We start from the raw sequence: 110,482 nt of genomic DNA, 5'->3' as shown, positions 1-110,482 counted from the left end.
AGTCTCCTACTGTTATTTTATATTCCACAGATGAGTGTAATCCTTCTATGTCTGTCCCTCTCTTTCTGGCTCATTTCACTTAGCATGATACTTTCCATGTTGATCCACTTATATGCAAAGTTCATGACTTCATCTTTTCTAACAGCTGCATAGTATTCCATTGTATAGATGTACCAAAGTTTCTTTAACCAGTCATCTGTTCTCGGGCACTCATATTTTTTCCAGATTCTGTGAAAGCCCTTCTTTCTGAGGAAAACTCTTTTAAAATAAGACAAAGATCTCCTGCAGCCAGGAGATCTGTTCATAGAAGAAATACCATCTAGGGTTATGTTTCTCCTTTCCTTAGTCCAACAACCATTTAAATGTTCATCTTAATTCTATTTCTTAATAATGTTGGTCATTTTGTATGAACACAATAAGAGATTAAGCTTATAGGGTGCCTCTCCTGGGGACATCTCACTATAGATCCCAGAATACAGTGCTCAGGCCAGATTAGTCTTTTCTAACCCTACCAGGGTCCTAATCCAGTTGTTACTCTTTGGATCATGACAGAATTTGTCCATGACCGTGCTCTTAACTTATAGTTAAGTACTATGGCATTTGGCCTGGCCCATTTTGATGCAGGGTAGCTCACAGCTTGCCCTGGTCCATCAGTTCCTTGCATCCAGTCCCTCATTGGGACCCTGCTTTGGGGGTGCTAGGAACTAAGGGCAGCTGAGGCTTAAGTCAAGAAAACAGATGCTCAGGACTGAATACTATTGTGAGTCAATTAATTCTCAAGTCACAAATGCATAGCATTAACTGTTCCTGTATCTATACAGAAAGGACATTGCTCTAAAGTAAACTATGCAAAAGGACATAAGGGAAGGAGAAAAGCAATATTTCACTTATAAATACAAAACGGGAGTCCTGAGGTGGATCTGACCTTGTAAGTCAACAGAGTCTGATTTGGGGAGAAAGATGATTGACCAATTGGGGAACTGGTCACAGAGAGGAGGTTACAGATAAACCCAGAGGAATGGGAGTGCCTTGGGAGCACTGTGATGGGTATAAAAACCTAAGCTCCCTGTGGAAAGGGAGAAAGAACATACCAATGTTAAACCTAAAATGTTTAGAGCTATATTCCAATAAATACAGAGGGATGGGAGTGTCTCAGGGGCACTGTTATGGGTGTAACCCAATAAACCTAAGCTCCCTGAGACCAAGAAGAAAGGACAAACCAATGTTATCCTACAATAGGGCACTTGCCTTGGTTGAGGCAAGTGACCTGGGTTTGATCCCCAGCACCCCATATGGTCCCCTGAGCATGATCAGGAGTGATTCCTGAGTGCAGAGACAGGAGTTAACTCCTGCGCATTGCCAGATGTGAGCCCCCACCCCCCATAAAAGAGATCTTGATAAGACTGTATGTAGATTAGGGCTTCTCACCTCTAGTACTTAAGACATTTTGACCCAATAAATTATTTGTTTTGTAACAAATAGTAAATTCTAACAAACAATAAATTATTTGTTAGAAGACAGCATCCTGCTAGATGCCATTAGTACCTGTCCCCTGTGGTAACCAAAAGTACCTTCACATATTCCTACATTTCCTGGTGAATCCAAATCATCTTGCTCAAAAACTTTTTTTTTTGCTGCTAGATCAGTCAGTTTGTAGAAATAATAGATCAATTAAACCTGTTATATGTCACAGCAGCAAAATCCAGACTGTGGAACATGCAACAAATAAACAAGTTTCTTTGATAAGTAAGTTGCAGGGGATAAAAAAATGGAGCCCAGAGACTAAGAGACTTAAGAGATTGTCAGTCAGGTACAATGTATGAGCCATGATTGGAGTCTCATCAAAACAAATCCGTGTCATAGATGTGGCTCAATGATAGAATGCATGACTTAACATGTTTCAGACCCTGGCTAAGAGCCTCAGCACTAAAAATAAAACAATAAGAATATCTGGGGAATTTAACAACATCTTCATGTTCAGAATTAATTCAGGACACCATCTTTTAGAAGTTAAAAATACATACTGAAGCACTTATGAAATTATAGTGTCTACGGTTTGCTTCAAGTAATCTGTGTGTCATCATGGTGGATGAAATGAAATTGCTCGAGTTAATGACTGTGGAAAGTGGATGAGATCCGATTTTCCACATGTTGCATATTATCTATCATTTTTTTCTTTTTTTCTAGGTTTTAGGGCCATAGCTAGCAGTGCTCAAGTGTTACTCCTGGCTCTGTGCTCCGGGATCGCTCTTGGGGGGCTTTGGAGGATCACTGCAGTGTTGGCGATTGAACTAGGTCAAATTTCTATTTAAAACGTGCTTATGGGGCCAGAGCCATAGTACTGTGGCATTTATCTTGCATGCAGCTGACCTGGGTTCAATCCCCCACATCCTATATGGTGCCCGAGCACCGCCAGGAGTAATTCTTGAGTGCAGAGCCAGGAGTAAACCTTGAGCATCGCTGGGTGTGACCCAAAGAGAGAGAGAGAGAGAGAGAGAGAGAGAGAGAGAGAGAGAGAGAGAGAGAGAGAGAGAGAGAGAGAGAGAGAGAGAGAGAGAGAGAGAGAGAGAGAGAGAGAGAGAGAGAGAGAGAGAGAGAGGCAGAGAGAGAGAGAGAGAGAGGCAGAGAGAGAGAGAGAGAGAGAGAGGCAGAGAGAGACAAAGGGAGAGAGAGACAAAGGGAGAGAGAAAACGTGCTTATTAACTGACTCATTGATGGTACTTGACTACCATATTAATGATCTCAATTCCAAAAATTTTATAAACATACTCTTTGAATCACACTTCAGAGATAATGCACTAATAGCGCCCTGTCAAAAAATATTACAAACCATTTAAATTTGACAAGCATATGAATTACACAGGAGAAAAGGAAACATTTGAGGCTTTGTTTTGAAGGGCCTTACTTTGACACAGTGGCCATACCACACAGGTGCTTCCTCATGGTTAACATAATACTTAGGAATAAAAGAGAAAACAGCCGACGACTTTTATACAAAAAAGTTTTATTTTTAAACAAGTCTATAAAAGTAGAAATCACATAAAAAAATACTGATCACTGACATGTTGGCAAAATAGCTTATGGCTGGACTGGAGTTGAGAAGTACTGTGTACACCGGGGCATCCGGAAGTCAGGAGTCCAACCGGATCCCATGGTGAGCCCTTGTCACTATTTGTAAACAACAATTTCAAGTAGTATTTAGCACTCTGAACGACCATGACATTGAAACATAATCATTTCCCGTATCACAGTACTATAAAATGTTCTTATTTAGATCTGAGCAGATAAGGGCACTTCATATCATAATTTCTAACATCTAAGAAATCTGATTTTTAGGAATACTTTTATGAAATGCTACTAGAAATATTTGCTTTATGCAGAGGTCATCAGTTTAAACAAGAAACTAGTGTTTGTGGGTTTTATTCTATTTTTTTGTTGTTGTTTTTGGTAAAGCAGAATGTAATCTTTTTGCTTCTATGTACCATAGAAAAATTTTCACTGATGTCATCAGGAGGTGCAACATCCCAGTCTTAACTTTTATACAGGTGCACACTATGATTATGTCTCTGAAATTGCACAGGCATGTGTATATTTCTGACAGAAAAAAAAGCATGAAGTTTTAGGAAACCGGTCTAATAACCTAATAAAATGGGGTTTCAAGAAATTATTACGGAAGACCATTAAAAAATAAAATACTATTTCAAATGCTTGATTCTGAGTAATATAAAAATAACCTTAATAACTCAGCAATAAAGAGAAAACTTCAGCATTTCAACATGAAAACTGCCTGATTATACCAACTTTCTAAAAGCAAGTCCTTTTAAAAGCTAAAAAATGCATATTAACATAAGATGATTAAAAAGTTTTAAGACCACAATAGCATTCCCTTTGCTAATTTAGGAAATCTGGGAAAACAGAACATTAAAAGCTATTTTATTAATGTGCATTAGAGATCCTTATACCTGTCACAGAAAATTATTTCTGGGGTCTTCAAATTCTTTACAAATTTCATACTAAGAATTTTTTGGCTTTCAATTTGAGTTTTAAGATGACTCATGAGGGTTGTGTCCATTAATCTAATTTCATATCTAAAGGCAAATATTCTTCTATCCCCAGAAGAGAGTGCTTTAACTGCCACTGTTGAACTCGAGACAAATAGCTTATTCTTCTTCCAATTTATGTTTCACAAAGAAATAGTGAAAGATTAAATAGAAGAAAACTTAGAGGCTAGAAAGAAGATTGCCTGATAATTTGTAAGCTTGATTCAAAATAGATCTGACAAGAAGGGCACTTGGAAGAGGTGGCTCAAAATCTTCTCTTTAAGGACTCAAAATTACAAGCTTGCTTCTTTCCTAAAATTTCACAAAACTGAGAACTTAGGCTTATAAAAATAGAGCAGTGACAGCTCTTACAGTCATTGAAAGAAGGCCATACATCATCATTCTCTCTCTTAAGGGGTTTTCAGATATACTTAGAGAATGAAGAAGGCAAAGGAGAAATCAAGAGTAAAAATAGTAGAGTGCTCCAACTAATGGGCTTCCTGCCTATTTCCCTGTTCCAAGGAGGAGTTGTCATTCAGGAATAAATACTTCATAGACAACTGGGCTTTTGAAGTGTCAGCCGACATTTGATGCCCCACATCTCCTGGTTCTTTGTGTTGCTAATGGTTGGCCTGGCAATGGTGGTGAAATGGGAGCCATTAATCTGGAGGTGAGGAAGGGCTTCCTTTAACAGCTGAAGGGTACCATCCGGCACGATTCCAAAGACTTGTAGTGTTTTTAGTGTGGGAATTTCTCCAAGTTCACTGGAAAAGAAGAGAAAGTTTCAGAGAAACAGTATCGACAGAGACTTATTCCACTAGGGTTACATGACCTAATTTCTACAATTTGTATCCCAGTCTGTAAAATTCAAATTGACTGACAGCATAAGTTGCAAAGAGTGACATGGGAAAATAGCCAAGGTACATCAAACCAGAAAGCACAGGCCCGAACATTGCTCAGGCAACATGGCCCGAGGAAACCATACTGCATTACGTGGATTTATTTTAACAACCAAAAAGCTCTGAGATTTATTCACAATCCAACCATATTTGCCTCTGATCTCCATTCTTCATGACAGGAGGACCTTCCTGGCAGTGCTGGGAAACACTCCCATGATAAGCGCCTGTAGTGTGGGCCTCATGGTTTGTGCTCAGGCCTGGCAATGCAGGGGGTCACTAGCCCCCTCCTCTGCCTTTCCTCACTGTCTATCTTGGAGAGTGTTAAACTGTACTGGGATCATCAAGTTTTACTGGAAAACTTGATGCAGCAAGAGTGGAAGATTATTTGCAATTAAAGGATATGGACATGCCGTATTTGAGACAGGCTCTGGTTGGAAAGGTGGTTTCTGCAGAGCTGGAAACTTCCTAATAATGGTCACTAGCAGGGCTGGAGAGATGGGAGATGGTTCAGCAGGTAGGGAGTTAGCCTTGCACATGGCAGACCTGAGTTTGATCCCTGGCATCCCATATTGTTTGCCATGCATGGATAGGAATAATTCCTAAGAGCAGAGCCAGGAGTAGCTCTGGAGAATTGTTGGGTGTGGCCCCAAAGCCAAAAAATTAAAAAATAGTCACTAGCCAACAGGTTTGTACATATGATGAAACTTAACTGTGCCTTCACTAAGCTAATTCAGACTTGATTATATATATTTGGGGACAGAAGCAGTGAAGGGCGACCATCAGGTCTTCATAAAAGGCAAGGGCCAGCTAACCCACATAATACTATTTTTTTTGGTTTGTTTTTTTCTTTTTGGTTTGCTTTCCTCTGTCACATGAGCCCAACTCACTTCTTGGGCATTTCACATTAGGTAAAATACAACACGGTCAACAATGAAATGGGGATAGTGTACACAGAAATAGGACATTTGCTCCCCAAAGCAAACACAATTTGGTAATGATTCTTTCTTCTTAACCACTTCTGTATGCTCAGAGATCCAACCCTCTGATCTGTATTTGCTCCAGGTTGGGACACACGGTACAAAGTCTCAGGAAAGGGAATATTTAGTTTGGAATGCCAACAAAAATCCCCTTGCAGATCAATGACCGGGCTGGACAGTGACAGTGGGCTTACTCCAATTTTCCACTTGTGACCCCTTTGCACCCAAGAAATGTTTAACATGCCCCTGGGTACATAGGTATAAAAATTAGGTAAATACACTGAATAAATCACAAATTCACTCTAGAACAACCCCACCTTCAGTTCCATCTGGGATATAGAGTTCCAGTTTAAGAAGTGGGGACTTCTCAGAGAAAAGCAGAAGCTGCCTAAGTTTCATGTTTCTTGAAATCAAAAAACAAAATCCAAAAAACCCTTTCTGAGTTTTAAGGTGGAGCACATGCCTGGCATGTAGAGGGCCTCAAGTCTGACCCCAAGTCTGAACCCTGGCACCACACGGAATCCTCAGTGCTGCCGGCTGTAGCCAGTGGAGAGGCCCCCAAACAAAACAAACCCCTTCCCGTAGTTAGCACCTTACTCCGATCTTCCCTCCTTCCGATCTCTTCTCTATCCCAAGTCCAAGCCATCTTCCTAGAGCCCCGCTCACAGTATGGCCAGTGCCCAGCGCCAAAGTCATTGATGTTTCCATCAAGCTGTTCAGGAGCCTTAGACCCCTCCATGCTCAACACACACTCCCAGTATCCCCATCACACCTCAAAATGAGTTTATTCTACATCCAACTAAGTGCCTAAAAGGCCTGGGATGTCAGCTGAAGGCAAGCTGAAGGGTAACTTAGGAAAATGTTACCCAAATCAACAAGCCATGCCTGCCAGTCATAAAGCACAATCAGAATTTGACGTTAGAGGACTCTGAAAAATTCAGAAAAGAACAAACTGGTGGTGTCCTTTAAGAGTCTAATCTCTAGAATAAGGAAATCGGAGAAAAAAAGAGAGGCCACAATATCCAGCACTGTAGATTTCCCATCATTTAAGATGAGAGCAACCTGCCCCGATCTTAAAGTCCTCTTACATGAAATCTGAGTGCATGAGAACGCTAATCACCACGTGAATCCTGGTTCTGGGATACCCAGAGTCAGATGTCAGTCCATCTGCAACAGGCGCTACTGAGGAGGGGAAGGGAACTGTGGGTGGGAATAAGAAAAGGAGGCAGCAGAGGAAATTCTGGTATCACCAGCACTGCACAGGGCCTTGGGAAAGAAAGAAAACCTCCCCCTCTGGGAAGACACCAAGATGCTGTGTGCAGAGGGTGTGAGCTGGGTGACAGAGGGCAGGACCAGCGTCCAAGTGGAAAATCCACAACCTCCTTAAAGTCTGTGTGAGTGAGTGTGAGGCCCCAAGTGTGGGGTGCTCAGGAGCCACTCCCAGCTCTGTGCCTAGGGGACCGTGCAGCAGCGGGGATGGAGGCTGCACAGCAAGCACACCAGTCCTGGGAGCCATCTCCCTCCAATTTTAAGCAGGAACCCAAAGAAAAGCTCTCTGAACCACACCTCAGACTACAACGTGCAAGGCCTACAACAAAGCAGAACAAATACGCAAACGGAGACGGCAGAGACCCCGCAGAAGCGTTTAAGGCATCCTGACATTGAGAATCCAGGAGGAGAGACAAAAAGCGAAATCAGAAACAAAAAACAATTTCGTGACCTGCATGCAATTATTTTCCTGTAGTAATATGAAATATATATAATTCGATACGATCTTTCAATGCCTCCCCACTACAAATTATAATAGCAGAGCGTGAAAAGCAAATAGAAATAGGAAAGAGTATCTTCAAAGTAATTCTTTCTAATTTAAGATGCATTAAAGACAAACAACAATAAGGTTTTAAGTCTACTTTCAATTTTAGTAAACAAAGGAATTTCTACACCCCTTCCTCAATTCTCTATACCCCTCATTGATATAATCCTGTTTTCCTGGTAAAGTCTCAAATGCCTCCACTGGAAATCCTCCTATCTTGAAGAGTTTTACTTAATCCTTTAATCTGGGATCAGTTTATGAGCTCGAACTTGGATTCCTTACTTGAATGAGAAATATAGACTAATTCAGAGAGAGTTTAGCCTTGGGTGCTCAGAGCAGTGGGGTGGTAAGGGAATACATGCAACAAACATCTTCTCGGGAAAACCTGACAGCCTTGCCAGGACTTCAAAACATCACATAAGAAAGACAGCTATGGTCCACTTCTAAGAAAAAAAAATCTGGGGCCTGGGCAATAGTCCAGCAAGTGGAACGCTTGCCTTGCACTCGGCCAACCCAAGTTCATTCAAGTCCCAGTATCACATATGGTCCTTTGAGCCCAGCAGGACAGAGCCAGAGCCAGGAGTATGCCCTGAGCACAGCCGGGTGTGGCCCCTAAACAAAATTATAAATTCCTCATTTTTTTTTTTCAGCTCTCCAGCAGTGCTCAGGGGGCCCAAGGAGCTCACTGCCTTGCATGTGCTGTCACCTCCGTGCCACCTCCTTAGCACAAATGGCTCTCGGCAGGTTCTTGTTGAGGATCACACCACCAGTGCTTACGATCCGTAATACGAATTTTATAACATGAATTTCAAGCTGCGAGAAACTAGAGAGAATGAGGTGTTTTTTTTTTTAGTAACTATAGCTTTATCTTTTTAACTGTATATAAATTTGAAAAATTAATGGTTTAAATATTTCTATTATAATACACTTAAAATTAACATAAAATAGATGAATCATGAAAATGCACAATTTGTTAACAGTGAGTTAAGAATTAAGAAAGTGTTAAGGAAAAATATGAATAGGCCTATAAGTTTATAGAAATATGTTTTATCCTAAAAATGGATAAAGTTTTTTTTTCCCGCTCTTTGGGTCACACCTGGCGATGCACAGGGGTTACTCCTGGCTCTGCACTCAGGAATTACCCCTGGCGATGCTCAGGGGACCATATGGGATGCTGGGAATCGAACCTGGGTTGGCCTCGTGCAAGGCAAATAAATGCCCTACCAGCTATGCTATCGCTCCAGCCCCTAAAAATGGATAAAATTATATTCTAACTTTATATTAAGAAGTTATATAACAAAATATAATGTAGTCTATTATAAATAATATATAAATATCTGTTTAGAGAGACTATTGATAAGAAGGAATTTCGAGTTTTTATGGAGACACAACGAGGGCCAGCAGCACACGGTCGTCCCCTCTGAGGGAAGCCAGGGTCCACTGGACTTCTGGGCCTTTGTCCCTGGGGCTCATGGACAGCCTCTCTCTCCTCTTTTTTTTTTTTTTTTGGCTTTTTGGGTCACACCTGGCAATGTACAGGGGTTATTCTTGGCTCTGCACTCAGGAATCACCCCTGGCAGTGCTCAGAGGACCATATGGGATGCTGGGAATCGAATCTGGGTCGGCCGCGTGCAAGGCAAATGCCCTACACGCTGTACTATCGCTCCAGCCCCAGCCTCTCTCTCCTCTGTGTTCTCATCTCTCCCAGGGGTCTGCTTGGGACATTAGCCCCCGACACCCCTGCTTGCTTCTCAAGGTGAAGCCAGCAGGCAAAAAAGGGGGCCACTGCAGGGAGTGGGGGAGACGGCAGAAGCACCAGAAAAGTGACCCTGCTGCCCCACCCCCCATCCCCCAGTAAGTAGCTCCAAGGCTTGAAACCTTTGCTGCTGCAGAAACTGAGGCTTCACCTCGGTAGTGGTGCACCCCCGCCTCCAGAAAAGGAGAAGCTTCAAGAGGAAAGAAGGGCTGTGTGAAGAACCTGAGGGAATGTTCACTGCAGCACTGTTCACAATAGCCAGAATTTGGAAACACCCCAAGTACTTGAGACTAGATGAGCGGATAAAGAAACTATGGTACACGGACACAATGGAATACTGTGTAGCCGCCTGGAAACATGAAGTCATGAAATTTGCTTATCCATGGATGGATATGGAGAGTATCATGCTGAGTGAAATGAGTCAGAGGGTGAGGGAAAGGCATAAAATGATTGCAATCACTTGTCGGATATAAAAAAAAGATAGTGTGAGAATAATACCCAAAGACTAGAGAAGAAAGGGCCAGGAGGACTGGCCCACGGTCAGAAGCCTGACACAAGTAAGGAGGGAGCGCAGTTAGGACAAAGAAGGGACCACTATGGCAATAATAGTTGGAAATGATCACAGTGGACAAGAACTGGGTGCTGAAAAGAGGTCAAGTGATTTGCATGATACCCTTTTAGTAACAGTATTGCAAACCATAGTACCTAAAAGAAAAAAAAAAGGGAGGGAGGGAGGGAGGGAGGGAGGGAGGGAGAGAGGGAGAGAGGGAGAGAGGGAGAGAGAGAGAGAGAGAGAGAGACCACAGAGGCAGGCTGGGGGAACAGTGTTAGCTGGAGGGAAACTAGGACATCAAGACAGGAAACATACATTGGTGAAGGGATAGGTATGGAACATACAAAGATGTCTGCTTAGAGTGCCTTCATGGTTCATGGGCATGGACTGAACTCTCAAGACTGAAACCTGAACATGAACAACTTTATAACTGTCTATCTCATGGTGATTCAAATGAAAAATAAATTAATTTAAAAAAATTCTTAAAAAAAAAAGAACATCAGGGAAGAGGCCAGAACTTCAAAGGATTGCCCCTCTGACACTCCAGCAACCGGCTGTCCGGGCACAGAGAGCCCCATGGTGGGGGCTGTTTGGGGAAAACCCTCGAGGACCAAGTATAGAGAAGCTACAGCACACTGCCTCCATCTTGAGAAGTGCACACACAAGGGAACAATTCCTCTCCTCACTCCAGTCTGAGGCCATGGACCCCAGAGAAAACCAACTGCTGGTGCAGTGTAGCACAGGTGGACCTCAGGGACAGCTTGACGGCTGCCCAGTGGGGCCAGTGGGGCCAGTGGATGCAGAGCCAGGGAAGACTTGACCAGGCCTGCCCCCTAGGCATTTGATAGGGGCCAGCATGGTGGGGAAGAGTATTTCTCTCCGCTCCCTGATACTACCTCACTCCCCCTGTCCCACCACCATCGTCCACCTTCTTACATCAAAAAGATTTTGTCAGAAAAAAGTCTTGAGAGTTCAGTCCATGCACAGGAACCACGAAGGCACTCTAAGCAAACATCTTTGATTGCCAGGATAACAGGAAGATGCAGACTGACAACCTTGCCCTACCTCTGCTTGGAAAAGAGTTATTAAGGGTTTATCTGCTTAGCCTCAAGCTCTCTGGAGCCAAAGAATAAACACAGAACTCGTGGATACATTATCATGAGAAAAGTTGGGAGCCAGGTGGTAAGAACAGGAAAGACTGACAGAAAAACCTTTGGGGGGATATGCTAGAAGTTCCCAGGAGCTCTAGAGGCTAGAGAACAGAATAGGAAGCTCTCCTCAGAGCTCCATACAGATGATCTCAGACTCGGACCTCTCAGCGCCGTGGAATTCAGTCAACATTTTTCCTAAATGAGAAATTCAGGCCCTGGGCCTCAAGACGCATTTACATGAATAATTAAAACTATACTGACTAGATGGCATAATTCCCTTGGTTAATCCTATTAGCTGAATTATCTGATTTATTCACTAATTTTCAAGCCCAACTTGTATGAGCCAAAGCAGTCATTTGGGCACTGGGCACATTCTCTGTTCCACTTCCCCATCCTTCTCGAGTAGGACCCAGAAGCTCAGGCACAGTTCGAGCTACACACGGGTCAGATAAACAGTCTCATCTGGGGCTGACTGGCTGAGAGTACCAGACCCAAACCGAAATGGTGATGTCTTGCTGTTTGCATAAAACTTCCAAGTACTTGACATGATGAAAAAATTTCCAGCTCTCTGGGATGAGTGACAGGAAGCCTTCTTAAAGAAAATTAAGCTATAGATCTCTCCGGACCCCGTACTGAGCCAATTCCACCCAGGACACCTTTACATATGTGTAGGACAGTGTTAGGCTAATATTGATACCACAGCGGTAGGGTGTTTGCCTTGCATTCGGCCGACCCAGGTTCAATTCCTTCGCCCCTCTCGGAGAGCCCAGCAAGCTACAGAGAGTATCTTGCCTGCACGGCAGAGCCTGGCAAGCTACCCATGGCGTATTCGATATGCCAAAAACAGTTAACAAGTCTCACAATGGAGACGTTACTGGTGCCCGCTCGAGCAAATCGATGAGCAATGGGATGACAGTGATACAGTGATACAGGTTTGAAATATACGACATTAAGAACTGATTTCAAAGGTCAGGGTGGTAGTACAGTGAGTAGGCACTTGTCTTGCACATGGCTGATCTGGGTTCAATCCCCAGCACTCTGCAGGCTCCACCCCCACCCCACACCAACTGCCAGGAGTAATCCCTGATGTATAGAGACAGGAGTTTTTTTTTTTTTAAAAAAAAAAACCTTACAACAACCAATTTTAATAGCAACTGCTATTTTCTTTGATCCCTCCTTTCTACAAACCTTAAGCAACCGAAAGACTTACAGTAAAGTTTCGGGTATTATATCATAGCACCGGCTGAGTGACAGATGTTGGAGGTAGTTGAGGTGGTAGAATTCCTCAAAGCAGTCGTTCTTCAGCATGACGCTGTCACTGTAACACAGCAGAGGGCAGGGTTGAAGAGCCGCACCAGGGGGCGGGGCCAGGCCATCCCCTGCTGAGCACTCACAGTGCCATCCATCACCATTCCCAATTCATTTTGCACCCATCACTATTCCCAACTCATTTTAATGAGCAAGCAAAATCTTATGGTGGGTCTGTTGTAAAAAAGATAAGCAAAAGCTGAACATACCTTAAGTCCAGGTGGACAAGATTGGGGCATCTTCCAACTAAGGTAGAGAGATCTGGAAGAAACAAAAAAAGTCACTATTAAAGGAGAAGCAAGAAAAGGACAGCGGCTGGACATGGTACGCTGCACACTGCGCTACTCCAAGTTCAGAACAAGGCGGTGAGGGTCTACACTATCAGAGCAAGATCAGCAGCCTGGACAAAGGGGAAAGTCAGGAGAAGCACCTGAGGACCTAGGGGAAAAGTAACAGAACTGCGTAAAACGGAGTCAGTGGTGTCTATAGGACAGTGAATGACAGGATAGATAAAGGAAAAAAGAAATCCCATTCACAATAGAAAAAAGCAAAATCAAAATCACTACTAAAAAAAACTATCATTTAATGTTAAGTATCATTTAACATCAAATATCATTGAATATAATTAGCATTTAATATCAAAGAACAAAATCATGAGATATTAAAATACACTACAGATACCAAACCCAGAAAAAATTTATTTCACCAACTCAAATGAATCTAAATCAATTTCACATGTATTAAAGGGTTCTATATGCAAAAATTACTCACTGGATCTTGGGCCACGTAAATAGTTTCTAAACATAAAAAGAAAACAAAGGGAATGCTATAATTTACTATGTAACATTTTGTAACTATTACAATAGAACAAAACAAAAATACAATTAAAGTCTCAGAAATCCGGGAATAAATCTTTCCAGCATACATCCAACAGAAAAAGAACAAAAGAACATAAGTGATAGAAATAAAGAACAGCAATATTTTGCAAAATTAAAACATAAAAGTAGAGCAAGAAATGCAAAATGAAATTAAAATGCTGCTTTTCAGGCATCAAGTGGAAAGACTTCTGTTACACCACCTAGAATTGAAGAAATACACCAGCTCCCGACATATATGGTAAGTAGGTATTTCATTTTAAGCAGTTTTTCAGGAAAGCAAAACTTTCTTTGATTTTTTTTTTTTTTGAGGGTGAAAATATCAACTGCGGGGGCCAGAGAGATAGTACAGTGGGTAAAGCTCTCAACTTGCAAGTAGTCAAACTGGTTCAAACTCGATCCTTGAATGCAGAGCCAGGAGTAAGCCCAGAGTACCAGCAGTTGTGGCTTCCAAAGCACAAGAAACAAAATGAAAACATTCAGGAGTTACACACACACCACACACACCGGGTTCTCTAAGCTGGGAGCCGTCTCCCAGGCACGCACGCACGCACACACACACACACACACACACACACACACACACACACACACACAACACACACACAGAGGTTCCCTAGAATTGAAATCACCTCTCAGCACCAAGCGTGCACGCACGCGTGCACACACACACACATACACACTCTCTAAGCTGGGAGCCACCTCCCAGGAGCGCACGCACACATGCACACACACAACACACACACAGAGGTTCCTTAGAATGGAAGCCACCTCTCAGCACCAAGCACGTGCGCACGCACACACACACACACACACAGACACACACACACAGACACACACACACACGCACGCACACAGAGGTTCTCTAAGATGGGAGTCACCTCCCAGCACCAAGCCAGGAACATATATATTCCCCAACACCCACACATGCGACCCCTCAAACCAGTCAATCAAAAACTGAATTCCTCCAAACTGGGGCCAGGGAGAGAGCTCAGCAGACAGCTGGACTCTGCACCCCTTCTCCCTCCAAGCCCAGCACCCCAGCCCTGGTGGGCACTGCAGGTCTGCGCTCTGAAATGCCCAGCCCCAGGACTGATTATTGCCAGGAGTGGCCCCCAGGTCGCCCCAGCACCAGTGAGGAACACAGCTCCTCCATGCCAACAATTGGAAGAAAGTCATGAGCTATTTTGCGGCACCCCCCGCCGGCCCCCCTTCCCCAGAAATGCTGAAAGGCTTAATCTTAATCACTCATAAATGTGCCTGTTATTTATTTTCAAAACAAACTTCATGTCTGAGGTTTTGTCCCTCTTTCTCACAGCTGTATCTTCTTTCCCCATCTCTCCTCTGAATCCTAAATTTTCATATTCAGCTGGTTCAACGCCCCACAGGAATCGGTGATCCGTTTCTCCCATTTATGCCTCACACCAAGCCCTGATTTCGGCCCTCAAGCTGTTCCAAGTCATTTCCTTTGCAGCAAGGAGTGACGTCATTGTGGCAGAAGCTCTCGCCCCTCCCACGTCCCATCTGTTACCAAATCCTGCCACATGGGTTCTCAGAACGTGTCCCACATCTGACCCCTTCCTACCACCTGGGCTTCCTCCAGCTTCTGCACAGCCCAGCACCAGAACGACTCGGAAAAGCTGCCAGATCCTTCCTGTCATTCCTAGGGTCAAACAGCCAGTGGACTCCCAGGTCTCCCAGAAGAAAACCCAGAGCAGCCTTGCCTGGGCTCAGCGCGCCCGGCTCACTGCCGCAGGCATCTCTGGCCACGCCCCTTCCTCGGGGCCTGCCAGCTCAAGGCCTCTCTCCCTGCTGGTCCTTGGGTCTAGAATGTTCTCTCCTTCACCTCCATGAAGTCTACTTGTCCGGCTCTCTGCTCAAAGGTTACTTCCTCAGAGAGACACCCCCCGCCCATTCCCCATGTCCTTGACCCTCCTTTCTGTGCACATAGTAATCATTCCTTGTCTGTCTGCCTTCCTCACAAAGATGTCTCCACAAGGGTGACTCCATCTGTTTTGCTTCAGGTCACACCCTCCAGGGCTTTCTGCCTGGCAGGTGCTCAGACAATACATTGTCAATGAATGACTGGATGGACAAAGCATACAAGGCAATCTTGAGGGACCCGCCATCCAGTAAGCCGGCTGGCGGTCAAAGGAATCCTGAGTCAGATCCGACATCCTGACACCACCTGGAAAGAACAGGTGCTGGGGGATGGATAGCCTTGGCCTCCCTCTCCACCCTCCCGCCCTCGTGTCCGGCCAGTGGTCTCTGGGTGGAAAGGGTCAATAATCCGGAGCTACTGCCGAGGTTCCTTCTTCACTTCCATTCAACACACAACTGGAGACCAAGAGCTCAAGGATCTCAGGGACGGACGCCACACAGCTGTCGTTTCAGTGGAGAGGTGATGCCAACGAGAGAAGCCAAGCTCAAGTGCAAGACTGAAAGCCAGACCCTCCGAGAGGCACTCAGGGCTGTGGCTGCCCACTCTGAGAGCACGTTCTGTGTTGCCCCCTGAGAAGTGCTAAGAATGACCACTTGTGACTGAATTCTTAGCAGGTGCCAAGAGCAGTTCAGTGCGCCTAACCCAAGAGGTGGGGTCCCACGTGATCTGTTTTAGCCAGGAGAAAAATGAGGAGTAAGAAGTTGAACAATCAGCTCAAGACAAACCAGTAAGTGGCCCAGCAATTCCCTGAATCCAGGGAGTCCAGCCCCGGTCCGGGAACTAATGGAATCCAAACGATGCCAATGAAAGAGCAAGTGCCCCTGCCAAAGACTCCAGTGTCAAAACCAGCAGTCACAGCACTGAGCCCTTCTACTCACCGTGTGTGTCTCTGTTCTTGCCTGGCCTGCAAGTATTACCTACTGTTCTTGCCAATATTTGGTCAATAGACTATCTGTTCTTTAACAGAGGAACAAAGGAAAGTGTTCTAAGCTAACCTTGGGAAAAAAAAATTAACAGCCATTTGCCCAGAGAAGAGAAGAGTGTCACCACAGTTCTGAAACTTCAGTTCATTTCAGAGAAAAACTCTCTCTCTCTCTCTCTCTCTCTCTCTCTCTCTCTCTCTCTGTAGGAAGGAAATGTCAGTTGGGCACCACCTGCTGTCCTTGTAAGAGGAAGAAGCTGATAAGCAGTGAGGAAGACGGGCAGAGGCTGCCGGAGGGGAGAAGGCCATCTGGCGAGCAGTGACCCTGAACCTTATTTCCGCTTTGTAGGAACTCAAACTCATCCTTGTCCAGGTTTGTTTATGAAATGGAAAGATTCTCAATGTTAACAAGGAGAGCAACTGATGATCTATTATCACATCAGTACAAATGATTCGGTACCACTGAAACTGTGGTAGACCCCCTGAAAACATGGAGCACTGTCACACTGTCATAGCACTGTCGTCCCGTTGTTCATCGATTTGCTCGAGCGGGCACCAGTAATGTCTCCATTGTGAGACTTGTTGTTACTATTTTTGGCATATCAAATACATCACTGGTAGCTTGCCGGGCTCTCTGAGAGGGACGGAAGAATCGAACCTGGGTCAGCTGCATGCAAGGCAAATGCCCTACCTGCTGTGCTATCGCTCCAGTCCATGAAAACATAATTCTCTGAAAATTCAAAAGCACCCTCCAACTTGGACACCAAACTATCAGTCTGGGCCAACGCTCTCCAGGGTGTTCCCTATAGAAAAATAAATCTTATCGCGAAGTATTCAGTACACTATGTTCCTCTTTAAAAAATACTTTTTATGGGAAGAGGACTGCTGCATTGCTAATCAGAATACCGATGACTTGTTTATTCCTGTGTTTTCTCATGGTCTAATTTTGAAAACAGTCAAATATTTTGTTGTTGGAAAACAAGCATCTGGATTCAAAGTATGAACACAAACCTCAAACCCCGTCACACGTGAGAATGGAGGCGCAGTCCTGAGAGTAACTTCTCCCTTCCCCTTGTCTGTCAGGGAGTGGAGTCATTCTGTCGCAATAAAACTGTATCAGACTAACAGTCGTTAAGCCAGATTTGCAGCCCTGGGTAGGTGGTACTGCCATTTACTATCTACAGAATCAAGATTCCAACGCAAATCTGTCTACATGAGAGATCACTCTAAAAAAAAAAATGCTGGGGCCGGAGCCATAGCACAGCGGGTAGGGCATTTGCCTTGCACACGGCCAACCCGGGTTCGATCCCCGGCATCCCATATGGTCCTCCAAGCACCGCCAGGAGTAATTCCTGAGTGCAAAGCCAGGAGTAACCCCTGAGCATCGCTGGGTCTGACCCAAAAAGCAAAAAAAAAAAAAAAAAAAAAAAAAAGCATACTGGAGTAAATATGTGAATTTCAGGTAAGCCCCCTTACAAGGCAGCATGTGTTCTACTCAACCTTCTGGTTCGCCAAAGTCCAATTTTCTCTCTCTCAAAGTCTACTGAGTCACCCCTCCAAGTCTATTCCCTTCCCCACCCCCACCCCCTCTTATCCTGAGATATCTCACCAGAGAACCCAACCATATCCTAGGGAAGTGATGTTAAATGCTACTGAAGTGTAAGACGGTACATACTGTAAATGCTTGATCCATATCTTCTTTGGGGCGGGGAGTTTGGGGTTGGTGGGGAGGGATGTGTGACATACCCAGCAACGCTCAGGAGTTACTCCTGGCTCTGCACTCATGAATTACTCTTGGTGATGCTCAGGGGACCATATGGGATATTGGGGATTGAACCCGGGTCAGTCATGTGCCAAGGCAAATGACCTACCCACTCTACTATCGCTCTGGACCCACTTGATCCACATCTTTTTTGTGAAGTTAAAAGTTACCATGAACAAAACAGTCACACACAGGGGCTGGAGCGATAGCACAGCGGGTAGGGCGTTTGCCTTGCACGTGGCCGACCTGGGTTCGATTCCCAGCATCCCATATGGTCCCCCAAGCACCACCAGGAGTAATTCCTGAGTGCATGAGCCAGGAGTAACCCCTGTGCATCACCGGGTGTAACCCAAAAAGCAAAAAACAAAACAAAACAAAACAACTACACATAGAGGAGCTAAGAAGGCATTCCAGACATCAAGATTGGGTGGACGTGTACGGCTGGTTAACTAGGTCTGGTGCCACACGCAGCCTGGGATGGCAAGGGAAAGCCACCACAGAGATCCTGCAGACGCTTGCCTGAGCACATCAAGAGTCTTGCAAGAGCAAATCAAAACATCAGCGAGATATTACCTCATACTAGTGAGACTGGCAGACATCACAAAGAATTCTTTTAGAAGGACAGCTAGAGAGAGTACAGAGGACAAGGTCTGGCTTTGCACAGGGTTGACCCCAGTTCAAACCGCGGTACTGCACATAGTTCCCTAAGCACTGCCAGGAGTAAGCCCTGAGTACCACGAGGTGTTGCCCCTAAATTCAAATCCTCCCTGCAAAGAAAAGAATATAAAAAAAACCAGTGCTGGTAGGGTTGAAGGGATAAAGGAGGCCTCACTTCTGTGGAAAACAGTATGTAATATGAGCAGTTCTCAAAAAAATCAAGAATTAAGTTGGGGCTGGAGCAATAGTACAGAGATAGGGCACTTGCCTTGCACGCGGCTGACCTGGGTTCAATCCCTGGTATCCCATATGGTCCTCTGAGCACTGCCAGGAGTGAGTCCTGAGAGCAGAGCCAGGAGGAACCCTGAGTGTTGCTGGGTGTGGCCTCAAAACAAAAACAAAAACTAAGAATTGAGTTTCCATATGACCCAGCAATTCCACGTCTTAGCATCTACTGCAGAGTCCAAGAACAGTGTTTCAGAAAGACATCTGCCCTCGACAGTCACTGCAGCGGTCCTCACAATAGCCAAGATGGGGAAACAACCTGACGGACAGCCCAAGGACAGATACACAGATAAGGAGCCCTCAGCTCCAGGAAAAGATGAAATGCTGGGCTTTCTTGCTCCTCGGCTGGAACCAGAGGCCACTGAACTGAGAGAAGTCAGAGGACAGGGGGAAACAAAATGGTCTCGCTCAGATGTGGGATCTCAACAGTCCAGTGGCCACAGGCCCCGAGAGCCACCCTACATAATGCAGCTTCAAGGGGCGGGGGCGGGGTGACAGGGGAGGTGGGACCCTGGAGGTGGGGGTAACAGGGGAAGTGAGACCCTGAAGGAACCCGACCCTCTGGGGGTGGGGTGTGTGTGTGTGTGTGTGTGTGTGTGTGTGTGTGTGTGTGTGTGTGTGTGTGTGTGTATAACACTGTGCGTGCAAGCCTCTTATTATCATTACTATAAACCACACGATTAAAGAAAAATTAGGAAGAAACCGAGTAAATAAAATGCTGAGTAACACGGAGGGGGAGGGAGAAGAATTGGAAGCGTTTCTCAACAGCCGACAAAACAATCCCGAGTGAACGTGGAGGCTTGTAGGACCGGCTTTGACTGCCCTGGTTGGGCGCCCACTCCCCATCGTCCTCAGACCCAAGAGCTAAGTCAAGGTCAAGTATAAATGGGCAAAAAGGCTCCTACACGGGGGTTGGGGGCGGTGGGGGGCAGGGTGTGTTTCACTTGCAGCACAGTGGGCAGTGCAGATTAGTGGGTGTTGCTCGGCCACTCGGAGCACTGTTTCCGAGCACTCTTGGCTCTGCCTGCTAGATGCCTGCGGCACCCCTGCAGCCGAGAAGACTCAAGCCTCTTCAAAAGCCCCCGGTGCTGGCACTGTCCAGTGACGCCTGTTCCACACCCATCAAGGGCTGCCCTGTTCTCATCAGGGTTTTCCAAAACTACAGGCGGAGCTGATGACAGGTTGGACAGGTAGTGCAATGGGTATGGCGCTTGCCTTGCATGTGGCCGACTCCGCCACGGTTCCCTGAGCCCTGCAAGGAATAAGTCCTGAGCTCTGCCAGGAAGGGCCCAAAAGCAAAAAGATAAAACACGAAGAGCTTTATCTTTTTCGGGCGGAGGAGTTCTGCCCGAAAGGAACTGCTGAGTCCAAGGTTTCGACCTCTCCAGCCCACACTGGCCGTGGCCTTCGCCTACCCCTGCTGCGGAGGGCAGCCTCGGGGGAGGGCAGTGGGGAGGGCTCACCTGCTCTCGAGAGGTTCTTCCGGTAGCCACTGAGGTTCAGCTGGGTGATGGTCTCGGACACGTGTGCCACCGCCACTTGCACGTGCTTCTCCGTGAAGTCGAAGCACCAGGAGAGGTTCAGCTCGTCCAGCCTGTATGGGAGAGGGACAGAGAAAAGCGGGTGGCGGGAACACAGGAGCCAGAGGCTGAGGCTTCAAAGAAAACGCCAAGCCGCAGCTCCCGGAGCATTCGCACCCGAACCTCTGCTGCCCTGGAGCCAGCCGAACCCTGCCCTCCCTCCCCTCCCTACTCGGCCCTAGATGGCTGCCTGGGTCTGCACCCAGGTAATGGTGAATGCTGCCCCCTTGTGGCGATGGAGAGGCGCGCCCCATTGCTCAGGACAGATGCAACCCCAGGCCAGAACTGGATGTGGCAATCTAGCCTCCCTGTTCTTTTGCAACCACCAGGCTGTTAGCAAACAACCGTCCAGACAGAGCAAACACCTGACATGTTTTTTGTTGTTTTTTTAAAAAATCTGATGGATGGTACCAGAGGTTCCTCATCAGGAGACACTGACGTCGAGTGTCTCTTTCACCATATCTCCACAAAGCCAATGGCACCCAGATTTGCCTCTGTCCAGTGGATGAATGTGAGATTCGGGAACAGCAGGTAGGCACGAAAACATCTCCCCACTCCTCACATGCCTGAGCAGTGCAGGGCTTCCTGTTTCCCCTCCCCACAACATTCCTATCCAAAGATAACCTATTTCCAGCAGGTTAGGAAAACAGCTACAGTGCTTTAGCAAAAGACCCGAGGAACAAACAAGAGCACAGCCAATGTTGCATATTCCGGGAACCATGTCCCCCTCCCACTTCATATCTGTCTTATTTGGATACTGATTTATTTCACAGTTTCTCTCTTGTGCATGTTTTGGGGGGGGATGCCACAATCACCAATGCTCAGGGGTTACTCCTGGCTCTGCACTCAGGAATTACTCCTGGTGCTCAGGGGACCATATGGGATGCTGGATGCAAGGTAAAGCCCTACCCACTGTGCTATCCCTCTGGCCCCCTATTTCACAAGAGATGCTTTTAATGAATTCACCAAACTTATGTATTGTCTGCCAATATGCACCAAATTTAATCAAAAATTTTTGGTTAGGTCTACAGAAATCAATTATAGTGGGAAAAATTCTGACTGGATACAGCCAATTATGAATAGATGAATTTCTATCTTCCTTGCTTTGACAATTTTTTTTTTTTTTAAGAATCACTAAATTAAGTATCTCTTGTAAACTTCATTGATTTGGCTCCTGGAGGAAAAAGCATATTATATTATCCAAATCAAGAGCTTAGCATGTTAAAACAGCTTAAGGGCCAAGAAACAGTACAGTGAGTAGGGCATCTGTCTTGCAGATTTGATCCTGACCTGGGTTTGATCCCTGGTATCCCTGGAACATTGCCAGGAGTGATTCCTGAGTATAGAGCCAGGTGTAAGCTCTATATTTTTGGGGTGTGGCCCCCCCCAAAACAAACCAAAACAACAAAACAAATACCTACAAATTAAGCCAATTTGTAGCTGAAGAGACAGTACAGCAGTGGGTAAGGTGCCTGCCTTATACATGACCAATCTGGGTTCAATCCCTGGCACCACATGTGATCCTTGAGCCTTTCAGGAGTGATTCCTGAGTGCACAGCCAGGAGTAAGCCCCGAGCACCATTAGGTGTAGTCCAAAGGGGAAAAAAAAAATGTTGTCCAATTCTATTCAGATGTGAAGACTTAACAGTGCTTTCAAAAGCATAGTGCTACAGTCAAATCGCAAAACCTCCTACCTGCAGCAGCTGTTCAGCAACGTCTTCAAGGCAAACTCAGAGAATCCAGAACACCCAGAAAGGTTTAATCGCAGCAAGTTTGAATTCTGTGCCAGATTACTGGGAGGAGAAGAACAGGGGAAGAAAACCATGAAGACACTTGTAGTTGCTCCACAGACTTTGTGAGCACAATGGGCTCGTGAAGTAGTTACACACACACACACACACACACACACACACACACACACACACACACACACAGAGCGAGTGAGAAGTGAGTTTAAATTCAGAGCCACAATGGGACACTCAGTGGGGAACGGTTTACCTCCGCTTCCTTATCTGGGAAACGGCAACCAGGCTCCTTCTGGCCAGAGCAAGACGAAGCACCCACTGTGAACGAGTGCTGAGCACAGAACCTGGCACCAAGACTTGGCCACCAATGCAGCTACTGCCTGCAGTTCCCCTTACTCAAAGACACCCCAGACTTGCCCTCCCTTTTCCCCTCCCCATGGTTTCAGGCTGCTGAGCTGGGGGGATGCAGAACAAGAGTCCTAGAATCACACTCCAGTGCCAAGTTCAAATCTCGGATCTGCCATCTATGCGTGGAAAAAGGAGAACACATTCCATCTAAGAAGCAAATGAGAGCATCCTTTTAAAGCATGCAGTACCAGGCACTGAGTAGGTGCTCAAAAAATGTTACCGTGATGATTACTCCCCAATCATCAGGTTGCAACATTTCTCATTGGAATAAATCCAATAAGGTGCAAACTAGTCTAGGTGCCTGCCTAGATCTTTCAGGGTGCCCTGCCTTTCCATTCCAACAAAGTTATCTTCCTTCCATCCTCAGAACTCACTTTACTCTGCTTCTCTTTACATCGAGCACAGGGTGGGGTTGGTCCCTTCCTCTCAGTCCCGTCCTCAGCCCCAGCCCCAGGCTCACACAATCCCTAAGGCTGGGACCACTCTGAGCCATGGAGCTTGACCAGGCCAGCCTCCTCCACCCTATCTCTATCTGAAATGCCCAAGCAGTTTCAGTGCTTAGCTTAAGACTCACTTCCTCAGTGGGGGCTGCCTCCTTCGAGGTGATCACAGCCTCTCTGACTGCCACAGCATCGCTGACACTACAGGGCTCGCCCACACTCTACACCTGCCTTCATCCTTGTCTGTTTAGGCCCCAGCAGAAGGCCGGCCTCCCAGTCTCCCGGTAGCTGGTGACCTTCTGCTGCCTACACGAGTCCTGGGAAGACTGGTAGAAGCTAGACACGGGCACTGACTGTTTTCTGGGCCCATCGAATAAGGACCTCGGGTAGACCAGCCAGTCAGGAAACAGACGGAGATACCCAGCCCGCTGTCTGCAGTCAGGGAGAGAGCGTGGCTAGGAGAGTCCACGCAAGGACCCACTTTCCTCTCCCACACTCACCGCTGGGTGTAGCCCTGGTGGCTCCAAACGTAAGAGCACTGGGGTCTGGGTTAAACCAGTAGGCAGAGACTCGCACAAGCGCGCGCGCGCGCGCGCGTGTGTGTGTGTGTGTGTGTGTGTGTGTGTGTGTGTGTGTGTGTGTGTTCCTGACCGGTCTGCCACTCACTTGACCACAGCATCTGACAGCTGCAGGCCTGCAGAGAAGTGGGGGGGGGGGGGGGGGTTTGGGTGTGTGTGTGTGTGTGTGTGTGTGTGTGTGTGTGTGTTCCTGACCGGTCTGCCACTCACTTGACCACAGCGTCCGACAGCCGCAGGCCTTCCAGGCTGAGGTTCTGTAGCTTGAAGCACTGAGACAGCAGGCCGAGCAGGGCGGACACTTCGATGACGGAGTTGGACAGGTCCATGTGCTGCACGCGGAAGGGGCTGAGCCCAGGAGAGAGGGAAACGGGGCTCCGTCAGGTGCCGGGACATGTTCCTCCGGATCACATCACCTCCCCGCCCCCACAAACACGCCCACACCCCTTTCCAGGAGCAGTGAAGTTTTGGGATTATAAATTATTCCTAGGCCCCAAGCCACCCCCACCTCTCTGATCCAGACGTAAATCTAAGCGAACCTTTCCATTCCATTTTTTTTAAACAAATTGAATCACTGTGGATGACAAAGATATTTATGATTGTGTTTCAGGCATATATTATTCTAATACCAGTCCTTCCATGAGTGCCCACCACCCGCCACCGGTGTCCCAGTCTCCCCCCACCCCCCACTCTGCCTCTGTGTAGGCACTTCCCCCCTCCCCCGCTGTCCCCTTCCCTAACTTATCCCCGCTCAGCCCCGCCCCCCTGCAGACCACTTCTGCGGTTTCTGCTGCCACCGGTCGCCTGATATCCCCCTAGGACACTTCTCTCTATCCTGCATACGAGACAGCAGCCTGGATCTGCTCCTGTTCCAATTCAGGAGAATGTTTGTTCCCGTTCTCGAGAACAGCTGCTGCCACTGGGGGAACCCTCCGGAAAAAGGAACCAGCGGGGGCGTCATGGGAAGGAGCTGGATGTGGGTGGCCAGAGATGAATCCACGGTGCAGCCCACAGTAGTGGAGGATGGGCGCAGAGGGCAGGGAGGCAGCGGCAGACATGATGTACAGTGGCAGGGGGGCAAGGGTGGGGGGGATGGGGACACACGGCCGAGTCAGGCCTGAGGATGCTCACATGGGGGCTGCAGATATGGATCCAGAATGTTCTGGGAGCTAGAGCACGGGACGCGTATGAGTGGGCTGAGTGAGGTGCGGACGGGGAGGACACGGCTTGCCCAAGGGCAAAATGCGACTGCAGCTCCGAGGACAGAGTCAGTCCTTGGCTGGGCTTCTGTTATCAAAGCGGCACTGACCTTCCGCGGACAGTGCACAGAATTTGTCCCGAACACCCCGGCCCGCTCCCTGTCTCAGCCCCTCTCAGAGAGGGCTGCTGGCTGGAGCCAGGACCCAGCCCGAGACACAGTGTGGGAAACGAGTTCTGGCCACCTCGGGGCACGAGACTGGGGTCGCCTCGGTGTCCAGTGTCCCCGGCCACCCTCTCCATTACTAATTTCTCTACTTCCTTTCTTCCTTTCTCTGGCTTGGCTTTGCTCTTTTCTCCCCTCGGCTCTGGGATATCTTTTTTTTTTTTCTTTTTTTCTTTTTTTTCTTTTTGGGTCACACCTGGCGATGCACAGGGGTTACTCCTGGCTCTGCACTCAAGAATTACCCCTGGCCATGCTCAGGGGACCATATGGGATGCTGGGATTTGAATCTGGGTCGGCCACGTGCAAGGCAAACGCCCTACCCGCTGTGCTATCGCTCCAGCCCCGGCTCTTGGATATCTTGACTTCCTTCCTCCAAACCCACAATTCCCTGACAGGTCCTCTTTCTCCCCCTGTCTTCCTGCTGGTCTGCACGTGACCAGAGCAAACTTCCTGCACAAATGCCTCAACATTTCCCTTAGATCCTTATAGATTTCTGTTTTCAAAAAAACCAGGCCGAGCCCACAGCTCAGGGTAGAGGACGTGCCTTGCATATGTGAGGCCCTGGGTTCGATCCCTGGCACTCCATGGTCTCCAGAGGACCACTAGGTACAGAGGACTCCCAAGTACAAGCTAAGTACAGAGGACCCCCAAGTATAAACTAGGAGTAGCTCCTGGGCACCAAGGGATGTGGCCCCCAAACCAAAATCAAACCAAAAAGCTAAAAACTTTAAACAGGGGCCGACACTGTAGGACAGCGATACTGTGTTTGCCTTACACGTGGTAGACCCAAGTTTGATCCCCGGCAAAACAAATCGATGGTCCCCCAAGCACCACCAGGTATGATTTCTGAGTGCACTGTAGCACTGTCTCCCCATTGTTCATCAATCTGCTCAAGTGGGCACCAGTAATGTCTCCATTGTGAGACTTGGTGTTATGCCATGGGTAGCTTGCCAGGCTCTGCCATGTGGATGGGATGCTCTTGGTAACTTGCCGGGCTCTCCGAGAGGGACGAAGGAATGGAATCCGGGTTGGCTGCGTGCAAGGCAAACACCCTACCTGCTGTGTTTTCCCTGAGCACTATTCGGTGTGGCCCCAAAACAAAAAAAAGAAAACGTCAAATAGACACAGAATTTCTTTGGTCTTGGGGTCATACCAGTATGCTGAGGAGCGATTCCTGGCTCAGTGCTCAGGATTCACTTCTGGCTGTGCTTGGGAGATCACTAGCTGTGCCGGGGACTGAACCCAGGTCCCCTGCACACACAGCATGTGCCTAGACCCTTGCTCTATCTCCCTGGCCTCGCCAAAAGATTGCCTTTGGGACACGAATGTCTAAGGAAAGACCACGGAAGGGAAGGCAGCCAGATGCGCCAATCACCAGTGTGCAGCGCAGAAGAAAACTTATTTTTATTTGGTTTTGGGGGAGCCACTCCCAACAGTGCTCAGGGATCACTCCTGGCACTATATGCAGCAGCGTCAGGAATCAAACCAGAGTCAGCTGTGGGGAGGCAAAACCCCTTCCCCTGACTATGTCTCAGGCCTAGGGAAGCATGCTGAGCGCTGCTACCTTTAGCCTGTCTTTCTGTTCAGTAAGTATCTAATTATCCAATATAAAAATATTACTTAGCTTTTACAACGTGCTCGTGAAACAAAGATACCAACCACTGGAACAGTGCAACGAGCTTAAATATCGTGCAGGATAATGCAGGTTGACAACAGAATCATTTATCCAAGTATGAGATGGCATGAAACCAACAACACTTCCGCAGAGAAAAGGTTTTCAAATAAGCATCAAAAAGATGGCATAAATTCCAGGCTGCACAATTGGTTCTGGAGGAGGTCAGGAGCCTCCAGAGACAAAACCTGATGAGACGTTTTCCTTGACCCGGAAAGAGCGGCAGAGAGCCAGCCCTTCGGCCAAGGTCCCCCTATGAGGAACTGGCTGCGCAGCTCTGAAACTGAGAGGAGCCCAAATGTCACAGCACTGGTGCCCTTGTCCTGTCTCAGGATGACCACATCCCCGCAAGCCCCAGGGGCCAGCAGGGCCAGCACAGGCAGCAAGGCCAGGAAGGGGAAATATTTGGGGGCAAAGGAAAGAATTCAGAAATCTGGAGAAGCATGTAGAAGCCCCGGGTTCCATCCCTGGTTCCGTATGGTCCCCCCAATCCACTGGGAACAACCCCCAAGCACCAAATCAGGAAGATTTTCCCAAGCACTGCTGGGTGTAGCCCTCCAAACGGAAATAAAACAAACTAAAAAAAAAAAAATCCCCAAAGATCCAAGCTGCAATCCATTTCCTACTTCAAGCTTCAACAAATTACGAACTTCACTTTTCCCGTTTTTTACCTGAAGTTCTCAACTAGTGGTTGGTCCATAAATGATCGAGGGCAGCGGAAGGCCACCACGCCCCGGGACAGCAGCTGACCAGCCACATCGGGGTGCAGGTTTTTACCAGAGAGGTCCAAGGTCTGCCACAGAGACTCGTCGAACCTGAGAAAGTAAACATGTCCATGTGATAAATCCAGGACACGGGGACCCCAAACATGGAGGCTGGCATGAGCTGGTCGCCCATGTGCCCTGAAGCATATTCTACAGGAACCTTTAAGTTGGCCATACAATTGGTCAGGACACTTTAATGGATCAACCTTACATGATCCTGCTGAACGTTTCTTGGGCTATTGTAGATGTTTTCTTTTCTTTTTTTTTTTTTTTTTTTGCTTTTTGGGTCATACCCGGTGATACAAAGGGGTTACTCCTGGTTCTGCTGGGAAGCCCAGGAGAGCTGTGTGCAAGGCAAGTGACCTCTACCTACTGTACTATTTCTCCATCCCAAGCAGGGAATATGTTTCATGCCTACTAAAATATTTTAATTCATTTATTTAAGGTTTGGGGCGGGGGGGGGACACACCGGCAATGCTCAGAGATTACTCCTGGCTCCACACTTAAGGACCACCCCTGGCAAGGATAAGGAGACCACCTAGGGGGTTGGGGATTGAATCTTGGTTGGCCACATGCACGGCAAGCACCCTGGCCGCCGTACTAGCACTCCAGCCTCTCCTTTCCTTTGAATACTGCTGGAAATATACAGAATCGTAACTGGGCTTTGAACTAATTCTGCATCACACCCGTGCCAATGTGGTCTTTGACATCTATTACCCGAAAGGCAGAAGAATCGCAGTGCTTCGTAAAGGCCGGGGACTTCGGTGGTCACGGAGACAGAGAGGGATGCACTCTGCAGGGGGACGCTGGCAGGAAGCACAGCGCAGCCCCCCTCCGGCACGGCAGCTTCTGATTCCAGGGCCCGGGACGGGACCAAGGGGCTCCTGCTGCTTCCCTCACGACAGTCCCCGGCTGTGCAGTGCAGAGGGAGCCGGTCTCCAGCCACCTATCCCCCCCCACTGCGCCCACGTCTGGTCTGTCCTGCCTTACCCACTCTCCACGTGCAGCTCTGTCTACACCTAACGCATGTGTCACCCACCACCCCCCCCAAAAAAAAACCTACATCTGTGTGTGTTTGTGGCCCAGGAGCCAGGCTCGCGCCATCCTGTCCTGAGGGCCTAGTCATCCTTATTTTTCACACGGGTTGGACCGAGGCTCAGGGGTGTCGTCTGACTCCAGCCGACCTCCCTGAAGAACCATCCTGCCCTCCTCACCGCTAGAACCTCCTGAGAACACGGTGCAGCCTAAGGCCGCGCCCACAAATGTCTGCCACTCTATATAGAGGGAAACGAGCTTCCAGCAAGGGGGGATGAGGGTGGGGACCCTACCCCCAACACCACCAGGCAGCTCCTCTTCCACTGGAGCTGATGCTGGGGGAGCTCTTAATGACACCAAGCAAACACCTGCTTGGTTCCCTGCTGCTTGATTTTCCTCCTTTTTGAGGCCCCGATGGCATAAACAAATCCCCCTGCCCACCCCTCCTCCTCCTCCACAACCGCCAAAGGGGCTGAAGAAATGATACTCACGCCAGGTGATACCACCTCTTGCAAACGCTGGAGATCTTCAGCAGTTCGGGGAGACAGAGACAGGAGAAGATTCCCAGGAGCAGCTCGTCTGGGAGGGAGTCCCACGACACGCCTGGGAGAAGACAAGGCAGAGTCTCGGGTCACTGTTCTCACTGTTCCTTACCCCACGGGTCTAGAGGGGAGAGGGCGGCAGCAGCGCACTCAGCCCAGGAGGGGAATCCAGGGGGAAATGCAAGGGCCCAGCTCCGGGAGTCTTCGGTTTACACACCGCCGAAGCACGACACTCTCGCGCCTGAGAGAGGAGGGAAAACCAAGAACGCTTGCCCTAATATTCTGGTCCGTCACACCTGCAGGCCAAGTCTTAGCAAGGACCACATCTATGCTCCACGACAATGCCCAAGACTGCCATCACAGAGGAATCTTCTCTTCTCTCTGAGATGCACTCGGCAGATTTATCCAGCAGTGACTATTCAAAAGGTCACTAAACCTCCTTCCCTCTTCTTTCTTTGCTTTGGGGTGACAGCCGGCATGCTCCAGAGTTACTCCTGGCTCTGCACTCAGGAATCACTCCTGGCGGGCTTGGGGGACCACATGTGGTGCCGGCGATCAAACCTGGGTCATTGGCTTGCCAGGCAAACACCCTACCCACTTTACTATCTCCCTAGCCCAAGACCTTCCCCCCACTCCCAAATTTTATAACAAGCCCAGGTAGATAGGTATGTAAAATACACACACAAGTCAAGCCTTCACTGTTCATAAATCATAAAGAAATTGACTTTAGAATAGTTTGCAATCCCCGTTCAGCTGCAAGACCTATAAGAGGTCCTTGCTCAGGTGAGGCCCAGCTGCGTCTGGGCACAGGCCTGAGGTGCTCATGCAGGCGGGACGGGAGCTGCTCCGAGCTGTGTTCAGTACAGACCAGCAGGCTGAGGTGCCACCTGGCATGCGGACAGCCCAAGGTTATCCCTCGTATCACACAGGGTTCCCTGAGCCCCACCAGGACCGATCTCTGAGTGCAGAGCAAGGAGTAAGCCCTGAGCACCACCGGTGTGGTCCAATCCCTTAAAAAAAAAAAGCATAAACCAGAGGGAGGGAGAAAAAGCTGGGAATTTTTGTTTGTTGCTTTTGGGGCCATCCATACTCAGCAAAGACCAGGGATCACTGGGGCTCGGGTGCAGGAAGATAGGATTTCTTTCTATCCTTCTTTCCCTCCTTCCCCTCTTCCCTCCCCTGCACCTCCCCTCCTCTACCTCCTCCTTCTCTTCCTTGGCTTTTTGTTGGGTCACAGTCACAGCAATGCTCAGGGGTCAGCCCTACCCGCTGTACTATTGCTCCAGCCCCAAGACAGGATTTCTTAGTGTTATCCAAGTGATCTCTAACTGCCTGCTGAGCACGCATGAAGCAATGACACCTAAACTGATAGAACTGTATCGCAGGAGAGCACTACCACCCATCCCCACACTGACCAGACACTCAGGGAACGATGAAGTGGGTAACACAAGGGGTACAACATTGAACAAGGCCTGGCCAATCTGAGTCTGAGACACAGACACACACACAGCATCAGCACTTTCGTGATGGGCTGCAACAGGGGTGCTACGCTGCGCATGGGATGGAACAGTGGTCTGGGCAGCCTTCCTGGAGGGGGTGGCAGTGGTTGAAGAAAACTGTAGGAGATGGCAGTTGCTCAACTGATGACGGTCTCCCTTTCTCCAAAGGACTGAATGAAAGAGTTGAAACTTGAAGGGTGAAAATGATAGGTTTCTAAATAGTGATGAGAAAGCTGGAAGGCAAAGGCAGACACCAGTAACGTCTCCATTGTGAGACTTATTGTTACTGTTTTTGGCATATCGAATACCCCAACGGGTAGCTTGCCAGGCATATGCCGTGCGGGTGAGATACTCTCAATAGCCAGCCGGGCTCTCCGAGAGGGACGGAGGAATTGAACCCGGCTCGGCCGTGTGCAAGGCAAACGCCCTACTCGCTGTGCTACCGCTCCAGCCCAAAGGAGCCCCTTTAAATAAGCTAATATAGCGAAGGGTACTCAGGGATCAAATCTGCAGGGGGCTGCCTGACACATAGGGCACCCGGCCCCACGCTGTCCTCAGCATAAGCCCGGATATCAGTCTGCCCGAGGCTGTCAGTCACTGGGGGAATGTGTGGGCGGGGACACTCTCGGGAAGGGGACAGGAGCGAGAAGTGCCCCGCAGGCCCGTCCAGTGAAGGCCTTCATGCACAGCCCCCTCCATGCAGAGCAGAGCGTGCAGAGCAGAACGCCTCCTGACCCTAGCGGAAATGTGAGGTGCCAGACGGGGCAGCCGGTGGGGAGGGGAAACCAGGAAGGCGGACTGGGAATCGCAGGCAGACTAAGTTAATGAGCGTGATGCTCCCTATTCTCCCGAGACGACAGCAGCAAACCGGAAGCGCAGGCGGTAAGAGATGAGCAGTTAAAATGCTCAGGAGGCCCCTGCGCAGCCACAAAGGAAGATGCTGGCAGACGGCTGCAAGCCCCGGCGAGGGCAGCCTGCAAGGAAGCGGGTCTTGACTCAGGGGCCAGCTCTGCCCCACCGACTCAGCTCTGTCTCTGGGTCTCAGCTGAAATGCCCTGAGAAAGTGTATCTCGGGCCATGGGGGGTGGGGGTGGGGGGGCGGGGTGTGTGTGAATCGTCAGATATGTGAACTGGCACCCAGGACTGTATCTGGCACCAATAAGCCACCACCAGTTCTTTGCAAAATGCACGATCCTGCCTGTTGTCCCCCTCATCCAAACTGCCCAGCTCAGCCAACTCTGTATCTGGTGTCCGGTTAACCAATTTCCACACCTACCCAGCCGGTCTAGCCAAGGATGTCAGCCAGTGCTCGGCTGCTGGTTTACCAGAGAATGACAAGGCCCCAGAGAAGGAACACCCTCCCCTCACTCCCACACACAGCTCCACTCCTCTCTCTTTAAGATTCTGGGCCACACCCAATTGAGTTGCAGAGTTTGCTCACAGTTGTGCTGGGGGGGCCCATGTGGTGTTCGGGAGACCCCAGGCCTCTGGCATGCATGGAGAAAACATGCTCTCCCTGGCACCGGGAAAGCTAGCTTTATTTCTCCAAAGAGGCAAGGCTGGGGCCCTCGGAGGACCAGTCTGCTCATCTGTAAAATGACACAGGTGAAGACACAAGCTCAGTAAACACTTGGAGGCGTGTAATTAACGTACCAGAGCTGTGAGCTGGGTGTGAGCCTAGCCGGGGCCCTGTGGGGACTCACAGGGAGATGAATAATAAGCCAATGCATGGCCCTAACACTTAGAGACAACACACACCCTCCCCGTGGTACTAATAAGCCGACATCACACACTTAGGGCCGTGACATACCGAGGCCTAGAGAGTCTGAGGTTTAGGGGGAGTAGGGCCAGGGCCTTGGGTGGTACAGAGAGAGACCAGGGGCACAGATTCAACAACACTGGGAATGTGAGATCTAAACCATGACCACCAAGCTTTGAAATGTGCCTGTCCCAGTGGCAAGTAGGGGATATGGGAGAGTCATGGGGACAGTGGTGGAGGGAAACTGCCATTGCTGGTGGGACTGGTGTTGGGTAATGAATGCCAAAGACTCCACCATCAATAAGTTTGTAAATCACGGCTCTTTAAAAATTAAAATAAAAATTTTGAAGAGTCTGGCATTTCCTTTGAATAATAAATCATTTCATTTATGATGAAAGCACACGGCCCTTAAGGCATGCAGCACCCCAGCTTAACTTCATCCACAGGAGAGGAAATCTATCTCAGAGGGATAAACAAGTTCACCGACTTCATCAGCTCGTAGGTGGCGGAAACAAGAGGCCCCCTTGGAATGCCAAGCCAGGATTCCAGTCGACTGAACAGCTCTGGGAAAAGCTGTTTCCACATCCAGATCCAGGTGAAGGGGCAGAGCCACCGAGGAGGCGGGCTGAAGGCTGGACACAAGGTCACGGGCACCGGGGTGGAGCTATAGACCCTGCCACAGAATAGCATGGCTCTGTGGCTGTCCAGGCAACCGGACTGAAGACAAAACCCCAGGGAACCTTAGTCATGTCCTTTGTTTTGTCCAAGAGAGTGTTCTTTGCCGCAGGGAAGGGGATTGAGAAGAAGATGCAACTGGGACAAAAGTGACAAGAGTTCTCTGCATGTAGGATGTGGCAGAGTGGAAATGCAAACCCAGACATCACCCCAAACCACACTCTCTCCTGTCACCCTGGGGCTCTGCACGTCTGCACGTCTGTTCTCCCCAAGTTCAGGCTAAAGTTCTCCAAGCTTCAATAAGAAACATAAACCTGACTATGTGTATATATTATATATGTATATATATCATATATATATACATCATACACACACACACACACACATATATATATATATATATATATATATAGAGAGAGAGAGAGAGAGAGAGAGAGAGAGATCAGCTAGGGAATGGGGGCTGGAGGTGAGGAGCGGGATGGCCGAGAGCCAGCAGTGGGCTGGCAACAGGAAGGATCGAAGGCCATGCATGGCACAGTGAGCACAGTCCCAGAGAAGCATGCAGCTGCCAGCAAGACGTCACTGACTCTAGGGCCCCTGACGAACAAAGGGTGTCAGAGCCTGGACCTGGCTGCCATTTCAGCAGATGGGACAGACGCCTGTCTTTCTAGAGCTGATCCAGTGGCTGGGATCCAGGCTGGAGATATGCTTAATCTAATTTTACTTGCCATACGGAATTCTCTAAACATCAACCATCTGTTTCCGGGATTCTCGACTCTCGTGCTCCCTGCTCTGTTGGCTTGAGTCTGGTGGGAAAGTCTGGGAAAGCAGGATCTGCCCTGCAGGGGATTAAGCCTGAGCGCTCCAATCTTTGCAGAGAGACTGCTAAACATCCTGCCGAGGGGTTGCAATGATTGCAAGGCGAACACGGGCCAGCTTCACAGACCTGTGGTTGCTCCCCTCCTGCCACCCCCTGCCAGCCTGATTTTCACTTCTTTCTCAGGTGCAAACCCGCTCTCCACTTCTGTAACCTCAGCACCACCCACACTGCCTGAACTGCTGAAGGAGCCGCCTGCTGAAGCATCTCCTCAGCAGTCTTTCCCAAGTGCAGGACACAGCAATGATGGGGGGCGCGGCGAAAGTAGCCTCGAATACAAATGAGGGGAACTTTCTACTTGTTCACTTAAAGGAGGTAGATGTGCAGAGGCTGCTTCTCTGCAAAGGTTACAGTCGGCTATGGGGCAGAGCAATAGTACATACGGAAAGGTAGGGCGTGCATGCGGCTGACTGGGAATTAAGCCCCGGCATCCCGGTAAGATGCCCTGAGCACTGCCAGGAGTGATTTCTGAGAGCAGAGCCAGGAATAATTCCTGAGCATCACCGGGTGTGGCCCAAACCACAGAAATAAAAATACCCACCACCCCCAAAAGGGTACAGTGGGCTAAGTAAATCGAGACCGTCTATATCACCTCCTTGCAGGACAGTGACCGTAACTGACAGCCTCATTTCCTGGAACATCACCTGCATGCAGATTCAAATTAATACTGCAAATTGAGCCAGGGAGACAGCCCAACAAGCAACTGCAGGCTTTGTGTTCAGGAGACCCGGGTTTGATCTCGAGGCCTGCAGAAGGTTCTCCAGCACTGCCCGGAATAATCCTGAGCATAGGAGCACAGAAGCAGGAGTAGTCCTGAGCTGTGAGTTTTACTTGCAACTCTACAGAAAGCACTCCTGGGGAGGTTCTCATAAGTATATAAAAGATGTTTCCCTTTTAAAGCAGAGATGATTAAACCACACTTGAAGAACAAGCAGGTACTGGTGTTCACACCTGTTTTTGAGGATGGGATCACTTTGTGTTTGCTTTTTCGTGGGGGGTGAAGGGGATATGGGACCATACCCAGCAATACACAAGGCTTACTTCTGGCTCTGTGGTCAGGGACCACCTGTGGTTCCAGGGATTGAACCTGGAATCAGCTGCTTGCAGGGCAAGTGCCCTACTCGCAGTACTATCTCTCTAGCTTCTTGCTAGCTTGTTTTAAGTAGAAATAACCCATGCTTCTTTTCTGGGAAATTACAACAGTTTCTGCCATGGAAGCTGAGTTTTCCTTCTTCTTCTTACAAATCATAAAAGAGAAAGCACTACCTGTGGTTTTCAGCCTTTATTCGCTGTGGGCCTCCTATGGACCACCCACGGGCCACGGACCAGGCACTGTAAACCACTGCTGTAGTGTAGAGGTTCAAACCAAGGAGCCAACGGGCAGGCCAGGAGGACCACAAGAAGGAAACACATTCATAGACAGCCACTGTTGGGAAAAGCTGAGAAACACTTTTCAGTCCATATTAGCTCTTGGCAGTTTAGGTTTCTATGACCAGATGGGCAAAACTGCAAAAACCACGACAGAAATAGAGGTCATCAATGACCTCCTCATCTACTCACTTGCTTAACCTTTGGGAGAAAGAAGAGTAATAAAAAAAAAAACTACGAGATTTGAAGAATAGAATTGCGCCTGTATTACAGTGATGGTAGCAGGATCTTTAGCTAATACATGTTCATTCCCAACCTCTAGGATGGTGCCAAGAAATATATGTTGGGGCTGGAGCAATAGTACAGCAGGTAGGGTGTTTGCCTTGCAAATGTCTGATCTGGGTTCAGATCCCTAGCATCCCATATGGTTCTGCAAACACTTCCAGGACTAATGTCCTGGATACTGCTGGGTGTGACCCTAAAAGACCCCCACACCCCCCAAAAGAAATATCTGTTGAAAGATTCAATCAAAGGAAGCTACAGGGCAAAGAAAGATTAGGTTTCCAGGAAGGCTCTTGCAGAGCTAGGTTTTAGAAGTTGCAGGCTGAGATTCCTGGGTGAGTCACGGCAGCCTAGTTTGAGGAGCATGGTTTGAAAGAATGGAAATGAAAGCCCAGTTGGAAAGATCTTAAGGGAATCAGCTGCATGCTGGGCAAGTGGAATTTCAGGTTTGGATAGACTGAATGTGCAAGAGTGCACTGCATTATTATTATATGAATAATAAGGAATATATATACGACATATATTGAGGATTTTATATATAATAAGGATTATTTCTTAGCAGTTAAAAAACAAAACTGGAGGGAAATGTTTGCCTACAGCCACTGAAAAAAGAACCCCCGGGCGGAAGGCAAGACTTCTTGAATCAAAATCTCAGGAATTTTACACTTTGAACTCGTTCCCTTGGGTTATCGATACGCACCCTGCTAGAACCTCCGCTGGCCCTGTCTGGGAAGCTCTCTGGAAGCCAGGAAATGCTGACCACGGGAAGACTCCAGGGTACTTCAGCGCATCCCCTGCTGCAGGGAGGGGGGCTGGGGAGGCATCTGATGACCATGAACACAATGCAATTGTCTCTCCTCTGTTCATTACTGACCTCATCACTGGGCCATTTCCTCCCAGCTCCTTCCTCACACTCACCCGAGGGCCCATCAGACCTATCCCGGCAGGGCCGGGCCCACATAGTTTTTCCCTTCCAAAAGAAATAGATGAATAGGATTTAGTCAGCAGATGTGGGCCTGGCTCTGGGCCTGCAGGGAGAGACTGCTGAGTACAAAAGGAAAACTCTGAAATAGCCCAGAACCACTGTCATCAGAGCTCCACGTGGAGCAGGTGTGGCCCAACCACCCCTAATCCCCGCGGAGCTATTAGCCACCTGCCTGGACAACTGCAGACAAAACTCCCTGGAATGATAATCAGACAAAACTGGAGGCCCACAGGGATCCTCTAACCAGCTGCCTCTCACCCTGCGTCACTGAGAACCCACCCCAGTGAACCAATCTATAGTGTGTCTAACGCCACCAAAGTATACTCTGAGTGGGGCCCCGGACATAACACAGAGGCCTGACTTGCATGAGGTTCGATTCCCAGCACCACATGCGGCCCCATGGCGAGGCGTGGTTCCCTGAGCACAGAGTAAGGAATGAACCCCAAGCACTGCTGGGTGTGATCTGAAAACGAAAAAGCAAATATAAAAAACAAAGAATGCACCATCAAAGTATATTATGAGTGTTCTTCCATGCCAACGTCAATAGAAATAAGACACTGTCAAAGTCACTATTTCTTATCTGTCACTTCAAATATATTTTTTGGTCAAGTTTAAGAATATAGACTTAATGACTGGATGATGAGCTAGAGCACAGCGGTAGGGCGTTCGCCTTTCACTTGGCTGACCTGTGTTCGATTCCTCTGCCCCTCTCAGAGAGCCCGGCAAGCTACCCGTCGCATATTCAATATGCCAAAAACAGTAACAATGTGTCTTACAATGAGAGACATTACTGGTGCCCACTCGAACAAATTGATGAGCAACGGGATGACAGTGACAGTGACTGGATGATTTTTAGATACTATCTCGTAGAGATTCCACATTTGCTGAGTAGAAGGAAGAAGGTCCATGTTTATCCAAGAAGGAAATCATCTTGGATACCCTTCTGTACCTCAGAAACTAGACCTCACTAGCATGACCCAAGAAGTACTTGTGGTCTGAACTTCTCACCTGTTCATGTGTCGGCTGGCCTTCCTCCTCAACCTGATTTGCAATTATCTTAAAGGGTAGGAACTATCACTTGATCTCTTATTTCCACCTTGCCTTGCTTTAAAAAGATATCTTTTAAAAATCTATATCCGTGTGTGGGGGTGTGGAAAGGCAAGTAGCAATTTATATTTCATGCTAAAAGCTATGTGCACTGGATAAATAAATCAAAATCTGTTCATGTTAGCAGGAAGTGTCTTTGACCACATGGAGTTGGTCCAGCTGCAAAATGCCAGGGCTGCTCTCCAGACACTAAGCATAAAGCTGCAATTTTGAATTCAGCTTTTGTGTGCATTTTTTAAATGCCTTTTTTTTTTGGTCAGATTAACAGTATTGAGGACAAGAGAAGGACGTTGTCTCTCAAGGAAGCATCAAATATATTATGGATTAAATTCACTGCATTTACTCTCTGGATGTCCGCCATGTGCCAGGCAGCATGCTAAGAGTCTTATAAATACTCTTTTATTTAATTTTCAGTCACCCAGCAGAGTCCCATCACTCCATTACACATAGAAACTAAGACACAAATTGCTCAAATAAAGACAGCAAACAGCAGAACTGGGATTCAAAGCCAGATTTGTCTGACTTCCCCATGATTTCTTACCAGCTGCTTAGAGATTTCGAGTCCATACTTGATGGTCTCCTTCCTAAAAGGCCAAAGATCTTCCCGAAATGGTGCTAGGGAGATAGTTCAGGTGGTAGAACACACGCCTGGCATTTGCAAGTCCTGAGTTGAATCCCTGGCACTGCATGACCCCCTGCACCTCTGGCTGTGGTCCTGTAGGGAGCCATTTTACCTTACTGATCTATCCTGTCACTATTTGTTTAATCACTAGCTAACCCCATGCCACACCTAGCAAAGGTTGCCACTCCTAATCTTACTGATAGATCTTATCCTATCAGCATTTGTTTATTACTAGCTAAATCCCATGCCACACCCTGCATTTCTATTGGGGGTCCCGGCACCACCTCCTCCCAGCAGGGAGGTATAAATACTGTAACTGCCTTTTCGGGCTCTGCGTCTGTTCATTCAGCTGCGTCCCCTTCTCAGCCCCACGGAAGGGTTCTCTCTGCTGAACAGAACGAGACTTCCACATTGACTTCCACACGGTCCTAGTGGGAACCCCCAGCCCCACCTCCTGTGGAGCTGGGCAACACTGAATTGTCAGGCCTACATGGAGGAGCCAAAAGGCACTGGGAGTGGCCCCTGTAAAGAAGGAAAATACAACAGAAAACCCAAGATTTTCTCAAAGCAAAATAAGCAAGCAACCAATGAACACTTGGTCAGGGAAATCCGGGTGGGGGATATTGGGAATAGACTTATTGAGTTTGGCTCTTCAAAACACTGTCTTGGTTTCTTAAATGTGTTTCCTCTTCTGCCCCATCATTCACTCAATTTCAATCCAGACTGTATCACTCTTCCCCAAACACCGCCAACCAGCAGCCCATTCGGTTGACAGCAAAGTCAGACTATATCCAGACTCTGACCACAATGCTACCTCCATCGTGAACAAAATTGTTCAGTTTTTTTCTCTCAATCCCTTACTATTAAATCTCAATATTAACAGAATAAGTGATTTTTTTAAAGGTCTTATGACACGGCTCAAGACCACTGCTACCCCTAGTCTCCACTGCTGTTCCCTTTGCTCACTCTTGTCCACAAGGAACTTTCTTGCTGCTTCTTGAATAAAAACGATATGCTTCTGCTTCCTAGTCCTCGCACTGATCTTCCCCTCTGCTTGGGGCACTCTCCCTCAGAGTATCTGTACAAACTCCCACCTCATTTATGCCTTTGCTTGAAGTGAGGCTTTCCATCAATACCCAACTTAAAAATGTAATCCAGAGGGCCTAAGAAATATTACAGCAGGAAGGGTAATATTGTACCGCCTTGTAAATGGCTGACCTGGGTTCTAGCACCCCATATGGTCTCCAAGCACTGTCAGGAGTGAACCCTGAGTGCTGAGCAGAGCCCTGAGCACAGGTGGGTGTGGCCACCCCCCGCCCCCAAAAGTTACCCAGGGGTTGACATATGACTCACTGGTAGAACACAAAGCTCACACAATCATATATATGTGGGTCTGGGTCTGACATAGCAAAAATAAATAAACAAATAAATAATCATGATAAAAGTAAAACGAAGTAAAATTGCACCCCAGTGCTTCCACGAGCTCTGGGCATGTTCCGTTTGTTGTTGGAGCGCTTCTCACTTTCACATCCTGCTGACTGGTCATGTTTACCGTGTCCTCGCTCTCAGTCGGAAGCTCTATGGGGGTGGGAATGCTTTTGTCTGCCTCACTGCTGTGCCCCCAGCACCAAGAGATATCACTCAGTGGCCTCGGCAAATACTTGCTTAATTCATGTTTTAAATGACTTTCTAGTGTGAAAAGCTGATGCTCCTACACCAATGTGCTTCGCTTACCCTCTGGCTTTGAGTAGGGGCTCACTCATTCGCCGACTCAAAGCTTAAAGAAGACACTGATATTGGGCAATGAAGACAGCTCAAAGGACCAGAGCATATGCCTTACATGGGCAAGTTTGGTCCCAGGGCTCCTGTAGGCCCCCAGATACCACCAGGTGTAGCCTATGGGCCCTTAGCACCCACGGGCTGGTATCCAGTACATGGTCTGATGGAATGCGGAGTATGTGCAACAAACTGCTGACACTGGAGGCCAGGTAATGCCAGGAGTGGCCCCCAAGGCCTCTTAAGCATTGTTTGGAGGACCCATTATACACACACACACACACACACACACACACACACACACACACACACACACATACAGCAAATGATATGATGAAGTCTACATTCCAGTTGGCTCTAGTCCTGTGGGATGAATCTGGGAAGCATTAAGCTGCAATTTAGAGAGCCTGAAAAACTATTTAGGAGACGAGGCGAAGTTCCAGTGGCAGAATGGACATTGGGGGATGGTGGGAGTCTGCGCGGCCTTCAGATTCTTGGTTTGGGCAACAGAACAGATAACACTAGCAGTACGAGAGATTGAACATGCCAGAAGAATTCAGTGTGCATGTGTGTGTGAGAGTGTGTGTGCACGTGTAAGTCGCCATCTCCTAGTTTAACATTCACAGTCTTTTGACAAATAACTAACGTCATTATTGCAAAAAGCTCCCCCAGGACTGTAACAGCAGAATTTAAACAAAAAAATCTCAAAGGATCCTGTTTATGTTCCCATCTATCAGTGGTCTGCAGTGGCTGTAAGGAAGATTCCCTTCTTTTAAAAAAAGCAAGAATGTCTTCTCAGAGGTTAAATTTTCATAGGGGCTAAAACAAAATTATTTAGCAGAATATATATATATATGTAGAAGATATATATATGTACATATATATATGTACTAAGATTTCTATAGACTTCAAAGACATTGTTCTATTTCTTTGCAATTAGGCAGTTTTAAAAGATCCCCAAATTCTTATTTTGCCAAACAAAAGTAATAAAGCCACCCTTTTTGGGCAGTTTTACTCTCATACCTTACCTGAAAAACTCTCTCGATTTAGCTTAGGTCTGCGAACGATCACAAAGTCCTTATCATTCCCTTTGCTCTTCTGCCGTTTTGGGGGAGGACTCAGGTTTGAGAGCAGTTCTTGGGGGATGTTCTCACTGTCCACCTCCTCCTTCTCCAGGGCAGAGACCCCCATGCCTGACAAAAGTTCAGAAGTCTTGCCAGAGTCCCATCCCCACGTAAAGCTCGTGGCAACGTTGCTACTCTGGTCGGGAATCTCCTGTAGGTGTTTCCTGCAGAAAGCACAATAGCCCCGGTTTTCTCAAAAATGTATTCGAAAATAATCCCAATGCTTAAAATGACCTACCAGTTAGACACTGCCGAGTTTTCACAGCGACTAACAGAATTGCTTTTTAAAAAAAAATTGGTTACGGTGACTTTTCGAGAAAGAAAGCGAACAAAACCGAAAAGGCCTCTGACTGAGACCACGCAGAAGGCCTAAAGAATTTCTTAAAGTGGAGGGAACCAACAGACAAGGAAAAGAGGAAGGCAATCTTACAGTGATTGAAATCAGCAGGGAAGCTCTCGACAGAAAAAGACAAATAATGCCGCATCCTGATCACAGCACTAAAATAGCCACCCATCCTTACCTTCCCAGAGAAGGAGATAAGCAAGCAATCATGGAAATTACAGCATAAAAATCGAGTCTGAGCTAGAAGCAGCACTGGCGGCCTAAGAGAATAAAAAGAGTTCATTCATGTTCTTCCCCCTTTTGCAAGCGGCTTACCTGTGCATGGCGGCTGCAAGTTAGGGGCTCCGAGACGCGTGCATTAAATTGCAGAACTGCCTTGCTTTCCAGATCCCCGCTTTGGCGCGCGGAGGCTCGCAGCTTGGGATCCGACCCCAGCAGCCAGACCCGCCAACTCTAATAACGTTCCATCCTCCCGGCGCGCGCACGACTTTCCTTCCCCGCTCTCCTCCGGGGCCGCCGGCTGCGCGGCCCCGCTGCCTGCTGGGAATTGTAGTTTCGGCCCCGCCTGGTCTTCCCTTGGCCACGCCACTACTTCCTTCCCGCGCCTCCCGCCTTTAAAATACCCAGAAGCCCCCGCGGCAGCGGGCCCAGGGCCCGCCCACGGAGTAGGCGGGGAAGCGGAAGTGGGCGGTGCTCCGGCTGACTGGGAAATGTCAGCGGCTTGACGGCTTTGCCTTTCCCGGGAAGCCAGAGGCCTTGTGGTGGTCGCCACCGCCGGGGCCTCGGCGCGGGGGCCTCAGACCACACACACACACACACAGACACACACACACAGACACACACACCCTGGGTCACACACACAAACACAACCGGGACCGCTGTGGCGGACGCAGAGTTGCCCGGTGCTTCCAGACACCGCGGTCGGGCGACATCGGACGGTGAGCCTGAGGCGGGGAAGGCGAGAGGAGGGAGAGACTCTTTGGGGGACCGGGGCAGCCCGGTATGACGCGGCGCGGGGCGGCCGCCACCCCTGCTGGCCCCCGCGGCCCGGGGAAGGGAGCGGCGCGGGCGGCCCCGCGGACTTAGGTCGCGGGGCTGGAACCTTCCCTGCCCCCGTGAGATCGCGCGACGCGAGCGTCCGGGACGCGGGCTGCGGGAGAGCGTCTCCCCGGGAGGAGCGGCGGCGGGCTGTTCCGGGAGCCGAGACCCCCGCGGGCCTCCCCGCGCCGCCCCGGCAGCCCCCCAGATCTCTGCAAGGGCCCGAGCCTGGGAACAGAGAAAGTGAGTGTGTGTGTGTGTGTGTGTGTGTGTGTGTCTGTGTCTGTGTCTGTGTGTTGTGTGTGTTTGCTTTGTGGTGCAAGAGGTGCAGAGTGCAGGTGTGTGTGTCAGTGTCCTGTGTGTGTGTGGTGTAGGGAGTGCAGGGCGGATGTGTGTGTGTGTGTGTGGGGGGGGGTGTGTGTGTGTAAGAGAGTCTTCACTTTATGGTGCAGGAGGTGCAGAGCGAGGTTATGTGTGTCAGTGTGTGTGTTTGTGATGTAGGGAGTGCAGGGCGAGGGTGTTTGTATGTGTGTGTGAGAGCGAGCGAGCGCGAGAGAGCAAGCGAGAGAGAGAGAGAGAGAGAGAGAGAGAGAGAGAGAGAGAGAATCTCCGCAGGAGGTGCAGGGCGATGGTGTGTGTGTGTGTGTGTGTGTGTGTGTGTGTGTGCATGTTTGTGCGTGTGCGCATCTGCGTGTTGTGCGTTTTCGTTTTACAGAGCAGGTGTAGGGCAATGGTGGTGGTGTGTTGTGTTTGTCTCCGCTCTATGGTGCGAAGTGATGGTGTGTGTGTGTGTGTGCGTGTGCCTGTTTGTGTATAGTGTGCTTGTAGGACGCCCCTCTCACTTCACTGTGAATTGATTTCGTGGTCGCCCCCTAAAAGCCTGATGCTCTCCGCCTGTTTCTGGCAGTCTGAGAGTTGGGCGGGGGTTGGGGGCGGGAAGAGTTTGGGACTCGGCCAGTTCCAGGTAGGATGACTGAGCGAAATCCCACCGACAGGCATAAGAGTGAGAACCCCCCAACCCCCACGAAAGCCTTGGCAAAGGGGACAGACGTACCCCAGCCCCGCTGGAAATGGAGAGGATTTGCCAAGTTCCGAAGTGGAAGAGGGTCGCGCGCCTGGTGCAAATAACAAAGAAAAAGCAGCCCTTAGCGCTGCCTGGCAGTGCCTTTGTATCTCTTTGAAGAAGAGAAAATCGGCCCTATACTGCAATGGAGCTCAGACTTGTGCTTGACAGACGTGCCCCAGTCTTTAGTTTACTCCTGAAAGTAGCTGAGGTGCAGGTAATAGAGGACATCTACCCACCGGTTGATTTGGGTTGAAGGTGGTTACTTGAGCCGAGGGGAAAGCAGTTTCTCCCGCGTTTGGACTCTGTAGATTAAACTGATTTTCAGCAACAAAGATTACTTTCATTTCTAGGAAGGTGAACAAGACAGGGAGACAGTAAATGAATGAAAGAGAAAAAAAAAAAAAAGAAACAAGAGACAGACCAGTGTATAAAATGCCAGGAGGAGAAAGAAGTTTCCAGATACAAAAGTGTTGGGGAAAGACCACTTCTAGTAGATAGGAAGTCTGGTAGATGGGAAGATACTAAATTTATTTTTTTTGTTTTGTTTTTTGGTTTTTTTTTTGTTTTGTTTTTGTTTTTTTATTTTTTTTTAAATTTTTTATTGTGGAAAGTTACAAAGTTACAAAGTTTTCAGGTTTAAATCTCAGTTATACAATGCTCGAATGCCCATCCCTTCAGGTGAGTTATATCTCCTACCAAAATTTAGCGAGTGGTTGCTTGAGAGTTAGGATGCAGTTCTAGTTCTCAAAATAGTTGGGGTGTCTGGATAGGTGGACCAAGTTTCTCTGTAAAATGCCTTTAGAGTTTGAAAATCAAAATCTGATACTAAAATAGGTTTTTCTCTAAGGTTGCTCTAGTAGCAGAAGTATTTTAGCTTGCTAAAATGAAAATTTTACCCCCAGCATTTCTTCTATTCATAGCCAAGTCTTAGTATATTTTTATAAAAATTTAATTGGTACTTTGATTCTCTCTCTATCTCTCTCTCCCCCCCCCCATCTTTTTCTCCCTCCCTCCCTCCTCCATCCTTTGGGGTGGGGGCCACACCCAGCAATGCTTAGCAGTTACTCCTGGCTCTACACTTAGGAATCACTCCTATTGGTGCTGGGGAACCATATGGTATGCCCGGGATCAAACCCGGGTTGTTTAATGCAGGTGCCTCACCTCCTGTACTTTCTCAGTCCTCGTTAATGTAAGGAACCATTGAAGTCCTTGCAATTTTTTTTAAAAAAATGTTTATTAGTGAATTACTGTGAGATACAGTTTCAAATTAAAGAACTTTCGTGTTTGCATTTCAGTCTTACAGTGAAGTCCTTGCAATTCTTCCTGGAGAGATTGCTGTCTGCTCTTTTTAAGAATAGCATGGTGATTGCTACTGATTGTGTAAAAACACAAAAAAGAAGAAGGGGGGGGCCCAGCGGGGCTCTATCTCTCCCGCTGCTGCCCGAGTTCAGTAGTCTCCAGCCGCTTCCCCACCACGGGGGAGGTTGATGGCGATGATGAGGCAGGCAAAGGAAGGAAGAAGGCCAAAACTGGTTGCTCGATCAGTTTATTTCATTCTCTCTCTCTCTGCTTCCTCCCCATTCTCGATCTCTCTCTGGATCTTCCTCTGTGCCTGTCTCTCTAGAGGTGCCTGTCTCTCTGTGTCTTCTGTCTTCTTCCTCTGTCTTCTTCTGCCTCTCTGTCTTCTATCTCCTTCTGTCTTCTTCTGTCTCCTTCTTCTGTCTCTCCTATCCCCTATCTCCCTTGTCTTCTTTCTCTCCCTGTCTCTTCTATCTCTCCTCAGTGCCCCACAGTCTTATTTTATATAGCAAATTACACAGGGTGGTGACACAAAGGTGGGTTTAACATCAACAAATCAACAAAAAAGGGTAAGACCATTTCTTGAGGAGATTAACAAAATCTCATCTAAGGAAATCTCATCTAAGGAGATCCACTCAAGGGTGGGGGTCCAAACAAGGGTGTATCGGGGTGTGAGCTAGTAATCTACTTAAATAGTCTTAGTAAATCTACTTCTAATATTTCTAGCAATGTCATTCTGTATGAGCACAATAAGAGATATAACCTTAAAGTTTGGTTCTTCCTAATGACATTCACTGTATAATCCAGACCATAGTCCTCAAGCCAGGTTAGTCTTCCTATCCCCAGCAGGGTCCTAATCTCGTCGTTACTTTTGGATCATGACAGCATTGTCCATGATCATGCCCTCAACTTATAGTTGAGTATTGTGGTGCTTTGGCCTGGCCCATTTCAATGCCAGGGTAGCACATAACTCACCGCTTGCCCTGGATCCATCCTGTCCCTCGTCGGGATCCTGCTTTTGGGGTGCTAGTTAAGAAAGCAGATGCCCAGGAGTAAATATTATTGGAGTCAGTCAACTCCCAAGTTACAAGCATAATATTGTCTTCTTGTATCCATACAGAAAGGACATTGCTTTAAGGTAATCTATGTTCCCTAAGGCAAGGCTAAAAGGACAAACCCCATGCTCTCCTACAACTGATAAGGATTATTTTATTGTACCGATTAGTTTTATTCAATTACTCTCTAATTCAGCTTACGCCATGTTCTTCTGTCTCTCTCTTTTGTAAATTTGTTTTGGGGGCATATCCGTATTGTGTTCCGAATTTAGAGCTCAGTTCAAAACTTAAGAGTTTGAGATCTTAGAACTGGTGTGGCTCAGGGGCCCATTGTGCTGTGGGGATAGAACAAGGATGATGGGCAGGGACTGTGTTATATCTGACCCCCACATTCTGTTTTAGTAAGAGTGGTATGTTATGACTTTTGAAGTCAAATTTCTAGATTGGTATATCAAACAAATGAATTGCAACTTTTAAATACAGATATCTACAAGTAACATTAGGGAGACCAATTTAGTAATTTCTTTGGAAAGCTCAGATAGAATACAGAGTGACTTTGTTAAGTTGGGGGAGTACCATATAGAGTGGCAAGAGCATAGTTTGTTAATGTACGGTCAATATTTGGGCACAAGAAAGGTGGAAAAAGGACTGACAGTTTCAAAAGGACTCACAGTTATCTTTGTCAAATTAAATTTGCCAGTTTACTCATAAGTTTGTGCTAGTTTGCTCTTTTTCTCTCTCTGTCCACCCTACCTCCCTTAAGTGTTCTTTATGGAATCAAATATAGCATATTATATATAACTGAAAGAGTGATGTACATAATTCAATTCTAACAAATGAAATAAATTTTAAACTTCCTTTCATTTATTTTTAATTTATTTAGGGGAGAAAAATAAGTAAGCACAGTAAAGTTTCTGCTGCATTAATTTTAAATTAAATTTAAAATTTCTCTGCATCTTAATAGTCTCTGTGATTGGAGCATGAGGCAAAAACAGAAGCGTTATTTGCCAGTTCTAATTTGCTGTTTTCTACCTTTGCCATATTCATTATGTGCATACACGTGAAAATGGTTTACTTAAGTTTTGTATTAAACACACCTTTCTTAGCTTTCTATCCAGATTTATCTAAAGAAATAATTACTTGAAGAATCTTTCTATTTCATTCAGTATGAATTCTGAACCAAAAGAAAGATTTAAACTGTTTTAATTGAATGAGGAAACTTGTCTGAAGCAGAAAAAACCATGCAGTACCCTACCTGCGAGCCAACCTTTGCAGTCAGAATGCTTCCGTTTGCAGCCCAGCTCTGCCACTCCCTGGCTCTGGGAATGTGGACACATGCCCCTCCCTGTGCCATTTTCTCCTCTGTTAAACAGAGAGTCTAGTAGTAACCCTTTCTCAGCTGTGAGATCTTATTTGATAAAGTACGCTCAGTGTTTGGCTTACAACAAACTCATACTAAATGCTCGCTGTTCCTGTTTTGAGAATTATTTTGTTATGAGAAAGGATTCCGAGTTTCATTTACCAAAATGAGTCTATGTTTTCTATACCTAAAATTTTAAGAATTCATTACGTGTGTATGTGCGTGTGTGTGTGTGTGTGTGTGTGTGTGTGTGTGTGTGTGTGTTGGGTGTCACACCTTGGAATTTAGTTTACTTGGTTAGCTTTCCACCTCAGCTCATTTTTGAAGATGGTTTTCAAAGATATTATGACTTTTCCTCTTTAGTTGTTGCTGGTACTCTAAGACCACAGCTGGAGTTCCTTGGGAGCCACGGGCAGAGCAGTGCTCCAGTTCCAGTCAGAATTTTTCATCAACTTAACAGAATCTTTGGGTTTGACATTTTTTGTCCCTATTTTCCTGTTCACTTGCTCTCAATTTTCCTTTCCACATATATTTTTTCTTTTTCTCTCACTTTTTTCTTTTAATATTTGGGATGCTTTAAAATTCCAAAATTGTTTTACCTTTAAAATTTTCCATTCTCTAAGTGTGGTTAACCTGCAAGCATTATCAACCATAAAGTACTCAGGAAACAGTACTCTAAATCAATAACGTTAACAAGCTCATTATGAAAGGCATTTGAAGGTACTATTATATAATATCATCATATACTGATGACTGCATTTTAAATATTTAAAACTTTCAAAATTAGTGTTGTGAAAAGTAGATGTTGCCTGCATTCCAAGTCCAAAAATTTGAATTAATGGGATTGGCATGTTGATTTTGAGTAAAATCAACTTTGCTGTTCTGGTAATTCCTATAACATCCAAAAAACCAGAGGGCTAATTTTGGGGGGCTTATTTGTGTTTTTTATTTTTGGATCACACCTGGTGGTGCTCAGGGGCTGCTTTTGACTTGTATTCAGGAATTACTCCTGACAAGCTCAAGGGAACATGTGGGATGCCTGCAATTGAATCCGGGTTGGCAGTGTGTAAGGCAAATGCCCTGTTCCTTATACTCTCTCTCTGGCCCCCAGAGAACTAATCTTAGTTCTTATCAATGCCCTCTGTTTTCTGGCGTTTTTTCCCCCTCCTCTTTATCAGTATTCCATCCATATATTGTATAGATAGGTAAAATAATCCGTTTCTTCCTTCTTTTTCTTTTTGACCTATTTCATTTCACATTATTCCCTCAAGCTCCTATTTTGTTGCAACTGGCAAAATATCAACTATTTTTATAGGTGATTAGTATTTCAATGTATAAATGTACCAAACACTCTTCATCTAATCACCTATTGATAAGTACTTTTCAGTTGCTTTCTTATCTTTCCTGTGGTAGATAATGCAGTAAACATTGGGATGCAATGACTCTTACTGTGGTGTAAGATTTTTCATAGAATCTGAAATTTGAAAATTTGAGTGGTAATTAGTTAGGAGCAGAGTTTTAAACTTTTCCAGTTGTAATATCTCCTAATAAACAGTTTTGGAGGTGTAAGTATGAGTTTTAGTTTACTTTGAAATCGGAAGGAAGGAAGGAAGGGAGGAAGGAAGGAAGGAAGGAAGGAAGGAAGGAAGGGAGGGAGGGAGGGAGGGAGGGAGGGAGGGAGGGAGGGACTTGCCCTATGAAGATACCTTGAACAGGTATCTTTGCATCCTTGCTTTTTCCACTTTGGAGAAGCCCATGTTCTCTCTTGAACATGTATATCTCTTTCACTCCCTCACATCTTTCTAAGTAAATTTTAATAAAAGCCATCGTGCTTCACTATTAAAAAAAAAGGATGAACAAGTGTGTAGTAAGTCTATTTCAACATAATGTTTTTAAAGTATTTTCTGTATATTAGAAACTATAGTAAAGATTTGGATATAGTGCTGAATAAAATAGTTAAGTATCTACTCTCATGGAATGCGTAATTTTCATGACTTACAAGGAGAATATTTAAAAAGTATAGTAAATCCAATTAGAAAAGTGCTTTGAGGAAGAATATAGCAACATAAGGTGATAGAGAATGATGAAAAGGATTCAACTTTAGATACTAAAAAAGTAATAATTGAAATATACAAAAGAATGAAAACTTCTTCAACAATAAACAAGTAGTGAAAAAACAGTATGGATTTTTGTTTGTGCTATTCTATTCAGAGTGTTTCCTTTTATGTATTTTAATATAGCCTATTAAAATATCCCAACTTTGTCTTAACAGCTTATTTTGGTTAGAGATATTTGTTGAAGTATTTTATTGATTCTCCCCTATTTTACTTTAATGGGATACATCTCATTACTATAGAGAACCTTGATTCTCTATAGTAAGATTCTGATTAGATCCTTGGAACACTGCACCTAATCCATAGATAATACAAAAATGCTTAAAATAGATTTTACAAAAGTGAAACCGTTAATAAAGGTAAATTACCATATTAGAGTAGTGATGTATCTAGTAAACTGCTTTATTATCAAAACTTAGAAGTAATTTTAAGTTTATGAATTTATTAAATGATTGTTGATAATTTTCTATAAATAAAAAGTACAACATTCTTTAAATGAAAGGCTTTTTTGTTTTTTTGATTTTTTTTTTCTTTTTGGGTCACACCTGACGATGCACAGGGTTACTCCTGGCTCTGCACTCGGGAATTACTCCTGGCGGTGCTCGGGGGACCATATGGGATGCTGGGAACCGAACCCGGGTTGGCCGCGTGCAAGGCAAATGCCCTACCCGCTGTGCTATAGCTTCAGCCCCTAAATGAAAGGTTTTTATAAATAAATAGAATGTCTTAATTTTATTTTGTAAAACTGTAAATGAGTAAGAATTCAGGGCCAGAGATACAGTGCAGGAGGTAAGACCCTTGCCTTGCATGCAGCTGACTCTAGTTCAAATCTACAGGATAACTTATGGTCCTTCAGGTACCACTTGGTTCACTCCTGAGCACAGGGCCAATTGTGGCCACTTAGCACTGTTGGGTGTTACCCTCAAACCCAAAATGAAAAAAAGAGAGTTTCAGATTCTGTAAGTTTAGTTAGACAAGGTTAGTGTGAAACAAAGCTCCATGCCATGTAAAGAAAGAGTTATTCTTAAAATGCTATTTTTTCCTTCTCCTCTTTTTGAAAAATCTTAAGTGATGAACTGAAGATGACTTAGATAATTTTATTTTTTTAATTCAAACATTGTGGTTTACAAAGTTGTTCATAATACAGTTGTTCCAGGAATTCAGGCATTCCATGTTCCAACACCAATCCCACCACCAGTGTGATCTTCCTTTCACCAATGCCCCTAGTTTTCCACCCACCCACTCTCAAGCCTACCCCCTTAGCAGGCACAGATTTGTTGTTTGTTACAGTAAAATGGCAAATAGAATTATCAGAAGACAAATCAGTAAAAGGTTTTTTGGGCTTTGTTTTAGATTTTGATTTTTTGTTTCTTGGGCCATACCTGGTGGTGCTTACTTCTGACTCTGCACTCAGGGATCACTCCTGGCAGACTCAGGGAACCGTATGAATGCCTGGGATCTGTGCTATCACTTAGGCCCCAATTTGTGATAAGTATTGTATCTCACAGTAATGTTACCAAAGTCATTGTCTGAGGATTTGCTAAGCTAGTTGGTGCTGGTTGAACCTTTTGTCTTACTTTCAGTCATTGAACTTGGTGAAAGCACAACTATCCCATTAATGTTGCTGTGCTCTGACTGGCTGTTAGTACCATAAAATTTGGAGGAAGTGACGCAGCGTATGCCTCCGAGCAGTCCAGGAGCTATGGAAGTGGGGCCATTATTATGTTGGAGGAGGTCTGGTGTGGTGGCTGTTGGGTCCATCTGGAAGGGAGGGGAATCTGCTTGCCCCCATATGGAAAAAGTCACAGAGATCATTTGACAGCTTGATGGCTTGAAGTACTGATAATTATATTCAATGAACATCTAATTTCCTAGGATTTAGTCAGTAGCGTATTTGAGTAAAATATTTTGTTAGGATTCATAACCTTCAGATTCAGATTCATAATTCAGACATTATGTTGAAGCGTTCATATCTAATACTCCTGCTTTGTACGTTTCTTAAAACTAATGTAATTTTTGTTAAGAATGACATTTTCCTTAAAGATAATTTGTGAAATATATATGTGCTTTAATAAAAAGTAAGTACTTGAAAGTGTAATTATTATTTTCATCTTATTCAGAGTCAATATAATATAACAGTTTTCCAGAGAAGTTATTAATACATTGATGAATACGTTGGAAATTTTTAGATTGTCATTTTCTGTACTAATACTGCTTTTCTCTCCCCCAGCTTACAGATATGTTCCAGAACTATACATGAATTACTTTGGTTAGTCCGCGTGAACTTTTGATAATGAGTGGTGCAGCTTTGGGACTCGAGATTGTTTTTGTCTTTTTTCTGGCATTATTCCTACTTCATCGCTATGGAGACTTTAAGAAGCAGCATCGACTTGTAATTGTTGGAACACTGCTCGCTTGGTATCTCTGCTTTCTTATTGTCTTCATACTGCCTCTGGATGTCAGTACGGTAAGAGTTTAATTAACCAGTTTTCACATTTTAAAAGGCAGTTGCAATCATAGAGGATGTTTGTATAATAGCTAAATTATGTAAGACTATATACACTTATATATTTAATTTAAATATGACTTTGTGAATTTGATCACTAAAAATCATAGCCAGTCAGGTAATTTGGGGTAGATGGGTTGTTCCTGCCAAGATTCTTTAAATGCTTGGTAGTTTTAGATTTCTATTTTAAGACCTCCTTCAAATGCTTCCTATTCACTGTTTTAGACAATATACAACCGGTGCAAACATGCTGCAAATTCAAGCCCTCCTGAGAATAACAACAGTACAGGATCATATGCAACTGCTACACCAGTTCCAAGGTAGTTACTTTGTGTGTGTGTGTGTGTGTGTGTGTGTGTGTGTGTCTGGAGCGATAGCACAGCGGTTGGGCGTTTGCCTTTCATGCAGCCAACCTGAGTTTGATTCCTCTGCCCCTCTCGGAGAGTCTGCAAGCTATCGAGAGTATCGAGCCCACGCAGCAGAGCCTGGCAAGCTACCCGTGCATATTGGATATGCCAAAAAACAGTAACAATAAGTCTCTCAATGAGAGACATTACTGGTGCCCGCTCGAACAAATCAATGAGCAACGAGATGACAGGTAGAAAATTATTGATGTCCGTTTTTGCCATCTCAATTTTATATTTGTAAATGACTTCTTTTTACCCCTGCCTCCTTTCTATGCTAACAGTCTTTCATTTAACTAGTATTCTGTTTAAATTGTTTGAAATTTAAACATTGGTTCACATGGCACTTCAGATGCTAAAGAGAAACCTGGAGACTTGATTTTTCAGTCTTGGTCCTGTATCTTACCATAGATGTGATTTTCAAGAACTATATTTTTTCTTGAGACTGAGCGATAGCATAGCGGGTAGGGTGTTTGCCTTGCATGCGGCCGACCCAGGTTCGATTCCTCTGTCCCTCTCGAAGATCCTGGCAAGCTATTGAGAGTATCCCGCCACAGGGCAGAGACTGGCAAGCTACCCGTGGTGTACTCGATATGCCAAAAACAATAATAAGTCTCACAATGGAGACATTACTGGTGCTGGCTTGAGCAAATCAATGAACAACAGGACGACGGTGCTACAGTGCTATTTTTCTTCTACAATGCTTATTTTCTTGATCTGAAAGAGATGAAGCATGTGTTTTGTATTTTACCTGATTTATAAGATTGTAATGAGGGACAAGGAAGGTATTCTTTAGGGTATTCCTTTATATTGTGCATTTTTTAAAAAGTCATTACAATTTCCCACCAAGGTAAAGATCTAATTTTGAAAAGATTACATTCAAGTCAAACATAATAAGCTAAAAATATGTTGAAGATAGTTTTTTTGCATTGCTTTAAGTAATATCACACATTTCTCTATGCAACTTTTACTTTTCAGAAGTGTAACTTGGGTATGGATAAATTTTAAATATAGACTTGACTCCCTTTTATGCATTATTAAAAATTGGTTGTGCATCAGTAGCATTTGTGGATTGGTAAAAGTCTTTGGACTGAAGGATGTCCTTAGTCTGAAAAGTTTGACTGTTTATGAAAACCCTATCATGAAAGACATATTTTCAGAAAATTCAATCAGAATTAAATGTGTAATAAATGTTGTCATATATCTCCATAGAAGCTATGCTTTAGTAGGTAGTTAATTTTCCAGCTTTCAGGATTTACCTATATCTCTCCGCTAGACGCCCCCCCCCAAAAAAAAAAGAATAAAATCATCTGACATATGAGCTAATGTACATTTAGGTGAAAATTGTGTCTTCTTTAGCTATTGACTAAAAATATACTGAAAGTTAAAGTTTTAGTGTTACTTTTTTCTAGACCAAACTGGGTGTCTTTGTGTGTAGTTTTGTAGTTTGGTGGTCAGCTTTGAATTTTAAGTTTTCTGTGAGATAATACAGGTTGGAGTCAGTGATTATATAAAATATAAATGTAAATGTACTTTACTGCACACAATTTAATTGTAGATTTATTTCAGTAGTCATCATTTATGATTAACTGGTATTAAATTGTTAACATTAAACAGCCACCATCCATGTTTCAAGCCCTGGAGTTACATTCCTGATGGAATCATGCCAATTTTCTGGAGGGTAGTATACTGGACTTCACAATTTTTAACATGGTAAGTGATAGTGAAGGGTAATATCTAAGTTTTTGCTAGGGTAAGAAAAAAAGTGATGATTTTTTAGTAAAACTTCATATTTTAGAATTTATTCATGTTAATTTATTTCCCCTTTAGTCTGTATGTATCTTCTTTCCAATTCTTCCATCACAAAAGAAAATGACAGACAAGGAATAGAAACAGTAAAAAATTTTCTTGTCACTCCTTTTTTTAAATTGTCACTACTTTCCTTCAGTTTTTGCCTTGTCTCATAAATTTTCATTTGGGTCATGAACTGCCTTTGCTGAGATTATTTTTATCTCCATTTCTTTGTTTCTACTTAGCCCAACCTTCTGGAGTTCCTTCTTGTATCCATTTCTGTGGTTCATTTACTAAATGTTGGTGTTCCTTGCAGACTCACTCTGCACCCTACTGCAACCTCAAGTTCGGGTGCTATTTCCTTCTGCCACAGAAACATTCCAGGGGCTGGGACCACTTTGACTTGTCAAAGTGGACAGAGCTGCTTGGGGACACAGGGGATAAAAAAAAGATTTTTTTAATGTTGGTGTTCCCTGGATTTGTATCTTTGGTCACTTGTCATCTGACACTCTTTCCATAGTTTTGGTTATAACCCTGGTTTCACTGAAGCATGAGTTGCTCTGATCTCTCTAACTCACCCCTGTGTCTCTAGACTCAGTTTTTCCTCTGTCTGCTGAGCATTCTGGATCCTCTGCAGGCAACTGAGCTCTACAACTGGAGTCAGTGACTACTACAAGAGAAAAATCATGCAATAATATATATATAACATATAGAGTAATAATATAGATAATATCATATTCATATTCAATATAGAGTATATCATATTCATTAAACTTAACTTGGCCTTCTACACTATTAGACTTCCCTCCTTTGTTTGCTCTTTATTCTCTTTTGAACAGAAAAAATTTCTGCTGTTCCTTTGTTGCTCCCTACTCTGTGCCCAAGAAATAATCAACTTTTAGCAGATAACTTCACTTTCCTCCTCTCAGTGAAAATATAAGTCTTCTAATGAGAGGTCTTTCAGATTCTCAGAAACAAAATGCATTTTTCCTTCCTATCCAAGAATGGACAAGTTATTAAAGTATTACTAAAGTTAATATTACTTCCTAAAATGTGGATCCATCCCAGTCAGCAGTTGTTACATACTGTAGCTTCGCGTTTCAAACAGAGCAGGCACAACTCATTCATCTAAAAAAAAAAAGAATTCAGAAGAATTAAAGAGGGAGAGTTCCAGTAGACTGATGGAGGATATTGGTACTTAGGTAGTGAGTGTAGTACATACTGTTAGTTTACAACTGAGTAAATTAATGTTATCACACACACACACACACACACACAAAATCAGATTAATCTTTTGTGATTTTTTTTCTTCTTAGTGATATACTCTTTATTACAACTTGTTGGATACTTTTTTTTTTTCCAATGCTAGGTTGTTTATTTCATAGATGTGATAGGTAAGGTTTGACGCAAGCCTGGGGATGAAACCAGTCCTTGCATTTGCTTTGTAAGTCTATTATTTAAACCGTTTCTATTCCCCCGAGGAGGTGCACTGTTCCTGGAGGTATTGCAATACCAGGTCGATGCGTGGAATGGACGGAGCAAGCGCTTATTCCATTTCCTAGTCCCAAAAGTCCATTTAATATATTGTCCTCAGATAGAGGACGTATCAGATATTAAACTGATAAGAACAGATACTACACTTGGTCTTAGCCAAAAGGCCGAGAAGCGATTGTTGTTGTATACTTTTTAAAGATTAAAATACAGAGAAGTGTGCAGGCTGTGTTTAGTTTGACTATTTTCAAAGTGAATGAACATTGAACCACCATTCAGATGATCATGTAGAATATTAACAATGTCTTCTGAAATCTCCCTCATATTCCTCTCAAATTCTTATCCTTTACAAAAGTATCCCTGAATTTTGATTGGGTGATTGATTTTTGCCTGCTTTTGAATACTTAGGGCCTCCAAGAAGACTCATCCTCAGTCATTCATATTGTCTACACTGCTGGTTATTGTGGGCTTTGCTTTCTCCCATTTTTAGTGCCTTTGCTCTCCATCAATTTAATATTTAAAAAACTTAATCATGTTATTCTTTTTTTTAATAGTTACTCATGATAATATTTGTGAAAAGAACTATTTGTTAAAATTAAGATTTTTATATTTTTGTGATTATGCATATATAACAAGCATTTTCTAATCACAATTTTTTCTGTCTAGGATTCTGTTACCTTTTATGCAGTCCTATGCAAGATCAGGAGGATTTTCCATCACCGGAAAGATCAAAACTGCACTCATAGAGAATGCAATCTATTATGGTACCTATTTACTGATTTTTGGAGCATTTTTAATTTATGTAGCTGTAAACCCACGTTTGCACTTAGAATGGTAAGAAAAGTTAACACTGTATGTTTATATTTGTTAGATTAATTTTTCTCATATATGTAGCTACTATATTTTGCAAAAAAATATGTCTTGCAGCTTTTTTAAGTTCTCAAAAAAATGTTTAAGTATTCCATGTTACTAAGAAGGCTTTATATATAGCTCAGACAAATGACTAATGCTTTATCTAATAATTGTTAAAAATATTAACCCTTAAGATTTTTGATAGACTTTCAAATTTTGTACATGACAGAATAACTGTATTTTTAAAATTAGTATTGGTGAAGACCTTTTTTTCCCCCTTACCACTTTGAGGGCATATTTATCTTTTTTTACCCCCTATACCAGGAATTCCTGGTAGTGGGACTGTCAAGATTGCCTCAGCATATGCAGCAGCACTTGGTGTTGAGTGCTGTAAACCACTGACTCATCTTCCAATCCTCCGCATATTTCTCTTTAATGTCAAATTTAGACATTGCTATACAATCGAAATTTATACTAAATCTGAGTATTCATGAAGGGCTAGCTATGAAACATTCAGCAATAATGGTACTTCTCACGGTTGTATCTGAAATTTATGTAGATCTGCCTGAACCCAAGTTTAAAAATTTGGTCAGCCTTCTCACAATATCAAATAAGAAAATACAGAATTTTCTTTAAAAATAAATGATACATATATTTTTCTTTTCTTTTTTATTTTTTTTTAAGTATTTTATTTTATTTTTTTTTAATTTATTTATTTTTAATTAGTGAATAACCGTGAGGGTACAGTTACAGATTTATACACTTTTGTGCTTATGCTTCCCTCATAAAAAGTTCGGGTACCCATCCCTTCACCAGTGCCCATTCTCCACCACCAGTAAACCCAGCATCCCTCCCACCCTCCCCAATCCCATCTCCCCTCACCCCACCCTGCCACTGTGGCAGGGCATCCCCTTCTGTTCTCTCTCTCTAATTAGTTGTTGAGGTTTGCAATAAAGGTGTTGAGTGGCCATTGTGCTCAGTCTCTAGCCCTCATTCAGCCCGCAACTCCCTTCCCCCACATGGCCTTCGACTACATTATAGTTGGTGATCCCTTCTCTGAGTTGCCCTTTCCCCAGAATGTGAGGTCAGTCTCCAAGCCATGGAGTCAACCTTCTGGTACTTATTTCTACGATTCTTGGGTGTTAGTCTCCCACTCTGTTATTCTATATGCCATAGATGAGTGCAATCTTTCTATGTCTGTCTCTCTCTTTCTGAATCATTTCACTTAGCATGAATCTTTTCATGCTGATCCACTTAAATACAAAATTCATGACCTCCTTTTTTCTAACAGCTGCATAGTATTCCATTGTATAGATGTACCAAAGTTTCCTCAACCAGTCATCCGTTCTAGGGCATTCGGGTTTTTTCCAGATTCTGGCTATTGTAAACAGTGCTGCAATGAACATACATGTGCCGATGTCGTTTTGATTATACTTTTTTGCATCTCTGGGATATATGCCCAGCAGTGGTATTGCTGGGTCAAATGGGAGCTCAACCTCTAGTTTTTTGAGAATCGTCCATATTGTTTTCCAGTAGGATACATATATTTTTCAATAAACTATCCTATATTCTAATTTTAGGAAAATAGCCATGTTTCCTGTGTTATATATAGTTTCTACTAGCAATTCCTCTCAACATTCTATGAAAACAAAGACTATCTTACTAAATAAGTAGGTCTAATTTCTCATATAAAATCTTAGCTGTTCTTTTTAGGTCAGTTTTTTTTTTTAAATATAAAACCTTTGAATAGCAGTTAGAATTATTAACTGTAGAAAAAAAACCTATCTTTCATAGCTGTCTGCTTATCTTTTATCTTTTTTAGGAACCAACTTCAGACAATTGGTATAGCTGCTGCAAATACATGGGGCCTATTTCTTCTTGTGTTGCTATTGGGGTATGGTTTGGTGGAAATTCCTCGGTCATATTGGAATGGAGCCAAAAGGGGTTATCTGCTTATGAAAACTTACTTTAAGGCAGCCAAATTGATGACAGAGAAAGCAGATGCAGAAGAGACTTTAGAAGATGTCATGGAGGTAAGTTTGAACCTCACAGACAACAGTCAGCAAGTTCTATGTATCTCCTTTTGGCTATAGTATTGGCTCGTTCCCACTGCAATCCTCCCCCTCACCCCATAAACACATTGATGTACTTTAGACTAAAAATATGGCAGTGTGCAATTCTGTAGAATACCTCTTCCATTAGGATGACTACTTATTGGCAATTTAATTACATGCCATATCTCTGCCTTATTGACACAAAGGTTCAAGAAGAATTTCACCAACAGTTCAGGGTTACTTGTTTTTTTAGAGTTTTTTTTTTTTTTCATTGTTTCCTCTTATACTCTCAACAGTCTACCAGGTTAGATGAGTTATATGGTTACATTGATAGAGTAGAAGTGAACATAGCAATCTGAGAACATTTCTTCCTGAGAATTTATCCACCAACTGGCTAGTTTCAGTAACAGAATGTTAAAGTCTCAGTATTAGAGGGTATCAGCAGGATTGTCTCTCTCTGAGGATTATGAGCAAATGTATGCTCTGCCTGTTTTCTAACTTCTGGTAGTATGCTGACAATTTTTGATGTATTTTGGCTTATAGATTTCTGCCTTCATATTCAGATGTGTTCCCCTGTGTGCTTGTCTGCCTCCAAATTTAACATTTATTAAAGGATATTAATCATGGGATTGGGGGGTCCACCTCTAATTAAAAACCTTTCATAATTTAATCACTTAAATCTGCAATAACCCTGTTTTCAGATTAGATCACATTCTAAGGTACTCAGGGTTAGAAAATAAGCTAAAAAGTTGGAATTGGCTCATGTCACAATTCAATCCATGGTACCTTCTCTGGTCTTCCAAACTCAGACATTTATCAACCATCTTATTAAGTGAGTGAGTAAATAAAAAAATGTGTATTGTTACTGAAATTTCATTTTCCTTTCAGCATTTGGTTTATAAAATACAAGCACTGGAGTAGAAAGCATTGAATCAAAATGTAGGCTTAAATATAAATAATATTATTTCAGATTTATGGTAGATATTGGCGTATTTTTCAAAAGATAATTTGAAAATAATTTTATGTTTAATTGTTTGAAATATTTGAAAATGTATATTTTAGTTTCAAAAATTGAGAACTCATGTTTTCAATGGGTTGTGGAGGTCGGCTGCCGGGACTGGTCCCTTGGAGCTGGATGGGCTCTCACCTGCCTCCCTCTGGGGCACCCCAAGTGGAAACAGCCTGGCGTGGAGTCCGGTGGCATGGTTATAGGGGCCTCGTTTTATGCTCCCTTCCAGGTGAAGCAGCTGTGAGTTCTGGACGGTGACCTATGAGATTATCTGGCGCCAGCAGGAGGTGGCTTATGGGCGTGACCCCTCAGTCACTGGAGACTGGGGGAAGCAGGCAGAGGATCTCTGCTCCTGGGTCCCGTTGAGCCAAGAGTCTAAGGTCACAAAGTTTCACATTACTGGGTTCTATGGGACTTCACTCCTGCGTGAGATTCGGCCCGAGTATGTGGAAAGCGGCCTGGGCATGGTGGCGGTTGGGTTGTGGAGGCGAGCTGCTGGGGCTGGGTCCCTTGGGGCGGGGGGCCCCCGCCATGCTCCAGGCTGCTTTCCACACACTCAGGCCGAGCCTCATGTATGAGTGAGTCCCTATCATAAGACACTCCCTACTCATTTTCCATAATTACCACACCATATTCGATGGAGTTCAGACAGTAGGCAACAAATCATAGAGGGAAATATATGCCTGACTGGGGACACCTGTAAAGGTGATTAGAGGCCGCCCCAAAAGCCTCCATCCCTCTCAGAGAGCCCAGCAAGCTACCGAGAGTATCCTGCCCGCACAGTAGAGCCTGGCAAGCTACCGGTGGCGTACTCGATATGTCAAAAATAGTAACAGTGGTGGTCCTCATTTCCCTGGCCCTGAAGGAGCCCCCCAATATGCCATCGGGTTTCATTAGCACATGACAGGGACTAATGTATATGTTACTGGTGCCCGCTTGAGCAAATCGATGAACAACAGGATGACAGTGTTACAGTGATGTTTTCAATAAAATAATTAGAAGATTATCTGCATTTCATAGTTTTTCCCTCCCAAACTGGTACTCAGTTCACTTGTTTCAGATTTTTACATTTATCAGTGAAAGGAATGGTATGTATATAATAAGTAGTGTGAGTTGAAATTAAACTTATAAGAATATGTATATTTTTAGAATATTCTTATTTGAAATATTTGCTCTCTAGAGACTATGTACTTTTTTTTCCTGTAGGAGGTTCGTAAAGTGAATGAAAGCATCAAGTATAACCATCCATTGAGAAAATGTGTTGACACAATACTAAGAAAGGTAAGTAAGTCATATACTCATCTGTTTCTTTGAAATATAATTTATTATAATAATTGTCACTGTCACTGTCATCTCCTTGCTCATCAATTTGCTCAAGCAGGCACCAGTAATGTTTCTATTGTGAGACTTGTTGTTACTGTTTTTTGGCATATTGAATACACCACGGGTATCTTTCTAGGCTCTGCTGTGTGGGCGAGATACTCTCGGTAGCTTGCCGGGCTCTCTGAGAGGTATCCAGAGTATATAGGATCATTCTATGATTGAAGTATTCTTAGTTCTTGCCCATTTTCTTTTTTTTCTTTTTTTTTACCTTCGTGCAAGCCAGTGCTCAGATTTTATTTAAGTTGGGGACCCTTTTCCTTTTCACTTCTATTTTTTTTTTTAAATTTAAATTTTATTGAATCACCATGTGGAGGGTTACATTGTTCTCAGGATTATGTCAGTTATACAATACTCAAACACCCTTCCCTTAACCCATGCCCATATTCCATCACCAACCACCCCATTATACCTCCCGCCCCCTCCCGCCCCCCCCCAGTCCCCGCCCTTGTAAGTGATAAGTTTCACTTCGTTTACGCTTTATCTTGGTTACAGTGCATGTTTCAACATATAACTCACTATTGTTGCTAGGGTTTCCCCCCAAAAAAGAAAAGACAGTCCCACTGTCAAGGAAGCATTTGATGGCTCTCCATTGCTGAGAATGTAGAGATGTTAAGTCCCGCTGTTTGTTGCATAACTTTTCTATTTTTTTCCCCCCTCGTCCCGCGCCACCGAGTTCACGCCTGTTTAGTAATCACCATGCTGCCTGACAAAGGGAAAACAAACCAAAATAGATGGTTATTTCCCGTCATCAGCCGGCGTGGGGCTCTGGCTTAGTTGATAGTCTGGTAGAATGTCTGCAAGCAGTTTCTGGAACCAAAAGTAATACGCTGGTATTGGCCCCGGCTCAAGATTCCACCAGCGTCCCGCTGTTCCAAGTACATAATAATTTATTCCCTTGTATCCCATTCCCACGCCACCAGGTCCGTGTCAGCTTAATGGACATCATACTATGGTTAACGCCACGTCGCGTTTCTTCCCGAGAAAGAAGGATATTTCTTCTCAGCCGGCGTGGGGATATGGCTTAGTTCAGTCTATAGAGATGGCTACCACTTTGGTAGCCTTCAATATTTCAGCAAAAGACTTACTATTCTTGTTAGGATTTCCCACCAAAATCCGACCCGTTAAAAAGGAACCATTTCATATTGGTGATGATTAAATGACAATAGGTTGCTCGGCCATGGCAGCGGCCTCGCGGCTTTGAATTTCCATATAAAGTCCAGGGAAAGTACAGCCAGAAATTACACGTCGCTACAAACTTTAACCCTATTATGGTCCCCCCAAAGTCCAACCCATTACAAAGGAACCATTTCATATTGCCGATGATTAGATGACATTAGGCTGCCGCAGCCGCATGGTTTTGGGTTTCTATATAAAGTCCAGGGAAAATTCTGCCTGAAATTCTATCACTACAATCTTTTACCCTTCAACAAAAAACTCAGTACTATTGTTTGGAGTTTCCCCCCAACGGTAAGCCCTGCCAAAAAGGAACATTTACACGTTGCTGACAATCAAGAGATATTAGGTTGTGTGGTTGCTATCGGTTGCGCGGCTGCAATAGCAGCTGCGCGGTTTTGGATTTCTATATGAAGTCCAGGGAAAATTCTTTTGGTAGTTGCATCACTCGCTGGCAGCGCCTGGGCCAGTAGCTCCGAGCACACAGTTTGGAGGCATTTTGGGGGTGCCGCTCGTGTCCAAAGTGGTTCAGTTGCCTCCGGGGTCGATCTCACGCGGGGCCGGAAAGGAGCGTCCCCACATGGCTCTGTGCTTAAATGTGGGCTGGCACAGGGCGGATCCGGAAGTCCCGCCCCATCGGCTTTCCCGGGCTTCCTACATAGTCTAAAAACCAGCTATTGCCTCGCTGCGTTCAAAAACAAAGAGTTGAGAGAGAAAAGACCATACCCTGCTGGCAGCGCCTGGGCCAGTAGCTCCGAGCACACAGTTTGGAGGCATTTTGGGGGTACCGCTCGTGTCCAAAGTGGTTCAGTTGCCTCCGGGGTTGATCTCTCGCGGGGCTGGAAAGGCCCATTTTCTTTAAATGTGAACCATACACCAATAGTTAGTAATTGGTACGTAGAATTTATTCTTATTTATTGCAGATTTAACAATTACTGGTAGTTTTTTCCATCAGAATGGGTTTATAATGGTTATGTTAAGTAACCACTTGTAAAAATAAATTGGGGCTTCAAAAACTCTTACTCATATTTTGTGTCATTTTATACTGTTCTAACACAAAATGACATTTTAATGAATAATTATGAAATATTTTTAAATGAGTAATTTTGACATGTTTTAACATAGATACTTAATAAGAAGCCACCATGCAGTTAAGGTTTTTATTTATTAGCATTAAATTAGGGTATCACAGCCTTCCAAAAGGGATTATTTCAGAAATGAGTCTCAACTTTTCTATTATGCAATGACTAGACTATTTTTTCTTATATTTTAAATCTTTTGTACTTGGGGCTGGAGCGATAGCACAGCGGGTAGGGCGTTTGCCTTGCACGCGGCCGACCCCGGTTCTAATCCCAGCAACCCTTATGGTCCCCTGAGCACTGCCAGGGGTAATTCCTGAGTGAAGAGCCAGGAGTAACCCCTGTGCATCGCCGGGTGTGACCCAAAAACCAAAATAAATAAATAAATAAATAAAAGTGTGCGTATAAATTTGAAAAAAAAAATCTTTTGTACTTATTAGTTCTTGTTCATTTTGGCAAATAGTATTAAAAAACTAAGTCTCGAATTATTTTTCTCTTGTTTAATACCTTTGAGACTAATTCATAGAAAAGTTTTTTTGCCCAGGTTCGTATAATAAAAGATTAAAAATGGGGCCAGTGACACTAAATCGTGTCTTAGTTTCTTTGTACCATTCCTTTCAAAAATTCAGCCTTTTAGATTTGTTGTGATTATTACTGACTTAGGAACATAACTAGGTTTTACTAGGTACATGCATAGAGCAAGAGTAGATAGAGCAGAGGTGCCCACGTTTCAAATACCAGTTGCTTTATGTATATGTGCTTTCCTGCCTACACATCCCCAGTGTAGTTGAACATAATCTATAAAGATTAGAGTCAGTACAAGTAAAAGGAAGCCCAGTATGTCTTTTGCAACATTGTCAAGAAAGCATCAGTGACTAAAAATCTGCCAACTAAAAATCCCCAGCTGGTTCAGGGATTCAGTACAATGGTTTGAGTATGCAGTGCTGCTTAGTGCTGGGGCCTCCGGGACACACACACTGCTTGGGGGTCTCTAAGGCTGCACATGGCAATGTTCAGGGGACCATATGATGCTAGTACTTGAACCTGGGGTCAGTGTGCCCTAGCCTCTGTCTGTCTTGTCCCAGAAAGTAGCTGTTTTTAAGAAAATCAGAAATGCCCAAGGTTGAAATATTTTTAACAAAAATTAAATTATCTTTTTCGCAAGTAAGAATTAAGAGAAAAACTTCTTGATCCTTTCAGTGCCCTGTAGAGTATCAGGAAAAAATGGGGAGGAATATGGACGATTATGAAGATTTTGAAGAAAAGCATAATACCTACCCTAGTGAAAAGAGTCTTGTGAAGCTACATAAACAGGTAACTTTAGTAATTTCATCTATCTTACTTATTGGTGATTTTAGATTCATAATTACTATCCACAAAAAACTGTTGAGTGAAGTTGTATCTGGAACGTCTTTGAATTTTCCTTATTGTTAATCCCCTTCCCACCTTCCCTTTGTTGTTCTTGTTGCAAAGATGGGGATTGCACGTATTTGTCTGAGTGTTCACTAGGGCGGGTCTCTCACACTTTAGTAATGGTGCTTGAATGTCTGTGCTTGACCAGGGATCACACTTATTTCTTTGTTACAACAACAGATTCCTTTTTTAAAAAAAATTATTTATTTTTATTGAATCACCGTGAGATACAGTTACAAGCTTTCATGTTTGAGTTTCAATCATACAATGATCAGACACCCATCCCTCCACCAGTGCACATTCTCCACCACCAATGTCCCCAGTATACCCCCCCTTTCCAACCCTCCCCCTGCCTCCATGGCAGATAATTTCCCCTGTACACTCTTTCTATTTTGGGGCATTAAGGCGTGCAATACAGATACTAAGAGGTTATCGTGTTTGGTCCTTTATCTGCTTTCAGTACACATTTCCCATCCCAAACGATTCCTTCAACCATCATTGACTTAGTGATCCCTTCTTTATTCCAGCTGCCTTCTCCCCCAGCTCATGTGGCAGGCTTTCAACTATGGGGCAATATTCCTGGCCCTTGTGGCTACTGTCCTTGGGAGTCCATCTGATATTGTTATTCTATACTCCACAAATGAGTGCAATCCTTCTGTGTCTGTCCCTCTCTTTCTGACTCATTTCACTTAGCATGATACTCTCCATGTCCATCCACTTATAAGCAAATTTTATGACTTCATCTCTCCTAAAAACTGCATAGTATTCCATTCCATAGTATTCCATGTACCAAAGTTTCTTTAACCAGTCGTCTAACAACAGATTCTGGTTCCAGTTTTTACCCAGGGCTTTCTGTGGCACTTACACATGTGTTTTTCTCAGTCACACTCCTGGACACAGTGTTCACACACATATGGAAATTGCAGTGCTTACAGGGAATTGCACACTTTAGTTGCAGTGTGTAGTTACATAGGTTGCACACACCTATGTAACTACACACTGGAGGACGTACTTTCTTTTGAGGCACCAAGGATCCCAGACAGCAGAAGCACCAACATGTGAGCAGTGCCATGAGTGGAACCCATGGCAGCGTCATGCATAGAGAGCAGATGATTTTTGCCACCACATCGTCCTCTGAGCCCTTATTATCATTGTTCCTTGAAGTATTTTGACTTTGTGTTTTTTAGCAGGAGTAATATTTGGGAAGGAAGACGTTTTTAGCCTTTGAGCCTAACTTTGCATATATTATAGAGTATTAACACACTTATCTCTGCCTGTTAAATGACATTAGTGCTTCCTTATTATTATGACAACCGAAACACACTGCCATGTAAGGCACTGATGGATCAGAATACTGAAGTACTGAAGGGCATACTCATTCTGTTTTTTGGTTTTTTGGGGTTTTTTTTAGGTCATTTATGCAGTTCAGCGGCATCGTCGAACTCAAGTACAATGGCAAATTCTTTTGGAACAAGCATTTTACCTAGAAGATGTAGCCAAAAATGAAACTAGTGTTACCCATCAGTTTGTTCACACCTTTCAGTCACCGGAGCCAGAAAATAGATTAATTCAGTATTTTTATAATCCTACAGTTGGTATGTAGTTTGATACAAATTTCAGTTTATTAATGATAATTATTTTGAAGGAAGAAACAGAGTTTCACCAATTTGGCACTTCATCTGTATCTGTGTACAACATGTGTGTTGATATTATATATCTGATAGGCTCCCTACTTATAAACTATTTTACTTGTCATAAATATAAAATATGTTAGTTTCCATTGTTACTGTGCATATAACCAAAATTATATTTTAAAGTATATCAGGATATTAAGTATGTTTCATACTCATATTCTATGTTATGATAGTTTTTAGTGAAGCAAAATATGTATATTGAAAGAAACTTAAAGAAATGTGAGAGAGAGAAAGAGAGGAATGCATGTTCAAGAGAAAATACTGACTTTTCCAGAGGAGAGAAAGCCAATAATTAAAATTTTAAGCAATTTTACAAGTTTGGATCACTGCTTCATTCTCAAATTGCTGCTAAAATATTCTCCAAAGACGTTCTCTTTGATTATTTACATGTATTAGTCTGTTTACAAGATCTACACTCAAGAGTCATCATTGCTTTATTTTCCTTATTAATTATATGGCACTCCAGAATTTCAAATGCTTACTGATGAGGAGGAAGAACTTGCATAAATAAAAATTGCCAATAAACTAAGAGGAAAGCCAGGATTTCAGATTTCAGCCTCTCAGGATAGGGAATGTCTTGAAAAAGCGCTTGTCTAAAATACCATTTCAAACATCAACAATAAACTGGTCCTTGTGTTGGAGAAATAATACAGGGGTTGAGGCACTTGCCTTGCATTTTGTCAACCCTAGTTCTGTCCTGGTCCTCCAGGTATCACCAGTGTTAGCTCCCTGAACTCATAGCTAGGAATAAGCCTTGAGTACCACCTGGTGTGGCCCCAAGACAAAATACTGATTTTCACAAATACTGACTTGACCATTAGACTTCAAATAGGTTAGGTGTGACCTTACATAAAGTGGTAGATGGAAAGAAAAGTATAAAAACAGATGCAAGATCTACAGAGGTTAGAATTGGTGAAGTTACTTTCTTCCAGATTCTATTTTAAATGAAGCATAGAAGAGATTTTGGAAACTTGAGGAAAGGAGAGACGTTGTAAAATATTTGCTTAGGAGAGCGGGCATAGAATATTGGTGAATGATAACAGGTTAGCCAGTTACTGCTCAGTGTCCATTTGAAGCTAATGATTAAGAATTTAAAGGAGGAACAGTTAATCAGTTTGTTTCTTTAACTCTTGCAATGTGCCACTCCCTAGACGTAGACTCATTGAAGCTTGGGATTTGGATCTCTCCAGGCTGTGGCTTAGCTTAGCAAGTAGAGAGAAAGGAACGGAGAAAATAAATAATAGAAATCATAGTGTTGGTTATCCCAGAGACTCTGGAATCCAAGATAGGTTTGAGAAAGCAGTTAGGGGTACCAGGATGTTAAGGGATGTGAAGTGGTGTTAAACATTATAAAGGTGGTAAAATTAATGGACTGTTAGTCCAGGCAGAGTCATAATCAAACTTAGAATACTTGAAGAAGATTCATATTGAGTTTATAAAAAATGGTTATAAAGAACGGTTGGAGTTCTTGGCAGTGATTGGTATAGGGTGAATATGAGAATGAGTTGTTGAGGAAAGGTGAAGGAAACGATATTTGGAAAAGAGATCCAGAAGTGAAAATCCAGGGAACTGATAAGGTAGTTTATATAGATATTGAAATGGCTTGGAATTATGTAAGTTGAAAAGTGCGCCAGCTGCTCCAAGTCCTCACTGAATGAGGTTGATAATGTAGTTTTCTCAATTTTGTACGCACTTTTTTTTAAAAAAAATTTTATGTAGAAGTCAAACTTAGCTAAAAGTCTCCAATACAATACAAAGATTGTCATAATCTCCTGTCTTGGTTACTGTGTTTATTCTTTTTCTATTTATATTTTATTTATCTTTTCAGAGTTAAATGTCAGCATAATGCTTCTTTGATCCTAACCATTTCAGTGTATATTTTCTAGAAATTTGACTCTTTTTTTGAGGGGGGGGCGGGGCACTGCATGGGAGCTATTCCTGATTCAGTATTTAGGGAAGGTCACTCCCAGTGGTGCTGAGGGGACCAAATGGTGCTACGGATGAAAACTAGGGCTCCTGCATGCAAACACTTCAACCCTTTCATATCTCTCCCCAGTCCAAGAAATTTTCTTAGATTATATAATGATCAAATGATCAAAATTAGGAAAGTAACACCATTATAGTACTGTTACCTCCAGACCTTATTAAAAGTTTGCTAATCATTCTAGTACTATTCTTGAGGGGCAGGGGTAGATGGGGGGTGGGAATTCAGATAATGCATTGCATTCGGTTGTCATGTCTCTTTAATCTCTTTTCATCTGGCACAGTTTCTGTTTCTATTTATATTTTATGTCATTGACACTTTTTAAGAGTTTTAAAAGTTTTTATTGAGTGTCTTTAAGTTTAATGCTTCTCTGATAGAGGCAAGTTTTGCATATGGGTCAGCAGTTCTATAGTAGTAATATACTCTCTCAGTACTTCATGGTAGGAGATACCTGATGTCAGGTTGTTTCATATATGGTCAGTGAGCATTTGGTTAGGATGGTGTTGAACTAGTTCTGTCTTCATTTTATAATTGCTAATTTTCTCCTTTCAGTTATATGTCTTATATATAGATCTTTTGAAATAATGTAAATGCCCTGTTACTCTTCTGGTTTCCTTAATCATTTTTTCTTTTATCTTCCAGAATGGTACTGGGAATGTCTTTTGCGACCATGGTTTTATAGGATACTTGCTGTGGTTTTGTCCATCTTCTCTGTGATAGTTGTGTGGTCAGAATGCACTTTCTTTAGCACAAGGCCTGTCTTATCCCTCTTTGCAGTCTTCATACAGCTGGCCGAACAAACATATAATTATATTTATATTGAGGTTAGTTTATTTCATATATCATAAATCAATGTCAATTTATAGCTAATTCTTAAATGTTGTCTCTTTTCTCCATATACTTTTTCTGTTAATTATGAAAGTAGTAATGTTTCCCAGTAATATTATTCACATTTTCTAAATGAGCTTAATCAGTTTACCCACTCTATGAAAACTAAGAACTGTATTTGTGGAAAGAGGGAAGGTGCAAAATAGTGCAGTATTTTTAATGAGAATACTTTGATTCTGTTTATGCCAGTACGTATAGACTTAATGTGAAGAATTACCAGGTAATAGGACAATAGGCTCACTCAGAAGTGTATTTGAAACTATTAAATAGCATAGAAATGATTGAGTTGTAAAATTTTTAATGCAGTTTTATTTTCTTCTGTGACTAAAAGGAAGCTTACTATTTTAATTTTAGCTGGAAATAAGGACTAATACTTAGGATAGTATCTAAAATGCTGAAGTCTTAAATTATGTTTGTTTTTTTCCCCCCAGATTGCTTGCTTCCTTTCCATCTTTTTTCTAAGTATTTGTGTTTATTCTACTGTGTTCAGGATTCGTGTATTTAACTATTATTATTTGGCTTCACATCACCAGACTGATGCTTACAGCCTTCTTTTCAGTGGCATGTAAGTAGATTTTGTTTAGAAACAAAGGAAATGTCTCCATTGCTTGCATTCTTGTGAATCTCTTTTATTTCTTATCAATGATACCCGTGTTTCTGTGAGTTGCTTCATTAGTTTTAAGCATCAATTGTTTGTTATTGCTTGCTAAGTCCTGCTTGAAGTTTAAGATTAAAGGTATGCTAGTTTAGGAAGGAGAAGAAAGATATAGGGACTCCAAATTTATCAACTAGAGGTTTAATTAAAGATTTGTAAATAGTAGGAATATTTGGGAGTTTAGAGACTACATCAAACCTAGAGAGTGTTCTAAGATTCAGTGACCTCAAAATGAATTGCCTTGGTACTATCAAGAAAACCAAATGTATTTATTTTCACTAAGATGATTTTTAAGAGTTTGTGGTACCAAGGATGGATCCCAGAACCTCACACATACAGGGTATATGCTCCAACACTGAGCTATATTCTCCAGTTTAACAAGTTTGCAGAGAGGACTCCAGCAAGGTTACATAATTTATTATTTATACTTACTGTTATGTCGGTCATATTAAATATCTACAAAGACTGAACTTAGGGAAGTTCACTGAGAAATTGATTTAAAATACATTATCAATACTTTTTAGAAAAACCTTTGTATACCCCCAAATTACAGACTCATAGAAAGTCGCAAATATAATACACAGAGCCCTATTAACCTTCCCTCACCTCCTCCAATAGATTTTTGTAGAGCTCTTATACAATATCAGAATCAGGAAATTTACATTAATACTTTATTGTTAGAGACCTTATTTAGTTCACTCAATTCTTTGTGTGTGTGTGTGTGTGTGTGTTGTGTAGATTGTTTAATCACTATAATTAAGACATGCAGCTCTTCTATTACTACAAAAGAGCTTTTGTTATTACCTCTTTGTTTTGGCATCCTTTCTTAATTTTTCTTTACCCTTAATTTCTGACTCTGTAAATTAACAAGTTTCTCTTTTTATCTGGGCAAAACTGAACTCTAACAATTCCTAATGTCTGTAATTGTCAGAGACTTGATAAAGTGCAATTTCAGATCTTTTATGAACTGAGTACAATTCACTTTGATACCAGTGTTGTCATCCTGCTGAGACAGAGTGCATAGATGCAGACTTGAAAGAAGGGCATGCAGAGGTATTCCACAAATTTTTGGGATAAGCAGTTGGCAAACACGAACAACCTAAGCAGATAACAGTGCCTAGAGTTTTGCCATGTAGGTGTTGCTAATTTTGGAGCAAACTGGTTATTAGGATTTTCAGACTGGATACAAAGTAAATAAGGGCAGTTCACATTAAGAATTCAAATGTGAAGGAGGCAGAGATAGCCCATGGGAGTCCTGGGTTCAATCCTTGACACCACATTGTCCCCTGAGCACCCCTGGGAGCAGCCCTTTCGCATACAGTGACACCCTAAACCAGAAAAAAAATTACATATATGTATGTGTGTATGCATATATATGTATATATTTTTAAATGTAAGTGGCCCAAGTATGACTCAGTGGTAGCGCACCTCGTAGACATGAGGCTTTGAGTTTGATCCCTCGCATTGCCACACATGCTGAGTAGAATGCTGGTAGCACTGCTGTTTGTGATAGTACCATAGCAAGACATGTGTGTATGAGCACCACAGCCCAATGTGTGATCCCCAGCAAGCACTGCAACCAAAATGTGTGTGAGCACTACAACTAAAGGGTGTCCCTGCTAACTACCACAGGCAAGTTTTTCTAACTCTGGAGAGCTGAGCAATGGTAACAGCAAAGGGCAGGGAAGGCTGAAAATTATTTTAAATATTTAAAATTTAAGATAAGAGAGACAGTATATCTTAGAGTGCTTGATTTGCATGTGGTTGATCCTGATCCAATCTTTGGCTCTGTCTGTGTTCCCCCACTCACTGCCAGGACTTATCCCTGAGCACAGAGCCAGATGTCAGCCCTAAGAATCACTGGCTGTGATCCAAAACCCATTGTCCTCCACTATTTAAAATTAAAAGTGTACTACAAGAAAAAAATATTAGTTACAATTATCTGAAATAATGTTAGTAATTTTCAGTATAATATTAAATGTATTTTCAACTTTATTTTTGCTATATTCTAATTTATAAATGCTTATTGCAGGTTGTTTTGCCGTTTGACTCCTCCATTATGTCTTAACTTCTTGGGTTTGACCCATATGGATTCATCCATCTCTCACCAGAATACACAGCCCACTGCCTATACATCTGTAAGTATAGTCAGAAACAACTTTTTAGGACTGGAGAAATAGGTCAGTGGGCAGAAAGGGTTGCTTTGTTTGCAGAATGCCTGGGTTTGATTCCTGGCACCACATGGTCCACTGAGCACTGATGGAAGAAATCCTGAGCACCAATTCAAGAGTGAAATTTCTTTTAATTCTGGGAAAAGAGCTCTATACATTATCATGATTTTTAGTAGGTAAAATTGTCATTTAAAAATTAGCTTTTAAAAAATTTAAAGATTGCTGATGACCAATAAAATTGATTTTATTCTCTTATTTTAAAGTGTTTCACATAAGTTGTACAACTGACAACCTGTATATAGGCCTGAACTATGATATTAGATTTCATATTTACTGTCTTAGTACACAAAATATTCATTAATATGGAATGCTGTTTTATTTATATTAAACCTTAATAAACAAATTAAGATATAACTGACTATAGGATAACATTGTGTTTGTTCCTTTAGCCTTGCTGCCTGGAACTTAGTTTACCTTAAAGCAGTGTCCGTTCTGTATGGACACAGGAAGACAGTTAATATTATGCTTTGTAACTTGGGAGCTTATTGACTCCAATAATATTTACTCTTGGGCATCTGCTTTCTCAACTCAGTTGCCCTTGTTCCTAGCACCCTAAAAGCAGGGACCCGACAAGGGACAGAATGAACCCAGAGCAAGCTGTGAGCCACCCTGGCATCGAAATGGGCCAGGCCAAAGCACCACGATACTCAACTATAAATTGAGAGCATGGTCACACATATGCTGTCATGATCCGAAGGTAATGAGACTAGGACCCTGCTGGGGTTAGGAAGACTAACCTGGTCTGAGGACTGTGGTGTGGAATATGTAGTGAAATGTCTTCAGGAAGAACCAAACTTTAAGTTTAATATCTATCTTACTGTGCTCATACAGAATGATATTGCTAGAAATACTAGAAGTAGATTTACTACAACTAATTAAGTGGATTATTAGCTGAGGAAAGAAGGAAGCAACACACCATGGATGGGATTCCACCCTTAAGTGGATCTCCTCGTAATCTGGAGTAATCTCCTTAGATGAGATTTTGTTAATCTCCTGGAGAAGTGGTTTTACCCGTCTTTGTTGATTTGTTAATGTTCAACTCATCTATGTGTCACCGCCCTATGTGATTGCTATATAAACTAAGACTATAAGAGAAGTAGGGGAGAAGACACAGAAGAGGGGAGAAGACAGAAGTGGAGAGAAGACAGAAGCAAGGAGAACACACAGAAGCAGGGAGAAGACGCAGAAGCAGAGCACAAAGCAAAAGAGAATCAGGGAGTCATCGGAGCCAGAAGCAGGGGAAAGAAAGAGCACAAAGCAAGTGGGGCTCCAGAGACTGAAGCAGAAAGGCTCCAGAGAGAGAGATCAGAAGAAGAGAGATTGGAAGAGACCAGGAGATGCCAGAGACAGAGGTCAAAAGAGACCAGAGGAGAGACTACAGAGACAGAGTCAGAGATAGAGAGACAGACAGAAGAGAATACAGTGGCACACACAGAAGCAGAGCACAAGGAGGGGCATGCCGATCTGGTCCATACACTGTGGCTCAAGAGCACTGAACTCAAGCAGCAAGAGAGAGAGAGCACACTGCCCTAGAGAGCCCGTGAACAACACACATCACATCCCCCTTTCCGCGCTCACTCATCTTTGTGTCTTTTACAACTGACATAACATTTACTAATTTAAGGCATAAAATATACTGAGTTGTTATGTACTGTTAAATGTTTACATAATTTAATTACTATTCACTTCACATTGTTACATTTTTTTAAATTGTGACGAGAATTTAAAAATCAGTTCATCAAATATGTTTGTTTCTGCTTTTTATAGTTAAAATCTATTGAACTTTTTATGGACCAGTGTTCTAAAAATGTAAAAGAATAAAAAATGTAGAATTTTACTGATTAATTTTTTTTCTTGCTCTTCAGATTATGGGTTCCATGAAAGTTTTATCCTTTATTGCAGATGGGTTCTATATATATTATCCTATGTTGGTGGTAATTCTGTGCATTGCTACTTATTTTAGGTAAGAAAATTAATATTTTTCTTCATACTGTTAGTCTGATCTAGATATCCTTTCTCCTTAGAGCTCTTTAAACATCTGTTCATTGGATTTTGATTGTTTCATTGTTTCTGTGAGGGAACTAGGGACCCTTTTAAAAGATTGCTTGAGTTATTAGGTCAGATTTCCCTTTTTAAAAAACGGAGGGGAGGAAACTTAATCAATTTTGAATAATTAAGTTACAAAGTGAGAGGAGTAATTGCAGAATCTTAACTCTTTAAATCCTTGTCTTTGAAACTGACAACCTGTAGGTTATAAACCATCTCCTATTCCCTGCCTAGTGCAGCTTTTATCTAGAAATATTAATTGATGTTAGGTTTTTCTTCAAATTATCATTAGGTTTCTAGATGATTCAGACTTCAGTCAATGCAAAGATTCAAATAGAAAGCTTTTGTAATTAGGCAGTATATATAGTATATGTGGACTGGAGCAATAGCACAGTGGGTAGGGCGTTTGCCTTACACGCAGCTGACCTGGGTTCAATTCCTCTGTCCCTCTCGGAGAGCCTGGCAAGCTACCAAGAGTATCTTGCCCACATGGCAGAGCCTGGCAAGCTACCTGTGGCGTATTCAGTATGCCAAAAACAGTAACAAGTCTCAAAATGGAGATGTTACTTGTGCCCGCTCAAGCAAATAAATGAACAACAGGATGACAGTGCTACAACAGTGCATATAGTATATAAGACTGGAGAGTATATACATGATCTGCCTTTTTTGGTTTGATATTTTTGTTTTGGAACCACAACAGTGCTCAGGCTGGGGCTGGAGCAATAGCACAGCGGGTAGGGCATTTGCCTTGTACGCAGCCAACCCAGGTTCAATTCCCAGCATCCCATATGGTCCCCTGAGCACTGCCAGGAGTAATTCCTGAATGCAGAGCCAGGAGTAATCCCTCTGCATTGCCGGGTGTGACCCAAAATGCAAAAAAATAAAAAATAAAATAAAATAAAAAAAAAAACCCAAACCAAAAAACAGCAGTGCTTAGGCTTACATCTGGTTTTGTGCTTCAGGATCATTTTTGGCAGTGCTCAAGAGACTATGTGTGTTAGGGATTGACCCAGGGTTGGCCACATACAAGACAAACCCCTCAACCCGTACATAGTATCAGTCTGGCCCTGCTTTTTTCTTTCTTCTTCTCCTTCTCCTCTTCTTCTTCTCCTTCTTCCTTCTTCTTCCTTCTTTCTTCCTTTATTTTTCTGGTTTTTGGGCCACACCTCCTTTTTTTTTTAAATAGTGTGAGTGGTAGAATCTTGGCAGAGGGCAGAGGTAAGACTCAAGAGGAATTTAAGGACAAAGGTGCTTGACTTTTTTTTTTTTTTTTTTTTTTTTTTTTTTAAATTTTTATTAAATCACCATGTGGAAAGTTACAAAGTTCTCCGGTTTATATGTCAGTTATACAATATTCAAACACCCATCCCTTCACCAGTGCCCATATTCCACCACCAGAAACCCCGGTATACCCCCCGCCCCCACCCCCTACCCCCTACTGTATAACTAATGAATTTCACTTCGTTTTTTCTTTACCTTGATTACATTCCATAATTCAACACAAAACTCACTATAGTTGACATAACTCTCTCTCTCTCTCTCTTTTTTTTTTCTCTTTTTCCTTTTCCCTTTATTTTTTTTCTTTTTCCCCCTCATCCCCCTTCCTGCGCCTCATAGTATGGTGTACGCCACGCCACGTCGGCCAGCGTGGGGCTTTTGCTTAGTTCACAGTCCAGAGGTGGCTGCTACATTAAAAACCTTCAATATTTTCAACAAAAACTTACTGTTATTATTTGGAGTTTCCCCCCAAGTCAGACCTGTTCAAATGGAACCAATTCACATTGCTGACAATTATAAATGTTAAGTCGCGCGGACGCGGCAGCGTCCGCGCGGTTTTGGGTTTCTGTATAAAGTCCAGGGAGAATTCTGCCAGAAATTACATAGCCCAGCTCACAGTCCCAGTGCATTGCTGTAAGAAGTCTCTGAATTCAAAGTCTTTAGGCGCCGCAGAGGGTCCGATTCGCGCTCAGCAGCTCCGGGTTTATCTGGGCCGAGGGCGTGCCGGTTACGCCCCCTTCCCATGAGTTCCTGGGAGCCCCCAAAGTAAAATCCGAATACCTGTGGGTCTGGAATCAGAAGATGGCGCCTGCCACATGGTGCCGCCAGCCCGCCGCTTTCCATGCAGGAAGACAGGGTGGGGGGGGAAAAAATCCACCCCCAGCAGCACCGAGTTGTAGCCCAGTTTGGTGTCCCAATGCATTGCTCTCCGGTGCTGCGCTGGATGCCCGAATGTGTTACATCTTTGGAGTCAAAGTCTTTAAGCGCCGCAGAGGGTCCGATTCGCGCTCAGCAGCTCCGGGTTTATCTGGGCCCAAAGGTGCTTGACTTTTAAGGTAGGGTGCTTGCTTTGCACATGGCCAACTCAGATTAAATCCCTGGCAGCCCATATAGTCCCCCTGAGCCGGGAATGATCCCGAGCACAGAGCCAGGAGTAATCCTGAGCACTGTCAGGTGTGCCCCTCAACCCCAACATAATAGATGTTTTTGTAATTTGGGGAAATAGCATGAAGGAGTGCAGGCTTTGCATGTGGGAGCCCCTGGTTTGCTCCCCAGTGCATGGGTCCCTGGCCACCATTGGAAATGATCTAAAACAAAATAAGAAATATTTTGTTGGGGCTAGAGAGATAGTGTAGAGGTTATTGCACTTGCCTTGCATGTAGATAACCCCAGATTTGGCCCTAGTACCTAGTACCATATATGGTTCCCCAAGTATCAATATGACTGATCCCTGAGCAGAGTCAGGAGAAAACTCAAGTACTCGTGAGAGTGATCCAAACCTATGTATTCAAGTACTTGCTACCCAAAACCTAAACACACACACACGGTACACCCCAAATACCACTCTTTAAAATATGTTTTTTGTGGGGCTTGCACACAGCCAACTTAGATTCTGTCCCTAACATCCCATATGTCCCCTGAGCATCTCCAGAAGTAACTCCTGAGTGCAGAGCTGGCAGAACCCCTGAGCATTTCCTGCTGTGGCCCAAATAACAAAAACTAACAACTACAACAAAAAGGCATTATACGGATCAGGTAATGGATGGGATAGTTCTTTGTCTACTCTAAAATTTTAATTCCTTAAAATCATCAAGAATTATCATGTCTAAAGCAATCAATTTAAGTATAGTTTTAGACTTACTTAGTATCAACTAATTAGACAAATTTTGCCAGTGTCTTTAATGAATTAAAAACTTTGTATTCCTTAATTTGCAAAGTATTTCTCAAGATATCCTGTTATAAAAATATAGGAAGCAATGACCAACCATTTAAGTGGCATTTTAATGGGTTTATGGTGCTAGAATTGGTCTAATTTCCAGTTACTAGTAGCACAGTGTTAGTCAGTTTTAGTATTTAGACTTAACTAAAGTGTAAGGCTTTTTTTTCTGACAGAAATGATCTCATGTGCAATTTTTCATCCTGGGGTCTAGAATACCCACAATTATTTTAAATAAAGATGGTAAAAGTTAAAGTAAAATAATTAGTAGGACCACCTACCTGTGAAATTTCTATTTTATTCAATATTAAGTCCTAAACATTTCTTACATATTGAAGCAAACATTCATTAAGAATAAAACAGAATTTTGCACATTGTTAATGTTAAAATGATAGATATTTGCTTTATATATTTCACTGTATTTGATTCCTCCCAACTTACATATTCCTGCATTCTTACTTTCTTCTACTTCCTTTTTCTCCCTTTATATGTTCACACTTTTGTTTTATGAGGGGAAGTGAGTAGGGGACATGAGTGGAGGTGTTGGGCCACAGCCAGTGGTGTTCAGGGCTTACTCCTGGCTCAGGACCCAGGGATCACTCCTGGCAGTGTTGCGGGACCATCTGAGGATCAAACCCAGGTCATCCACGGGCAACACAAGCACCCTACTCACTGTACTATCGCTCCATCCCCCATGCTTCTGTCTTTTGAAATAGTTCGAGGTGAAAATGTTTAAGAATAAGGTAATAAGAACTTGGTGTTTGTTTTGTCTTGATTTAAAATTTCAACCCCAAAATTGATATTTGCAAGATATCTAGCCCTTTGAACCTCTGTTTCTTAATAAAAGTGATATTTGTATCTTAGATCATTACTCCCTAGATTACTGATTTAGGAAGGATATCAATTCAGGATCAGCCAGGTGGAAGGAGATTCATACGGCCAGGTATAAGGAAAAGATACAGAACCTGAATTTTCAGGCTCTTCATTATCTTTAGACGTACTTGAGTTCTCTAACTTGGAAAAAAGTTCTCTGAAATCCCTTCTTTAGGGTTTTCTTGAAACTTCGTTACATAGGCATGATTGATTAACTCATTGACCATTTGGCAGTTGGATTTAACCACCAGCCTTTCTTTCCTCTCTGGAATCCAAGGGGCTAGAACTGAAAATTCTAACCATGTAACTATACTTAAAGTTCATATGGCAGTCAGTCCCCTTTCTTAAAGATTTCTTCACAAGTAAACTCATTAACATCAGGAAACATCTTTGACACAGCCTGCATTTCTGACCCAATTCAGGATTTTTGGAGCTGTTAATCAGAAACTAACAGAATACGATATATATGCATATACATATATATGTATGTGTGTCATATTGAAAATACATATATATATGTTTCTCATATATATCATATGAGAAACAAAATTTAGTAGTCTGGATGGCAAAAGATGTGCATTTCTTTTTTTTTTTAATTTTATATTAGTGAATCACCGTAGGGTACAGTTACAGATTTACAAACTTTTGTGCTTGCATTTCAGTCATACAGTGATCAAGTACCCATCCTTCTACCAGTGCCCATTCTCCACCACTAATGATCCCAGTATCCCTCCCACCACCCCACCCTCTCCCCCCCACCCCACTCTGCCTCTGTGGCAGTGCATTCTCTTTTGTACTCTCTTTCCTTTTGGGTGTTATAGTTTGCACTAGAAGCGTTGAGTGGCCATTGTGTCCGATCTATAGTCTACATTTGATTCACATCTCCCAACCCAACCTTGTCCTCCAAATACCCTTTACTTGGTGTTCCCTTCTCTATCTGAGCTGCCTTTTCCTCCAGCATTTGAGGCTGGCTTCCAAGCCATGGAATAAAGATATTCATTTTATAAGGATCATGGTTTTACAAGTACATACTCTTTGTCAGTGGAATACTACTTAAAAAAACTTCTTAGATAGGAATCTCATAAAAATATATATAAATCTCTTAACTGTCCATAATTACTAATAATAAAACATAGGCTTCTTTGGGGGTAATAGTACGAAAGAAAAAACAATTTAAGCAGTCACCATGTGAAATAATGCTTGTCTTTTCAAAAATCTATTTTTTATTAGTTTGGGAACTCGTTGTTTGAATCTACTTGGTTTCCAGCAGTTCATGGGAGATAATGACATGACGTCAGATTTGGTTGATGAAGGAAAAGAATTAATCAGACGAGGTAAGATTTGTCTTTTATATAAATAAAGGATAAAATGGTAAGGCTCGAAGTTTATATATATATAACTTATAATTTTAATATTTCTTAAGAAATTACAAATTTATTTTATTTTAGAATTTGTATATATTAAAATATATTTATTCCGTTGCCTTTAAGAAACTCTGAAAGAAACTATTGGTGTGTTTGCAACTAAATAATGCCCTTGCATCTTTGCTTTGAAATAGATTTTCCAAGTGACCTATAAAGCTCATTTATTTTAGAGGCATTGTTTTTAAACATTCTCTCTACTTGGTTCTGGTAGCTTCTGTGTGTTGACAGTTAAATATCACCAAAATGTTTGGTAGCTCCAGAATAAGCAGGTTATAACCTTTATATGCTCTCATAACTAGGTAGTAACTACATGGTATGATGGTTCTGTTTTTTGTTGTTGGCTTTTTTTTTTTATTACATCCTCTGGGAATTTGTTGAATACTGAGTAATATTTTCAAGAGTAGGATTATAAGTCAGATGATATTTAAAGAAATAGTACTAGAATCATGGAGCTTATAGAATATAGTTTATAAGGGACCACTGATTATATAGCCTGAAGCGAATAAGGAAAAATACCTTCCACAAAAAGAAGAGAAATGAGACTTCATTTCCAAGACAAAACACACAAAAGAATTCAGGAGAAGCACATTTCAGGTCACCTTGAGGAAAACGTTTTCCTCATAAAAATGATTTAGACAGAGCCTAAATGCCATCTGCAAAAAATAAAGTTTTATATATGTCATTAAGTGGCCTTGAGATCAGTATTTCTCAACCAGGGGCCATATGACCTTCTTGTTACCACCAGGATATTCCATGGTGGCCACAGGTGTAAATCACACAAAGGGGGAAGGGGGGACATGGCAAGGGACTAGGGGGTCATCTGGTAGGCAGACCATAGAAAGGAAACAAAGTTGGAAGGTGACTATGGTCCGGAGAGGTTGGAACACTGCTCTAGACAGACCCTTTTCAACAATAGCCTATTACTTTGGACTTCTAATAACTTAAAGAAAATTGACCACAGCCTGATACCTTTACTTCATTTACTTTACATCTAATTTTAAACCATGTTGTATCAAGTTTAAGACCACTTTTCTCTCTCTAGAGAAGAGGAAAAGGCAAAGACAAGAGGAAGGTGAAAATCGAAGAAGAGTAAGTACAGTACTTATTTAATTGCCATAACCTAAAGATCAATGTTAAAAATCTTATCTGATTTAGAACAATTGACTAAAAACTGCAGAAGGGTAGGGAAAAGATGTATTTTCATTTTGTTTCATTTGCCATACTAGGGGTTGAACTGAAGCCTTATTCATGCAAGGCATGCACTTTACTATCCACATTACATGCATGTAATGTGGATGGTATATGCATTACATGTACCACATTAAATGTATTTTACCTCCAAAAAATTCTCAGCTCCACAGTTTGCCAAAATTGAAGTGAACTGCTTAACTTATATCATTGACTAAGAACCAAAATTCATTAGGATGATTTATTTAGAATGAAACCCAACAGTGCAAAAGAGGTTGAATAAGGTGACCTCTGGTTCCTTTCAAGTCTAAGAATGGGCCGAATAGAATCTCAGTTTTTATGGTTGAGTGCTCTTAAGGCTACATACAATGCTACATGGTTTATCTTCTAATTAAGTTTGTATACAACTTTAATTTTGCTATTGAAAATTACTTTGAGGGCTTCATCATTATAGATGATTTGTGTTGAGAAAAAGTGTGTTAACATCCCACTGATTTTTTCTTTCTTTTTCTTTCTTTCTTTCTTTCTTTCTTTCTTTCTTTCTTTCTTTCTTTCTTTCTTTCTTTCTTTCTTTCTTTCTTTCTTTCTTTGTTCCTTTCTTTCTCTTTCTTTCTTTGTTTCTTTCTTCTTTCTCTTTCTTTCTTTCTTTCTTTCTCTTTCTTTCTCTTTCTTTCTCTCTTTCTTTCTCTCTTTCTCTTTCTTTCTCTTTTTCTTTCTCTCTTTCTTTCTCTCTCTTTCTCTCTCTCTGTCTCTCTTTCTGTCTCCCTCTTTCTCTCTTTCTCTCTTTCTCTCTTTCTCTCTTTCTCTCTTTCCTTCTTTCTCTCTTTCCTTCTTTCTCTCTTTCCTTCTTTCTTTCTTTCTTTCTTTCTTTCTTTCTTTCTTCCTTTCTTCCTTTCTTTCTTTCTTTCTTTCTTTCTTTCTTTCTTTCTTTCTTTCTTTCTTTCTTTCTTCCTTTCTTCCTTTCTTCCTTTCTTCCTTTCTTTCTTTCTTCCTTCCTTCCTTTCTTTCTTTCTTTCTTTCTTTCTTTCTTTCTTTCTTTCTTTCTTTCTTTCTTTCTTTCTTTCTTTCTTTCTTTCTTTCTTTTCTTTCTTCGAGGTTCTCTGGCAGTGCCCTGCACCATTAGGGCTATTACTCAGCAATACCTTTGAGGCCATGCAGTGCCAGAGTTCAAACTCAGGGCCCTGTGCTTCTCAGACATGGGATCCAGCCCTCACTCCCTTTCCCAGTATTCCATTGATAGTTTATAATAATGAAATAAACTTAAAAATTGTAAGATTGCTTTTAAAAGATGGAGGAATTAGATAAAATAGACATAACTAGCAAAAAATGTCTACAAAGGACTCATTTGTAAAGCTTAATTTTAGAAATTATTATAGTCTTATAGAAATGAGAAAAACTGACCATAATTTTCTTTCCTTTTTTAAAAAAATTAAATATTAAGGCACCGTGATTTACATAGTGACTCATAGTTGAGTTCCAAGTGTACAGTATTCCAATGTCAATCCCATCACAAGTGTTAATTCATTCACCAGTGTCCCCAGATTCCCTCCCATCCCCAACCTGCCTCCTGACAGGCATATTTTAAAGTTTTGTCATTGTAGTTTGGATCTCATGCTCACAGTATTGTTGGCTCTGTAGTTTAGATATATGCATATAACACACACCTCTGTACCACTGATGTGCTTGAGGACCCTTACCTCATCCCTTTATCCCCCACCCATTTCTCCTTACTCCCTCTACTTTGCTTTCTTTTATTCCCTGTCCTTCTCATTTGTACGTTAAATGAGTCAGAAGAAGAACAAATGCCAGATGATCTCACCTGTTTTATATATAATAACAGGAAGGGTTGCATGGTATCAAAGGGACATACCCAGATTATCCTTAACCTCTGAATTTTAAAAGTGTACTGTGCTACTTATAATTGATGTTTTTGTTTGATAAAAAGGATGAAGTATTTATTATCTATGCAATTGTTTGTGCTAATAATGTATTATCTTCTTCTTGTAAGTTCTTTATATATTTGTGTTTCTTTCCAAGGAATGGAAAGAACGTTATGGACACAATAGAGAGGATTCTACTAGAAACAGAAATGTTCACGTTGACCCAAAAGAGTCGAACTTCTCAGATAATAGCACCAACCGATGTAAGTCATTTACTTATCCATTTGTTTATTGATTATACGTGGGTTGGTCAACAATAGTTGAATCATAAAAAGTAAACAAAGTATCTGGAGGGTAAAAACAGAAAGCATTAGTATTTGTAAGTGGTAAGTAAAAGCACACTGTTTTTGTGCATTATGTTTGAAGTTCAAATGTCACAAATTCAAATTCACCTTTTCCTTTTTTCTCTTTTATTGATGTGTTCTTATTTTTTAATAAAAATGCTTAATCACCCTGATTTGTTAATATTGTTAATCTTAGGGTTTCATGAATACAAATACCTACCCTACACCCTCCACTAGTCCCCTTCCTTCCATCACTGTCTCATTGTTCTCCCACCCTCCTCCCTCTGTCTCCCCACCTTAGTAAGCTAAGTTCTATAGACAAGTTCTTGGGTTCTGTTACTTTTGGCCATTAGTTTTCTTCTTACTCTGGGTTTTAATATTCCACATATGAGGGGTCATTGTCTATTTGTCTCTCCCTCTGACTGACTTCACTCAGCTGTGATACCTTCTGATAGCCCTGTTACATCTTCATAGGGGTAAATATCATGCTTTCTTCTTATAGCTGAGTAGCATTCCATTGTGTATATCTACTAGTTTCTTTATCTAGTCATCCACTCTTGGACTCCAGATTGTTTCCAGAGTTTGGCTCTTGTGAATAGTGCTGGACACAGAAGCACAAATATATTTTCTGAGTAGAGTTTTTGGATCCTTGGGGCAGAAGTGGGATTGCTGCGTTATATGGAAACTGAATTCTTAGTTCTTTGAGAAGTGTCCATACTGTTTTCCAAAATAGATCTAATCAGTTCAACATTCTTGCCAGCGGTAGATGTGGGTTCTTTTATCCCCGCATCGATACCAACAGTAGTTGCTTTTGGTGTTTTTGATGTGTACCAGTCTTATTGGTGTGAGGTGATATCTAATTGTTTTGATTTGCATTTCCTTGATGATTAGTGTTTTTATATAGCAGTTGGTATATCTTACTAGCAATTGGTATATCTTCTCTGAGGATGTTTCTATTCATCTCTTCTCCCCATTTTTCAATGAGATGTTTGTTTTGTTCTTTTTTAAGTTCAACAGTGCTTTATATATCTTGGAAATTAACCCTTTGTTAGATAGGTGGTAGGCAAGTATTTTCTCCCAGTCTATGAAGTGTCTCTTAATTACAGTCATAGTTTCTTTTGTGGTGCAGAAGTTTCTTAATCTGATGTAGTCCCATTTGTTTGCCTGGCCAGTGGCACTGTTTTTTTTTAAAGTTCCTTTGGATTAAATGTCATAAAATTCCTTTTTCTTTTTAATTTTGTTTTATTTTAAACTATTTTATGTTGTCTCATTTTTGGTTTGTCTCTTATTTATCGTCAAGTTTTGTTTTGGGACCACACCCAGCAGTGCTCAGAGCTTACTTCTGGCTATTTCCTCATTATAATTTATGAATTAAGGTCAGATTCTGAGTTTCTTTTTTTTTTTTTTCCGTTCCCCTGATTCTGAGTTTCTTAATCCATATATTTTTCTTGAAGTAAGATAATTTTAATTGAAACTTATTTAGAAATGTAAGATGAGAGAATAGAGAGAAATATGTGCTTGAGAGAGAACACAGGTTTCTCCAGAGTGGCTATTAGCAACCAAAGAAACATAGAGTCAAACATGTGAGACACATGTCCAAGGTAGAAGACGGGCTTGAGAAACAAACCTCTTCACTCCATTTTAACTGGTTTTTGTGCATGGTGTCAGCACTGTACGTTAATTTTTTCAAATGTGACTGAACAATTTTCCCAACATTTGTTGGAGAGGTTTTCCTTACTCACTTCAGAATTTTGCTAAAATGAGTAAAATTTAAAAGTGAAAAATAAGTTAAAGCTGCAGATTTACATGAATAAAATATCAAATTAAATTAAAATTAAAAAGCAAAGGACAAGAGGCTGGAGAAATAGTACAGTGGATTGGGTGCTTGCTTTGCACAGGGACAACCCAGCTTCAATCCCCAGTACCACATATGATCATCTGAGCACCAATAGGGGGATCCCTGATCGAATATCCTGAAGTAAGCTCTGAGCACCACTGGGTGTGGCCCCAAAACAAAACTAGACAGTAAATAAAAGAGAAACCAAAGATGAGACAACATAAAATAGTTTAAAATAAAATGAAATGAAAAAAGAGAATAAATGTAATTAAAAGTAGAAAAAAGAAGTTACAAAAATTAAAATTGAAATAAACTTTAAAATATTTGAAAATTAATAATTACAAATGAGTCTGGAAACAGTGTTTCACTTGACTGAGCACATACTTTAATAATTGAGGTCTAGGTTTTGTTTCTGATTCCATTTGATCCTTGGGGCTCAAAGCAGTGAAGCATCTCAGAACTGCCAGGTGTGGCTTCAAACCAAAAAAAGTTACAGAAAAACATTACAAATAATGAAACATAGATACAGTAAGCAAAGTTAATTTTTTAAGTCAAAGTATAAAATTAAGGAAAATAAAATTTAAATATTAAAATCTAAATGGAATAAACAACAAAATAGCACTGTAGTCCTATTGTTCATTGATTTGCTCAAGTGGGCACCAGTAACATCTCCATTATGAGATGTTGTTGTTACTGTTTTTGGTATATCGAATACACCACAGGTAGCTTGCAAGGCTCTGCGGTGCGGGAGGGATACTCTTGGTAGCCTGCCGGGCTCTCTGAGAGGGACAGAGGAATCGAACCTGGGTCGGCCGCGTGTAAGGCAAACGCTCTACTTGCTGTGCTCTTAACTCCAGCCCCTTGAAATTTTAAAATGTAAAAAATAGGGAGTGAAGCAATAGCATGATGTGTAGGGTGCTTGCCTTGCACATAGTCATCGTGGGTTCTGTCCCCAGCACTTCATGCTTATGATTCCATATGGTTCCCTGAGTACTGCCAGGAGTGGTCCCTGAGCTCAGAGCTAGGATTAAGCCCTGATACCATGCAGGTATAGCCCAAAAAACAATTTAAATTTTTTGGCTTATTTTGCTAGTATTATTTAATTGTTTATTTTATTCATTTTACCTAATTAAATTTTTTTAAAATTATTGTCCTTTAGTTATTTTGCTTTGTTATGTTTTTGTTTCATTTACTTTAATTTTGTGTTTATTTTATCCTTGTATATTTTTTCTTTTTAACTTTACATGTTTCTATTTAAATTTGATATATTCCAATTTAATTAAATTTTACTTAAATTGCATTTCTCTTAAAATTTTATTGTATGTATTAAATTTTTTTATTGTATATATTTTCGATTCCTCCACCCCTCTTGGAGAGCCAGACAAGCTACCAAGAGTATCTCCCTCACATGGCAGAGCCTGGCAAGCTACCCATGGTGTATTCAGTATGCCAAAACCAGTAACAACAAGTCTCACAATGGAGACGTTACTAGTGCCCGCTCAAGCAAATCAATTGTATATATTTTACTTAAGTGCATTTGCTTTATTTTATCTTTTATTTTTGAATTTCATTTCTAAATTTTTTAAGTTCTTTTTATACTACTTTTCATGTTATCTTGTTCATTTTGCTTTCATTATATTTTTGCATATTTTTAATTTGTATTTGATTTCATTTTTTAGCTTTTCATTTTCCATTAATTTATTATGTTTCAGTTATTGTTTTGTTTCTAAGGATCAAACATGAAAGGAAGTAGTCTACATTTATTTTATTTTGTGGGTGGGGAGAGTAATGCCCAACAATTCTCAGGGGTTACTCCTTGCTCTGCACTCTGGAATCACTTGTAGCAGTGCTCCGGAGACATATGGGATGCTGGGGATAGAACTCGAGTATGCAAGTCAAATACCCTCCCCTCTGTACTATCACTGCATCCCCTTGTAAATCATTTTAGTTTAATTTTTAATTAACCACATTTATCTTTTTTTATGTTGCTTTAATCAAAACTGATCCTTTATAATCTTGATTTTTATTTCTGTAAAATGAAAATGAAAGATAGTAGAAAAGTATACATACTTTTACTTTCTTTTCAGCTACAACCAAATATACCAGAGTTAATAATAAAACTGAAAGGGACCGAGTGGAACTTCTCCAGGATGCAGAACCTTTGGATTTTAATGCAGAAGCATTTACTGATGATCCTCTTGAGGCTGAATCAGGAAGGTGAGTTCCAGCTGTGTCATTTAGACTCAGCATTCCTCTGAAATTTTAATTAGCTGCTGATTTGTTGAGGTTAATAATGATTTGTTGAGTTTAATTGGGGTTATGCCCACATGTATGCATAACAGAAAGTATACTTACTAATCAACTCTTGTTACACCTTGTGTGCTCTAATGCATTTGTATTTAAAAAATGATAAGATCCAGAGGTGGCAATTGAATTTTGTATCTTCACAAGCCGTGGTATTTTAAATAAAATATGATGAACTGAAATCATCAGATACAATATCTAAATGTATTTTAGGAGTGATAATGCATACATTGTATGGTAAATTCCAATTGAATTTTACCTTTTTTTTTTTTTTACCTTTTTTTGTTATTTTTTTTTTGTTTTTGTGTTTGGGCCATACCCACAGTGCTCAGTTGTTACTCCTGGCTCTGCACTCAGGGGTCATTCCTGGCGCTGCTCAGGTGACCATAATATGTATGGTATTCCAAGGATTGAACCCGGGTTAGCTGTGTGAAAGGCAAGCACCCTACCCACTGTAATATCTCCCCAGCCCTACAGTAGAATATTTTGAGAATTTTGTTTGAAGCACCATGATTTACAGGTTTCATGCATACAACAATACCAGCATCACATTCTCCATAAGTGCTCGCTTCCCTCCACCATTATCTCAGTGTCCACCCCACTTCTAGCCCATCAGTCTGTCATCCCACAGTGGTAATAAGTTCAGTTCTGCACACCAGTTCACTGTTGCTTCAGGCCATTTGTTATTTGCTTACTAGGTTCCTTTTTATCCACATATGAGAGAGATCATTCTACCTGTCTTTCTTCCTCCGTTGAATTTGAATCCAGAAAACTTCAATAACTCATACAGCAAATTAATGGCAAAGTCAGGTTTTCAGATCCCAGAAGTTGTGTGTATTTTAAGCTTCTTTTTAATGGGACAATAATGAAACAAAAGCAAAATATTAGGCATTTATATATTTCTTAAAATATTGCCTAAAGTATAAATATAGCAAAAGATAAAGCTAGAAGTCTATTTACATTCATCATTCAAGATTGTTACTCTCAAGTTACGTAATCTGTTTTGCATCTCACTTCTTTTTGTATTTTTAACTTTATCTAAAGATGAAAACATACTATGAAACAATTGACTGACTCATAATTAAGTAAATCCTTTTGGGATGGTATCCTTGGAAAGTAATGCTACTATCTAGTTTCAGCTAATGAATAGATTTTATAGTGCTTACAAATTATGTAGTCACTTCCTCTTAAATGTGTTCTTGTTTCTCCTCTCCTCTGTTATTATTTTTGGTGCCTCAAATCATTTCTTTATTCACCTTTCAGGTATCAGCCTAGTGGAAGATATCTCTCAATGTCTCGCAGCAAAATATTTGATGATGTTTAATATTTATGAAAAGCCAAGCAAGATCAACACATTCAATCATTATGAACATTTCCATGTTCTAGAATTTACACTGGACTCTCATTCTCAGTGAAAAATATGAGGATAACAAAGGCCTTTTGGCTAAGATCAAGTGTGAAAAAGGCACTGAAAATTGATCACATTATAATAATTAGCTAATTGTTCATTTAATAAAATTTCTTTTTATAGGATTTATTACATACCATTCCTAAAGTGTCTGCCTAAGAAGTTCAGTTATAGTGAAAGAGTTTAAATTCAACATGATAAAGATCAATGTATGGTGAGAGTATGTAGTTCAGCTTCAGATTTTTTTTTTTAGGGAAGGTCCAAGAAAGCCATAATTCAATAATTAAATATACAGACTTACTATTTACATTCATTGTGCTGTTGATTTACATTTTCTGTTTTTAAAGAATGCATTAATCCTATATATCCCAAAGAAATTGAGACCTCAAATTATAACCACATATACAAAACCCATGTCTTAAGACAAGGCTTACTTCCAGACACAGCTGAATGTAGAAAGCTCTTTTTCAATTCTGTATGCAAATTAGTGAAGTTTTTGCCTGTATAATTAAGATTATGTTTCAATCAGTGTGTTTGTATATTTAGCATGTGTGCTGTGATTAGGTTATATGTTATTGCAGTCTTTTTAGTAATAACTGAACATTCTTCTTTGCTTTGGGTACTGCTTTATGAAATATTTTTATTCAGAGAAAAATGTTCACCTTTATTACTTAGCATATTGATTTAAGTATTGATCATTCCATTCAAATCCTAAGCATCAGTGGTAAATAACCAAAGGGTACCGTGAAACTCTCTTAATTGTTACAGGTGTTAAAAAGAACATTTAGTTATTCGAAGGAAAAAGTGAATCCATTTATTGTCATTTACTAACAGCTTGATTTAAAGAAAATGATATTAGATAAGAAATTTAAGTAACTTACTGAGTAAACATGCTTTATTATCTTTAAAAGGTGTTTTATTTCTGTGGGGCTGTCATACCCGACAGTGTTCAGAGGCTGTTCCCACAGTCCCAACAGGGTACCTGGAGGAGACCATGCAGTACCAGAAATCAAACCCAGGGTGCCCACATGCAAATCATGTATTCCAGCACTTGGAGCTATTTTTTTGACCCTTAATAGATTCTTCAACTTCATGTTTAAGCCAAAGTTAGGTATTTTTACCAAAGTTTATTTTAATGCATCAGTATTTTATTTCACATTGAACACATTTGAGCACAACTTGCTTGCAGAGGGTTTTTTGTGGTCCTGTAATGTTTGCAACGCCTATAGAATATGTGCTGTGGATTCACTCAGTAGTGACTTGAGCTCACTCGTGACCATCATCTCAGTTTTACAATTGTTATTCTGTGTAATTTTAAATAGAGTTCTCAGTCTCTTAAGTATTCCATTTTGAGAATGAATTATATTGTTACCCTAATAATATAATTACATTTTTTGGAGATAATCTTTTTCAGAATTATAATTTAAATTTTTTACTTTCATGTTATGGAATTTGTTTTTGTTTTTGTTTTTGGGTCACACCTGGCGGTGCACAGGGGTTACTCCTGGCTCTGCACTCAGGAATCACTCCTGGCAGTGCTCAGGGGACCATATGGGATGCTGGGATTTGAACCCGGGTCGGCCGCGTGCAAGGCAAACGCCCTACCCACTATGCTATCACTCCAGCCCCATGTTATGGAATTTTTGGGGGGGCAGTACACCCAGTGATAATCAGGGGTTACTCCTGGCTCTGCAGTTAAGAATCTCCTGGCGATGTTCAGGGGACAATATGGGGAGCTGGGGATAAACCTGGGTCAGCTGTATGCAAAGCAAGCACCCTACCCACTGTACTATCACTCTGACCCCATCATGTAAGTTTTTTAAAGACAGTCCTATACAGAACGGTACTGAAAGGATATTTAAAATACTAATTCTCTTATTTTTAATTTTTATAATTCTTGAGATTAGATTTCCATTAAAACAATGGATACAGTGCTTCCAATTGCAAGTCCTATAGTTGCCTGTTTGAGAACAAATACACATATCCACTCAGACTTTTATTGTGAAATGTTATTTTTTGCAATTTTGTAATTGGCCATTAATACCTTGGGTGAATTTTATAACCTTTCAGTGCCTCAATATTTTCATTTGTGGTATGAAAATCATAATTTCATGTTTTTCTACCTCACAAAGATATTGTGAGGGAATGAGTTGATATTTATTTAATTGATGGGGGAATGAATGCCTCAGAATGGGGTCTGGTATCTTTTGTTACTGAGAAGATTCCAAGTTCCTAAAAGAACTGTTATTGAAATAGTCCCTAAAAGACCTATAAAAATAGTGTTGTTTTATTTGTTGGTCTTTGAGTTTACTTTGAAATATTTCTCATAAGTATAAAGTTATTTCCACCAGGTTTTGTTATGAAACTCAGGTGGTGTTGTAGGGGCAGTAAAAGAAAAGAAAATATTCTATTCCTTTTATAATAAGTTGAGATAAAATGATAGTAATATTGAAAGGGATGTACTACTTTTATTACTAATTTTTTATGATTGTGGTCGTTGAAGTATTATACAGTACTTCATAAACAGTTTAGATTTTCTATATTATTTTGAAGTTATTTCCAAAATTATTTGGTTTTTAAAGTGATGCAGAGTTTTCAACTTTTTTGTTTCTGTTTTGTGGTGCTGGGGATTGAGTCCAAGACCTTACACATGCAGGGCAAGTGATCTGCTATTGATCCACATTCTCAGCCTGACTTTTCACCTTTTATAGCAGAATTTGTCTTTCAGGGTTTTTTTCAATATACAGGTAAGTAGGTTACTTGACAGTAAATTTGAGAATACAGAGTGATAATTTAACCCTTTGAAGACTAAGAGTTCACTGCTAGGGAACTAAATTTATCCTTATTAAGCTACCTTGTATAAAAAAAACTGTAAAATGAACAAAATACTTGTTTTGAGAAATTTATTAATATGTAATGACATTACTTCAGCACTACTAATAAATTTATGTACTCTACCATGGAGTACATTTCTTGAAGAGTTATTCTGGTAATTACCTGTATCGTACTTAATAATAGGTAACTTTAAAATTTCTAAATTATTTTTAAGATATTTTTTAGGTGAGGCAATAGTTTAAACTACTATAGAAAGTAATCTATTAACTTCATTAATCACTTGTAGGTTAATAATTTTTGCTACTACATCAATAAACATAATCAATAGGGCATTTAAAAAATAAATTATAAACTTAGTTATTAGAATTTGTTCAATTATCAAATGACTGTAAGGATAGTTTCATTATACACAAAAGACTTTATTTTGCAAGAGGGTAAAGCCCAAGTCAAAACACTCAGGAGTTTTCCAGTTATAAAAAATAGAAAATTTGACACCCTCTAACTTTGAAAAGAAATGCTGCCAATTTATTGTTTCTGGATCTTACTGTTTGATTAGATTATTAGTTATTTACACTGGTTGTTTATCCCAATGAAATTAAATGTTGAAATTAAATGTTTGTATATTTCAGCATATTAGTGGAGGAATTTTATTTATATACAATAACAAACCTCATTTTAAAATGCTTTTAATAGATTTAAGGGATGACCCTAGTAAATGTTGATTCCTTTTATATTGCTTGTTTTAGGGGTGACACCAGGCAGTGCTTGAGGGACCATATGGGGTGCCAGGGATTGAACCCAGGTCAACCTTGTATATGACAAGTACCCCACTCACTGTACTATTTCTCCAGCCCCTGGAAGAAAACTAAACTCTTTGTTGTTCACTCTTCAATGTGAACTCAAAAGTCGATGGTACCTGAAAATCACCAGAATAAGTATATTTGCACTAAGAGGCCAAAAAAAGTCCCTAAAAATCTTAAGATACTTGAATCTGCAAGGTGTAATGAAATGTTAAGAAGAAGTCGATTTAGTTTTATATCTTTTTTGCTTCCATTCCTCATTTCTTTTATAGATTCCTTTCTTTGGAGCTGCTATAGTTTGGCTTTTAATGTGCTTACAAATTTTATCATCTATTCTATATTTACACATTTGTTCATCTCTGCACTCAAAAGCAGATTCTGATTTCAAAGCCTACATACTACTCGAATACCAGTGTTGCACCTAAAGAGGTGAAACGGATTTTGCCAGACATCTGAATGTGATCTATGCTGATTTAGTATATTATCTCTCAAGTCACTAAGATGGACACTTTAGTAAAGTGAGGTATTCTCAATGTAATGTGGCATAAAAAAATGGATTTCAAAAAAAAACAGTAATTGATAATAAACATGAAGAACCTCTTAATGGAAAAAAAAAAGAAGAAAAATGACATACATTATTGTCAAAGTTTTTGTTAGAAGAGTTCCAAACACTAAACTAGGTTTATAGGAAGTCTTAAAAAGAACTGAATTTCCTTTTTCAGTTCAGTGAACTGGAAAGCTCTTTTATGTTATCCCATTTCAACTCCTAGTAGCCCCTGTGAGCCATCTCTAGCTGAGAACACACTAGACACCCTAGCCCCAATCCCTAGCCCTGGTCTCATCGTAGTGGCACCATACTATCACCTTATTCCTTGATGCTCAGTTTGGTTTCACTAAAAATTTATTTCCATTTAAAAGATGTGCCTATTGAGCTTGATTAAAAGCCTTGCAGTAATTTAGAATTTGTTAATAAGACAAATGGCATATTCTTCTTATTGACAACTTGGAAGACATTTGTCTTTAGCACACTACGTAGGGAAAACTAAATTATTTTCCCTTGAAAATCTTTTTTTGTGTGGTTATCTTGGTCTCAATACATTTTATGAAAAGAGTGACTATACTTAGTATGAGTGTAAAAAGAGTGACTTACTTTGGCAGACATCTGTAAGATAGTCATAATTTATTAGTATGACTGTGTTGAATTGTTAGTATTAAGAAAAATCTTAATCAGCCAAGTCACCTAGAGCTGTATTTCTCAAAAGAATGCTGGCTGGCATCTTCCCTAGTATGCCATGTTATGGGGGAGAGACTGTGTATTTAATTTTTTTTAAGCAATCCAATGGATTTGTTTTTGTCCATTCCTTGAAAACAACGTGAATGATTTTTCTCATTGTAGAAGACAGAACATATGGATCTGTCTCTCAAATTACTGTAACATATATATTTATAAATTATAGCATTGAAAAAAAGATCTTAAATGTTGATGTTGTTTGTTCCTGGTATTTAATTTTTATAAAATGTTTTTGTAAATAACTAATTGTAATGTTGCTTTTAAGTAGTTTTAAGATCTTTCTTAAATGAGGTCTGTGTAGAACCTGTTTTCCTGTAAGCAATCTTCTGAAGTTCATTAGTCCAATGTGAATTTGAAATATACCTACATCTGTTCAGTATCTTTTTATAAACACCTGTACCCAAGAAAAATATACCAAAATCCTATTTTATGTGTTGCATTAATAAAGTACTTATTTATTCAATGGATTAGATGAAATAGAAGATAAGTATTTTCAAATGTGCATCTGATCATAACTTTTCAAAATGCTAATTGTGCTCATTTGTTGGTGCATGGTGCCAAATTTATCTTTAATTTGCTATTATTATCTGAAATATAATGACTGATGTTTTATTATCTGACCAATGGCCTGTATGTTTAATATTTTTCTCTGCAGATTACCACTACATTTTCAGATGAGTATTTGGAAAAACTTACAAAGTGCTATCTATATATAAAAGTTAGCATCTTTGGCCTTATCTATGAATAATGTTCAGTTGGATTTTAACAAATTCATGAACTTGCAGTTGCTTTGTACTATTTTAACTTATTGTGATGTAATGAACTTTTGGAAATGTTACTTGATTTGCTGATAAAATATTTAAAAATGTAGCTTTGCATGGGAATAAAGTACATTTCTACATGTTACTAAGAAATTTTCTGATTGTGTGTTTTCTTCGTGCCACCTTAAAGATTAAATTATTTTAAATAGACTACAACATTGTTTCTTAGAATTTTATTAGATATTTCAATATAAAAATTATTTTCAGATAAATTAGTAAACTCACCTATTGTAGTTTCCATGTCTATCTTATATTTATAATAAAAATAGGTAGTTATTGGGCTGGAGAAATAGCACAGCAGGTAGGGTATTTGCCTTGCATGCGGCAAATTCGGGTTCAGATTCCCAGCTTCCCATATGGTCCCCGAGCACCGGCAGGAGTAATTCCTGAGTGCATGAACCAGGAGTAACCCCTGTGCATCACCAGGTGTGACCCAAAAAGCCCCCCTCCTAAAAAAAATAGGTAACTATTATCAGAACCGGAGCAGAATTCAATAAAATTAGAAACTGGAAAATAAAATCAAGTGGAAGCACATAACAAAAACAAACTAAAAGTGGGGTGTTGAGGGCTGGAGCGATAGCATACTGGGTAGGGCGTTTGCCTTGCATGCAGCTGACCTGAGCTCAATTCCCAACATCCCATCTGGTTCCCTGAGCACCGCAAGAAGTAATTCCTGAGTGCAGAGCCAGGAATAACATCGCTGGGTTTGACCCCAAGAAAGCAAAAAAACAAAACAAAAACCCAAAAAACAGTGGGGTGTTCGTACAGAAGAGTCAAAGTGGATTAGAATTGAGAGTCCAGAAATAGATCCACATAAAAATATTGTAAATGGACCTTTAACAAAGGACAGAGTTAGTTTCACTTAAAAACATGCAACGGACTCATTGTTCACCCTGGAGATTGGCCCACATTTCAACCTAAGATGTGTATTCTCATCTTTTTCCTTCTGGAAAACACATGTTCATGCTTAAACACATTTCTATCTCCTTTTCTTTCCCATCACATTATTTCTTTAAGTTAAGATTTTAAGTAAAACTTTTGCTGGGCTTTTTTTAAAAAAATGCAATTTACAAATGATGCTGAAACAACTGTATGCCTTCAAAAAGACAAATGATGCTAAAACAATTGTGTGCCCACTTTCAAAAAGACAAGTCTAGACTTATATCATTCACAGGTTAGTCTGAATGGATCATAAACCTAAAACTGTAAAAGACAACTATAAATCTTGTAGAAGAGAATATCAGAGAGAAAGCACAGGTAACTGGGGTTTTGCAATAGGTGTGTGTTTATATGTATATGTACATATATGCATATATACTCACTAATTATTAAAAATCACCAAGTATAGCGATCTGGATCTCATACAATCAGTGATTTTGTTCCTGGGTACACACACAAACACATACATATAGATATACATATATACATATGTATATATATATAATATATATATATAGAGAGAGAGAGTGTAAGAATCAAATTATCTAACCTACCCAACAAGGTAGGAATAGGAAAAGCAATATTGCAGTTTTTAAGTCAGTGTAATATCCAGAGGTACCATATTGCTTAAGGAAAATTTATTAGAGATGCATGGGGTAATCAGAGAATAGAAATAAATGTAACTAAATAGAGGAAAGTTACATTGATTTTTTAATTCTGTCTAAGAAAGCATAAGAACATAAGCCCAAAACTACACTTGATTGTTTAAAAATGCTGACATAAGTCAGTGCAGTTCTTCTGATGGTGCTAGGCAGTCAGGGTATAACTTAGGAAGGTTTGGGTTAGGAAGACCAATGCTCTGCCATCTTATTTATTTGGGTGTTTTTCATAAGTATGTTTCTGTTTATATTTAATTATACATTTTATGCATCTTCTGGATGGTCAATTTCCTAAGAAAAAATTTCTAAAAATAAATTTCTATAAATTACAGTAATTATTGAAAAAAAATCACATGATTGGGCCCAAGCAATAGTATAGCTGGTTAGACACTTGCCTTGTATGCAGTCAACCTGGGCTTTGATCTCCAGCACCTCCTATGGTCCTTTTAGCTGCCAGAGTAATTTCCAAATGCACAGCCAAGAGTAACTCCTGAGCATAGGCACGTGTGATCCAAAAAGCAAAAACACGATTATCTTAAATGTGAAAAATATTCTTATAAAATTCATTTGATTGTAATGTTAAATTCCTATTTTGTAAAAGCCTCCATTATTTTAATAAAGGATATCTGTATACCATGTGTGTGTGTGTGTGTGTGTGTGTGCGCGCGTGAGCATGTGTGTGGAGGGGGGGTTATATGTATAAACAAGATCTCAGCTTTTTTTTGGGGGGGGGCTGATCCAGAAACAAGTAAGGATGCCCGACTCCCTCACTTCTATGAAACAGTGTATGTTCCATAACATAGCACTGTAGCACTGTTGTTCTATTGCTCATTGATTTGCTCCAGCAGGCACCATTAACGTCTCTATTGTGAGACTTGTTGTTACTGTGTTTGGTGTAGTGAATACGCCACAGGTAGCTTGCCAGGCTTTGCTCTGCTGGCGGGATACTCTCAATAGCTTGCCGAGCTCTCTGAGAGGGTCGGAGGAATTGAACCCAGGTTGGCCGTGTGCAAGGCAAATGCCCTACCCCTGTGCTATCGCTCCAGTCCACAATATTAAGACAAAAGAAACAAGATTTTATTATAATATAAGATGTATATAGATGACCGCCACATGTGCAGATTATTAAAACTAGTTAGAAAAATGGCGTAGATATATGTATTTGATTCTGAATAAGAAGACTGGTCCAATTTAAAATCACATGATTGGACCAGAGCAATAGAAAAATAGTATAGATATATATTCCATTTTAGAAAAATGGTACGGATATATATTTCATTTTAAACAAGAAGTGTAGTCTTGTTAAATCAAGACATTTGACTTTGAAGGTAAAACAAAGGTTCGTTTATTTCATGGCTTCTTAAAGACAGATTACCCTCATCAACACACTGAGGGTAATTGTATTGTTTTGACACATACAAAACACACTGAGATTTTCCTTGGCTTTGCATTGATAATGGAAAGCACTAAAATTCTCCAATCAGACAGTGTATGCACAAATTTTTGTCTTCTTGTTAACACTCAGAGTAGGGGCCAGCGATACAGCACAGGAGTTAAGGCTCTTGCTTTGACCTTGACCAACCCCAGTTATATTCCCAGCTCCACAACGGTCCCTTGGGCACGGCCAGAGGTGATCCCAGAGCACAGAGCCAGAAGTAAGTCCCTGAGCATCAGCTAAGTGTGGCTCTATTAATTTTTTGACATCTGTAATAGTTTAAGAGAAAATAAGCTGATTATATTTGTAAAAAAACCAAAACATTTTCTTTGCTTTAACCTTAAAACAGGGCTAGAGCTATACTATAATACAGCGGGTAGGGCGTTCACCTTGCACACAGCCAACCCGGGTTCGATTCCCAGCCTCCATATGGTCCACTGAGCACCGCTAAGAGTGATTCTTGAGTGCAGAGCCAGGAGTAAACCCTGTGCATGGCTGGGTGTGACCCAAAAAACAAAATAAATAAATAAATAAATAAATAAATAAATAAATAAATAAATAAATAAATAAATAAACAAAACAGTGGGACAGAGCTATAGGTCAATGGACTGAATGTCTGCTTTGAATGCAGGAGATGCAGGTTTCATTCTAAGCACCTAAAAGTTCTCCAAGCATCTCAAGGTCCTCCAAGTACCACCAGGAGTGGGCCCCCATACCCTCTCCGCCACCACCCAAGCACAGAGTCAGGGAAGCCCCTGATTATCACTAGGGATGGCTCCAAAACCTAAACAAAATATTCCAAACATTTTTAACTACCCTGCCCAATCTTTTGGTTGGTTTGGGGGCTCACCCAGTGAATGCTCAGGGTTACTCCTGGCTCTGCATTCAGGAATTACTCCTGGCAATACTTGGGGGGGCTGGCGGAGTGTCATGTGGGATTCTGGGGATAAAACCCGGATCCACTGTGTACAAGGCAAGCACCTGCCCTCTACTCTCTCCAGCTCCTAATCTTTTGGGTTATAATATTGAATTCAGTTCTTAATTTATTTGGGCTGGCTCCATTATCATGATTTATTTTAATGTTCCTCCACATTTAAAGTAGCAGAAACCTTCCTTATGTAAAGAAGGCTTTATTTAATTTGACTCTAAAATTTAACAGTCAATTTAAAACACTTCTTTGGTTTTCCAGAAGTTGGTGCTATACTACAAGTTTTGGTTGTTCTTACCAGCACTGACTCACCACTATGCTTAGAGACATTTTTAAAAAGCTGGTGACAGAGGAAAGGAAGGTGTTGACTTAATAACTAGCACTTTGGGAGTGCACACAGCCTGGTAGAAAAGAGCAGTGAGTGGAGAGTTCCCAGGCAGGAGTCCACAGTCAACATTTCCTGTGACCTTCTCTCCCTTTTATTTTGTTCCATTTTCAATAATACTGTCTTTAACTGCTATACTTTTGCCTTCCCCACAATGACTTTATTAGGAGCAATTTCTTAAAATCATAAATCCACAAAGATGAAGAGCATTTTTGTTCCTGGATGGACCATATACAACTCTTACACGTGCTTAATAAATTGGTTTCATGGTCTAATTTGGAATTTTTTTTTTTTTTTGGTATTTGGGTCACACCTGGCAAAGCACAGGGTTTACTCCTGGCTCATGCACTCAGGAATTACTCCTGGCAGTGCTTGGGGGGCCATATGGGATGCTGGGAATCGAACCCAGGTTGGTCACACACAAGGCAAACGCCCTACCCGCTGTGCTATCACTCCAGCCCCTAATTTGGAATTTTTGAGCAAATCATATTAGGATGAGATTTTGAACTATGAGTTTTTTGTATAATGGTTTGAGACTTTTAGAAATGTTGGGATGCAGTGAATATAATTTGCATGTAGAGTGTATATGAGTGTTTGTGGTAGAGTACAGAACATTGGGTGAAGGTAATGTCCAAAGACATCCATTTTCTACTTCTTGGAACCAGTGAATATGCTACTTTAGGTTGCAAAGCAACAACAACAACAACATGGAGTTGTTCCTTTGGCCACATACATGCAGATCTACAAGAAAGATGATTATTATAGACATAAAGAGAATGGGCAATGTCCTAAAAGGAATACCCCACAAATGTGACTATGGCAAAACTGGAAGATTTACAATGTTATGCAGCATGCTGTTGACATTATCATCAAGAAGTCAAGGTCAAACTTGGAAGAAACTTTGCATTGAAAATTAAACTTTAGGAGCCAGAGTCATTGTACAGTGGGTAGGACTCTTGCCTGGCATGTAACTAACCTGTGTTTGATCTTAGGCACTACATACGGTTCCCTGAGCACTGCAAGGAGTAAATAGAAAAAAAAAAAGAAAATAGGAAAAGAAAAAAGAGAAAGGAAAAGAAAAGAAAAAAGAATTTAAATTCACTTGTCACTTGTATCACTTATCATCCCATTGATCTTTGATTTGTTGGAGTGGGCGCCAGTAACGTCTCTATCTGTCCCTGTTGCATGCTAGTGTAGCCCATAAGCATCTGCTTGCTCCAGGAACAGGAAGAGCCTCAGACGAAGGAGTCTGACTATCTTGTAGGCGGGAGGCCACGCTGTCTTTTGATGTCCCGAGGAATCCAGTCCTAACAGCTCTAGTCCAGCGGTCATCTCTAAATTGCATTATGTGTCCGATCCATCCGAGTTTTGACGCCTTGGCAAACGAGATGGTGTCCCTGATTTTGAATCGTCGACGGAGGTTGGAGCTCTGGATTCCTTCTCTCACTTGAGTGAAATGTGATATTCCAAGCATAGCTCTTTTGATTCCTCAAATTTAAGATAAAAATTGAAATTGAAATAATAAAAAATAATAAAATAAATAAATTAATAAATAAATTAATAAATAATAAGCAATAAATACTTAAATTGAAAATAAAAATTTCTGAAGTTTCTGGGTTTGTTATCTGAATGAATAAGAAAGCAACGAAGCAAAAACTAATTTTAAAATTAAATATATTCAATTAAAAATTTAAAAAATTAAATTTAAAAATAATTTTAAAAGAAAAAATTAAACAAATATAACATTGAAATGAAGACATGTTTATAGCATCATGCTAATGTTTATCCTTGTTGTGTGATAGCTTTACTTTTTTTTCTAACCCATTGATACTTCCTTAGATTTTAAAGAGAAGAAAAAAACCATATTGAAGTAATTTTTTGATTTTCACATGACGACTCTAACAAACTATTTAAGGAGAAACTGTTTATCTACATACAAGAAACTTTTCATGACAGAATTTTTTTATTTGAACCAGAGTCACTATTTTAGTGCTACAAATGATTAGCTAGATTCATGCATGTTTGTACTAGGTGTATAAAAATGAGTTGCTGATTCCTGGCTGGCTGGCCAGATGAACGGATGGATAAGAAACTGATGAGTAGATGGTCGGATATAGAAGTAGTTGCTACCAAATCTACCAGTTCAGTCACTGGAGAATCTTTGTTACTTTTTAGTGTTCTTCCACTCTAAACAGTAAAGTATGTCTGTAGAAAGTGGAAGCTGTTCACTTCCTTATGATCTCCTCAACAGTGGAACACAGGTACTTCAGCAACACTGAATATATAATTCATAATTATATTTCCTCTGTTGTCCTCATATATGTTGATTACTAAAATATTTTTAAATTTTAATTTTGGGGATTTTGTTTTCATTTTTGCAGTGTTGGAGATTGAACGGAGAGCCTGATAGTGGCAAGGTCAATGCTCTACTACTGAGTAACATCCCCAGCCCTGAATTTTAATTGTTTTTTTTTCTTTTTCAAAAGTTGAAAATGGGTTTCTTTTAAAAGGGAAAAAAATTCATTTTGCTTCATCTGGAACAAAAGGTGATACTACCTAATTAATCTTAGACATAAAAGCATAAAGATATTCATCTTGGTTAATTACAATTAATTACTCTTTATTTCCTGAAAATTCTATGTATTAGTCAAGAAATCATTTTCTGACAGTCTTTTACTTACTCAAATTGCAATATTACTGTCCTTCCTTGATAAGTCTGATTTACCCTATTCAATGGATGCTCAAGTCTCTATCATGCTTTATTTATATAATTTGTGTCCTGTCTTTTCTCCCCTATAATGTTACCCACATATTTTTTAGCACAAGTATAGGTAGCTATGCTTTTTTGCATTTTTTCTATTAGCTTCATTTAAAATATGACTTAAAAATCATATTTTAGGAATTTTAACAGCTTTACTAAGAGTATCCAAAATATTAGGCAAAAAATCCTTCATCATGTAAATTTTTTAAATCACACAGCAGAAAATGATTTCAGTTAGTCATGTTCACTGCATGACTAAATATTGATGTTGAAGGTCAGGCACAGATCTCCAGATTGCTAAAGAGTTTTCAGTCTGTCTTCTCTAATCAGCTTTGTGACAATTCAGTGGTTTATAGTTACTGGTGTGCCAGGCTACTGACTTTCTTGATCTTCTGAAACTTGCAAGTCCATGAAGTCTGAGCTCTTATACCTTACACTGCTAGTTTCTTAAACTGCAGATGTGTATTTTTATTTATTTCCCCTTATATTGTATAAATAAGAAACAGATCATATTTATGTAGTAATAGGAAAATAAGAAAAATGGTTATGGATAGTCAAAGTTAATCTTATTTCAGTAAAGCTTAGTTGTATTTAGATACCTTAGATTGCATTAATGTAGAAATGGCAATAATATATCTCAAAATCAGAATTTATATTTTTCATTACCCTCAGTCATAGAATAATGGAATTCCTTTTTTAATGGAGATTTTCACTTTAATTAAATTAATTAATCAATTTATTATTTTGTTTTAATCCATACCTGGCAGTTCTCAGGGCTTATTCCTGACTCTGTACTCAGGGACCACTCTTAGTAGTGCTTGGGAACCATCTGGAATGCAAGGAATAAAACCCAGGTTGGCTGCATTCGAGGCAAAATCCCTACCTGCTGCACTTCACTGTGGCCCTGATATTTTGACTTGTAATGTGATCAAAGAATCCCATGGAGCAAATATGTCATGTGCAGAATGCATACTGATTTTTATAAATGCTAATTAGTCAATAGTTATGTGACTGTGGCATTAAGTGACTTCCAGAGTTTAAGTAAGTAAACAAAGAAGCATAAAAAATCAATGTATAGATTAACTTTAAACAAAACAAAGCATCTTATCAAATATAAAAATATAAAATACACCAGAGGCTTAGGGTTAAAGTAGACCCCTAGGCAGAAGGTTAACCGGTGACACATTTTCAGTTAATATAATTCAACAGTGCCCCTATCAAGAACTGGAGTTCAAAAAAATATTTTCTAATGAACAAACACAGAGAGTGGTTGGGGATTGAGTTGTAAAGGAAAGAAAAAGAAAGAATTGGACCATTTCATAGAGTAAAAAACTGGAGTGACCAGAGCTGAGGCTTTTTGTGGGCAGTAGTAGAACAGGTAGATTACTGCTAGATTTACTCCTTTATTTATTTATTTATTTATTTACTTATTTAGGTCACACCCCGTGATGTACAGGGGTTACTCCTGGCTCTGCACTTAGGAATTACTCCTGGCAGTGCTCGGGGGACAACATGGGATGCTGGGAATCGAACCCGGGTTGGTGGAGTGCAAGGTAAACGCCCTACCCACTCTGCTATCAGCCCCTAGATTTACTCTTATTAAACTGGATTACTTTCTTTGTATTTCTATATCTTTCTATGTCTTGTGAAACTGACATTTCCAATGAATATTATTTACTTTCTTTCTTATCGACACAAATTTGAGCACTGTTTAAATGGAACGAAACCACTGGAAATTGCTTTCTAACTGACCACATGGACTTCTGGGGTCAAGTAAAGAATTCTCTGATGTTCTTTGATTTCTTCCAGAGACAATGGAAAATCCATCTTTAATTTGACAACACCATCAAGGAGCATTTTCCAGAAGGCTCTAGGTCAGTTTTGGCTTATGTTCTAAGGAAGGCAGAATAGTGGCTTGTTAACTCTGACTTCGCCTTTGAATTTTCTCGGCCCCTGCTCTGTGTATATTCGAGACATAATGGCCAAAGCTTTGAAACCAGAACCTGAGCACTAAATGAGGATGCTTATTATGCAAAGGTCTTCAAACATATAGTTGGTGACTTTCTCTTCCAGTGGAACTTGGGACTAAGGTTGGATGAGGCTAGTGAGGCACACTGTTAAGGGAAGTACTCACTTTCAGGATTGAGAAGGTTTGCTGGCAGTACTTACGTAGCTTTCAGATTGAGGATTTTCTTACATAGTACACACAGGACTCTTTTGCTTCAGTCAAATTGTGGCCCTGGTAGGATGTTTTTGTTTAAAAGGTTTGCATTTGTACAATAATATACACAGTGAATCCATGTAGTAAGTATCTCTCAGTACAATATTTTTTAAGAAGATGAATTACTCACAACATTGAAATGGGGTGACTCTAAAGCAGGACTATGGGAATGATGAATAAAACTGCAGGCATATAAGAGCTTTCTTGTCCTGGACTGTAGAGATCTGATTCCTCATTCCATAGAGGCCTGTTGATTTGATGATGGGGAATCAGACCTCTGGACCTGGTAAACTGTCCTGTTAGTTTAATTTTATATAAAATTAGCCTCCAGCGCATATGGGCTGGAGGCTAGGGCGTTTGCATTGCACGTGGCCGACCTGGCCTGGATTCGATTCCTCTGGATTTGATTCCTCTGCCCCTCTTGGAGAGCCTGGCAAGCTATCTGGGGCATATTCAATATGCCAAAAACAGTAACACAAGTCTCACAATAGAGATGCTACTGGTGCCCACTTGAGCAATGGGATGACAGTGATACAGTGACAGTGATATATATATATATATATATATATATAGACGTATATATACACACATATGTGTATATGTGTATATGTGTAATTAATTTGAATCTTTAGAGAGATGTGTGATAACCTTTGTTTAGATGAATGAGGGAAAGAGACTTAGATGCCATCATTGGAATTTTCCACTACCATTTATTTCAGAGGGAGAAGAAAAGGGAGTAAAAGAGAACAGAGATAGGAGAAGCAGAAACACATGGAGTTTCATCATCATCAGCATCCTGTTGATCGTCAATTTTCTCGAGGATCTCAGTAACATCTCCACTCATCCTAGCCCTGGGATTTTAGAAGTCTCTCTTTACTCTTCCTTCCCAACAGTGCCACATTGGAGGCTCCTTCAGGGTCAGGGGAATTAGACCCAGCATTGTTACTGGTTATGGCATATGAATACGCCACGGGGAGTTTGCCAGGCTCTCCCATGCAGTCAGGAAACTCTCGGTAGCTTGCCAGGTTCTCCGAGAGGGAGAACTAGGCTGTAAGATGTCTGAAAGCTTGGTTTTATAGTCTCTGGATGTTGGCTATTGATGGGATTACATGGTGCCAGGGGCAGTTTCTGAAAAATGGGGGATCTGGGTGGAAGAGGCATGGGGTTGTAGAGATTTATGTATGTAAATATGTGTGTATGGGCAGATGGATGAATGGATGAATAGATGGATAAATGAACGGATGGATGGATGGATGGATAGATGGATGGTTGCATAGAGGGAGGTGTATGATTTAGTATAGTTCACTTCCTACAGAACTAAGTTCTGCTTTTTTTTTTGTTTTGCTTTTTGGGTCACACCCGGTGATACACAGGGGTTACTCCTGGCTCATGCACTCGGGAATTACTCCTGGTGGTGCTCAGGGGACCATATGGGATGCCTGGAATCGAACCCGGGTGGACCGTGTGCAAGGTAAATGCTCTGTGCTATCTCTCCAGCCCCTGAGTTCTGTTTTTTGAAAATGGGTTCTACCGAGAAATCTGCACAAAATCTAGGCCTGTAAACCTATATATAGAAACATGAAGAGTAAATGTTTCTCAAATTATCATGCCAAAGGTTCCAGTACACTTTGAGATCTCTTGGTATTGCTAAATGCCATAAATTCTTAGGGATTAGATTTAGTGCCTAGTTCAAGAAACAAGAAAAAAATATGCTAAGGAAGGACCAGATAGATAGTACAACGGGTAAGGCTCTTGCTTTGCATTTGGCTGACCTGAGTCTGATCCTTGGCACCATCTACTATGTCCCTGAGCCCAGAGTGATGGTTAAGCACAGAGCCAAGAGTAAGCTCTGAGCACCACTGGGTTGGGCCCCAGCACCCTCCCCCCCCAACCCTCCACATACCAAAAGTAAACACTTTAGAATTCTTATGCAATATTTTCTTTGCTTGCCTTGGCTCTTTTTTTTTTAAACAATCACTTTATCATTTTATTTATTTTTGAGCCACACCCAGTGTGTTTTCAGGAGGTTTTCTTGAGTCAGTTGCTTGGGGCTCACTGGTGGGTCCTTGGGGGATGACACAGTTCTGGGAATCAAACCTGGGCTTCCTACTTGCAGAGCACGTGTTTTTGACCTTTTCAGTGTTTTGATCCCATCTCCTAACCTATAACTCCAAACTTCCTCGGTGGTGTGTTGCTTTCAGGAAATCTTTTTACCCTCTGATGAGTGTGCCCTCATATTTGCTTTTGCATTTGTAGATGTAATTAAATTTCTCCTTGCTAGTCTAAAATGTGTTGCATTTAGGGATGAAAACATGCCGAAGAAAACATCAAACACAGCAGATGTCCCTGGAAACCATAGTTTCTAATTGCTCAATTCTGAGATTGTGAAACACATCTTGAAATAATTTAAATAAAAAGATGAAGCAGGTCCTATAAATATTCTTGCAGAAATTGTAAAAGATACTTGCCAATGTGAGGACAGGATTTTCTTGAATGTACATAGATTGGGTGACTGGTGTTTACTTACTCTATGAGTTCTGTTGTTGCAAGAATGTCACAGAGCCAGGAACTATATATGTGTTTGTGTGTGTGTGTGTGTGCACACGTGCGCGCTCGTGCGTTTTTTATAAAATTTCAAAAACCTAGCTGTAGAAGGAGTTGCTTGATGGACAGACATGAAGCTGTCCTATTGTTGCCATTGAAGTAAATAGCCACGACTTTTTCCCCCTCATAAACAACACAGGGGTCAAGTGACAGGTGCTCCCTGCTACTTCCTCCTTCTCATTCCCACCTTGTTATTCACCCTGAGCATCTGCAAACTTATTGAGACCATCGCTGTAACTCAAGCAGACTGGGCCCTAGCCTCATCCCTGAAGCCTGATTAATAGTGGTCAGTGAATCAGAATAATCTCTCCAGATTTGTTCCCTTCATGCCTTCTCCACTGGATCAGCTAGTTTGATGACATTGAAAAACGATTAAATCACTCCCCGGTTAAACATTTCTCCAGCCTCCCCTTACATGAAATACAAGCTTTCGTCATTTGTTTTTGGCTACCCTTATGGGCACGTATAAAATGCTCTGAAATTGAAGCACATAAATAGGTGGAGTGGAATTTTGAGAAAGACAGAAAGACAATGAGAAAGAAAAGTTTTCTCAGAAAATTGTGCGATAAGGATTGCATGTCCCTATGAATTTTAACTTCACTTACTGTAGAAAGATAATGGATATTTCTTTATACCATAAACAAAATTAAACTTAAAGTGTGTCAGATTTATATGTAAGTGTCAAAACTATCACTGTATCACTGTCATCCTGTTGCTCATCGATTTGCTCAAGCAGGCACCAGTAATATCTCCATTTGTGACATATTCGATATGCCAAAAAAAATAACAAGTCAAAACTATAAGAACTCTAAAAAGAATTCTGCACTAGTATGGTAAGTAAAAATTATTTAGAACATAAAAGGTTAAAAGATAAAATATATTTGATAAATTGGATTTTGTCAAAATTAAAAATCTTCGCTCCTCATAATATCTGTAAGAGAACCAAAAAATAAAATTATGCACGAACGGGGAGAAGATATTTGAAGCACATTTCTATGATATTTCTATGTTCTTGTATCTAGGATATCTAAATAAATGTTATGATTTTGTGTTAAAAATCATTATATTAAAAACATTTGGACAGGCACTTAGTAGAAATAGGTATGCAAATAGCAATAATCACATATAAAGTTACCTAATGCATTAGTCATCAGACAGAGCTGCAGATCATATGCATTCATTCTATTGCTAATGGGAATGTTAAAAAGTGCAGTCACATGGGAAATCACTGTATCACTGTCATCCTGTTGTGCCTGTAAGGTCACCATTCGTCCCAGCCTTGAGATTTTAGTAGCCTCTCTTTATACATTTCTCCCAAAGATTGAAGGCTCTTTTCAGGGTCAGGGAATAAGACCTGTTATTGTTACTGTATTCGGCATATCGAATACGACACAGGGAGCTTGCCAGGCTCTTCCATGTGGGCGGGATACTCTTGGTAGCTTGCCAGGCTCTCCGATGCATATATGCATATATATACACATATATACATATATACATATATATACATATATATATACACACATTTCCCTTTATGATGATGTGTCACGGAAGAGCGGTCCAGGAATATGTTCACTCGTGTGAGACTCAGCCCGAGGGTGTGGAAAGCGGCCTGGAGCATGGCAGTGGTGGAGTAGTGGAGGTTGGCTGTCGGGGCTGGGGTGGGGAGGGCTCTCACCTGCCCCACTCTGGGGCACCTCTGGTGCAGAGTCTGGTGGCATGGTTATGGGTGCCTCATTTTATTCTCCCTTCCGGGAGAAGCAGCCATGAGTTCTAGAGGGTGGCCGATGAGGAGATTATCTGGCAGGAGGTGGCTTATGAGTGTGACCTCTGGTCGCTGGAGATTGGGGGAAGCAGGCAGAGGGATTCTGCTCCCAGGTCCTGTTGAGCCCAGAGTCCAAGATGGAAAATAGTTGAAAACAAATACATTGTAATGATTTTCAAAATTATAGAGCTGGGGTAGGTTTAAAGAGGTAAGAGATTATATATATATATATATATATATATATATATATATATATATATATATGAAGAACGATTTCCTGGAGAATCAGAGGACTAATACAATGCAGTCTAAGATTAGGCATCAAGTTCACACATAAAGACCCAATTCATCTTTATTTTGTGAAAGATCAGGCTCCTTCCATAATTATAACAGCATTACATACTTGAGAAATTATAAGCATAAGCACAGGCAAAATACTTAATTTTTTAGCTTTAATGAGAATGAGACATGACATTCATAAAGATTTACATATAAAGGTTTACATATAAAGTGCATATATTTAGAAGCATAGATTTTTGCGGGGGGGCTTCCCAAGAAGTGTTAAGGGGACTAAGGGGACGTTCCAGGTGATTCTGGGCCAACCAGGCATTTATACTGAATCCTAAGACACAAGCATGTGGGAATCTTCGCACCATGCCCTCCAGACCACCAGGGGCTGTGCTTGACTGTGCTGGGACATGTGTTACTGAGTAAGGGTCAAGCATACGCAAGCTATGCACCACACCTCAAACCTGTACTGTCTTCTGAGGCAGGGAGGAATGTTCTAAGATTCTAAACTTAAGCTCAAGATATTTCTGTTTCCTTCTATTACTGATCTCGATTTTAATCTATTACTATCAGTCATGTTGCATATTAATTTTTTGTGCCCTTATCTACATTGAATGTCATATGATTTCCCTGTATACTAACTTTCTGCTGTTTCACTTACCACATTCTAATTTCAGGCTATTGAGAAATGGTTAAGTTATTTCTCTTATTCATATAAAATGAAGTAGTTGGTACAATTATAATTTTTTTTTTGGGTGGGTGCACATCCAACTATGCTCGGGTTACTCCTAGCTCTAGTCATTCTCTAAAGAATTACTCCTGGCAGTGATCAGGGGACCATAGGATGCCGGGGTCAGCCACAGGCAAGGCATTTGCCCTACTTGCTGTACTATTTTACTTTTTAGTTCCAAAGGATACTTACCATCTTAAACAAATAAGATGATATCTATTATCTACTTAGATATCTACTTAGCCAAAGATATGAACCATTTCTGTAAAGAAGATTTAATGTATCAAATATCCTTAATATGAAAACGTTTTTAATTTGTTCAAAGACTTGATTCAACAAAGATAGATTGATTTAATATTGGAAATTTCTATTTCTTGGGTGGGAATTGTGATTCCAGGAGTTGAATCCCAGGCTTCATACATTTGCTAAGGCAAATCTGCAAATTTGCTCTGTTTGCTGAATCACATTCTTGGTCCTGACTTCATGTTTGTACAAGGTGTCATGCTGGGTACTTGTGAAAAGGTGTCATATAAACCAGATTTTCTCCTGTTACATGAAGGGCTCTCTGTGGACTTTCTGTCATCTTACTGCTTAATGACAGCCTATGTCATTGCAGCGCATCTGTTCCAGTAGGTGCTAGCTTATTATCTTCATCATTATTTTTTTCACTGTGTGAAAGCAGGATGTATAGATTAGGACCAGGAAGTCAGCTGCAGTATTGAGTTTGTGTCTGAGCATGTAACAATGAGAGAAAATACTCAGAACAAACCTGGGGTGGTGATGAATATAACCTAATTCCTTCAGGACACCAACTCTTACTGCATAGGAGTTGTGACAGACTCAGGGATCTTCTGGAAATAGCATGGAAACTCCCACCCAGAGACAAAGGACATTTTCTTGAATAGTAGCCTTTTCTGCCTCAGCTTGTTCCTCAAGTCACATCCTACTAAATATCTCAATCAAACTGTCTTCATTAAAATTCACAGGGAAGGGCTGGGGAGAAAGCACAGTGAATAGGGGCACTTGCTTTGCATATTGCTTACCCAGACTCAATCCCTGGCACCACGTATGGTCCCCGATCCTACCAAGAGTGATCCCTGAGTAAGACAGGAGTAAGTCCTGAGTGTATCTGATGTGGCACCCAAACAAAACAAAACAAAATCACAGAATTCTACTTTCTTGCTCTCTATAGTAAGCTTGAGAAGTTGACAAGACAGATATAACTGTAGAAAGCAATGGCGATACTTGCCTGAGAGGATATAGAATTTCAGATGTGGAACTCTGGGTTTTCAGAATTCTGATACTCCCCCCTTTTTTCACCATTTCATAGTGGAAATGAAATAAAGGGGTGAAAATGATGACGGTAGGGTTCTTGTTAATAATAGAGAAGAGCATAATTTGTATTTTTTAAATAAATAATGCCAC

General features: G+C 41.6%; 2 protein-coding genes and 2 non-coding genes across 5 annotated transcripts; 2 read left to right on the top strand and 2 right to left on the bottom strand.

Moving 5' to 3' along the window:
• Window positions 1-2,993: 2,993 nt before the first annotated feature.
• On the bottom strand, window positions 2,994-42,051 carry SKP2 (S-phase kinase associated protein 2). The gene is made up of 10 exons (XM_004605547.3): window positions 41,857-42,051; window positions 41,103-41,362; window positions 29,074-29,185; window positions 27,455-27,598; window positions 23,902-24,036; window positions 22,215-22,313; window positions 20,404-20,534; window positions 12,707-12,758; window positions 12,400-12,507; window positions 2,994-4,804 (listed from the first exon to the last, which is right to left on the bottom strand). The coding sequence occupies exons 1-10, from the start codon at window positions 41,862-41,864 to the stop codon at window positions 4,591-4,593; spliced, it is 1,263 nt and encodes a 420-aa protein (XP_004605604.3). The 5' UTR covers window positions 41,865-42,051; the 3' UTR covers window positions 2,994-4,590.
• Window positions 42,052-42,219: 168 nt separating this feature from the next.
• Window positions 42,220-94,495, top strand: LMBRD2 (LMBR1 domain containing 2). 2 transcript variants are annotated; one of them, XM_055137032.1, is made up of 18 exons: window positions 42,220-42,479; window positions 51,704-51,940; window positions 52,205-52,299; window positions 54,001-54,096; window positions 56,332-56,499; window positions 58,340-58,550; window positions 60,787-60,861; window positions 64,416-64,529; window positions 66,040-66,223; window positions 68,949-69,130; window positions 69,626-69,759; window positions 71,882-71,987; window positions 73,946-74,043; window positions 79,444-79,547; window positions 80,680-80,726; window positions 82,863-82,968; window positions 86,974-87,103; window positions 88,454-94,495. In XM_055137032.1, the coding sequence occupies exons 2-18, from the start codon at window positions 51,767-51,769 to the stop codon at window positions 88,512-88,514; spliced, it is 2,085 nt and encodes a 694-aa protein (XP_054993007.1). In that variant the 5' UTR covers window positions 42,220-42,479; window positions 51,704-51,766; the 3' UTR covers window positions 88,515-94,495. The 2 variants fall into 2 exon arrangements, with proteins under 2 accessions (XP_054993007.1, XP_054993014.1); XM_055137039.1 differs by lacking the exon at window positions 42,220-42,479 and adding an exon at window positions 42,515-42,822.
• LOC129401011 (small nucleolar RNA SNORA77) lies at window positions 54,487-54,613 on the top strand. The gene has a single exon (XR_008628040.1). It is a non-coding gene; the product is annotated as a small nucleolar RNA SNORA77 (small nucleolar RNA).
• On the bottom strand, window positions 55,654-55,844 carry LOC129401090 (U2 spliceosomal RNA). Its single transcript, XR_008628104.1, has one exon. It is a non-coding gene; the product is annotated as a U2 spliceosomal RNA (small nuclear RNA).
• Window positions 94,496-110,482: the final 15,987 nt, after the last annotated feature.

The sequence above is a fragment of the Sorex araneus genome, chromosome 1, assembly GCF_027595985.1.
Source record: "Sorex araneus isolate mSorAra2 chromosome 1, mSorAra2.pri, whole genome shotgun sequence".
In the NCBI taxonomy this organism is placed as follows: Eukaryota; Metazoa; Chordata; class Mammalia; order Eulipotyphla; family Soricidae; genus Sorex; species Sorex araneus.
The sequence above is the reverse complement of the archived record's forward strand: the minus strand, read 5'-3'. Positions and strand labels throughout refer to the sequence as shown.

Bases quoted from the DNA above. Each gene is read 5' to 3' on its own strand.
- SKP2 (XM_004605547.3), bottom strand. The intron at 12,759-20,403 runs GTGAGCCCTCCC...TGTTTCTTCCAG, and splicing joins GAAGAACCTCTCGAGAGCAG to ATCTCTCTACCTTAGTTGGA. The intron at 4,805-12,399 runs GTAAGTCTTTCG...CTTCTTTTCCAG, and splicing joins ATAATACCCGAAACTTTACT to TGAACTTGGAGAAATTCCCA.
- LMBRD2 (XM_055137032.1), top strand. From the start codon at position 51,767: ATGAGTGGTGCAGCTTTGGGACTCGAGATTGTTTTTGTCTTTTTTCTG. The intron at 60,862-64,415 runs GTAAGTAAGTCA...TGATCCTTTCAG, and splicing joins TTGACACAATACTAAGAAAG to TGCCCTGTAGAGTATCAGGA. The intron at 69,760-71,881 runs GTAAGTAGATTT...TGCTTATTGCAG, and splicing joins AGCCTTCTTTTCAGTGGCAT to GTTGTTTTGCCGTTTGACTC.